This window comes from Bos grunniens, chromosome 16 (genome assembly GCF_055505025.1).
Source record: "Bos grunniens cultivar Pamir isolate PY7600 chromosome 16, Bosgru_T2T1.0, whole genome shotgun sequence".
NCBI lineage: Eukaryota > Metazoa > Chordata > Mammalia > Artiodactyla > Bovidae > Bos > Bos grunniens.
Genome location: NC_141180.1, coordinates 30,259,577 through 30,378,166, shown reverse-complemented (window position 1 = coordinate 30,378,166; position 118,590 = coordinate 30,259,577). Strand labels below are relative to the sequence as shown.

General features: G+C 49.8%; 2 protein-coding genes and 1 pseudogene across 13 annotated transcripts; 2 read left to right on the top strand and 1 right to left on the bottom strand.

Annotated features, from left to right (window-relative positions):
* Window positions 1-1,917: 1,917 nt before the first annotated feature.
* Window positions 1,918-12,587, bottom strand: GABRD (gamma-aminobutyric acid type A receptor subunit delta). Of its 3 annotated transcripts, none has more exons than XR_015143322.1 (9): window positions 12,356-12,553; window positions 6,766-6,878; window positions 6,394-6,461; window positions 6,088-6,308; window positions 4,947-5,029; window positions 4,118-4,255; window positions 3,343-3,498; window positions 2,930-3,076; window positions 1,918-2,611 (listed from the first exon to the last, which is right to left on the bottom strand). XR_015143322.1 is itself a non-coding variant. In XM_086344143.1 (9 exons), exons 1-9 carry the CDS (start codon window positions 12,418-12,420, stop codon window positions 2,327-2,329), a joined length of 1,353 nt encoding a protein of 450 aa, XP_086200269.1. In that variant the 5' UTR covers window positions 12,421-12,587; the 3' UTR covers window positions 1,918-2,326. The 3 variants fall into 3 exon arrangements, 2 of the variants coding, with proteins under 2 accessions (XP_086200269.1, XP_086200270.1); XM_086344143.1 differs by having other exon boundaries at window positions 2,930-3,153; window positions 12,356-12,587; XM_086344144.1 differs by having other exon boundaries at window positions 2,930-3,153; window positions 6,088-6,278.
* A 15,989-nt stretch (window positions 12,588-28,576) lies between these two features.
* Window positions 28,577-118,149, top strand: CFAP74 (cilia and flagella associated protein 74). Of its 10 annotated transcripts, XM_086344130.1 has the most exons (41): window positions 28,663-28,837; window positions 29,203-29,297; window positions 60,015-60,082; window positions 61,865-61,949; window positions 62,058-62,198; window positions 62,444-62,542; window positions 63,485-63,589; window positions 66,548-66,721; window positions 67,255-67,365; window positions 67,678-67,780; window positions 68,112-68,269; window positions 69,168-69,369; window positions 69,993-70,040; window positions 70,281-70,436; window positions 71,765-71,938; window positions 72,266-72,384; window positions 74,787-74,853; window positions 75,239-75,328; window positions 84,524-84,688; window positions 86,002-86,164; window positions 87,292-87,368; window positions 87,872-87,994; window positions 92,187-92,308; window positions 94,188-94,316; window positions 94,515-94,602; window positions 95,109-95,282; window positions 96,611-96,744; window positions 111,326-111,602; window positions 112,528-112,626; window positions 113,454-113,593; window positions 114,250-114,384; window positions 114,530-114,639; window positions 114,774-114,829; window positions 114,958-115,077; window positions 115,327-115,482; window positions 116,120-116,246; window positions 116,352-116,506; window positions 116,744-116,876; window positions 117,106-117,236; window positions 117,424-117,558; window positions 117,701-118,149. In XM_086344130.1, exons 3-41 carry the CDS (start codon window positions 60,031-60,033, stop codon window positions 117,800-117,802), a joined length of 4,935 nt encoding a protein of 1,644 aa, XP_086200256.1. In that variant the 5' UTR covers window positions 28,663-28,837; window positions 29,203-29,297; window positions 60,015-60,030; the 3' UTR covers window positions 117,803-118,149. The 10 variants fall into 10 exon arrangements, 6 of the variants coding, with proteins under 6 accessions (XP_086200257.1, XP_086200255.1, XP_086200254.1 ...); XR_015143321.1 differs by lacking the exon at window positions 29,203-29,297 and having other exon boundaries at window positions 28,577-28,837; window positions 117,080-117,236; XR_015143320.1 differs by lacking the exon at window positions 29,203-29,297 and having other exon boundaries at window positions 28,577-28,837; window positions 116,744-116,985.
* On the top strand, window positions 110,678-111,268 carry LOC147356498 (large ribosomal subunit protein eL34 pseudogene; annotated as a pseudogene).
* Window positions 118,150-118,590: the final 441 nt, after the last annotated feature.

Here is a 118,590-nt window from a genome sequence, read left to right as displayed (position 1 = left end):
TTTGGGCATCTACCCAGATAACACAGGTGTCCCAGCCTCCGCAGGAGACCACAGACAAGGAAGCCCAGGTGGTGCTAGTGGTAAAGAACCTGCCGGCCAATGCAGGAGACACAGGAGATGTGGATTCAATCCCTGGATGGGGAAGATCCCGTGGAGTAGGAAATGACAACCTGCTCCAGTATTCTTGCCTGGAAAATTCCATGGACAGAGGAGCCTGGTGGGCTACAGCTCTTGGGGTCACACAGAAAGTCACCAGTCCCCATAGACAGAGTCCAGGCCCACTCCCTGCCACCCCACCCTACTCCCAGCCTGGGTGCCCCTGCAGGGAACACTGCCCCCCTGCCCGACTTGGCTCCTCTCAACTGCAAATCTCCATCCACCCCTGGCCTTCAATCTGCTCGAGTCAACAGCACCAGCACAGAACTGCATTTAAAGAGCATCAACCCTTCCCATCCCTCTTTCCAGCCCTGTAAACACGTGGGCAGAAATAGCAGCCTGCAGGCTAGAGGGAGTGATTGCTGGCTTTGGAATCAGGAGAAGTCTCCTGCCCGGACGGGCCTCACTGCGTGGGTGCCCAAGGCAGTCACAAAGCCGGCTTTAAATAGCTCCTGTGGGTACGCGCAGCAGAAGGAGGGCAGCCTGGGAGTGGTGGGGACAGTGTGGAGAGGTGGCGCCGGGTGGGCAGGGTCCTGGCAGCAGAGGGGGGTTGGCTCACCAGCTTCTGGAACCAGGTAAGGACAGAAGTTCCAGATATCTTGGACCCAGCTGTGTGGCCACCAGAGGTCCCGGGGAAGGCAGGCCTTGGGGCAGGACCCTAGGTGCCAGGGGTGCTGTGATCCAGCTCAGTAGCTTCAGGGTGCCAGCTGGGCCTGGACATCTCACCCCCAGGCCATGCTCCACCTTCCAGGAGGAGGGCGTGGTGACCCTGCTGGGCATGCAGGCCAGAAGGTACCCATCTGGGAGGTGGAGAAAAAGGTCTCGCTGTCCTCATTCTCAGAACTGGCCGGGTATGGCCTGCCACCCCCACTGTCCGGAGTTGGCCCGGGGCCTGTGTGTCCAGACTTTGCCTCCTGCTTTCTCCTGCTCCCACGTGGGTCACGATGGGGTCTGGGGGTCCCACTCCCTGGCCAATCCCGCCCCTGGGATGACCCTGCCCAGCCCTTCAGGCCAGTCCTTTAGAGCAGAGGCCCGGAGGGCAGCCCTTCAGGAAGGCGTCTTCAGGAGGTAAGGTCTTCAAGCTGAAGGTGTGGACCCTGGGAAGGTACAGGCCTCAGACACGGCTGCTTCTGTGGGAGCCCGCTGTGGGCTCAGCTGGCCTTGGGTCACTCAGCCAGCTCAGCCTGCCCATGGTGAGGGTCCCCAGCACCTGCCCCCAGAGCTTGGGAACACTGCACATCCTGGGCACGTGTGCTGGCTGAGGGCAGGTGGCCCAGCAGGCACCCTTTCTGATTCCCACAAAGTCACTGCCACCCCTCAGGGTGGCTTGGGGAGGACCTCAGGCCAGTGGGGTCATGGCCTGGCTGCCACCTGATCACAGCAGGGCCCTGGGCCTGGCATTCCTGACCTCGCAGTAGACAGCTCACCCACAGCTGCCCCACGGTTGCCTCTGTTCCCTCCAGTGTGACAGCCTGCTCTGCTCTGGTGTGGGAGCACCTGGAGCCCTTCTAAGAGCAGTGGCCCTGTCACCCTGAGTCCCTGGTGGCAGCAGAGGTGGGAGGGGCTGGGCATTTGTGGGGACTCAGTGGCCACTGTTGTCCCATCACCACATTCAGAAGGCACTATGGTGGCACCTCGCCATGAACCCCAGGGACACCTTCAGCCCCTACATCCCAACCCGGAGCCCCTCTGTCCCAAACCTGTGGAGCCCACAGTGGAGGAGGGCCGTGCAGGCCCCAGGAGAGGAGGCCACAGCCACAGTGTGAGTGATGGCCAAAGGCTCCGTTTTATTTCATGCTGGGACCCAATGCCCGGGAATGCCCTTCCCATGGTCTCGCGAGACTTGAGCACCATCCTCACCCGGCCTCCTCCCCCTCCCTGGTCCAGACCCACAGAGCCAGTCCCTGAGTCAGGATCTGTCTCCAAGTTGACGTGAAGCTCCCAGGGCCGTGCCTGCCTGGCTACTGGGTCAGGCGTTTGGGCTGCTGGAGAGGAGGTGTCTGCAGACGGGGTCCTGGCAAATGTGGGGTCAGAGCCTGGGAGCGCTGAGCGAGACCGAAGCTTTCCTCTCATCTCATCTGGCCCATGGTCCTGCCTCCTCTGAAACACTCAGAGCTGCCCAGGATCCTTCCCCCAGGAGGTCCTGGGCCAGTGAAGCCCCCCGTGGGCCTCACATGGTGTATGCGGCCCAGTAGATGACGTTGACGGCGGCAAAGGCCGCGGGGAACACAGCACGGGCATAGATGTCAATGGTGTCCGCGTCGATGGGCTTGAGAAGCCCACGGAGGCCCCCCTGGCTCCCCTGCTTCTTTGTCTCCCCTGTCTCCACCTCCACAGACCTGTAGGAGCCCATGAGGTTCCCGGGCAAGCGGCATGGCCGGCGGGACACAGCTAGCTCCTGAGTAACGCCCGCAGCGGAGAGAGAGAAGAGCACAATGGCATTCTTCACGTCCATCTGCATGGGGAGGGGGCAGGCTGAGCACCAGAAAGCGGGGGGCAGGGACCCCAACCCAGCCAGCAGGGGGGACCCAGACCCTGACAGCAAGGGCAGGAACCCAACTCAGACAGCTAGAGGGACCCCCAACCTGACCAGCAGGGGGACCCCTGACCCAGCCAGCACGGGGGACCCCAACCCAACCAGTGGCTCCATCCACATAGCAGGAGAGAGGGGGGCCGGGCTGAGCGCAAGACAAAATGCCCCCCCCACCCGCCAGCAATGCTGGCCCTTGGCGGTGCTGGGGGAGGGGCTGTCCTTTGCCCTGCCCAGCCTCACCTCAGCCCTCTGCTCCTTAACCTTGACCTTGGCCTTGGCCTTGGCCTTCTGTTTCTTCCGGTAGTCAGCATTGAAGTGGGCAAAGGCATACTCCACCAGGGCGGCGAAAACAAAGACATAGCAGATCCAGAAGTACACATCCAATGCCTTGATGGCCGATGCCCGTGGGAGGGAGGAGCGGGCACTGACCATCAGCGTGGTCATGGTCAGCACTGTGGTGATGCCTGGGGGCGCAGAGGGTGCCGTCCCTGGAGCCCTGCCACCCCACCCAACCTGAGTGCAGGTCAGGCTCCTCTTACCGGGGCTGGCCTAGCTGGCCTCTGCCCCAGGACGTGGGCCAGTGTTTAGGACAGGTCCAGGCCCGACCCCCACCCTCCCACCTGCTGCCTCGGAGGACAGGCCAGGGCCCCTACCTAGAGACACCCTGGCGGGCACTGCTGCCTGGCTGATCCAGAAGGAGACCCAGGACATGGCGACCAGGAGGACGGAGGGCATGTAGGACTGGATGATGTAGACGCCGCGGTTCCTCCGCAGGTGGAAGTGCAAGCTGAGTCGGGGGAACTGGCCGGCTGCCGGAGAGCACCCCCAACAGCATCAGCACCAGGCCCACCACCCTCAACAGCACCGGGAGAGGAGGGCTGGGGGAGCGGCCGGGCCACTGCCAGCCTCCAAAGGAAGGAGGGCCCTCGTCCCCACCTCCCAATAGCCTGATGGGTCAGGAAAGGGCCAGCCTTGCTGCAGGGCCACCAGAGAAAGGAGAGGAGAGCCTAGTGTGGCTGCTGGCCCGCCAGGACCCTCCCAGGGTATGGTCCCCCACCCCTTTCTCCCCACCCTCCCCATGCATAGCTGAGCGGCAAGAAAGAGCCAGTCTGGGCTCACTGGCTCCAATGAATGGGCAGCAGGAGTGGGAAGGGGCAGGAGAGGCCAGAAGACAATGTACCCCCAAGGTACCCCCAACCCCACCAGATATCCCCCAAACTCTGGGAAGTAATGAAGGGCCGAGGAGCAAGATGGAGGAAACTTGATCTGGGCTTGCACTGTGGCCTGTCCCGAGCAGCTAGGCTGGGTACGGCCTGCACTGACCAGCAATTTTCTAGCTGCAACCTCGGGGCCCTCAGAGCTGACTAGGGGCCCCACGGAAAACACTAGAAAACCAGCAGCAGGGCTCACAGGAAGTGACCACATTACCCGACTTGAAGTTCATCAGCTCTGTGGTGAAGCGGTAGCTGGTGATGGTGAACTGGGCCAGCTGCAGCTTGTCCAGCCCGTGGATCTGCTCCTGGTTCTCGGACCAGTAGTAGACGATGTCCTCGGATGAGTAGCCGTCTGCAGGAGAGGCCGCGGATGGGCTGCAGGGCCTGGCACCCCCTCCCCAGCCCCTGCAGCTCCCCTCCTCAGCCCCTGGTGGCTCCTACAGGACTGCCCTGACTATACCAGGGTTCGATATACAGAGACAGGGAACAAGGAGCCTGGGGCCACACCTGGGGCCTTGGAAAGGTAGGCAAGTCCAGAGGAGCTGGCAAAAGTGCAGGCCACCCTTGCCAGGTGGCCCACAGGGGCTGCCATACTGGACAATGACATAGGTATCTGTCTCATCTGGGCTCTGGGGCCAGCTGTCACAGGCAGGACGCTGACCCAAGGGAGGAGGGCCAGCCTGCTCCTTTCTCTTCCTTATGCTTCTGCTGCCCATCTCCACCCCACTGCCCCTCTCCCACGCCCCCTCCTCTCCCCCACGCACCCCAAGGCCAGCCCACCCCTCCCCCAGTGCCCCCTGCCCCCTTGCCCCCACCCCCAACTCCAGTGCCCCAACTCCAGTGCCCTATCCCCATCCCCCACATGCACCCCACCCCATCCCACCAGCACCCCCTGCCCACCTCCCCACCCAGCCCCCTTCCCCCACCTCCCCACCTAGCCCCCTTCCCCCACCTCCAGTGCCCCGCCTCCCCATTGCCTTCTGCCCCCCACCCCCCGACCCCCTGCAACCTCTCCCTCCCACTGGCAGGCCAGCCACACTCACAACTCTCCAGGTGCAGCATGCACTCCTGTTCATCCATGGGATACTTGGCCAGGTCCATGTCGCAGGCCACCGTGGACGTGATTCTGCCCAGACAACACCAGTCTGCCGGGGTGAGGCCAGCCTAGGGCCACCGGCGGCTCCCCTGCCCCCCACGGCAGAGATGCCCCTGCATACGGCCAGTGGGACCTTGCTGCGGGGGCAGTGGCCAGGCTGCCTCTGGTTTTGTCAGCAAGCTGCTGACATCTGGGCAGAAACTGTGGCCACTTTACAGATATTTGTGAGTCTCGCTTCAGGGATCAATAACTGGATTTTGTTCACTTTACTCATCCTTCAGAACACCTAAGTCAGGAGCCAAGAAGGCAGGTCCACCCTGAGCGTCCTCCCCCCGCCTATCACTGGAATGGCCTCAAGGTGTCTCCACTGACCCTGCAGCCTGTAAAAAGGCTAATTTTCCAAGAGAATTCAGGTTTTTGTGTAAATCTGATTTTTAAAATGTGGGCGATTAAGTCCACTTTTAAATGGCGTGTATCAGAAAACAAACAAACACACGTACACGTGTGTCCACAGCCCCACAGCTGTCCATTGATGGAGGAGTGGATACACAAACTGGTGTCCACACAACGGAATGTGGCTCTGCCATAAAGAGTTAGGAAATTCTGATAAATGTTACAGTACAGATGAACCCCGAAAACACTACACTAAGTGGGAAAAAGCAAACACGATAGGTCACGTGGCATAGGATTAATTTTGTGTGAAATGTGCAGAATCGGCAAATCTATGAGCTGGAAAGCAGATTGGCGGTTTCTGGAGCCAGGAGGAGGGAAGGGGGTGACTGCTGATGGGGACAGGGTCTCCTTTTGAGGGTGAAGTGTGTTAGAACTGGCTGGAGGTGGTGTTTGCACTCCGTGGGGAGTGTACTAAAATCACAGAATTGTTCACTTTTAAATGCTTGATTTGGTGTTATGTGAACTTCACCTCAATTTAAAAAGAAAAGGGCACGTGTTAGCCAAAAAGCAGCCTGTGCTGGCTGCTGGCCAGCAACCTCTGCTTCCTGCACAGCTGCTGTTTGTTGGGGATATAAATACCACCCCGTCCCCCCAACCCCACCCCCAGCTCCCAGCGGCGCTCGCAGGCAGCCCACCGGATGCTGTAGAGAATCACCCCGTCAGGCTGCAGCCGGATGAGCTTGTTCTCCACTGTCACATCGTGGAACCAGGCAGACTTGGCGTTCACGATGAAGGTGTCCGGGAGCCACAGCTTGTCCACGAAGCGGCTGTCCAAGCCCAGGGTCTCATTGGTGTGGTTGTAGGACAGCCTGCTGTCGCGCCAGCTCTGGTGCAGGAACACTGTCATGGTGTACTCCTGGGGGCACAGAGGCCCGGCCGTCAGCCCCTCCGCTCCCGGGGGCACGCAGCCGGGGCAGGGCCGGGGTGCCGACGGGACCTACCATGTTCACCTCCGAGATGTGGTCAATGCTGGCCACCTCGATGGCGAGCGCCACGTTCACAGCGGGGCCTGCAAGGAAACAGCAGGGTTGGAGGCAGGTTGGGCTGAGCCCAGGCCCCAGCATCCCCGAGAACTCGACCAGGCCAGCAAATGCCCCCACAGGCAGGACAGGGGACAGCTGGGAGCTTGGCAGGGAGGCTGTCTTGGTGCAGATCTGCCCAGGCCTGAGCAGACTCACCTTCCCAGCTGGCTTCCTGGGGACTGGTGCTCTGATGCACTATTGGGGACCCAGGGTCTGCCCCAGCCCAGAGCCCAGCGGGGTTCACATCATGGCCAGACCCAGGGTCTGCCCGAGTCCGGCAGCCACTCTCACCTCCAATGCCGGGCCGAAAGTTGCGAGCGTAGCCTTCTATCAGGCCGTCCAGGTTGGGGAGCCAGGATATCTCCAGGTTGGAGCCAACATAGTCGCCAATGTCATTCATTGCCCTGGAAACGCAAGGTCCGCTCCTCACAGGCAGGGCACCAGGGACAGAGCCTGTTCTGGGCAGTTAGGCTAGGAGTGGACAGGGAGAAGGCCCTCCGGGGACACAGGGACCCCTGGAGGTGCAGGACCCGGGACTCTTTGACCTCTTCCCCCACCCCCTCACCCCGGCCCTGAGGGTGGATGCCAGGTCAAGCAGAGGCCCCAGCCTCCCTCCATAACCAGCCTGCACCTCCACTTCTGGGGTTCCTCAACAAGTTGGCCTTGGGGGACCCCACAAAGAGCACATGGCCTCTCATTCAGCTCTGAGGGCCAAGTGTCCTGTAGGAGGTGATGGGAGAAAAAAAAAACATGTGACAAGGAGGCTAAGGGCTCAGGAGAGGGAGATCCAGGGCCGGGCTGGGGCCTGTGGGGAGGCCATAGTCTGGCTTCCAGCTCTGTCCCCTCCTAGGCAGGCCCCAGAAGTCCCTAAATTACCATGTGCCTCTGGGACTCAGCCTGACCCCGGAGGAGATGTAGGCCGTGTCCGCTGGTTCAGGTGAACCCTACCGTCAGCCGGTGCTGGTGATATCTGTCCTTAGGGATGCCAGATAGGGACCCACACACACAGGCATCTTGTGGCCTGGACACGCTGACTGCCGGATGTCCCAGTGGCTCTGCTGGCCCACCTCTCCTCTGCTTACCCATCCTCTTGGGAACAGTGCCCCCCAGATTCATATTTACCCAGAGCTCCAGAATGGAACCCTAACGGGAAATAGGGACTTAACAGACATTATTAATTATGATAAGGTCATGCTAGACTAGGTGGGCTCTAAATCCAGGATGAATATCCTTACAAGAAGAGGAAATGGACGTCCAGGGAGAAGCCATGTGCCCAAAGAGGCGGGTGTCTGAGTGATGAGGCCACAAGCCAAGGGACATGGGGGACTCCAGCATTCCCAGGGACTGGACAGAGGCATGGACAGACTCTCCCAGCCCTGCCAACACCTTGGCTTCAGACTCCTGGCCCCAGAATTACTGGAGGATAAATTCCTGTTACATCCTCCAGCTTGCAGCCACTGTTACAGCAGCCATGGGACCCTCAGACCCTCTTCTTATTCTGGCCCACCGTGAGGGAGTGGTATTTCTCCTAAACTGGACAGCCAGAAGGAGGAGGGACATTTAGGAGCAACCCTCGAGTTTCCGTCTGAGTCACTTCCCTCCCCTTGAGCAGAGAAGGCCTCTTGGTCACCTTGGCCAGAGCCTGGCCACAGCCCAGGGGACAGGAACATGACTGGCCAGGTCTGGATGAAGGTTGCAAGGAGCCTTGAGGCTGTTCCTCCCTGTCCCCGAGTCAGGTGTGGCCGCATGCCTGGGTCCCCACTCTGGGCCCTTCTGGCAACCTTGAGAAGACCCCTGGCCCCGCTGGGCCCCCTCAGGGCTGCTGCTCACCCCTCCCAGCTCTGCCCTCACCCCAGCACCCCCAGGCTGCCAGTGCTTCCTGACTCTCCTCTCCCATCTCCCCTTAGAAGCCTGCTTCACCCTCCAGACCTTGCCCTCTGCCCCGACTCCTTTCTCCAGCCCTAACTCTGACCATACCCATATCTTCAAGCTGATTCTCCCCACTTCCACTGACCCCATCCCTCTCCTGGTCCTGCTCTTGGCCCTGCAGGAAGCTGCCTGGTTACTCCTGTATTCATCCACCCTTCATCTGGCAGGCGAGACCCTCGGTGCCGCCCTACTCCAGGGATGTGGCTGAGCCAGGCAAGGGCAGTTGTGGGCCAAGCCCAGCATGGTCAGTGTCCATGAGGGGTGGCAACTCGAGGGCTGTGAGTGTGAACAGAGTCACTGAAAGGTGAGGTCAGGAGTCCTCTGACTGGGGACACAGGGACAGCCACCCCACACCGGCCCCCTGGGGAAAGTGACATTAGAGCTCAAAGAGAGAGAATGGGAGTCTCAGGGATGGGAAGAGGTGGGAGGCAGGCGAGGACTCCTCATGGGGGGCCCTGGGAGGGGCCTGGAGGGTGGCAGGAGGCATTGGGCAGAGAGTGGAAAGGGGTGGACGGGGGGCGGGGGGGACTGGTACTGGTGAGGGAGGGGCTGGGGAGTGTCTTGGGGATAAACTGGGGGCCCATTGTGGAGGTGGGGGAAGCTGGGCTGAGTTGGCCAGGCCGTGGAGACGGGAAGGGGCCTAGTCCAGACCAACGGTGGGGGAGTGGGGGAAGAGAGGGGCTGGGAGCAAACTCGGATGCAGTCCGTGGGGCTGAGCAACCCACTGGACCAGCCCTGAAGCCATCCACAGAGGTGGGCTCAAGAAGCCCTGGGGGCTGCCGGGGGCTTGGGAAGCACCAGGCCGGGTGCCTGTGGGGAGGCTGACTATGACAGGAGGTCCTCGGCTAGTGAGCCCCGCGAAGCCTGCCCCACCCTGCAGGCCCACAGGGTCCCTCCAGGCAAGGCTGGGTGGGACATGTGCACAGGGCAGGTTCTTTGGTGACAAAGTAAAAGACAGAATTAACTGAAGCCCTGATCCCTAGTAAAGCACAATTAAAAATGCAAATGGAGGTCACCCTGAAGGTCGGATATGAAGGGATTGAACAAGGCTTTATTTTTGGACCGGCCCAGATGCCATCTTGTGTAGCGGCTGGCCTACCTGCAGCCAGGCTGTTAGGAGACGCCATCATTCCTGAGCTCAGGCTGGCACACAGGTGGATACACCTGCCCTTGGCCAGGGCCCCCACATCCACTCAGGGGCACAGAGGCAAGGTCAAGGGCAGCACCCCCTGAAGCTCACCAGGAAGTGTCAGGACCCCAGTCAGCCTCTGCCGTCTCCAGGGATGAGAAGGGAGCAGGCTGCCCTGGGTCACATCTCACTTGGGATGAGGATGGGTATTTCTGCAGCCATCAAGGAATGTGGGGGCTGGGGCTGCCCGAGGACTGTGCTACTCTGAGTCCTGGAGGACCCCGCCCACCTCCACTGGTTCAGGCAGTCAGTGGGGGTGGGCCGGGAACCAGCTCCACTGCTGGGAGCTCTGCATGGAGTTAGAAAGCAGGGACATCGACCTTGTCCTGAGAAGAGGTCTGGCTGGCGCTGGCCTAGAGCTCAGAGACACACTAGGCTCAAGCTCCTGAACGAAGCAGGTGCCTTGAAATCACAGGCAGCTTCCACCCTGGCTACCCCTGGTGTAGCCAGGCCCCGCCCTCTCCTGGCTTCACTTTCCTCTCTTCTCTCCTGAGAGAGAGCCCAGCCCATCACTTGCCTGTGCCCCTGGGGACTGGAAGGGAAGGTGGGCGTAGCTGAGCGAGGCAGCAGGCGCCCCCCAGGAGCCTCCCCTGTGCACACACGAGCCCACAGATCCCTGACAGCTCTGCTTCTAGAGCAGCCACCACCGTGCTGGCACCTCAGTTACCAAGGCAAACACCACGATGCTCGCACGGGAGGTGAAGGCGGGCGGGAGCCGCAGGCGCAGTTTCTCCAGGGAGACGGAGGTGCCAGCAGCTGGGGAGGCCACCCACTCAGGTGTGCAGCCGGCAAGCTTAGGAGGCCGCTGTGTGAGCGGACCTTCAAACTCAGGGATGCATGGCCTTGACCCAACACACAAAGTCTGTGAGGCTCACCCCCCTCTCATCCCACCAGAAACCCTGGGATCTCGCTTAGTAGTTGCAGCAGAGAGGCCCTTCCCTCAGCCCCACGGTCCACCCCCACAGTGCCCCGGTGGAGGGAGGTGATGACGGAAGTGAGGACACTGTTCCTCTTGTTTTCGAGTGGAGGGACACAGAGCAGATGGGAAAGGAGGCCTGAATGGATGAAGGCCCCGAAAGCCTGGAGGTTCTTGTTTCAACTGGGGCCTCAGCCTTCCTGCAGGCAGACAGGTCCCCCTCACCCCACAACCTAGGATCCAGATGGGGCCAGAGTTCAGAACACTGTAGACTGGAGAAGGGTGATATGAGGCACTTATGGACTTGGTTGGGGGAAAGAGGTGTTTGGAGAATTTTCCAGCAGCAAACATGTAAATATGCCCCATGAGTAGCATGAATAAAGACAAAATGAGCAGGGCAGGCTTTGCTGCCAGGTGAGTTTCGGTGTCAAACTTGGGTAAAGACTTGGGAGTTCAGAGCAGCTTGTATTTCAGAACTGGGGCTACAAGACTGAGGGCTTGAGCCAGCAGCTGACCCCTCCCCCACCCCCACCCCCAGCTCCCAGCATATCTGCCTATGGCCACACCAGGACACTTTGTCCTTCCTGGGACCATGAAACAGAAGAAGAGAGAGGAGAATGGCCCATCAGGCTTGATAAAAACAAGGAATGGGACGGGGGCCACATCAACACTGCCTGTGACCTCAGCGGGATGTCCGCCTCTCCAGCCAGACCCAGGCCTTCCTGACTCTACACCAACCTAGCAACAAGGAAGGTGTGACCACACACACACACAGAGCCATGCTACATGTTGACCGAGCACCTACAGCCAAAACACAGGTCAGCATTCAACCATTTCTAGCTTTTAAAGTCTGGGGCATCAGCTGGTTGACCATGAAGTCTGGAATGCTGGGGAAAGGGGTGGGGAGAGCTGGTTTTGCTCTGCTTTTTCTGCAGTCCTTGCACCCAGCTGATTTTCAAAAGGGCCCCTCAAAGGTGACCAGACTCAGTGCTCAGGACACTGGGTGACCTGGGGCCCACATCAAGTCCAGCCTGCAGAGATGCAAAAAGCGAGCTGGGACTGCACTGGCCCTGGGAGCCAGCGAGGGAGCCCCAGCACAGGGACCTTTCTTTTTAGCCTCTTCCCTCTCTAGGGCAGACAGGCCGCCTCATCCGCTCTCCTGACAGAATTAAGGAGAAATCTGGAGTCTCTCTCCTGCCAGGGGCACCTGGCTCCCCCATTCGCATTCTCTAGAGTTGGGTGGCATTTGAAATGGCCCCAGAAGGGAGACCCACAACCAGACCCGCTATGAGGACGCGCCTTCGTGTCCACCCCAGACTGCTAGCTGCACGGAAGCTGCTGCGGGGAGCGATGCTGTCAGGGGAAGGGGCACAACCCGCTCCCCGTGTTCTCAGGACCCCTCCTTTCTTCCATGCTGAGCGCTCAAGCCGCGCCTGGAAGGACACCAGCCAGCCAGGGACCGGCCAAGTGGCGTCCGGGGCCGAGGAACCCGAGCTCAGCAGAAGAGCCCCGGCTGGGGAGGAACGGAGAGCTGCTGTGACGCCCTCGACCGGCCCCGCGGCCGGGTTCAGCACCGGGACGGCGGACAGCACCGGGGCAGCCGGAACCTAGAACACGCCGCTGCCCGCGCCCAAGGGCATCGTCGCGGAGAGTTTGGAGAGAGGAGGGCCGGCGCTGGGAGAGTCGTGGAGGAGGGGATGGGGGCAGACACGGTGGGAACCGGTGGGCGGGGGACAGACCGGGGCCCTGAAGACCAGGGTTCGCGCGGGGCTCCATCTCGCAGCCCGGGCGCGGCGGCGCGGGATCCGCACCGAGGGCGGCCGCAGGGCGGACCGGCTCTCGCTCACCTGGCGCCGCGGTGCTGCGCGCAGAGCAGCAGGAGCGGGGGCAGCAGCCAGGCCAGCTCGTCCATGGCCTCGGCTGGCGGTGCGCTGGGCCGGGGGTGGCGCCGGGGTCCGGCGGTCGCGGGCGCTCGGAAGTTGCTTCGCCGGCTGCCGCGGCGGCGGCACAGGCGGGTGGAGAGGGAGGGCGCGCGGCGCGGGAGCGAGGGCGGACGGAGCGCGGAGCCCGGAGCCGCCCCGCCCCGAACCGGGCCGCGCCCCCCGCGCCGGCCGCCCCGCCCCCCAGCTCGGGCAGCCCCGCCTGCCGCGCCCCGCCCCCTCTGCCAGCCCCTACCCGAGGGCCGCGGTCCCCCGGGGGGTCTGGCACGCCCCGTCCGGTCGCCACTGCCCTTGCCGACCACAAACGGTCCCTCCGCGCGTCTGTCCGGAGGCGACCCAGGCGAAAGACCCGCGTGGACGCGGCCTCCAGCTGCCGGCCAGATGCCTGCGGACTGACGGGCACGGCAGGACCTCCGCCCTGGGAAAAGTTGGAGGTCGGCTATTTGTTGGGTCACGGTCCCCGGGAGCAGGTTCGGGGTGACGAGGGTCCCAGCGCCTCAGAAGCCTCCACCTTCCACCGGACGAGATACCTCCCCCCAACACGCGCAGCTCCTTCCAAAACCCTCAGGCCTGCGCCTCGCCCACCTAGGCTGGGTGGGCGGTGAGCGGAGCGGGGGTGGCCGTGCTGCCGCTCCGCTGCCCGCGGTTCTGCAGTCAAAACCCAAAACCCCGCGCTGGTCGCCGGACGCAAGGACTTGACTTCTCCGCCTGTCTGGGCCAAGCTCCACCACACCCGCCCACACTGCCGTCCGAGGGCAAGCCGAAGGCCCGGCTCTGAAGAGATGACGCCCCCATCCCACCCCACCCCATCCCCACCCCCAACCCCACGGACCTGCTAAGAAGGCCAAGGCCTCGAATTCTCTAGCATGACTCTTCTCAACATAAAGCTCTGCAGTTTCCCCCCAAAGCTGACCACAGACTTTAATGGTTTGGTCTTGTCCATTAACTTCTGGACTGGATGTCATCTGACAACCGGAAGTGAGCGTCTCCTGCAGTTCAGTCACTCAGTCGTGTCCGACTCTTTGCGACCCCATGGACTGCAGCACTGTCCGTCACCAACTTCTCTGTCCATCACCAACTCCCAAAGCTTGCTCAGACTCATGTCCATCAAGTCGGTGATGCTGTCCAACCACCTCATCTTAAAACTGGGCAAACTGGTCTGGCAGTGGGTTGGGTCCTGTGGGTGACTGTGGACACTTGGCCTGAGTGGGGGCGGAGTGGAGGGAGGTAGAAAGGGCTTCACTGTTGGGAATTTCCAGTCCTGAGGGCCACAGATCAAAGCTGAGACCCACTCAGCTTTCTTTCTTAAAGCCACCCAGACCTAAGACAGGCAACCAGGTCCCAGCATAAATGCCCCCTGCCCCCCAACCCCACCTCTTGGGAGGATCTTCTGGGACCTGGAAGTGCTGCCCTACTGTGCCTGTTATGGTGTCCTGGGTGCTTCTCTGGACACATTCCCACGTGTCCTCCCACAGGCTTGATGGGAAGTTGAGAAATTAATCCAACAGAAAGTGTGGAGAGCGGATCCTTTTCCTTATTCCTCCTCTGGATCGAGATCTTGTCTGTCTGCTTCTTCAAAGCAGCCCTTGGGTCTAACAGCCTCTATTATGATAGGCGCTTAATAACTGGGAAAATTTAGGCTCAGAGTCAACGACAACCAGCACAGCAGGTGTGGTCAGACCTGCTCAGGGCTGCTCGGGGCTGCACGGCGCCAAGTTCTGGACTTCGTGCTGGTCCAGGTTCTGGCTCTTGTGCATGGCTCCCTGTCACACTCTTTTCTTTTTTTTTAATTGGAAGATAAATACTTTACAATATTGTGATGGTTTTTGCCATACATCAACATGAATCGGCCACAGGTATACATGTGTCCCCCACATCCTGAACCCCCCTCCCTCTCTCCCTACCCTGTCCCTTTGAGTTGTTCCAGAGCACCAGCCTTGGGTGCCCTGCTTCACGCATTGAACTTGCACTGGTCACATATCCTGTCACACTCTTTTCCTGGATCTGAGAAGATCCAGGTGCTGAGGGCCTCTGAGAAATATTGCTGGCCTTGAATCACCTGATTCAGTTGGTTCAGAGTAAACCACATTATTGCCATTTTCTACGTGCTCCTCTGTTATCTGAGGCATAACATTAATACTGAGCTTTCCCTGGAGAACTCCCTGCACGGGCGTCTCAGCTGTAGCTCAGGGTGCTGGGCAGCATCTCTTCTGGGATTTCCCTGGCAGTCCACTGGTTAGGAGTCTATGCTCCCAGTGCGTTGGTTGGGGGATTCTTCCCTGGTGGAGGGACAAGATCCCACATGCTGCATGTATGTGTGTGTTAAGCCGCTTCAGTTGTGTCCGACTCAGTGACCCCATGAACTGTAGCCTGCCAGGCTCCTCTGTCCATGGAATTTCCCAGGTAAGAATACTGCAGTGGGTGGTCATTCCCTTCTCTAGAGGATCTTCCCAACCCAGGGATCAAACACAGGTCTCTTGCACTGCAGGCAGATTCTTTACCATCTGAGCTACTAGGGAAGCTACTGGAGTACATGGTGCAGTCTAAAAAACAACAACAAAAAAATAAACAGCAATTGCCTTTTCTTCCTCGAGCCCTGGAGGAAGCAGGACTCAAAGCCAGGACTAGAGAAAGAGGTCAAGCAGTGTCCAGCACGCCCACAGGCCCTGTGACACCACACCTCCCTCCCACCTCCTCCTGGGGTGCCCGCTGTTCACTGACCTTAAATCAAAATTTCTCCCTCAGAGTCTACAAACTTTATTCCAGTTCTGCTGCTGCTACTGCTAAGTCGCTTCAGTCGTGTCCGACTCTGTGCGACCCCATAGACAGCAGCCCACCAGGCTCTGCGGTCCCTGGGATTCTCCAGGCAAGAACCCTGGAGTAGGTTGCCATTTCCTTCTCCTTTGCATGAAAGTGAAAAGTGAAAGTGAAGTCGCTCAGTCGCGACTGACTCGTGGTGACCCCATGGAATGTAGCCCACCAGGCTCCTCCATCCATGGGATTTTCTAGGCAAGAGTACTGGAGTGGCTTGCCATTGCCTTCTCCATGCCCCTGATTGGCTTCAGCTTGGATCTCAAGAATGAGAAGTTTCATTGCTCCTTCCTCAAGAATTACTTAGTCACACTCCTGAACCTCAGTCACAGCCCATGATGTGCCCCATGTTGGTCTCCCCAGCCTCCTCTTCTGCTTCACCCAGACAAGCTCCAGACACCCCAGGATGAGGAAGCCTGTTCAGGCAGCCCCACTAAAGGTCAGGAAACCAGGACCTCAGTGCTGGGTGGTTGGCCTGCTGCTGAGGCAAGCCCCCAGGAAGTGCTAACAGTCCACTTCTCCCCACTTTTTGATAATTCAGGAAATGACCCCAAGTCAGAGGTCTGGGAACTAGTCCCAGTCCTGCTCCTAAATGGCTGTGTGGCCTCAGGGAGTAACTTCTCCCAGCTTTGTTTTATTCATTTGCTGAAGGAGGGGCTGCTTAGCGATGGGTGTCCTGAGCACAAGTCCACATGGCTGATCCTGTTACAAAGAATCTCAATAGACTGTCTTCACTAAAGACAGAAGTCTAATTTATATGAGCTCAGGCTCTCCCACCTTCTCTGGAAAATAGTGTAGGTTCTCCCCATCTTTATTCATTCTTGTGATTTTTTTTTTAGAGGGGAAGTAGAACTTCACACACCATGTCTGACTGTGCTGAAACTCTCCAAATCAATCAGATGAAAGGCCTCTGTCCACTTCTCGTGAGGTCTGTGCTCTTCGCCCAGATACGAGATGGTCCCATCCCTGTGTCTGGACACGGAGACCAGTCAGGCACCTGGTGTTCATGCCTGCAGACAGGAATAAACAAGAAGCCGGAATGGTGAGGCCTGTGGTCCCTGTGGGTCCAGTTAACTCACCCACACTCTCCCCTTCCTCTTATTTCACAGGTAACACGGCAGCTTCTTGGCTGGATGATGCATGCAGAGCGCTCTGGTTACAGGCTCAGGGTGTCAGCTTCGGTCCCTCCCTCCTGTTCCGTGCAGGGAGGCGTTCTGTTCTCCCCATATGGTGCAGAGCGGGGCATCACGCACTTGGCCCTAGAAGGTATGGAAACTCTGCTTCCGTGGTTGCCCCAGGGTCACCAACTCGACACTTCTCTGGGTGACAAGACCATGGGTAGTGTCTAGGGAGCTGGGAGGTGTGGTTTGGGGTCTGCTTGACTCTTGAGATCCTCAGCCTGCTCCTGTTTCCACTCTGTTTCTTTGGAGTGATGGCTTTGCTGCTTGCTCTCAATGTCTGGGAAGCCATGGCACCGAGTCCAGAGCTTTGGCAGAGAGCTGGCCTGAGTCTCTTGCAGCAGCAGGATGGGCCCCAGGAGGTAGAGGTGAATCATGGGACCCAGGAGGGGAAACTGTACTTGCTAATTTTAAAATCCCTGCTTGATACATTGGTGACGCTGTTTTATTATTTTCCTGGGAAAATGCACCAAATAGAGGAAATGGCAGTGACACAGAAAAATATTTCTGAGCTTAGAGTGTCATTATTAATCCCATGATTTCCAGATGGAATTCATTCACTTGGAGAAGCAGAGACTACTTGGCAGAAAGGACCACATGCAAAATCCTTGCAGCAGCCTGAGATCAATGTCTACTCAAACAAAGGATGCATGAGGAAGCTGGGTTTCATGGCTGCTTTTAGTCATCGAGGCCCTGAGGACCAATAAGTGATCAAACTTGGCCATTTAGAGAATTTTTTCTCCACAAGGTAAATAGATGTCCAAGTACAACTGCTCACATGTAACGAGGAGAAGTCAGAATTCTATTCTCCTATTTTATGTTTTTTAAAGTGGTGATTCTTTCACCTGATGGAAAACACTAAACACAGATTAACACTACCGACAAAGGGCTGCCTGTCAAGTGAGACTCAGCTTTGGGGCCAGCAAGACTGAATCGAGGGCTTCCCGGTGGCACTAGTGGTAAAGAACCCGTCTGCCAATGCAGGTCAGACATAAGACAGGCTGGCCTGATCCCTGGGTCGGGAAGAAACCCTGGAGAAGGGCATGGCAACCCACTCCAGTATTCTTGCTGGGAGAATCCCATGGACAGAGGAGCCTGGCAGGCTACCATAGGGTCACACAGAGTTGGGCACAACTGAAGCAGCTTAGCATGGCACCCACGGCAAGACTGAATCGATGTGAAAGTCCTGAAGGGTCTGCTGGCAGTTTCCCAGATGGCAGGCAGCCATGCTCCCCAGACTCCCTGAGGAAGTCAACCTGGCTCCCTGAGCCCCTCTCTGCTCTGACATGGTGATCCCCTGGGTAGGATGTTGGAGAAATAAAAGCAGGAGGTTTGCTGTAATCTTTTTTACACTTGATATATAGATGCTTTGATTAAACTTCCTCAAGAAAGGCCCCAACACAGGTCGATATTCATTTAACCCAAATCTAACCATTTAAGGAATTATTCATCTGACTCTGTGAAGTACTGGTCTAGATGTTTGGCCTGAATAAGATATAAAAGGTCCCTGCCTTTAGTGGCCTTGTCTTCTAGGAGAAAGAACAGGGACAACTGTGAGTAAACAAACAAGCAACAAATGGTATATCAAAAAGCAGAGACATTACTTTGCCAACAGAGGTCCATATATAGTCAAAGCTATGGTTTTTCCAGTAGTCATGTATGGATGTGAGAGTTGGACCATAAAGAAGGCTGAGTGACGAAGAACGGATACTTTCAAATTGTGGTGCTGGAGAAGACTCTTGAGAGTCCCTTGGACAGCCAGGAGATCAAACCAGTCAATCCTAAAGGAAATCAACCCTGAATATTCATTGGTAGGACTGATGCTGAAGCTGAAGCTCCAATACTTTGGCCACTTGATGAGAAGAGCTGACTCATTGGAAAAGACCCTGATGCTGGGAAAGATTGAGGGCAGGAGAAGAAGGGGGTGGCAGAAGATGAGATGGTTAGATGGCATCACTGACTCAATGGATATGAGTTTGAGCAAGCTCTCAGAGATAGTGAAGGACAGGGAAGCCTGGCATGCTGCTGTCCATGGGGTCCCAAAGAGTTGGACATGACTTAGTGATTGAACAGCAACAACAAAACAGACAAAAGAGATCATTTCAAGTACAATGCATGCTGGGAAGGAATCTCAGAAAGATAAAAATAATGAGGAGGGTGGGCAGTCCAGACAGGGAGGACGATCCTGAGGGGTAACATCTGAGCTGAGGCTTGGATTCTATTCTGTCCCTTCTGGAGGAAAAGGCAGCCCCATCCAGAGCCAGATAAGTGTTCTGGGCAGAGAATGGAACATGAAAAAGCCCTGAGGCAGGAGCAAGGCCAGGCCAGTGGGTCTGGGAGGGAGGGAGTAACGGTTGTAGAGCAAGGTAGGCAGAAGCCAGGTCATGCGTGGTCCAGTAGATGCAGACGGTTGTCTAGGTTTGTTTTATTTTTAGTCAGCTTTATTGAAATAGAGTTTACAGGGACTTCCCTGGTGGTCCAGTGGCTAAGACTCTGCACTCACAATGCAAGGGGCTGGTTCCATCCCTGGCCAGGGAACTAGATCCTACATGCTGCAACTAAGACTTGGCACAGATAAATAAATATTTTTTTTAATTCCTTTTTTAGATTTTTTTTGATGTGGACCATTTTTTAAGCCTTTACTGAGTTTATTACAATACTGCTTCTGTTTTATGTTTTGGCTTTTTGGCAGCAGGCACGTGGGACACACGTGGTGACAACATACAGCCTTGACGTACCCCTTTCCTGATTTGGAACCAGTCTGTTGTTCCATGTCCAGTTCTAACTGTTGCTTCTTGACCTACATACAGATTTCTGATAAGGCATGGTGGTCTAGTATTCCCATCTCTTTCAGAAGTTTCCACAGTTTGTTGTGATCTACACAAAGGCTTTGGCATAGTCAATAAAGCAGAAATAGATATTTTTCTGGAACTCTCTTGCTTTTTTGATGATCCAACCAATGTTGGCAATTTGATCTCTTGTTCCTCTGCCTTTTCTAAAACCAGCTTGAACATCTGGAATTTCACAGTTCAGGTACTGATGAAGCCTGGCTTGGAGAATTTTGAGCATTACTTTATAACGTGTGAGATGAGTGCAATTTTGCAGTAGTTTGAACATTCTTTGGCATTGCTTTTCTTTGGGATTGGAATGAAAACTGCCCTTTTCCAGTCCTGAGGCCACTGCTGAGTTTTCCAAATTTGCTAACATACTGAGTGCAGCACTTTCATAGCATCATCTTTCAGGATTCAAAATAGCTCAACTGGAATTCTTTCACAGCATTGTCTTTCAGGATTCAAAATAGCTCAACTGGAATTACATCACCTCCACTAGCTTTGTTCATGCTGCTTCCTAAGGCCTGCCAGAGTCCAGCTCCATCAGCCAGGGAATCAGCCTGAAGGGATGAGCGGTGTCGGCTAAGAATGATGTAGCCTCTGACTCGAGGTATGGGACTACATGTTTATTTCAAGCATCAGGTCTTCTTTTATACTTTGACAAAAGCATTAGACAGCAGTTTTATATTTTCAGTTCCCCCTCACCCAGATTTATTGTCTCATTGTTGACCTTCAAGCAGAGTTCCTGCTTCAGGGATTCTCTCAGAATCCTGTTTACTTGTGATTACATTGTAACTCATGCTTATATCTGGGCCACATACCACATTCCTCAGTTTATTTCTTATCTTTCTAAATCCTGCTTGCCCCTAGTTACCTAAGCTCACTATCTCCTAAAAAGGCTTCTAACTATTCTTCAGATCAGATCAGATCAGATCAGTCACTCAGTCGTGTCCGACCCATGAATCGTAGCACGCCAGGCCTCCCTGTCCATCACCAGCTCCCAGAGTTCACTGAGACTCACGTCCATCGAGTCAGTGATGCCATCCAGCCATCTCATCCTCTGTCGTCCCTTTCTCCTCTTGCCCCCAATCCCTCCCAGCATCAGAGTCTTTTCCAATGAGTCAACTCTTCCCATGAGGTGGCCAAAGTGTTGGAGTTTCAGCTTCAGCATCATTCCTTCCAAAGAAATCCCAGGGCTGATCTCCTTCAGAATGGACTGGTTGGATCTCCTTGCAGTCCAAGGGACTCTCAAGAGTCTTCTCCAACACCACAGTTCAAAAGCATCAATTCTTCAGTGCTCAGCCTTCTTCACAGTCCAACTCTCACATCCATACATGACCACAGGGAAAACCATAGCCTTGACTAGACGAACCTTTGTTGGCAAAGTAATGTCTCTACTTTTCAATATGCTATCTAGGTTGGTCATAACTTTCCTTCCAAGGAGTAAGCGTCTTTTAATTTCATGGCTGCAGTCACCATCTGTAATGATTTTGGAGCCCAGAAAAATAAAGTCTGACATTGTTTGCCCTGTTTCCCCATCTATTTCCCATGAAGTGATGGGACCGGATATCATGATCTTCATTTTCTGAATGTTGAGCTTTAAGCCAACTTTTTCACTCTCCACTTTCACTTTCATCAAGAGGCTTTTGAGTTCCTCTTCACTTTCTGCCATAAGGGTGGTGTCATCTGCATATCTGAGGTTATTGATATTTCTTCCGGCAATCTTGATTCCAGCTTGTGTTTCTTGCAGTCCAGCATTTCTCATCATGTACTCTGCATATAAGTTAAATAAACAGGGTGACAATATACAGCCTTGACATACTCCTTTTCCTATTTGGAACCAGTCTGTTGTTCCATGTCCAATTCTAACTATTGCTTCCTGACCTGCATACAAATTTTTCAAGAGGCAGATCAGGTGGTCTGGTATTCCCATTTTTCAGAATTTTCCACAGTTTATTGTGATCCACACAGTCAAAGTGTTGGCATAGTCAATAAAGCAGAAATAGATGCTTTTCTGGAACTCTCTTGCTTTTTCCATGATCCAGCAGATGTTGGCAATTTGATCTCTGGTTCCTCTGCCTTTTCTAAAACCAGCTTGAACATCAGGAAGTTCACAGTTCACATATTGCTGAAGCCTGGCTTGGAGAATTTTGAGCATTACTTTACTAGCGTGTGAGATGAGTGCAATTGTGCGGTAGTTTGAGCATTCTTTGGCATTGCCTTTCTTTGGGATTGGAATGAAAACTGCCCTTTTCCAGTCCTGTGGCCACTGCTGAGTTTTCCAAATTTGCTGGCATATTGAGTGCAGCACTTTCACAGCATCATCTTTCAGGATTTGGAATAGCTCAACTGGAATTCCATCACCTCCACTAGCTTTGTTCGTAGTGATGCTTTCTAAGGCCCACTTGACTTCACATTCCAGGATGTCTGGCTCTAGGTCAGTGATCACACCATCGTGATTATCTGGGTCGTGAAGATCTTTTTTGTACAGTTCTTCTGTGTATTCTTGCCATCTCTTCTTAATATCTTCTGCTTCTGTTAGGTCCACACCATTTCTGTCCTTTATCGAGCCCATCTTTGCATGAAATGTTCCTTTGGTATCTCTGATTTTCTTGAAGAGCTCTCTAGTCTTTCCCATTCTGTTGTTTTCCTCTATTTCTTTGCATTGATCACTGAGGAAGGCTTTTTTATCTCTTCTTGCTATTCTTTGGAACTCTGCGTTCAGATGTTTATGTCTTTCCTTTTCTCCTTTGCTTTTCGCTTCTTTTCTTTTCACAGCTGTTTGTAAGGCCTCCCCAGACAGCCATTTTGCTTTTTTGCATTTCTTTTCCATGGGGATGGTCTTGATCCCTGTCTCCTGTACAATGTCACAAACTTCCATCCATAGTTCATCAGGCACTCTGTCTATCAGATCTAGTCCCTTAAATCTATTTCTCACTTCCACTGTATAATCATAAGGGATTTGATTTAGGTCATACCTGAATGGTCTAGTGGTTTTCCCTACTTTCTTCAATTTAAGTCTGAATTTGGCAATAAGGAGTTCATGGTCTGAGCCACAGTCAGTTCCTGGTCTTGTTTTTGCTGACTGTATAGAGCTTCTCCATCTTTGGCTGCAAAGAATATAATCAGTCTGATTTCGGTGTTGACCATCTGGTGATGTCCATGTATAGAGTCTTCTCTTGTGTTGTTGGAAGAGGGTGTTTGCTATGACCAGTGCATTTTCTTGGCAAAACTCTATTAGTCTTTGCCCTGCTTCATTCCGTATTCCAAAGCCAAATTTGCCTGTTACTCCAGGTTTTTCTTGACTTCCTACTTTTGCATTCCAGTCCCCTATAATGAAAAGGACATCTTTTTTGGGTGTTAGTTCTAAAAGGTCTTGTAGGGTCTTCATAGAACCGTTCAACTTCAGCTTCTTGAGCATTACTGGTTGGGGTATAGACTTGGATTACTGTAATATTGAATGGTTTGCCTTGGAAATGAACAGAGATCATTCTGTTGTTTTTGAGATTGCATCCAAGTACTGCATTTTGGACTCTTTTGTTGACCATGATGGCCACTCCATTTCTTTTGAGGGATTCCTGCCCGCAGGAGTAGATACAATGGTCATCTGAGTTAAATTCACCCATTCCAGTCCATTTCAGTTCGCTGATTCCTAGAATGTCGACATTCACTCTTGCCATCTCTTGTTTGACCACTTCCAATTTGCCTTGATTCATGGACCTGACATTCCAGGTTCCTATGCAATATTGCTCTTTACAGCATCGGACCTTGCTTCTATCACCAGTGACATCCACAGCTGGGTATTCTTTTTGCCTTGGCTCCATCCCTTCAGTCTTTCTGGAGTTATTTCTCCACTGATCTCCAGTAGCATATTGGGCACCTACTGACCTGGGGAGTTCCTCTTTCAGTATCCTATCATTTTGCCTTTTCATACTGTTCATGGGGTTCTCAAGGCAAGAATACTGAAGTGGTTTGCCATTCCCTTCTCCAGTGGACCACATTCTGTCAGATCTCTCCACCATGACCTGCCCATCTTGGGTTGCCCCACGGGCATGGCTTAGTTTCATTGAGTTAGACAAGGCTGTGGTCCTAGTGTGATTAGATTGACTAGTTTTCTGTGAATATGGTTTCAGTGTGTTTGCCCTCTGATACCCTCTTAACTAACTATTCTTAATTAACTATTCTTAATTATTCCTAAAACCTAAACTCAGCAAACTTCCTTTGCCATAAATACTTCCCTCCCAAACAGGTCTCAGGTAACAGTCTTTCCCATGGCCTCAAGCTGCGGCCTATGTGCTCATCCTGGGACATTCTTTGTAAAAATCCTTGAACAAATGTCAATGGTTACTTTATAGATTATTTTCTGGGCACAACTGCAGAAGGCTTTGTGCTTTCTCATGCTTCTCTCAAGAACAATAAACACCTTAACATTCTTTCCAGCCAACTCAACCAAAGAAAGGAAAGAACAAGTCAGAATCACAAAACCTAACTCCTTCATCCCAGGACCGTGCCTGTGGAATGAGGGGAGGGGGTTGGGGCCATGCCTCCTTTTTGTCAGTAATGCCTAACTCGGCTCCCGACATCGGCCCACTTGACTTCGCATTCCAGGATGTCTGGCTCTAGGTCAGTGATCACACCATCGTGGTTATCTGGGTCATGAAGATCTTTTTTGTATAGTTCTTCTTGTGTTCTTGCCACGTCTTCTTAATATCTTCCACTTCTGTTAGGTCCATACCATTTCTGTCCTTTATTGTGCCCATCTTTGCATGAAATGTTCCCTTGGTATCTCTAATTTTCTTGAAGAGATCTCTAGTCTTTCCCATTCTATTGTTTTCCTCTATTTCTTTGCATTGATCACTGAGGAAGGCTTTCTATCTCTCCTTGCTATTCTTTAGAACTCTGCATTCAGATGCTTGTATCTTTCCTTTTCTCCTTTGCCTTTAGCTTCTCTTCTCAGCTATTTGTCAGGCCTCCTCAAACCATTTTGCCCTTTTGCATTTTCTTTTTCAATCCCTTTTTTGCAAAAAAAAGAAGTTTTGCATTTATTTTTCAATCCCTGCTCAGGGAACTAAGATCCCATAACATGCATGTGTTAGTCGCTCAGTTGTGTCCAACTTTTTGCAGCCCCACAGACTGTAACCTGCCAGGGTCCTCTGTCCGTGGGACTTTCCAGGCAAGAATACTGGAGTGGGTTGCCATTTCCTTCTCCAGGGGATCTTCCCAACCCAAGGATCAAACCCACATCTCTTGCGTCTCCTGCATTGGCAGGTGGATTATTTATCACTAGGAGAAGGCAATGGCACCCCACTCCAGTACTCTTGCCTGGAAAATCCCGTGGATGGAGGAGCCTGGAGAGCTGCAGTCCATGGGGTCACTGAGGGTCAGACATGACTGAGTGACTTCATTTTCACTTTTCACTTTCATGCATTGGAGAAGGAAATGGCAACCCAGTCCAGTGTTCTTGCCTGGAGAGTCCCAGGGTTGGAGGAGCCTGGTGGGCTGCCGTCTATGGAGTCGCACAGAGTCGGACATGACTGAAGTGACTTAGTTTAGCACCAGACATGGCCAAAAAAAAAAGTAAAATATACAAAACCTAAAACTACCCCTGTACCCACTTTTAAGTGTACAGTTCAGCAGCAGAAAGTGCATTCACTTTGTGGTGCAGCCATCACCACAGTCTGCCTCCAGAACCTTTTCATCTTTTCAGACTGAAACTCTGTCACCACTAAACACTTAACCCAGACTTCACCACCCTAACCCCATTCCTGACAACCACAGTCTTCTCTCTGTCTCTATAAACTTGACTGTGTATCTCATATAAGTGAAAACAAATAATACTTGTTCTTTTGTGACTGCCATGTTTCCCTCAGCATCACATCTTGGAGGTATATCCGTCTTGTAGCAGGTGTCAGAATTTCATTCTTTTCAAAGTCTCAGTAACATTCCACCATATCTATCACATTTCCTTTGTCTAGCCATCCATTGATGGACATTTGGGTTGTTTCCAGCTTCTGGCTATTGTGATATGTGTAGTGCTTTTGTGAACATAAGTGTATAAATATTTGTCCAAGTGTTTAACTTTAATTCAGTTAAATAGCCACATGTGTCCAGTGGGTACCATATTGAATAGTTCTAGACATTTTTAGTGGACAAAGCTAAGAAATATATTTTTTAAATTATATTAATTCATACTAATATTTCATATCCAATTCCAGCATCATAGGTTTTTCCATTTATTTTATATTTATACCTGTTCTGTCAAGTGAAAAATAATGGTTCATAATATTACTATCATGGCATCCGGTCCCATCACTTCATGGGAAATAGATGGGGAAACAGGGAAAACAGTGTCAGACTTTATTTTTGGGGGCTCCAAAATCACTGCAGATGGTGACTGCAGCCATGAAATTAAAAGACGCTTACTCCTTGGAAGGAAAGTTATGACCAACCTAGATAGCATATTGAAAAGTAGAGACATTACTTTGCCAACAAAGGTTCGTCTAGTCAAGGCTATGGTTTTCCCTGTGGTCATGTATGGATGTGAGAGTTGGACTGTGAAGAAGGCTGAGCACTGAAGAATTGATGCTTTTGAACTGTGGTGTTGGAGAAGACTCTTGAGAGTCCCTTGGACTGCAAGGAGATCCAACCAGTCCATTCTGAAGGAGATCAGCCCTGGGAATGATGCTAAAGTTGAAACTCCAATACTTTGGCCACCTCATGGGAAGAGTTGACTCATTGGAAAAGACTCTGATGCTGGGAGGGATTGGGGGCAAGAGGAGAAAGGGACGACAGAGGATGAGATGGCTGGATGGCATCACTGATTCGATGGACATGAGTCTGAGTGAACTCTGGGAGTTGGTGATGGACAGGGAGGCCTGGTGTGCTGTGATTCATGGGGTCACAAAGAGTCGGACACGACTGAGCAACTGAACTGAACTGAACTGAATATTACTATGCTACTTATTTGTTTTACTCCACTTTATATAGTTACAGAATAACAGCATCAATATTATTATAAAGACCAGGATCACTGGAAACAATTTAAGATTTCTTTGCAACTCTTTTTGTCTTTAGTATACAGTCTATTGCTGCTAAGTCACTTCAGTGGTGTCCGACTCTGTGCGACCCCATAGACGGCAGCCCACCAGGCTCCCCTGTCCCTGGGATTCTCCAGGCAAGAACACTGGAGTGGGTTGCCATTTCCTTCTCTAATCCATTGCCTTCTCCGATACAGTCTATTAGATATGTACAGTAAGATTGTTGGGTTTTAAAGTCACCCGAAATTATCCTTTTCTGTTGGTTAAGCCACCAAGCTGACATACAGTTAGTTTCTTCTTTTTACATCTATTTGTTTGCAAATCTTGGGAGGTATTTTTCTCTGTTATATTTTGGGTTTTGTAATTACACAGTTCCAAGTCAAATGTATGAGCACATTTAGAGAAACGTAGTTTCTACTGCTGACCCTCCTGTGCCTGGTTGGCAACCATTGTAATGTTACCTTACAATGTAAAAAACTAAGGGAGTACATTCTTAGTGGCCCTGCCCCTTCTCGGATAAAATACTCTCTCAGCTGTTCTGCATCTTAGTGTTTTCCCATTAACCATGTGTTCTGCCCACAGGTCACTCTGGGGCAGAACACAGAAATGGTCCTTGTACCTTTCCCAGCCTTTGGCAGTGCAGCTGGACCTCAACCAGCTCCTACTGGTGGACACAGGGGCTGTTTTCAGCCTTTTGTTGTCCTTCTGTTCTTTAGTAGAAAGTATATTAATCATTGATATGGACAGGCTCAGAGAAGCAAAGCTGAAAAGGAAAAACCCCATAATTTGGGTGAGGTGGGAAAGAGAACAGTTTTTCTTAGAACACCTGTTCTGGGCTGTTCTGCTGAGTCAGTTCTGTTCCTCAATCCAGGAGGGAAGAGGTCTGGGCAGCACTGCAGGGGAGGACTACAGAGGTGACCGCTATCCCGATGAAGTTCACAGTCCTAAGAGATGCTGCACTTTTAGCCAGGCTGCTAGCTCTGATGGATCTTGCCATCCCAGGATGAAACTACAGGACTTCCTGGGTCCCACTGTGGCATCAGGAGCCGCTGGACAAAGCCAGCGACTGACCAGCAGGGCCAGCAGCCTTGCAAGGTGCAGGTGCGCTGGAAGTTACTGGGCTCTGCAAGGGCAGGGAATACACCGATCAGCCGAGGGTCCAGGGCCCAGCACCAACTGCACTGGCTAGAGGGATCCTTCTGTTGAGGCAGTCCAAGTGCATGTTGGAAAAGAATTTCCAGACACAGAACCTTTCAGAAGGGAGTCAGTTTATTAAGAACAAAGAGCAGAGATAATGTGGGCACTGCGTGTGGACCTCCTGACAAACGAGGGAAAACGGACAGTTTTCTTGGATTAATAACCAATTTTAATAGCCTCAAGACAAAATTCCTGCTGGATGGTTGGCTTTAGGTGATTAGTTGGGGCTCTATAGAGTGCTTACTAGAGTGCTGCTGCTGCTAAGTCGCTTCAGTCGTATCAGACTCTGTGCGACCCCATAGACGGCAGCCCACCAGGCTCCCCCGTCCCTGGGATTCTCCAGGCAAGAACACTGGAGTGGGTTGCCATTTCCTTCTCCAATGCATGAAAGTGAAAAGTGAAAGTGAAGTCTCTCAGTCGTGTCCGACTCTTAGCGACCCCATGGACTGCAGCCCACCAGGCTCCTCTGTCCATGGGATTTTCCAGGCAAGAGTGCTGGAGTGGGGTGCCATTGCCTTCTCCGGCTTACTAGAGTGAGCATCTGCCTAATGGGGAGTCAGGAAGCTCCTTAGTGATCATCAGGGGCTTTGGGGAAGTTACAAAGGGGTTCAGTTTCAGAGATGACCTTGGTCGTGAGCTCCGCTTCTATGGCCTTGGTGCGAGGCCTCGCACCTGTGGCTTTGGGGCAGGACTCAACACTTTCCTCACACCCTGAGTCCAGACTGCAAACACACACCCTCGGACAGGTGGAAATGGACCACGCTGACCCCAGACAAGGCTGGGGCGTGCACAGTGAGCAGGGAGGACTCAGTTCAGCTCCAGCCCAGCGTGGCATATTGTTCCAGGTCTCTGGTCTCAAAAAGAGAAGTGAGAAACCTCTATTTTACGTGAACTCTACAGTCACTAAAATTAACTAATCCGTTCTTCAACCAGCTTGGGCCAAAACAGGGGAGGCAGCCTGGGGCTGCACCCGTACTACCAAGCGGAGTCAGTCTCCTCCGCCACAGCCTGGTAGTTCGGGTGTCCCGCGACCCTCCGCTCGCGGTCTCTGCTCGGCCCAGCGCGCTGATTTCCAGCAGTAACCACCAGCAGCGTACCAGTGTCCGTCCGTCCCGCGCTCGGGTTGCACTTTGCCGCCTCGTCAGCACTGCGCCTGCGCGGGGGCGCTGCCGAGGCGAGCCACCGCCTTGGCGGGGGGTGAGCGGGCACCCCCGCCCTGCGATGGAGCCGTCCGTTGCCATAGAGCTACCTGCTCCAAACCGCGCTGCCAGCGGACTCTGAGGAGCTTCTCCGCCCAGATCCCGCGCTGCTCGGAACCGGCGGGGCCGCTGACAGGTGGGTCCGTTGGCCCCGGAGCCTGCGGTTGGGCTTGGGAACTCTGGCCACCTCCGAGGCACAAATCAGCGCCTCCGCCGTGGAAGTTCTGCCTGAGAAATAACTCCTAGTGAGGGGGTCGCCCCGGCCGATTTCTGGGCCTTCGGACGGCCCCGGGCCAGTTTCAGGTGCCTCCGGTCCCCGCGGCGAGTTTCAGCCCCACCCCAAGCGGTTTCGTGACCCCCTCGCCTGTTTCAGGACCCTCCCCATCGGTTTCAGGCCCCGCCCCCGCCGGTTTCAGGAACCCCCGCGTGCAGGTGCAGCCTGGGTTCCGGGCTCCGTGCAGGTTCCGGGCGGACGTGGCTATGCTGTCCTTGCACATCTAGGAAACCGCTGAGCAAAACTCGAGGGCGAGCGGGCTGGTGAGGAGGGACCCTGAGTGTCCGGGCCAAGGAAGGAATTCCGAGATCATCTCAGTTTGGTTTGTAATGATTAGTCTGTTTCTAAAAACCTGTATTATTTTGTTTTCCATAAACAAATATTCGTTTTATGTGCTCACGTTATGTTTCGGGCAAACACTCCTTGAACATCCACTGTGAACCAAGTACTGAACTAGGTGATGGGCGGGCCTGCCCTGGTACCGACAGTTGAGAGAATTCCCAGATAGTTGTCTCTGCAGACGCTGGTGCGGGGATTCACAGTACTGCATCAGTAGCCAGTGCCCAAGGCCAGAAATGGAACCTTGTCCGCACCCCGAGTGCCCCAACCCCTCCCTTGCCCCACAGCAGACCCCCTTACCCATGACCACAGCCTGACTTCTTGATTTTCTTTAGTTTTACCATTTCTAAACAATGTAGGTTTCACGTGTTTTAATCCATATATGTATACACATAGAATAACACTGTGTATTCTTTTTTAATTTTTGAAATAATCTCGAACTTACCTAAAAGTTGCAAGTTCAGCATCAAAAACTTTGTCTCCCAGGGGTATTTGAGAATAAGTTGCCTACGTAATGCTCTGTCACCTGCAGACACTTCCATTCGCATTTCCTGCACATCAGGGCAGTTTCTAGCAGAACCACACATGACCGTCAGAGTCGGGAGGATGACTCGGACATGTCAGGACATCTGATCATTGGCCACAGACAAACACCTTCTGCCAGCTGATCCTATAAAGGCACAGACCAGAAAGGGTCCAGTCTGGGCTCCCCAACCACACTGAGCTATTAACGTGTTTCTTCAGTCTCTTCCAAGTCAGGCTTTCCTTGGCTCCATGATCTTGACACCTTTGAAGGTTAGAGCCCAGTGGCTTTTGTGGAAAACCCCTCCGTTTGGATTTGTCTGGTGTTTCCTCGAAATCAAATCCCCATTACGTGTCTTTGGCAGGAAGGTCACAGAAGTGGTGCCACGTGTCACTCTGCTCTGAGCACTTGTTTAAGGTGGTGTCTGCCTGTATCTCCCCTGGGAAGTCACTTCAGCCTTTGTAATGGGCAAGTATTTTGTCGGGAGATTATGAGGCTCTAACGCCATGTCAGGCCTCACACGGTTGAGTGGATGGAGCACACTGTGGACATCGACCCCACCCTGGCCCCGGCTGGACTCTCTTACCCAACTCTAGGCTCACTGCCTTCCCCCATGCAGGCTCTAATGCCCAGTCTGGGCCACTGTGGATCCTGCCCACCTGGGCAGGGGAAGGGGGAAGGGAAGCAGCGTGTGCTTGTGTCTTCCTCCCTCCCAGCTGTGTGATAGACTCGTCCACACTCTTGCACAAGCTGTAGGTCACTCTCTTCGTCACCACCCAGCTCGCCCAGGTGGATCTCACAGTGTGTTCTATTGCTGCTGGCCAGGGTTGTTTCCAGAGTTACTGCTCTTAACGAACTCTGGTTTGCAAGGTCTTGTATGGTTCCTGTTATCTATGTGTTAGGAGGGGAGTTCTGTCTCCTCAACAACAAAAGTACTTTGATGTGCAAACCCCAAGTGTCGCAGCTGCTGCTGCTAAGTCACTTCAGTCGTGTCCGACTCTGTGCAACTCCATAGATGGCAGGCCACCAGGCTCCCCCACCCCTGGGATTCTCCAGGCGAGAACACTGGAGTGGGTTGCCATTTTCTTCTCCAATGCATGAAAATGAAAAGTGAAAGTGAAGTCATTCAGTTGTGTCCGACTCTTCGCAACCCCATGGACTGTAGCCTACCAGGCTCCTCCATCCATAGCATTTTCCAGGCAAGAATACTGGAGTGGGGTTCCATTGCCTTCTCCAAGTGTCTCAGCATGTGGCCTCATTTGGAAATAACTGGTTAAGATGATGTCAAACTGAAGCAGCCAGGCCCCTCATCCATCATGACAGGTGTCTTTATAAAGGGGGGGATTTGGATGCAGACATGCAGACAGGGAGAATGCCACAGTGTTACAGGAAAGGGGACCCCTTCCAGGGCCTGAGAGTGGGCTCTTGTCTAACACTCAGGAGAGTTTTCCATGGAGACGCACAAGCTGACCAAGCAAGAGACTTTATTGGGAAGGGGCACCTGGGCGGAGGGCAGCAGGGTGAGGGAACCCAGAACGGCTCTGCCACTTGGCTCGCAGTCTCGGGTTTTACGGTGATGGGGTTAATTTCCAAGGTGTCTCTGGCCAGACTGGTGGTGCACATCAGCCAAGATGGATTCCAGCGAGGAGGATTCTGGGAGGTTGGCGGAACACATGGACTGTCGTTTCCCTCTCCTTTTGACCTTTGCTGAATTCTTGTGGTTGGTGGTAGCTTGTTAGTTCTGTGTTCCTTACTAGGCCCTCCTGTTTAAGATACCTCATGCAAGCAGTTACTGTGGTGCCTGGTGAGGGTCAGTGGTTTTGGTCAGTGGTTCGCCTAACAACGTGGACTGGAGCTGCGCTGCCATGAGCCTGGGAAGCAGGACCGAGGAGAAGAGTCTGTACGAGGGCCTTGCTCAGCACGTCAGAGGGAGCTGGCATCTTGATATCAGGCTTCTGGCCTCCAGAACTATGAGAGAATATCTTGTTCTAAGACAAGAGAATGTCTTGTTCTCGTGGCACTTTGCTGTGGCAGCCTCAGGAAAGGAGTACAGCATTGAAAGGTTGCTGCTGTGCGTCGTGTGTTAACACCAGGATTTGTGTCCTCCGGAGGAGAGGACTTCCATCTGGGATCAGAGACGAGGCTTGACTACTTGGAGCTTTTTGTGTAGCAAAGTTTAAAGTTTAATAGAGATAGGGAAAGCTTCTGACACAGACATCAGAAGGGGACAGAAAGCGTGCCCCCTTGCTAGTGGTTAGCAAGGTGTTTTATGTCTATTAGAAAGGTATTAATTAGATAAGAGAGACACCTCAAGGCTGAGGGAGTTTCACCAGGCGCCTCTCCCACAATATGCATTCTTAAGATAGGATGGCACGAGGTCTGTCATTCCCCGCCCCTGCCCCCACCATGAAACAATTGACAGAAATACTGGTTTGTGGAGGCATTATCAACCCAAGATTTGAGAAGAGAAAAAGTTAGGTGGAACCATTTTGAAGAAAGGCAAATTCCATAGCAAATACATAGTTTCATTAACATAGCTTACGAAAAACATTTGCATAAGAAAAACAGCATTGGTTAGCTCAAGGCAGAACCAGGTGTCTTCTACCTGGTTAAATTAAATTAAATTAAATTAAAAGAAGCCTCTTTTAATTCTGTGTAGAGAAGGAAAAATGTCTGCCACTTGCAGTTTATTTCCTCTTGCTGCTTGGGGACCTCTGGCCTTCCTGCCTGTTACCCTCTCAGCATCTGAGTTTCTATCAGGTGATCGCCTGGGAGAGGAAGTGCTGAGTCAGAGGGCCTGGTATACACAATAGCGGCCCCAGAAACGGCCACATGCTGACCCTCGGAACCTGTGCGTGTGTTAGGTTACAGGCTGCAGGAATCTCGGCTGTTGGTCAGCTGACTGAACCAGGAGACTGTGCTGCGTTAACCTGCTGGGCCCAGAGCAGTTAGAGGTGTCCTTCTGGTAGAACAGAGGGCAGGGGGAGCCAGGAAGAGCTGACGAGAAGGCCCACCTGACTTTAGTGGCTTTGAAGTTGGTAGGATAGGCTTTGGCCAAGGCCTGTGGGCAACCTCTAGAAACCAGAAAAAGCAAGAAGACGGACTGTGCCCCAGAGCTGCTGAAGAGGAGGGCAGCCCGGCTGACATCTTGGTGTTAGCTCCGTGGGGCTCATTTCAGACTTCCGACCTCCAGAGTTGCAGGATAATAACGCATTTGTGTTCAATTACTGAGTGTGTGGCAGTTTCTCACAGCAGCGATCAGATCCTAGTGCAGAGGGCGTTATATTTTTAATTTTACAAGGCGATGCGGAACTCTTTTCAAAGCTTCTGTCCCAGTTTCCGCTCCCACCGTGAGTGAACAAACCTTCCCACTGCTTCCTGTCCCTGCTGGCACCTGGTATCCTCAGGCTACTAATGTGTTACTCAGACTGGTGACTGTGCAGTAATAGTTTACGTGGCTCTACTCTGCGTGTCCCTAATTACAGATGAGGTTGAGCTCATTGTCCAACCAGGACTCTGTTAGAAGAGTTAAAGGGATCACTGTGACAACGCCGGGAACACAGGCAGGAGTCAGGACACGCAGACAAACTGGTTACAGTTGTTGGCCTCTTGAATGTCCCTTATTGTGACCAGCCTGTTTAAGTTCCACCACTTTGCTGTCATTCATCTTCCTCTGTGTTGATCGATGGATGTTCCTTACCTGTCATGATGGGAGATGTGTTGCATTTATCTTCCTCTAATTTGCAGCTTTTCTTGAATTCTCCTTTGGGTGTCACTGGATGACCAAAATACTGGAGCTTCAGCTTCAGCATCAGTCCTTCCAGTGAATATTCAGGGTTGATCTCCCTTAAGATTGACTGGTTTGATCTCCTTGCTGTCCAAGGGACTTTCAGGAGTCTTCTCCAGCACCACAGTTCAAAGGCATCAATTCTTTGGCATTCTGCCTTCTTTACAGTCCAGCTCTCACAATCATATGTGACCACTGAGAAGACCATAGCCTTGACTATATGGACCTCATAGCTTTGACTAGATGGACCTTTGTCGGCATTAAAGGTCCATCTATTCAAAGCTATGGTTTTTCCAGTAGTCATGTATGGATGTGAGAGTTGGACCATAAAGAAAGCTGAGCACCGAAGAATTGATGCTTTTGACCTATGGTGCTGGAGAAGACTCTTGAGAATCCCTTGGAGTGCAAGAAGATCAAACCAGTCAATCCTAAAGGAAATCAGTCCTGGATATTTATTGAAGGACTGATGCTGAAGCTGAAGCTCCAATACTTTGGCCACCTGATGCAAAGAACTGACTCATTTGAAAAGACCCTGATGCTGGGAAAGACTGAAGGCAGGAGAAGGGGATGACAGAGGATGCGATGGTTAGATGCCATCACCAATTCGATGGACATGAGTTTGAGCAAGCTCTGGGAGTTGGTGATGGACAGGAAAGCCTGATGTGCTGCAGTCCATGGGGTCGCAAAGAGTCGGGCATGACTGAGCGACTGAATTGAACTTTGTCGGCAGAGTAACATCTCTGCTTTTCAACACAGTCTAGATTTGTCATTGCTTCCCTGCCAAGAAGCAATTGTCTTCTGATTTCATGGCTGCAGTCACCGTCCCCAGTGATTTTGGAGACCAAGAAGAGGAACTCTGCCACTACTTCTACCTTTTCCCCTTCTATTTGCCATGCAGTACTGGGGCCAGATGCTATGGTCTTAGTTTTTTTAATATTTAGTCTTAAGCTGGCTCTTTCACTCTCCACCTTCACCCTCATCAAGAGGCTGTTTATAGTTCCTCTTCACTTTCTGCCATTAGAGTGGTTCAGTTCAATCACTCAGCCAGGTCTGACTCTTTGCAACCCCATGGACTGCAGCATGCCAGGCTTCCCTGTCCATCACCAACTCCCAGAGCTTGCTCGAACTCATATCCATTGAGTCAGAGATGCCATCCAACCATCTTACCTTCTGTCGTCCCCTTCTCCTCCTGCCTTCTATCTTTCCCAGCATCAGGGTCTTTTCAAATGAGTCAGTTCTTTGCATCAGGTGGCCGAAGTATTGGAGCTTCAGCTTAGAAGTGATATCATCCACATATCTGAGGTTGTTGATGTTTCTCCTTCCTATCTTGATTCCAGCTTATAATTCATCCAGCCCGGCATTTGTCATGATGTGCTCAGCGTATAGGTTAAACAGACAGGGTGACAGCAGACAGCCCTGTCATACTCCTTTCTCAATCTTGAACCAATCAATTGTTCCATACAGGGTTCTAACTGTCGCTTTTTGACTTGCATCAGGTTTCTCAGGAGACAAGTAAGATGGTCTGGTATTCCCATCTCTCTAGAGCTTTCCACAGTTTGTCATGTTCCACACAGTCAAAGGCTTTAACGTAGTCGATGAAACAAGAGATAGATGTTTTTCTGAAATTCCCTTATTTTGTCTATAATCCAGCGAATGTTAGCAATTTGATCTCTATGTCCTCTTCCTTTTCTAAATCCCGTTTGGACATCTGGAACTTCTTGGTTTGCATAATGCTGAAGCCTAGCATGCAAGATTTTAAGCACGACCTTACTAGCACGGGAAATAAGTGCAATTATCCAATGGTTAGCACATTCTTTGGTATTACCCTTCTTGGGAATTGGGATGAGGATTGACCTTTTCCAATCCCATGGCCACTGCTGGGTCTTCCAGGTTTGCTGACATAATGAATGCAAAACCTTGATGGCATCATCCTTTAGGGATTTGAATAGTTCTGCTGGAATTTCATCAAATCCACTGTCTTTATTAATAGCAGTGCTTCTTAAAGCCCACCTGACTTCTCACTCCAGAATGTCTGACTGGGTGACTAACCACATGGTCCTAGTAATTGGTTCATTAACATCTTTTTTATATTCTTTTATGCATTCTTTCCATCGCTTCTTGATCTCTTCAGCATCTACTAGGTCTCTATCATTTTTATCCTTTATTGTGCCCACCTTTGGGCAGAATACTCCCTTGATGTTTCCAGTTTTCCTGGAGAGACTTCTAGTCTTTCCCTTTTTGTTGTTTTCTTCTATTATTAAGCATTGTTCACTGAAGAAGGCCTTCTTGTCTCTTCTGGCTATTTTTTGGAACCTTGCATCTAACTGGATGTGTGTTTCCCTCTCTCCTTTGCTTTTCTCTTCTCTTCATTCTTTCACTATTTGTAAAGCCTCCTCAAATAACCACTTTGCCTTCTTGCTTTTCTTTCTCTTTTAGATGGTTTTATTCGCCATCTCCTGTACAAGATTATGGACCTCTATCCATAGTTCTTCAGATACACTGTTAATTAGATCTAGTCCCTTAAATCTATTCATTACCTCTACTGTGAATTCATACAGGATTTGATTTAAGTCATACCTGGCTGGCCTATTGTTTTTCCCAGTTTTCTTTAGTTTAAGCCTGAATTTTGCTATGAGAAGCTGATGATCTGAGCCACAGTCAGCTCCATGTCTTGTTTTTGCTGACTGTATACAGCTTCTACATCTTCAGCTACAAAAAATGTAATCAATTTGATTTCGGTATTAACCATGTGGCGATGTGCCTGTGTAGAGTCGTCTCTTTTGTCAGTGAAAAAGGATATTTGCTATGACTAGTGCATTCTCTGGAGAAGGCAATGGCATCCCACTCCAGTACTCTTGCCTGGAAAATCCCACGGACTGAGGAGCCTGGTAAGCTGCAGTCCACGGGGTCGCTAGGAGTCGGACACGACTGAGCGACTTCACTTTTCACTTTTCACTTCCATGCATTGGAGAAGGACATGGCAACCCACTCCAGTGTTCTTGCCTAGAGAATCCCAGGGACGGGGGAGCCTGGTGGGCTGCCGTCTATAGGGTCACACAGAGTCGGACATGACTGAAGCGACTTAGCAGCAGTGCATTCTCTTGGCAGAATTCAGTTAACCTTTGCCCTGCTTCAATTTGTTCTCTAAGGCCAAACTTGCCTGCTATTCCAGGTGTATCTTGACTTCCTACTTTTGCATTCCAATCCCTGATGATGACATCTTTTTTTAGGTGTTCTAAGAGGTCTTCTAGGTCTTCATAGAACTGATCGACTACAGCTTCTTCAGTAGCAGTGGTAGGGGCATAGACTTGGGTTACTATGATGTTGAATGGCTTGCCTTGGAAATGAACCAAGATCACTCTGTCATTTTTGAGGTTGCACCTAAATACTGTATTATGGACTCTTTTGTTGATTGTGAGAATTACTCCGTTTCTTCTATGGGATTCTTGCCCCTAGTAGTAGATATAATGGTCATCTGAATTAAATTCGCCCATTCCTGTCCACTTTAGTTTGCTATTCCTAGGATGTCCATGTTTATTCTTGCCACTTCCTGCTTGACCACATCGAACTTTCCCTGATTCATGGACCTATTCCAGGTTCCTATACCATACTGTTCTTTGCAGCATCGGGTTTTACTTTCATCACCAGACACATCCACACCTGAGCTTAGTATCCGCTTTGACCCAGCTGCTTCATTCATTCTGGTCCTATTGGTAATTCTCCTCTGCTCTTCCCCAGTAGCATATTGGATACCTTCAGAATGAGGACTCATCTTTTGGTGTCGTATCTTTTTGGCCTTTTATACAGTGAGCTTCTCACGGCAAGTATACTGGGATGGTTTGCCATTCCCTCCTCCAGTGGATTATGTTTTGTCCGAACTCTCTACTATGACCTGTCCATCTTGGGTGGCCCTGCATGGCATGGCTCATTGAGTTCAGTTCAGTCGCTCAGTCGTGTCCAACTCTTTGTGACCCCATGAACCGCAGCATGCCAGGCCTCCCTGTCCATCACCAACTCCCAGAGTCCACTCAAACCCATGCCCATTGAGTCAGTGATGCCATCCAACCATCTCATCCTCTGTCATCCCCTTCTCCTCCTGCCCTCAATCTTTCCCTGCATCAGGGTCTTTTCAAATGAGTTAGCTCTTTGCAGCAGGTGGCCAAAGTATTGGAGTTTCAGCTTCAACATCAGTCCTTCCAATGAACACCTAGGACTGATCTCCTTTAGGATGGACTAGTTGGATCTCCTTGCAGTCCAAGGGACTCTCAAGAGTCTTCTCCAACACCACAGTTCAAAAGCATCAATTCTTTGGTGCTCAGCTTTCTTTATAGTCCAACTCTCACATCTATACGTGACCACTGGAAAAACCATAGCCTTGACGAGATGGACCTTTGTTGACAAAGTAATGTCTCTGCTTTTCAATATGCTGTCTAGGTTGGTCATAACTTTCCTTCAAAGGAGTAAGTGTCTTTTAATTTAATTGCTGCAGTCACCATCTGCAGTGATTTTGGAGCCCAGAAAAATAAAGTCAGCCACTGTTTCCACTGTTTCTCCATCTATTTGCCATGAAGTGATGGGACCAGATGCCATGATCTTCGTTTTCTGAATGTTAAGCTTTAAGCCAACTTTTTCACTCTCTGCTTTCACTTTCATCAAGAGGCTTTTGAGTTCCTCTTCACTTTCTGCCAAAGGGTGGTGTCATCTGCATATCTGAGGTTATTGATATTTCTCCTGGCAGTCTTAATTCCAGCTTGTGCTTCCCCTATCCTAGTGTTTCTCATGATGTACTCTGCATATAAGTTAAATAAGCAGGGTGACAATATACAGCCTTGATGTACTCCTTTTCCTATTTGGAACCAGTCTGTTGTCCCATGTCCAGTTCTAACTATTGCTTCCTGACCTGCATATAAGTTTCTCAAGAGGCAGGTCAGGTGGTCTGGTATTCCCATCTCTTTCAGAATTTTCCACAGTTTATTGTGATCCACACAGTCAAAGGCTTTGGCATAGTCAATGAAGCAGAAATAGATGTTTTTCTGGAACTCTTGCTTTTTCAATGATCCAGCAGATGTTGGCAATTTGATCTCTGGTTTCTCTGCCTTTTCTAAAACCAGCTTGAACATCTGGAATTTCACGGTTCACGTACTGCTGAATGCTGAAGCCTGGCTTGCAGAATTTTAAGCATTACTTTACTAGCATGTGAGAGTAAATGCAATTATGCAGTAGTTTGAGCATTCTTTGGCATTGCCTTTCTTTGGGATTGGAATGAAAACTGACTTTTTCCAGTCCTGTGGCCACTGCTGAGTTTTCTAAATTTGCTAGCCTATTGAGTGCAGCACTTTCACAGCATCATCTTTCAGGATTTGAAATAGCTCAACTGGAATTCCATCACCTCCGTTAGCTTTGTTCGTAGTGATGCTTCCTAAGGTCCACTTGACTTCACATTCCAGGATGTCTGGCTCTTGGTCAGTGATCACACCATCATGATTATCTGGGTTGTGAAGATCTTTTTTGTACAGTTCTTCTGTGTATTCTTGCCACCTCTTCTTAATATCTTCTGCTTCTGTTAGGTCCCTACCATTTCTGTACTTTATCGAGCCCATCTTTGCATGAAATGTTCCTTTGGTATCTCTGATTTTCTTGAAGAGATCTCTAGTCTTTCCCATTCTGTTGTTTTCCTCTATTTCTTTGCATTGATCACTGAGGAAGGCTTTCTTATCTATCCTTGTTATTCTTTGGAACTCTGCATTCAAATGGGTATCTCTTTCCTTTTCTCCTTTGCTTTTCACTTCCCTTCTTTTCACAGCTATTTGTAATGCCTCCTCAGACAGCCATTTTGCTTTTTTGCATTTCTTTTCCACGGGGATGGTCTTGATCCCTGTCTCCTGTACAATGTCACAAACCTCCGTCCATAGTTCATCAGGCACTCTGTCTATCAGATCTAGTCCCTTAAATCTATTTCTCACTTCCACTGTATAATCATAAGGGATTTGATTTAGGTCATAGCTGAATGGTCTAGTAGTTTTCTCCACTTTCTTCAATTTCAGTCTGAATTTGGCAATAAGGAGTTCATGATCTGAGCCACAATCAGCTCCTGGTCTTGTTTTTGCTGACTGTATAGAGCTTCTCCATCTTTGGCTGCAAAGAATGTAATCAATCTGATTTTGGTGTCGATCATCTGCTGATGTCCATGTGTAGAGTCTTCTCTTGTGATGTTGGAAGAGGGTGTTTGCTATGACCAGTGTGTTCTCTTGGGAGAACTCTTAGCCTTTGCCCTGCTTCATTCTGTACTCCAAGGCCAAATTTGCCTGTTACTCCAGGTGTTTCTTGACTTCCTACTTTTGCATTCCAGTCCCCTATAATGAAAAGGACATCTTTTTGGGGTGTTAGTTCTAGAAGGTCTTGTAGGTCTTCATAGAACTGTTCAAATTCAGCTTCTTCAGCATTACTGGATGGGGCATAGACTAGGATTACCATGATATTGAATGGTTTGCCTTGGAAATGAACAGAGATAGTTCTGTCATTTTTGAGATTGCATCCAAGTACTGCATTTTGGACTCTTTTGTTGACTATGATGGCTACTCCATGTCTTCTAAGAGATTCCTGCCCACCCACAGGAGTAGATATAATGGTCATCTGAGTTAAATTCACCCATTCCAGTCCATCTTAGTTCACTGATTCCTAGAATGTTGATGTTCACTCTTGTCATCCCCTGTTTGACCACTTCCAATTCAGTGACCTAACATTCCAGGTTCCTGTGCAATATTGCTATTTACAGCATTGAACCTTGCTTCTATCACCAGTCACATACACAACTGGGTGTTTTTGCTTTGGCTCCATCCCTTCATTCTTTCTGGAGTTATTTCTCCACTGATCTCCAGTAGCACGTTGAGCATCTACCGACCTAGGGAGTTCATCTTTCAGTGTCTTATCTTTCTGCTTTTTCATACTATTCATGGGGTTCTCAAGGCAAGAATATGAAGTGGTTTGCCATTCCCTTCTCCAGTGACCACATTCTGTCAGACCTCTCCACCATGACCTGTCCATCTTGGGTGGCCCCACACAGCTTGGCTTAGTTTCATTGAGTTAGACAAGGCTGTGGTCCACGTGATCAGATTGGCTAGTTGTCTGTGATTGTGGTTTCAGTCTGTCTGCCCTCTTATGCCCTCTCTCAGTGCCTACTGTCTTACTTGGGTTTCTCTTACCTTGGACGTGGGGTATCTCTTCACGGCTGCTCCAGCAAAGTGCAGCCGCTGCTCCTGACCTTGGACTTGGGGTAGCGCCTCTCAGCTGTGCTTCTGCACCATCACAGCGGCTGTGCATGGCTCATAGCTTCATTGAATTATGCAAACCCCTCACCATGACAAGGCAGTGATCCATGAAGGGACCTATTGCTTCTACTGCTCCTCAATTTTAGCACTGGGCTGATGTGTTTTGAGGAAAATCTCAGGTACACTGTTTCACCTGGGAACACTTTAGTACACAGTTCTAACAGATAAAGACTCATTTTAGCATAACCACAAACCCATCATCGACCCCAACAAAATTAACATTGATTTCTTAATAAAATCTAATGCCAACTGGTGTTTGTTTCCACACTCTATCTCAAAAATGTCTTTTACACTTTCTTGCTTGACTTAGGATCCAAATGAGACCCCCACCCTGCAAATGGTTGGCTTGTCTCTTAAGCCTTTTACATTTAAAACAGCCCCCCTTCCCTTTCACCATCGTCCAGTGACTTCTGTTTGTTGATGAAACCAGGTCATTCATTCCATTTATTTTTTATTTGTGTGCATTCTCAGTTGTGTTCAACTCTTTCGACCCCATGAACTGTAGCTCACCAGGCTTCTCTGTCCATGGGATTTCCCAGGCAAGAGTACTGGAGTGGGTTGCCATTGCCTCCTCCAAGGGATCTTCCCAACCGGGGATCAAACCTGCATCTCCTGTGACTCCTGCATTAGCAGGCAGGTTCTTTACCACTGGGCCACCTTTATTTAGGTCTTATTTAATGTTACCCAGGGCTTCCCTGCTGGCTCAGCTGGTAAAGAATGTACCTGGAATGCGGGAGACCCAGGTTCAATTCCTAGGTTGGAAAGATCCCCTGGAGAAGGAAGTGGCAACCCAGTCCAGTATTTTTGCCTGGAAAATCCTGTGTATAGAGAAGTCTGGCAGGCTGCAGTCCATCGGGTCACACAGAGTCGAACATAGCTGAGCGACTAACACTTTCTTTCAGTTTAATGTCACCTAATGGGTTTCATCATTTTCTCATCAGGGGTCTTCCTCATCTTTTGTTGTATTTATTCCCAAGAACTGTGGTTTTACTGGCATGATAGTAAATAATAAGTTTTCCAAATCTTATTCTCATTATTTGTTCTGATAAGGAGGACTATCTTTGATTTTTATTATTGAATTTGTATCTAGCAACATTACTAAATTGTCTCAATAATATTAACAGTTTATGTCTGTATTCATTTGGATTTTCTATATACACAGTCATATTATCTGAAATTAACCACTGTTTCCTCTTCTACTCATCACACCTTGTGTTTCTTTCTTCTCTGTGTGTTCCTGTTGGAAGACCCAGTGGCTTTAGAGAGCACCCTCGCTTTGTTCTCAGTCTTAAAGGAAATGCTTTTAATAATTATGTTTTTTTGGTCTTGCCAAGTGGCTTTCGGGATCTTAGTTCCCCCAGTGGGGATCAAACCTGGGCCACCTGCAATGGAAGGAGACCACCAGGAAAGCCCCTTGTTGGCAGACATTCCTTACCACGTTAAAGAAGTTCATTTCTAATGCAAATTTGCTAAGTTTTTAAGAAGCGTGTGTGGGATGTGCACTCTCCTCAATGCCATTTTCTGCATGGACTGAGCTGGTCATGTACTTCTCTTCTCTAATCTGTTCCTGTGGTGAACTGACCTGGTTTCTGCTGCTGCTGCTGCTGCTAAGTCGCTTCAGTCGTGTCGGACTCTGTGTGACCCCATGGATGGCAGCCCACCAGGCTCCACCATCCCTAGGATTCTCCAGGCAAGAACACTGGAATGGGTTGCCATTTCCTTCTCCAATGCATGAAAGTGAAAAGTGAAAGTGAAGTCACCCAGTCGTGTCTGACTCTTAGCGACCCCATGGACTGCAGCCTACCAGACTCCTCCGTCCATGGGATTTTCCAGGCAAGAGCATTTTCATTATAACTCAGTTCAAAGCATTTTAAAATTTCTATTATGATTTTTTTCTTTGGTCCATGGGTTATTTAGAAATTTATTTCTTATTTTCAAAAAATAGGTGAATTTATAGTTTTGTATTTCAAAGAGTCAGACACGACTGAGCGACTTCACTTTCACTTTCTTTATTGGAATATAATCGAAATACAGCACGTGTAAGCTTAAGGTACACAGTATAATGATTTGATTTACATATGTCATAAAATGATGATAATGATATATTTTGTGAACATCCATATCTCATGTAGATACGAAATTAAAGAAATAGAAAATACTATTTTTCTTGTGATAACTCAGGATCTACTCTCTTAACAACTTTCATATATAATGTACAGCAGCATTAATTATATTTATCATGCTGTAAATTACATTATTGGTGCTTACCTGTCTTATAACTCAGCAGTCCCTAACCTTTTTGGCACCGTGGACTAGTTTTGGGGAAGGTGATTTTTCCACGGACAGGAGGGATGCAAGCGATGGGGAGTGGCTGTCAACACAGATGAGGCTTCTTGTACTCTTCCACCACTCACCTTCTGGCGTGCAGCCTGGTTCCTAACGGGCCATGGATGGGTAGCAGTTCATGGCCCACTGCTTGGGGACCACTGCTGTTCCTGGGAGTTTGTACCTTTTGCCCATCTTCATCCAGTTCCCCTTTCCCCGATCTCCTGCCTCTGGTAACCACAAATCTGACACCTTTTTCCATGAATTTGTTTGTTTTTGAAGTATAACTGACCTACTTGTGTTAGTTCCTATTACACGACATAATAATTTATATCTCTATACATTTCAAAATGATCACATGGTAGGTCGCCACACAAAGATACTGTGTAGTGGCTGCTCTGTTCCCCACGCTGTGCATTCCATCCCTGGGACTCCTTTGTTTTGCCACAGGAAGTCTGTGCCTTCCAATCTCGCTCACGTATTTGTCTCCCCCTCACCCCCGACCCCGGCCACCCCGGGGTGTATCCATGGTGTTTGTTCTCTGTATCCATGACTCTGTTTCTGTTTTGCACTGTTTGTTCATTTGTTTTGTTTTTTAGGTTCCACATATAAGTGAAATTTTAGTGTTTGTCTTCCTCTTTCTGATTTATTTCACTTAGCGTAATTCCCTCCAGGTCCACCCATATTGTTGCAAATTATAATATTTCATTCTTTTAAATGGCTGAGTAATATTCCGTTATGTATATATACTACACCTACTTTATCCTCTCACCTGTTTATCGGCACTTAACCTTACTTACATATCTTGGCTATTGTAAATGATACTACAATGAAAGAAAAGGGTGCATATGTCTTTTCTATGTGTTTAGGTTTTTTTTTTTTCCCTTAATAAATACCCAGGAGTGAAATTGCTGGTTCTTATGTAGTTCTATTTTAAGTTTTTTCAGTAATTTCCATACTGTTCTCCACAGTGACTGCATCAATTTACATTCCCAAGAACAGTGCAACAGGGTTCCCTTCTCTCCACATTCTGCTGACATTTGTATGTCTTCTTCAGAAAAATGTGTATTCAGATCCTCTGCCCATTTTTTAATCAGGTTGTTCAGTTGATGTTGAGTTGTATAAATTTGTGTATACTTTGAATATTAACCCCTTATCGGAAATATTGTGTGAAAATATCTTCTTCCATTCAGTAGATGGCCTTTTGTTTTGTTCATAGTGTCCTTCACTATACAAAAGCTTTTTAGTTCAATAGTCTCATCTGTTTAGTTTTGCTTTTGTTTCCCTTGCCTGCGGAGACAAATCTGAAAAATATCACTAAGTCTGTTGTCAAAGAACTTATTGCCTATGCGTTCTTTTACAAGTTGTATGGCTTCAGGTCTTATATTTGAGCCTTTCATCCATTTTGAGTTTATTTTTGTATATAATACAGGAGAGTAGTTCAGTTTGAATCTTTTGCATGTAGCTGTTCAGTTTTCCAAAAATCATTTGTTGAAGACGCTGTCTTTCCATCATTGTATATTCTTGCCTCCTTTTTTGCAGATTAATTGCCATGTAAGGGTGCTTCTTTTCTGGACTCTCTATCCCATCACTCTATGTCTTTTTTTGTACCAGTATCATACTGTTTTGATTACTGGGGATTTGGAGTACGGTTTGAAACCAGGGAGCATGATTCCTCTAGCTTCATTCTTTCTCAAGATTGTTTGGGCTATTTGGGGTCTTTGAGTTGCCATACAAATTTTAAAATTCTTTATTCTAGTTCTGTGAAAAATACCATTCGTATTTTGATAGGGATTGCACTGAATCTGTAGATTGCCTTGGGTAGTATGGTCATTTTAACAATATTCTTCCAATCCATGAGCATGGTATGTCTTTGCATCTTTTTGTGTCATCTTTAATTTCTTTTTTCAGTGTCTCATTATTTTCTGATTACAGGTGTTTTACTTCCTTAGTTAGAGTTAGTCCTGGGTGTTTTAGTCTTTTTTGGTGTGATTGTAAATGGGATTGTTTCTTCATTTCTCTTTCTGATAGTTTGTTGGTGTATAAAAATGCAACAGGTTTCTGTGTATTAATTTTGTATCCTGCAACTTTACTGAATTCATTGATGAGTTCCAGTAATTTTTTGGTGGGTTTTTAGGGTTTTCTGTGTATAGTATCATGTCATCTGCAAACAGTGACAGTTTTACTTCTTCAACTCCAATTTGTATTCCTTTTATTTCTTTTTCTTGTCTGATTGGGCTTCCCAGGAGGCCCAGTGGTCATAGTGAAGACTTCTGACAAAACGTGGTCTACTGGAGGAGGGAGTGCAAACCACTTCAGTATTCTTGCTGTGAGAACCCCATTAGCACTATGAGAAGGCAAAAAGATATAACACCAAAAGATGGCCCCCGCCCAGGCCGGAAAATATCCAATATGCAGTGGGAAAGAGTGGAGGACAATTTCTAATAGCTCCAGAAAGAATGAAGCAGCTGCGCCAAGTGGCAGTGATGCTCAGTTGCAGATGTGTCTGGTAGTGAAAGTAAAGTCTGATGCTGTAAAAAACAACATTGCATAGGAACCTGGAGTGTTAGGTCCATAAATCAAGGTAAGTTGGACATGGTCAAGCAGGAGATGGCAAGAGTGAACATCAGCATCTTAGGAATCAGTGAACTAAAATGGATGGGAATGGGTGAATTTAATTCAGATGACCATTATATCTCCTACTGTGGACCAGAATCCCTTAGGAGAAATGGAGTAGCCCTCTTTAGTAAAAAAAAAAAAAAAAAAAAAAGTGTCCAAAACACTGTTTTGTATTTGGGTACATTCTCAAAAACAACAGAATGATCTCACTTCATTTCCAAGGCAAACCATTCAACATCATAGTAATCCAAGTCTATGCTCCAATTACCTATGCAGAAGAAGCTGAAGTTGACCGGTTCTATGAAGAACTAATTGCCAGACCTTCTTGAACTAACACCAAAAACAGATGTTCTTTTTTGTGTGTGTGATAAAAAAGTAATTTATTTTTTAATTTATATAATTTTTAACTGAAGGATAATTGCTTTACAGAATTTTGGTTTTCTGTCAAACCTCAACATGAATCAGCCATAGGTATACATATGTCCCCTTCCTCTTGAACCTCCCTCCTATGTTCCTCCCCATCTCACCCTTCTAGGTTGATGCAGAGCCCCTGTTTGAGTTCCCTGAGACATAGAACAAATTCCCATTGGCTATCTCTTTTACATATGGTTATGTAAGTTTCCATGTCACTCTCTCCATACATCACACCCTCTCCTCCCCTTTCCCCATGTCCATAAGTCTCTTCTCTATGTCTGTTTCTCCATTGCTGCCCTGAAAATAAATTCTTTGGTACCATCTTTTTAGATTCCATATATATGTATCAGTATACGATATTTATCTTTCTCTTTCTGACTTACTTGACTCTATGTAATAGGCTCTAGGTTCATCCACCTCATTAGAACTGACTCAAATGCGTTTCTTTTTATGATTGAATAATATTCCATTGTGTATATGTACCAAAAATTCTTTATCCATTCATCTGTTGCTGGACATCTAGGTTGCTTCCATGTTCTAGCTATTGTAAATAGTGTTGCAGTGAACACTGGGGTACATGTGTCTTTTTTAATTTTGGTTTCCTCAGGGTATATGCCTAGGAGTGGGATTGCTGAGTCATATGGTGCTTTTATTACTAGTTTTTTAAGAATCTCCATACCGTCTTCCATAGTGGCTGTATCAATTTACATTCCCACCAACAGTGCAAGAGGGTTTATTTTTTTCCACACGCTCTCCAGCATTTGTTGTTTGTAGACTTTTTAATGATGACCATTCTCACCAGTGTGAGGTGATATCTCATTGTGGTTTTGATTTGCATTTCTCTCATAATGAGTCGGAGAAGGCAATGGCACCCGACTCTAGTACTCTTGCCTGGAAAATCCCATGGACAGAGGAGCCTGGTGGGCTGCAGTCCGTGGGGTCACGAAGAGTCAGACATGACTGAGCAACTTCACTTTCACTTTTCACTTTCATGCATTGGAGAAGGAAATGGCAACCCACTCCAGTGTTCTTGCCTGGAGAATCCCAGGGACAGGGGAGCCTGGTGGGCTGCCGTCTATGGGGTCGCACAGAGTCAGACACGACTGAAGTGACTTAGCAGCAGCATAATGAGTGATATTGAGCATCTTTTCATGTGTTTATTAGCCATCTGTAGGTCTTCTTTGGAGAAATGTCTGTTTAGGTCTTTCTCCCACTTTTTGATTGGGTTGTTTGTTTTTCTGATATTGAGTTGTATGAGCTTCTTATATATTTTGGAAATTAATCCTTTGTCAGTTGTTTCCTTTGCTATTACTATCTCCCATTCTGAGAGTTGTCTTTTCACCTTGTTTGTAGTTTCCTTTGATGTGCAAAAGCTTTTAAGTTTAATCCCACTTGTTTACTTTTGTTTTTATTTCCATTACTCTGGGAGGTGGGTCATAGAGGATCTTGCTTTGATTTGTGTCAGCAAGTGTTTGCTTATGTTTTCCTCTAAGAGTTTTATAGATTCTGGTCTTACATTTAGGTCTTTAATCCATTTTGAGTTTATCTTTGTGTATGGTGTTAGGAAGTGTTCCAATTTCATTCTTTTACATGTAGCTGTCCAGTTTTCCCAGCACCATTTATTGAAGAGGCTGTCTTTTCCGCATTGTGTATTCTCACCTCCTTTGTCATAAATAAGGTACCCATAGGTGCAAGGGTTTATTTCTGGGTTCCAGCTCACTGATCCATTCTTCTGCTTCAGATATTCTGCTATTGATTCCTTCTAGAGTATTTTTAATTTCAGTTATTGTGTTGTTTCTATGTTTATTCTTTCATTCTTCTAGGTCTTTGTTAATTGATTCTTGTACTTTCTCCATTCTATTTTCAAGGTTTTTGATCATTTCTACTATAATTATTCTGAATTCTTTTTCAGGTAATTTGCCTATTTCCTCTTCATTTACTTGGGCTTGTGTGTTTCTAGTTTATTTCTTCAGTATTTCTGTGCCTTTTCGTTGTTTTTTTTAACTTATTGTGTTTGAGGTCTCCTTTTCCCAGGCTTCAAGATTTCTTCCTTTTGGTTTCTGCCCTCCTAACCATGGAGATCAGCCCTGGGATCTCTTTGGAAGAAATGATGCTAAAGCTGAAATTCCAGTACTTTGGCCACCTCATGCGAAGAGTTGACTCATTGGAAAAGACTCTGATGCTGGGAGGGATTGGGGTCAGGAGGAGAAGGGACAACAGAGGATGAGATGGCTGGATGGCATCACTGACTCGATGGACGTGAGTCTGGGTGAACTCTGGGAGTTGGTGATGGACAGGGAGGCCTGGCGTGCTGTGATTCATGGGGTCGCACAGAGTCGGACATGACTGAGTGACTGAACTGAACTGAACTGAAGGTTGGCCCAGTGGTTTGTGTGAGCTTTGTGTAGGGTGAGGCTTGTGCTGTTTTTTTTTCCTCTGATGGGCAGGGCTGAGTGAGGTGGTAATCTGTATGCTGATGACTGAGTTTGTATTTTTGTCTTGTCTGTTGTTTGGATGAGGCATCCTGCACAGGATGATGGTTGGGTGATGCCAGGTCTTGTATTCAAGTGGTTTCCTTTGTGAGAGTTCTCACTATTTGATAATCCCTAGGGTTAGTTCTCTGGTAGTCTAGGGTCTTGGAGTCAATGCTCCCACTCCAGAGGCTCAGGGCTTGATCTCTGACCAGAAACGGAGATTCCACAGGTGGTTTGTTATGGTGTTAAATGGGATTAAAACAAATACCCATAAATGAGAAACCAAAGGTGAACCCCAGATAAATGGCAGTTACAAAATCAGGCAAATAAGAATTAAAATAATGAAATATGCACGTATACATATACACCCATAAGCAAAATAAACACAGTCCAACAGGTACAGTAGTTGACCAGGTGAACAAAGGAAACCAAAAATGATATCCACCAGTTAAGAGCAAAACTTAACTAAAGCACAAGCTGGAAAGCAAAACTAAAGCAAGGTGCCAACTGGGGAATAAGGCAATGAAAACAAAACTAACAGATATGGTGAGAAAAAAAAGAAAAGAAAGAATAGAAATGCAAAGTTAAATAGAGGTAGATAAAGAATATTTATATATATTAAAGATTAACTTAAAGGGGAAAAGAACAGTAGGAAAAGCAAACAAAGGACTGAATGTAGAAAAAATAATAATTGGTTTAAATTTTTTTTAATTAAATTAAATAGAAAAGGAAAACTATAGAACTCCATAGAACTCCATAGTTAAAGGCCAACTTAGAGGCAGAGGTTTATAACAGCAATAAAAAGTGTGACTGAAAAAAAAACTCAAAAGCTTAATTAGATTTCATAGTGCTAATAAAATTGACAACTATAACAGAAGATAAAAAAAAGAAAAAAAAGATAAAAAATCCAAAAGAAACTATGGAACAAGTCAAAATATAAGAATAATAAATGTTTTACTTGAGTCTCTGCTGTCAGCTTCCTTTCCTTCACTGGGAGTCACAGTCCACCTCGCCTGGGATGCTCTCCAACACTGTGCTGGTCTCTGGATCTTCTGTGGGGCATCTCAAACTTTAACATGGTCCTACTCCTGTGTGTTCTTGCCTCCAGTGTCCACAGCTATCCCAGAACTAGTGTGTTTTCTTTTATGGGAGCTTTCAGTGTCCTTTCATATATTCAATAGAAACAAAGTCTGCCTAGTTGATTGTGTGGATTTAATCTGAAGCTTGTACAGCTGGTGGGAAGGTTTTGGGTCTTCTTCCTTAGCCACAGTGCCCCTGGGTTTCAATTGTGGTTTTATTTCTACCTCTGAATGTGGGTCATCCACTGGGGTTTGCTAGTGAGGGTGCCCTGGAGGACTTGGGTTTGACCCTGTGAAGGCCAGGTGTGGAGGTGGTGTGGCTGCTTGGGTCACAGGGGTTCTGCCAGCACCAGGCACTCAGGGGAGTTAGCAGCTAGGGCATCAGGAAAGATAGTGCTCTAGAAGGGTATGGCAACCAGTATTGGACAATACACTCCAGTATTCTTACCTGGAGAACCCCACTAACAGAGAAGCCTAGCAGGCCACAGGATTGCAAAGAGTTGGACACAACCCAAGCGGCCCCAAATGCATAGATGCAAGACTTTTTTGCCTGTGGCAGCTCTGCCCCAGTGAGGGTTGAGCGTGAAGGTGGCACAGCTGCTTGGGTTGCAGGGGTCCTGGCACGCCAAGTGTGCAGGGACAGCCTCAGCTGCAGGAGTTACAGCCCTATCAGAGTCTTTTTTTTGGGCATCTGGTAGCTGGTGATCAGAAGGCCTCTTTGCCTAGTCTTTCTCTGTAGCCCCGCCCATTCAGGCACTTAGAGGGATCCCTTGCCTGAGGTCTGAATCTCTGTTGTTCCACGCATCAGGCACTTAAAGGGGCACCCTGTGTGGGGTCCTACTCTTTAGTTTGGTGTGTCAGACAAATAGACAGCCTCTCTATTGTTCAGCTGCCTTTGCTGGCCTGTGGGGAGAAAGGCTAGGGTGATGGCTCCACCCCCTAAACATGACTCAGCAGTATCACCTTGCTTCCATGGCTGCCTGGCTTTCCTCCAAAGGCATTTCCCACCACAATCTCCTCCCTCATGTCCCCTTGGCCCATCTCTCTGCAGTCAACAACAGCCCTCACCTTGGGATTGCTCCACAATCCCTACGCTCCAGCTCCCAGGCACTGCACCTTCTAGGGGACCTGCCCCCCTGTCTGGGGTATGTATGGCTGCAGCAAGGACTGTCTGATTCTCTTTCCATTGACGCTGTCACAGATCAGCTGTTTCACTCTCAGCCTTAGTAAATGTTTCTCCTCTGACTCAGACAGTTGCCCGGATGTGGGGATTGGATCCTTTCTTCAGTTATCCCACCTGCCGAGGGCAGGTCTAGTCCTACTAACACTCCTGTTTCCCCCCCTAGTTCCTTCCTCCTACCGAGTTTTGCATGGTTCTATATATTCTTTTTTATTGGTCAGGTACTCCTGTCCACTCTCAGCTGGTGTTCTGCGAGCACTTCTGTGTCTGAAGGTGTATTCCTGATGTATCCACGGAGAGAGATGTACTCCACAACCACCTACTCCTCTGCCATCTTGTTCCTCCCCAGATGTTCTTTTCATCGTAGGGGACCGGAATGCAAAGTAGGAAGTCAAGAGATACCTGGAGTAACAGGCAAATTTGGCCTTGGAGTACACAATGAAGCAGGGCAAAGGCTAACAAGTTCTGTCAAGAGAACACACTAGTCATAGCAAACACCCTTTCCAACAATGCAAGAAATGTCTCTACACATGGACATTACCAGATGGTCAATACCAAAATCAGATTGATTATATTTTTTGCAGCCGAAGATGGAGAAGCTCTGTATAGTCAGGGAAAACAAGACCTGGAGCTGACTGTGGCTCAGCTCATGAGCTCCTTATTGCAAAATCCGGACTTATATTGCAGTAAGTAGGGAAAACCATTAGACCATTCAGGTATGCTACTGCTACTGCTAAGTCACTTCAGTAGTGTCCGACTCTGTGCGACCCCAGAGATGGCAGCCCATCAGGCTCCCCCGTCCCTGGGACTCTCCAGGCAAGAACACTGGAGTGGGTTGCCATTTCCTTCTCCAATGCATGAAAGTGAAAGGGAAGTCGCTCAGTCGTGTCCGACTCTTAGCGACCCCATGGACTGCAGCCTACCAGGCTCCTCCATCCATGGGATTTTCCAGGCAAGAGTACTGGAGTGGGATGCCATTGCCTTTTCCGAGACCATTCAGGTATAACCTAAATCAAATTGCTTATGATCATACAGTGGAGGTGACAAACAGATTCAAGGGATTAGATCTGGTAGACACAGTGCCTGAAGAACTATGGACAGAAGTTTGTAACATTGTACAGGAGGCAGTGACCAACAACATCCTAAAAAAATAGAAGTTCAAGAAGGCAAAGTGGTTGTCTGCAAGGCCTTACAAATTGCTGAGAAAAGAAGAGAAGCGAAAGGCAATAGAGAAAGGGAAAGATTTACCCATCTGAATTCAGAGTTCCAAAGAATAGCAAGGAGAGATAAGAAAGCCTTCTTCAATGAACAACAATTCAAAGAAATAGAGGAAAACAGTAGAACAGAAAAGGCTAGAGATCTCTTCAAGAAAACTGGAGTTATCAAGAGAAACTTTCATGCAAGGATGGGCACAATAAAGGACAGAAATGGCAAGGACTTAACAGAAGCAGAAGAGATTAAGAAGAATTGGCAATAATACACAGAAGAACTATACAAAAAAGATCTTCATGACCCAGATAACCATGATGGTGTGATCACTCACCTAGAACTAGACATCCTGGAGTGTTAATTCAATTGGCCCTTAGGAAGCTTTACTATGAACAAAGCTGGTGGAGGTAATGGGAATTCCAGCTGAGTTATTTAAAATCCTAAAAGATGATTTTGTTAAAATGCTGCACTCAATATGTCACCTAATTTGGAAAACTCAGCCCTGGTCACAGGACTGAAAAAGGTTAGTTTTCATTCCAATCCCAAAGAAGAGCAATGCCAAAGAATGTTCAAACTACCGTACAACTGCACTGATTTCACATGCTAACAAGGTAATGCTCAAAATCCATCAAGCTAGGCTTCAGCAGTATATGAACTGAGAACTACCAGATGTACAAACTGGGCTTAAAAAGACAGAGAAATCAGAGATCAAATTACCAACATTCGTTGGCTTATAGAGAAAGCAAGGAATTCCAGAAAGATATCTACATCTGCTTCATTGACTACACTAAAGCCTTTGACTGTGTTGTTGTTCAGTCGCTAAGTCACGTCCAACTCTGCAACCCCATGGACTGTATGTAGCACACCAAGCTTCCCTATCCTTCACTATGTCCCAGAGTTTTGCTCAAATTCATGTCCATTGAGTCAGTGAGGCTATTTAACCATCTCATCCTCTGCTACCCCCTTCTCCTTTTGCCTTCAATCTTGGCCAGCATCTGGGTCTTTTCCAGTGAGTCAGCTCCTTCATACCAGATGGCTAAAGTATTGGAGCTTCAGTTTCAGCATCAGTCCTTTTAATGAGTATTCACATTCATTGATTTGTGGATACTGAAACATCCTTGCATCCCTGGGATAAATCCCACTTGATTGTGGTATGTGATCCTTTTAACATATTATTGGATTCAGTTTGCTGGTATTTTGTTGAGGATTTTTGCATCTATATTCATCAGTGATACTGACCTGTAATTTTTTGTGTGCAATATCTTTGTCTGGTTTTAGTATTAGGGTGATGCTGGCCTCATAGAATGAGTTCAGAAGCATTCCTTCCTCTGCATTTTCTTGGAATGGTTTGAGAAGGATAAGTGTTAACTCTTCTCTTTAATGTTTGGTAGAATTCACCTGTGAAGCCATCTGCTCCTGGAGTTCTGTTTGTTGACAGTATTTTTTTAAATAGCTTTTTGAGGAAGTCTCTTATGGTGCTTTGTATTTCTGTGATGCCAGTTGTAACATTTTTTAATTTATTCTTTTTATTTTACAATTTTTAAAATTATTCGTTTACTTATTTACTTTTGGCTGCGTCAGGTCTTAGTTGCAGCGCACAGGCTTCGCTCTAGTTGTGGTGCATGGGGTCCAGCATGTGGGCGCTATAGCTGGGATGCTCAGGCTTAGTTGCCCCGCAGTGTGTGGGATCCTGGTTCCCTGACCAGAGACTGAACCCACATTCCTTGCATTGAAAGTCAGATTCTTAGCCACTGGACCACCAGGGAAGTCCCCTAATTTTTATGTTGAAGTATAGTTTATTTACTTTGTTGTGTTAGTTTCAGGTTGTAAAGCGAAATGATTCAGATGTACGTATATCCATTCTCTTTCAGATTCTTTTCCCATATAATTTTTTACAGAATACTGAGTATAGTTCCCTGTGCTATATAGCAGATCCTTGTTAATCATCTATTTTACATATATTATTGTGTGTATGTTAATTCCAAACTCCTACTTTATCTCTTCCCGCCATGTCTCCCCTTTGGTAACCATAAGTTTGTTTTCAAAGTCTGTGAGTCTGTTTCTGTTTTGTAAATAATTTCATTTGTATTGTGTTTTTTTAGATGCCACATATGAGTGAGATCATATGATATTCATCTTTTTCTGACTCACTTTACTCAGAATGGAAGTCTCTAGGTCCATCTCACTGCAAATGGCATGATTTCATTCTTTTTTTAATGGTTGAGTTATATTTTCTTGGAATGGTTTGAGAAGGATAAGTGTTAACTCTTCTTCTTAATGTTTGGTAGAATTCACCTGTGAAGCCATCTGCTCCTGGAGTTCTGTTTGTTGACAGTATTTTTTAAAATAGCTTTTTGTGGAAATCTCTTACGGTGCTTTGTATTTCTATGATGCCAGTTGTATATATATGATCATATATATATATATATATATATATATATATATATATATATCTCACAACTTCTTTTTCCATTCATCTGTCAATGGACCGTAGGTTGCTTCTATGTCTTGGCTATTGTAAATAGTGCTGCTATGAACACTGGAATGTATGTATCTTCAAATTATGGTTTTCTCTAGATAGATGCCCACCAGTGGGATTGCTAGATCACATGGTAGCCCTATTTTCAGTTTTTATGGAACTTCCATACTATTCTTCATAGTGACTGTACCAATTTACATTTCCATCAACAGTGCAGGAGGGTTCCCTTTTCTCCACACCCTCTCTAGCATTTATCATTCGTATGCTTTTTGAGGATGGCCATTCTTACCGGTTGAGAAATTTGTATGCAGGTCAGGAAACAACAGTTAGAACTGGACATGGAACAACAGACTGGTTCCAAATAGGAAAAGGAGTACATCAAAGCTGTATATTGTCACCCTGCTTATTTAACTTATATGCAGAGTACATCATGAGAAATGCTGGGCTGGAAGAAGCACAAGCTGGAGTCAAGATTGCCGGGGGAAATATCAATAACCTCAGATATGCAGATGACACCACCCTTATGGCAGAAAGTGAAGAGGAACTAAAAATAAAAAGCCTCTTGATGAAGGTGAAAGAGGAGAGTGAAAAAGTTGGCTTAAAACTCAACATTCAGAAAACGAAGATCATGGCATCTGGTCCCATCACTTCATGGGAAATAGATGGGGAAACAGTGTCAGACTTTATTTTTCTGGGCTCCAAAATCACTGCAGATGGTGACTGCAGCCATGAAATTAAAAGACACTTACTCCTTGGAAGAAAAGTTATGACCAACCTAGATAGCATATTGAAAAGCAGAGACATTACTTTGCCAACAAAGGTCCGTCTCGTCAAGACTATGGTTTTTCCAGTGGTCATGTATGGATGTGAGAGTTGGACTGTGAAGAAGGCTGAGCGCCGAAGAATTGATGCTTTTGAACTGTGGTGTTGGAGAAGACTCTTAAGAGTCCCTTGGACTGCAAGGAGATCCAACCAGTCCATTCTGAAGGAGATCAGTCCTGGGTGTTCATTGGAAGGACTGATGTTGAAGCTGAAACTCCAGTACTTTGGCTACCTCATGCAAAGAGTTGACTCATTGGGAAAGACTCTGATGCTGGGAGGGATTGGGGGCAGGAGGAGAAGGGGATGACAGAGGATGAGATGGCTGGATGGCATCACTGACTCGATGGACGTGAGTTTGAGTGAACTCCGGGAGTTGGTGATGGACATGGAGGCCTGGGGTGCTGTAGTTCATGGGGTCGCAAAGAGCTGGACACGACTAAGCGAGCAACTGAACTGAACTGATTTTTACTGGTGTGCGGTGATACCTCATATAGTTTTTGATTTTCATTTCTCTAATAATCAATGATGTTGAGCATCTTTTCATGTGTTTGTTGACCATCTGTATTTCTTCTTTGGAGAAACGTCTATTTAGGTCTGCCCATTTTTTTATTGGGTTTGTTTGTGGGATTTTGTGTGTGTGTGTGTACATTGTTTTGGCCATGCTGCAAGTGTGTGGGATCTTACTTCCCTGACCAAGTGACTAGAGATTGAACCCGTGCCCCCTGCAGTGGAAGCACAGAGTCCTAAGCAATGGGCTGGCAGGGCACTCCCCAGTTGTTTGTTTTTTATATTGTGCTTCATGAGCTGTTTGTACATTTTGGAGATGAATTCCTTGGTTGCTTCCTTTGCAAATATTTTCTCCCATTCTCTGAGCTGTCTTTTCTTTTTGTTTATGGTTTCCTTTGCTGTGCAAAAACTTTACAGTTCAGTTAAGTCCTATTTGTTTATTTTTGTTTTTATTTTCATTACTCTAGGAGATGGTTCAAAAAAGATGTTGCGATTTGTGTCAAAGAGTATTCTGCCTGTATTTTCCTCTAACAGTTTTATAGTATCCAGTCTTATATTTAGGTCTTTAATCCATTTTGAGTTTATTTTTGTGTGTGGTATGAGAATTCTGATTTCATTATTTTACATGTAACTGTTCAGTTTTTCCAGAACCACTTATTGAAGAGACTGTCTTTTCTCCATCGTATATTCTTACCTCCTTTGTTTTAGATTAATTAACCATAAATGTGTGGGTTTATTTCTGGGCTTTCTGTCCTGTTGCATTGACGTGTATTTCTGCTTGTAACTTCTTTTTTACTTCTGATTTCTAGATTTGAGCCCTCTCTCTGTTTTTCTCTTGTTGAGTTGGCCTCAAGATTTATCAATTCTGTTTATCTTTTCAGAGAACCAGCTCAGTTTCATTGCTATTGTTTATTTAAGTCTCTATTTCATTTATTTCTGTTCTGATCTTCATGATTTCTTTCCTTCTGCTAAGTGGGTTTTGTTTGTTCTTTCTCTAATTGCTTTAGGTTATATTTAGGCTGTTTATTTGAGATTTCTCTTGTTTCCCATGGTAAGCCTGTATGTCTATAAACTTACATCCTATAACTGCTTCTGCTGCATCCCACAGGTTTTGGATTTTGTTGGCTTGTTTTCCTTTGTGCCTAGGTCAAATTTGTCCCTAGAAGAAAATTTTAATTTCCTCTCTGATTTCGGCAGTGATCCGGTTGTTGTTTAGTAGTGTATTGTCTAGCCTCCTTGTGTTTGTGTTTCCTGTGGTTTTTTCCTTGTAGTTGGTTTTCAGTCACGTAGTTTTGTGGTCAGAAAGGATGCCTGATATGATTTCAATTTTCTTAGATTTGTTGAGACTTGATATGTGGCCTATTCTGTGATCTGTCCTAGAGACTGTTTCATGTACACTTGAAATTATTTGCTATTTTTGAATGGAATGTTCTATATAGATCTATTAAGTTCATTTGGTCTAATGTGTCATTTAAGTCAGTGTTTTCTTATTGATTTTCTGTCTGGATGACCTGTCCATTAATGTAAGTGGAGTGTTAAAGTCCCCCCTTACATTAACTATTATAGTGTTACTATCAGTTTCTCCTTTTGTGTTTGTTAATATTAATACTTGCTTTATGTCTTTAGGGGCTCCTATATTGGGTGTGTATTTGTTTACAATTGTTCATCTTTTTCTTGGCTTGATCCTTCGATCATTATGTAGGGTTCTTCTTTGTTTCTTATAACAGCCTTTGTTTTAAAGTCTACTTTGTCTGATATAACTATTGATAACTCAGCTTTCTTTTCATTTCCATTTTGCATGGAATACCTTCTTCCATCATGTCTTTAAGTCTGTATGTTTCTCTAGATCTGAAGTGAGTCTCTTGTGAAGTGAAAGTCGCTCAGTTGTGTCTAACTCTTTGCGGCCCCATGGACTGTAGCCTGCCAGGCTCCTCTGTCCATGGAATTCTCCAGGCAAGAATACTTGAATGGGTAATCATTCCCTTCTCCAGGGGATCTTCCCAACCCAGGATCAAACCCAGGTCTTCCTGCATTGCAGGTGGATTCTTTACCATCTGAGCCACCAGGGTAGCCCAATAATACTGGAGTGGGTAGCCTATCCCTTCTCCAGGGGATCTTCCCATCCCAGGAATTGAACCAGGGTCTCCTGCACTGCAGGTGGCTTCTTTACAAGCTGAGTTACCAGGGAAGCTCTTTACTGGAATGGGTTGCCATACCCTCCTCCAGGGATCTTCCCAACCCAGATCTTTCCAACCCAGGGACAGAACCCAGGTCTCCCTCATTGCAGGCAGATTCCTTACTGTCTGAGCCACCAGGGAAGCCCATGAATATTGGAGTGGGTAGCCTGTCCCTTCTCCAGGGGATCTTTCCAACCTTGGAATTGAACTGGAGACTCCTGCACTGCAGGCAGATTCTTTACCAGCTGAGCTATGAAGCAGCATATATGTGGGCCCATTCAGTCACTCTGTGTCTTTTAATTAGGGCATTTAGTCCATTTGCATTTGAAGTAGTTACTGATAGGTACGTACTTCTTGCTATTTAGTTAGTTGTTTGAGGGCTGTGTTTTTAGTTCTATTTTGTTCTTTTCTTCTTCTTCTGTTCTCCTCTCTTATGATTTGATGATGGTCTTTATTGTTACCTTTGGATTCCTTTCTCTTTGGTATGTGTGTATCTATTACAGATTTTTAGTTTGTGGTTACCATGAGCCTCATATACAGCAGTGTGTATGTATGTGTGTTAGTTGCCCAGTTGTGTCTGACTTTAGCACACCAGGCTCCTCCGTTCATGGAATTCTCCAGGCAAGAATACTGAGTGGGTAGCCATTCTCTTCTCCAGGGGATCTTTCCAACCCAGGGATTGAACCTCAGTCTCCTGTATCGCAGGCAGATTCTTTACCACCTGGGCCACTAAGGAGGCCCAGATGTGTGTGTGTGTGTATACATGCCACTGGCAGGTGGGGCTGAGGGGTCTAGGATGTCCCAAATTGATGTTGGCCTGCAGGCGAGTGGGACCAGATCCTGGGGTGATGTTGGCCTGCAGGTGGGCAAGCTGGGTCCTGATATGGCACGGCGTGGGGCTGTGGTAGTTCTGATCTGGCATCTGCCCATTGGAGGGCAGGGCTGGGGCCCAGGGCTTCCAGAATTGGTATCAAGCCAGTGGTGGGTCTGGCAGCAGGGTCTGGGGGTCCTGGAGCTGGTGTGTCAGCTCACTGGTGTGCAGGCGGGGTCCTAGCACTGGTAAGCCGGAGGGCAGAGTGTGACATGGCACTCGCTGCCCTGTGCCCTAATGTTAGAGCCAGCTCCCCGAGAACAGCTGCTGGCAGCGTCCCTGTCCCCAGGGTGAGCTGCCCGCACCTCCAGCCTCTCCAGGAGGTTTCCTGAGATCAGCAGTGGGTCTGGCCCAGGCTCCTCTCCGTTTCCTGTTTCTGCTTGGGGCCCCGAGTGTGTGGGACTTTGTGCAAGTCCTCTAAGAGCAGTGTTGCTATTCCCACAGCCCTCTGCCTCTCCCAAAGGGAAGTCCATGCTGGCCTTCAAAGTCAGATGTCCAGGGGCCTGTCTTCCTGATGCCAACCCCCAGGGTGGGGAGCCTGATATGGGTCTTGGACCCCCCTCCTTGGGGAGAACCTCTGCAATTATGATGGTCCTTCAATTTGGGGTTCCCCCCAGGTGTGGGTCTTGATGCACCATGACTTTGCCCCCACCCCACCCCATTGAAGGTCCTCCTTTACGTCTTTGATTGTAGACCGTCTTTTCTGCTGCGCTAATCCTTACACGTCTGTTATATTCTGGGTGTGAGACCTTCCTCAAATCTGTGTACTGTAGATAATTTCTCATATTCTGTGGCCTCTCTTCATCTTCTTAATGTCTTTGTAGAAGACAGATGGTTAATTCTTTGAAATCCAGTTTTTTTAATGTTTTTTTAAATCCATCTCTGTACTTTGTAAACTTTTTGCAGCTGATTTTGCCCCAGGATGGAAGAAGACGACAAGAAGCTTTTGGATGACAAGCCGCTCGTGGAAGATGGTAATTAAGAAGGGTCTCCTCACAAAGAACATACATTTCACAGCACAGAAGGCACAGGGTGGGCTTGATCAGGGCCCTTTAATTCCCTTTTTTTCATAGAAGCTACATTTTTTAAGCTCACATTTTTCTTGAAAAGGCAGCCTACAGTATTCTGTCTTTAACTGGAGAAAGGGTTCATGTGGCTGAGACCTTGAAGATGGTGACTGTGGTTTCCAGCGTCTCTGTGGAGGAATCTGGTGCTGTTTACTCCAGTCCTCTGAATGTGATCTGTTCTTGTTTTATTTTCCTGGAAACTTTTGGATTAAAAAAAAAGTCCTATGATCTGCAGTTCCTCTAAGACATGCTTTGGTTTGGGCTAGTGCTGGACACCAGCAGGACAGCTTTACAAGGACACTGATGCCCCTGCCCCACTAGGACCCACTTCCATGCCTGAGAGCCCCTGCCCTGAAGCTGTGCTGCCTTCTCCCTTCTACTGACCCCTGTCTCATGACTGTAGATTCATGCCTTTTAGAACTTCTTTTCAGTCATTTTTGCTGAGCTTTAATGAAGGACTGGAGCTAAGCCGTGTTTTGCTGGAAATCGGCCGTGATTCTCAAAGGCAATAATTCTCACACTTTTTTGTCAGGAAACTCCATTATATTCCTAAAAAATTACTGAAGACCCAAAGAGCGCTGGTTTACATCAGTTATACCTTTCAATGTTTACTGCATTAAGAACTAAAGCTAAAAAAATGTTATTTACTCACTTAAAATAGCAGTAATAAACCTGCTGGGTGTAACATGCAGAGCCTGGCCTAAGAGCAGATGTCTGCCTCTCACTAGTCTGGTGTGGTATCCTGTGTCATGTGGCCTCTGGAAAACTCTGAAAGGTTGTTGCTGAGCCATGAAAGACGCCAGGATTCTTGGCCTCCGGAGGAGAGGGATTTAATCTGGGCCCAGTGACAAGGCTTGATCACTCAGAGCTTTTGTGTAATACCGTTTTATTAAAGTATAAAAGAGATAGATGTAGACATCAGAAGGGGGCAGAAAGTGTCCCCCTTGCAAGTTTTAACGAGCTGTTTTATGTCTGTTAGAAAGGTATTAATCAGATAAGAGAGACACCTCAAGGCTGAGGGAGTTTCACCAGGCCCCTCTCCCACAATATGCATTTTTGAGATAGGACTGCCTGAGGGGTGTCCTCCCCCAGCCATAAAACAATTGATATGAATACTGGTTTGTTGAGCTATTATCAGCCCAAGGTTTGAGAAAGGAAAAAAGTTAGTCTTAGGTGGAACCATTTTGAAGAAAGGCAAATTCCAAAGCAAATACATAGTTTTATTAACATAGTTTAAGAAAAACATTTGCATAAGAAAAACGCATTGGTTAGCTCAAGGTTTGAGAAAAGTTAAGTTCAGGTGGAACCAGGTGTCGCCATGGCAACACAGAATCTTAAGAGAAACCTCCTTTTAATTTTGAATAAAGAAGGAAAAAGAATCTGACACTTGTAGTTTGTTTCCTCCTGCCACTTAAGGGAGAGATAAAAAATGGCACTGCAGTCTATTTCCTCTGTTTGGAGACCCCTGGCCTTCCTGCCTGTTACCCTGTCAGCTCCACGCCACACTCACTGATCTCAGGGCGGAAGAGACAGGTAGTGTTTTGCTATTGTTACAAAAATAGCTTTGAAGTGCCGACCCCTGGAAAGGGTTAACCGGGCCACGTTTTGAGAATCGCTGCACCTGTCAGGATTTATCCAGGAGCCTCAGGCTTGAGGGTCTCCATCTGCTTTCTCTTGCTTGACGTCTAGACACAGAGGAGCTGGAGGACCCAGAGCTTGTGCTGGACTGTGTCCCCAGGGAGGCTGAGCAGAAGGCCAGCCTGGGAAGCTCCTGGTAACTGACCTGGGTGAGGACGGGGTGAGGGGACCTCTGTATTCTGGACAGTACGGTGGGGGAACATAGCCCCCACACAAGGGTAGCAGGTGTCCTTTCCACGTCAAGTCCAGGAATAGAGCAGAGCAAGGACAAGCAGAAGCAGAGGTTGACTGCTCAGGAGAAAAGGCAGGCCTGCCTGCTGCGCAGGGACTTGAGCCACCTGGACCAGCTGCATGAAGAGAAAGACCTTTTCATCCAGAAGACAAGGTAAGTGGGCCAGCCGGTCCCCTGCCCCAGGCTGTGTGGGTGCCCTGGCCGTGGGGGTTCCCTGCCCTCCACTCCTATCTAACCAGCAGTAACACTACTGTGTGGATGACATGAAACTTCACTCCTGAATGTGTGAGATGGAGGAGGAGAGGTCAGCCACCCCGGGCCTGGTCCCATCCAAGGAGAGGGAGACTGAGGCCTGGGATACGCACGACCACTCACCCTGATTCTGGCTCAACTTCCAGGGGGGAGCTACGTGCCTGCCGCAGGAGGATGGAACTCCTAGTCAAGCAGCAGGAGAGTGTGGCAGCCGAGATAGCTGCAGAGAGGGCAGCCAACAACATGTAGGTCTGAGGTTGGAGGTGGGGCCTTGGGGCCAGTGTGTGAGCAAGGAGCCATGTCCACCCAATTGTGACCCGCATCTAGTGCCCACTGCACCCAGGTGGCAAGGGAATGGACCCATCTCCTGCCCTTGTGGGAATCTGACAGCTGCAGCAGACACCAGGAGTCAGGTGGCCACGACCCGGGAGGGAGGTCACTTTGATACGGGTGTCCAGGGGGCCCTCCCTGAGAAGGGGACCCACAGGCTGGAACCTGAGTGATAGAAACAGCAGCCACGCGGCACTGGAGCAGGAGCACCAGGGTGGGCTAGGTAGGGGTGGGGAGGAGCATCCAGCACAGGGCCTCAGATGGCACCAGGTCACGGGCCTGCAGACCAGAGCCATCTGGTCAGTGTCACTAAAGGCCATTCTCATAGAGATGACCCCACCCGCTTCTGCCCTTAGAGGGGGTATTTAGGGGCGGTGCATCTGTGTGTCCTACCCCATCACCACCCACCCATTCATCAGAGCATAACTGGGCTCAGATGACTGGGGGTCAAAGGCACTTGAAATAGAAATTTCAAGGGGATTTCTTGAAGCGCACCACCCCCGCCAAGGAGGGATTGGCCAAGGGCGGGTCTCTCGGTGGCTTTTGTCCTCGAGATGCTTCTGGTTGGCAGATGAGTATGCTGGGTCCTTCCTGGGCCAAAACCAGGCTGGGCCTGCTGCTCTGAGGAGCTGGCAACCAGGGAACAGCTCCCCATCCTGTTAGAGAGGCCAGTGGAGCGGGTAAAGGCAGCGTGGTCAGATCAGTGAGAGTAGGCCCAGCAGAAGCCTGCCTTCGGCCATGTTTCTGCCCGCCCAGCTGACACTCATCTCCTGCAAGTGAAAAATCAGTTGAAAGCATGGCTGGCTGGGGGCCGGCAACCCTAAGGCCCTGATTGCCGCTGTCCCTGCGGTCCCCAGGGCAGCCATGGGCCGCCTGGAGGCAGCGTCGCGGCGCCTGTGCTCGGAGCTGAAGAACGAGCGGGACCTGCAGGCGCAGATGATGGCGGTGCTGCAGCAGAGCCAGTGAGTCCAGGCCGGCTGGGGGCGGGCGCCTGGAGACAGAGAACCACATTTGGCACTTGACTTTCAAGCTGCCTAAAAATGGAAGGGTAGCCAAGACTTCCCTTTTTGTTCAGTGTTTTTCACTTTCTCCACGTTTCTTTGAATTCTTAGGAACCGTGAAATCAGCTGCTGCTTCCTTTTTTCCTGCTCTTTGTGCCCCCATGGAACAACTGAAACGATTTTTAAATCTTTATGCCTTTTCTACAAGCATCCCCCCAGACCCCACCCCCTAGAGAGATACTCCACCTGGAGCTTGTCCTGGCAGCCCTGCCGTGCGCCAGCCAACATCTGGGCTGCTCCTTACCAGCCTGGGACACCCCTGGTGGCCCTGCCTTTGTCCATCACTGTATCGTCCATTTAGTTTTTTAAAGCTTCTAACTTTTGAAAGAATTTCAAGTTTACAGAAGACTTGCAAAAACAGCACAAAGAATCCCCAGTGTCCCCTCCATTATCTGGTGACACTTTACAGCAAGAGGGTCCCACCTGGGGTGGTTACAGAGGGTTGTCCTGCCTCCAGTAGGAAGGGCCTTCTGACCTCAATATTTCTGAAGATTCCGCCCCCAGAAGGGCCCCCCAAGTTGCCTTTGTGTGATGTCTCCTCAGGACGGTGGCCTGGGATCCCCTACCTGGTGCCCCCCAGCAAGAGTCCTGAAGGCCACTGGTCCCCTTTCTTGGTGGGGGAGATTTCAGTCCCTTGATGGAGACGCGGTCTGCAGGGCTCCTTCTGCGCAGCCACGCTTTTCCTGTGGGAACTTGCTGGAACTTGTGCACTGTGTCAGCCTGGAGAGCCCCTCCCCGCCCCTCTCACGCTCCCGTTTTGCATTTACTGATGTTTCTCGCTTGAATTGGTTGTGATGATGGCTGCCAAAGGGCAATTTTCATTCACTTTTTGTGTGTGTGGCCCCCTGGCCACCTGGGGTGGGAGCAGAGTCCTCACCACCGGACCGCCAGGGAGGTCCGTGCAAGCAGTTTTCTAATTCTGTGAGTCTTTCTAAGTGTGCGAGTTCTCATCCTGCTGTAGAGAACAACGTCTCATGTCTCTCTGTGTCAGTGCAGACTCTCCAATTTCTTTTCTGCTCAGTGACTTGTTCCTGCTCCATCTTTATCGTCCCCAGTTTGGCCAGTGGGACCTCTTTCAAGCTGGCTCTCTGTCATTTTTCCAGCACTTTCTGGGGGTAACAACAAGTTCCAGGCTTGCTTGTTTATTGTTGCCCAGCTCTGGACCTGCCAGGTGTGCCCAGAACCTGGTTTCTTGCAGAGAGAACGGTGTTTAGGGATCCAGGGTGGGTACCAGGGGGACTCACTGCTCCAGGCTGTCTCTCAGACAGAGCTGGGAAGCACATGTTCTTCTGTGTGTCTGCTGAAACAGGAGTTCATGCCTGGAAGTCCAGCTCCAACAAAAGCAGAGGTTCACCCTCGTCTTCTGTCTGACCTGTCCCGTCTCTCCTCTGACCTTCAGAGGCTCACCCTCATCTCCCGTCTGACCTGCTCTGTCTCTTCTCTGACCTTCAGAGGCTCACCCTTGTCTCCTGTCTGATCTGTCTTGTCTCTTCTCTGACCTTCAGAAACTTGCCGCTCATTATCCTCTGTGTTTTCACTCATTTTCCTCTGTGTTTTCACTCATTTCTCCTCCCACCAAATGCCAGTCTGCTGACCATGCCCAGCTGCCTGCTCCTCAGGCCCTGACCCAGGGAGCCCAGCTGCCTGCCCCCCTCATGTGGGCGTGGCCAATGCCCACTTACTTTCTTACAAATCAGCTAAGGTCTAATTTACATGCAAGAAAACGCACATCAGATGTCCCCTCGTGTGTCCCACCCATCAGCAGCACCGACCCCAGCGATCATGGGTGTCCCCCCCGCCCCGCCTCATTAGGTGTGGGGACCCTGCAGTGCTTACTGCCTTGCGCCCACTCCTCCTCCCTACACAGCAGCCACGAGGCACCTCCATTCATGGCTGCAGAGTCCACTGCCATTTGCGTCACGGCTGAGCAGGGCCGCCCAGGCCCCTCCTGGCTCCCATTGGAAGCCCACCCAGTTCCATGGCCCAGTCAGTGTCCGCCTTGGACAGCATAGTGGCCCCTCTGCTCTCTGGTGCAGTCATCAGCTTCAGCTTCCAGCTCCATGGCCTCGTTGCTGGTTCTTCCTTGGATGTTGCTCCGTGAGCACCAAGGCTTGGTAAATAGCTCTGTCCACTGCTTGGTGCTTCCCTGAGCTGGCCACCACCTCTGGGCCAGTGTGTTCAAGCCTGTGCCCATGGCAGCCACACCAGGGGTGTCACCTGGGACCCCTGGCAGCCCTCCCCTGGGCCTATGACCAACCAGAAGTCACCCTTGAACCTGTTCTCGGGGGGATGTGCCTTCAGGGCCCTCGGTGTTGCTGCTGGAGTCTGTGCGCCCAAAATCAAGGGCACCCCAGGCCACAGGGATGTCAACGAGCGCCCCCAACTCGCAGTTTGGGCTGAGGGTGGGCGGGCCACAGAGCAAGTGTCAGCTGACCCCAAGGCCATCCTCCGGGGGCATGTGTCCCATTCCACCTGGAGCCCTGTGGGCACACCTGACCTTGGGGGTTGGGAGCTCAGACAGAGCCACTCACTGACACCAAGCACCTGCTGAGTGCCAGACCCTGATCCCAGTGCTTAGGGGTTGATCCCAGCACTTAGGCGTCATCAGTGAGTAAAACCCCAGAAAACCTTGCCGCGAGGAGCCTGTATCATGGGGGCTGGGGCATGGTAAGAGGCAGGTAAGAGGGTGGGCGCCATGTGGTGGGGCCTCTACTCCCCTGCGCCCACAGAGCAGAGCTGCGGTGGCAGGGGCCCAAGTGTCATTGGTCAGATGCAGTGCCACATCCCTGGAGTGGCTGCAGCACAGAGGGGTAGCCCAGTCTCCCACCCCTGGCTGACGTGAACAACTCCACCTGCCAGGAGCGCCCTGTGGCAGATCGAGGTCCAGGAGGGGCAGCTAGAGGACGCCCGCAAGTCGGCCCAAGAGGAGGCTGCAGCCGCCAGGAGAGGCCTTCAGGAGCGGGCAGCCAAGCAGCTGCACCGGGAGATGGGGGCCTCGGGGAAGGCAGAGCGGAACAGACTGCTGCGAGCCCGGTGCGTCCAGGCCTGGGGTCCTGCCTGCCCCCTCCCCCACCTGCCCGCCCAGCCCCACCCTCCCAGCCCTGGCCAGAGTGGCTGGAGCCATGCTCACTCCCTGACCTGACAGTGGCTTCCTCCTGGACACCCAGCCATTTTCTCTGCTCTGGCCACTCCTTCAGCCCATCCTCCCTGAGGTCTGACACTGCCCACTCCCTGGGGGCAGCCCCTTCTGAGCACAGGGCAGGAGGACAAAGTGTGCCACAGGCCAGGGGGCCCGACCTCCCACCCCTGGGGAGTCCCTGCCCCCCATCCCACCTTCACAGGTTTCCTCCAGCTCCCACTCTACCTGTCGCCGGATCTCCTGCTTCCGTGGAATCTAAGCCCATGGACACCTGCGGGGTCCCCATCTCCCTGCCCCCGCCAGGCACGGTGCAGGATCCTCCCTCATGCGTTTGCCCTCAGTCCCCTCTGGGTCTGCACAGCACATGTTCCTGTTCCCCCTTCTCCACAGCACATGTTCTCATCCTCCCCACCCACCACCCCTGCAGGAGATGCGTGCACCTGCAGAAGGAGCTTGGACTCCGGCAGCAGAAGCTGGTGGAGGAAGCCCAGAAGAACCACCGGAAGGCCCTGAGGTTCCTGAAGGCCTCGTTGGGGAGGTGCGTCATTCCTTCTCCTCAGTCTCCTTGTGTCCACCTCACCCCTGCCAAGGGCAAGCCTGAGAAAGTGGGCCACTTGCCTTTATGTTGAAATTCTCTGATTTTATCATTGAACCCTCATGTCATCGTGTGCTTTCAGTTTTGAGCTGACAGCTGCTGCTTTCAGACAAGGACTGATCTAGAGAAATTGATCTCACCGTTTTCTCGCGGCTCATGTGCAGCCCAGCTCTCTTCCCGCTTGCACTTGGCTATTTCCTTGGGGCTCCTCCCAGCCCTGAGGCTGCTCAAGTGGTGACCAGGCCCTCCCTTCAGGATCCGTGAGCAAGAGCAGAAGGAGGAGCTGGAGACCCGAGAGCACATGCGCAGGCGCATGGACGCGGTGCTGGCCCTGAAGAACAGTATCTCCGCCAACCGGGTAGGAGCCCTTCCGGGATCCAGGCAGGACCGCATGCGCCCGCCTGCCCTTGGACAGCCTCTCAGGCTCAGCACACCGTGTGCTGGCATCCCAGGCCTTCCTGGGGAAAGTGGGGCCTGGGGGTCAGTTAGGCCAGGGATGTGGGAAGGAATCTGCAAGGGAAGCCCTGGAGGATTTTCAGGAGAGGCAGCTGGGGGTGCATGGGGAGTGGTGGTGACGTCCTCACCACCTGTGTGTCTGGTACAGTGTGAGGTCACCCACCCGATAGAAAGCTCCAGTGTGCCTGCATACACCTGCAGATGCTGGAGCCTCCATGTTCTCCTTTCCCAAGGAAACGCTCCGGAAATTTCAAGCATGGGGCCAGGCCAAGACAGAGCTGGCAGAACAGAAGGCCCAGGCGGAGAAGAAGGCAATTCTGGCCCAAGGTGGGGACGCCTTTAAGCACCTGTGCCATCAGCGCCGGCGCCAGGAGTTGGAGGCCCAGAACCGGTGAGCATGCTGGGAGCACCCCAGGGTAGTGGGGGCACGTCTGCCACAACTACTGAGGCTGCCTCTCGCCCTGCGTCTCCCTTCCACCCCCACCCCACGCGAGGTACCTCTCCTGGGCCTCAGAGCACAGCCCCTCCTGATTCTGCCACCAGGCATGCCCCTATGTCGAGTGGCTCACTCCTTTGTCTCTGCGTGCCCAGCCCCCCACTAGCCCTCTCCTCCCTCCCAGAAGGCAAGGGTAGCCTGGGCTCACTTTCTGGTCTCAGGTGCTCAGTGGTGCCTCAGTCCGTGCTGCACCCCGTCATCCCCCAGAACCCCTGGGCCTTCAAGGTCCCCATTCACAGGTCCTAGGCTGTGCCCACCCTGAGAGAAAAGGGTCCTCTGGAGGGCTTCCCAAGATGCTAGAGCGAGTTCACAGCTCTCCCACCTAGCCCAGCATTGCACACTAGGCTCTGTGTCTCCTCTCCCTGCTGGAGGCCCGTCCCTTCCCCTCTCTGGCTTCCTAGCCCCGCCCGTCGTGGTCACTGTTAGCATCTGCCCAGCTGTGGCTTCCTGGTCCTGCTGCTAGGGAGTGTCCCCTAGTCATACCATTGCCCCACCTGCAGGGGTCCCGGGGTGGGGGAGAAGCTCCTTGGCATCTGAGGCTCTCAGTCCTGGCACGTGGGAGGGACAAGTGGGGAGCAGCACCCTCCCACCCAAGGCTGCCCTGGTCTGAGCCTCAGCCAGGCCGCAGAAGTCTGGGGACTAGGAGAGCAGGGACACGAGAGCCCAAGGTTGGCGCCCCAGGTCTCTGGCCCGGCAGCCCTTGGGCCTCCTCATCTGCTCCCCTGGAGCCCAGTGGGCCCAGCCTCTCTGGTCGGGGGCATCTGGCTCTCGGCCCAGACAGCATTCCCTGCAGCGCCTTCGAGGAGGAGCAGAAGCGCAGGAAGCAGGAGATTGTGAGTCGGCTCTTGAAGGAAGAGGCTGTGGAGGACCGGAGGAGGCCACGGCCTGAGCCCCCGAGACCCGCAGGCCAGCGGAGCCTGAGAGACCAGACCTGGAGTTACGTGGCCACCTTCTGCGATGGGCAGAGCACAGAGGCCCCGCTCTGCTGTCCCCTGGTGAGCGGATGCCCTGGCGGCAACAGGACCATGCCTGCCAGCCAAGATCAGCACCACGGAGAGCGCCCTGGCCCCAGTACCTTTACTTCCTGCTTGCATCTGATGCCCCACCCCCACCACCAGGGCCATGGATGGCCTCGAGGCTCCCTCCCAAGGCAGGCGGGTGGCAGCCTCCCGGGGCTCTGGTGCCTCACCCACTGAGAGGCAGACCCCACAGCCACCCGTACCCTAAACAAGATCGTCTCGGGCCGCCTTACATGTGCATCGTTTTGGTGACCTGCTTACTGTGCCTGAAGATGTGGGACAGGGATCTTGGGACCCTGTCCTTAACCCCGGGTGGCCCTTCCACTTCTGCCCTGTGCATCCCCAACCTGAAGGCCCAGATCACTGGCTCTAACAAGGGTGCTGCCGGCTGGGCCCCCAGGCTTCATTGCATGTTGCCCCCCAGGGTCTCCACTCCTCTCAGTGCCCCTCTCCACCCTGCTGTCCTGGGCAGCCCCCGCCTGCACCTCCTGCTGCCTCCTCCCTATTGTCTCACCAGCCAGAGTGCTCCTGCTCTTCTCCGCGGGGGGCCTTTCTCTCACCTGCAGCAACGTCAATCTCCACCCTTATCCCTATTCCAGCCTGATGTCCCTGGACAGAGGCCAGGTCCAGCCCAAGAGCAGATAAAGGTCTGTGAAGGGGATTCCAGCACATATGTGGGCCCTGGAGAAAGGCTTTCACGATGTGTAGACATTTGTACTTTAAATGGAAGTGACAAACGATGTGTGCTCTGGTCTCTGATGCAGAGTGGGGCCTGGGGTCCCGGGGTCCTCCTTCCCATCTATGTGTGGGGGGCCTAGGGGCCTGGGGGGTCCTCCTCCTGTCAGCATGTTCTCTTTTCTAGAATGAGCCGTGTCTTTCTCCCCCAGCTCCAGGAGACCAGGTCCAGATTCTACCAGTCCTCTCCGCTGCTGACGGCCATCTCCAGTGAGTCTGTCCAGGGGGACGGGAGCCTTGGCGGGGAGGACACACTGGCTTGGCCGGAGATCCCCGGGCTCTGGAAGGAGGACTACAAGCCTTTCCAGGTAGCTCCTCAGACACAGACACAGCCCCGTCTCCCCCACCCACCCTCACCCCGTCCTGATGACTGCTGGGGCCTCGGTCATGGGTGCTGCTCTGCGGCTTCTCCTGACTGCCTCCCTGCCCCATAGCATACAGGCCGGCAGGGGCCGCACACAGCAGATGCAGGCTGGGGCTCAGGGTGGGGGAGTGAGCCCTGATTCCTGCACTTACCACTGGGAAGCCTGTGGCTGGAAGGCCTGCTCACACTTCCTTTGACAGCCTTCTGTCAGGGCAGTGGTCATCCCAGCAGGCATAGCTCCGTGAGCCATGGAGTTGGCAAGTATCCAGTGCACGTGGCAGGATGCTGGCCCCAGCTCTGTTTCTGGCCACCTGGGAGGGCGTCACCTCTATCTATGGGCAAACTCATTCCCGTCATTCTGAGGGTCAAGCCATTTGGTTCTGCTGGTTCTGAGGAGGCCTGGCTGACTGGGCCGGAGCTGGGCACTACCCCACTCAGGCTTGGGGTCACTGCACAGGGGTCACCAGTCAGCAGGCCAGCTTCCACCCCAGAGTGCGAGGGCAGGAGGGTGCCAGTCCCTGGGTCAGCCCCGGCACCAGAGCCAGGCCCCCAGAGGCTCCCTGTCTAAGTCACTGAAACTGTCAGGGCTGCACCTTTGTGCCACTTGAAAAAATTTGCTTCCTGTAGAAATTTTCAAAAACTTTTTCTTGGCCTGATTTTAAAATACTTTCAAACTGTAGTAGTGGAAAAGACTCTTGAGAGTCCCTGGACTGCAAGGAGATCAAACCGGTCCGTCCTAAAGGAAATCAACCCTGAATATTCATTGGAAGGACTGATGTTGAAGCTCCAATACTTTGGCCAGTTGATGTGAAGAGCTGACTCATTGGAAAAGACCCTGATGCTGGGGAAGATTGAGGGCAGGAGAAGAAGGGGACAACAGAGGATGAGATACTTGGATGGCAATGAACATGAGTTTGAGCAAACTCTGGCAGATGGTGAAGGACAGGGAAGCCTGGCATGCTACAGTCCATGAGGTCGCAAAGAGTAGGACACGACTGAGCAACTGAACAACAACAAAAAAACCTAGAAAACCCCCCTCTGCCATTATTTTCCAGAAATCCTCTAGATTGTGGATGGCTCTGCTCAGCCTCTTGTCCCCCACCCCCACCACCTTGCTGGTGCCCCACCTTGGATGTTGCATGCTCCCCTCCCCACGTGGCTCCCTCTCCACCCCATGCGGCCTCAGTGACCCTGGCTGTTTGTGTCCCTCACTCCCCAGCTGCCCCCAGGGAGGCCTGGCCAGGCTTTCCAGATGGCCCTGTCAATCCCCAGGTATCCAAGGAGGATGTGGACCGGAAGCCAGTGGGCGGAACAAAGATGGACAAGGACATCCTGGCACGGACAATGCAACGGCTACGCAGTGGGGTGATCCACAAACAGGTGGCATCAGGGCGTGAGTTCAGAGGGTGCCCCTTCAACAGCAAGCCCAAGTTCATCCACTTCAAGGTGAGCCCAGAGTCCCGGTACCAGTGTCCTCACCTGGGACTGAGGGTGACAGGGTCCCATGGAAGGGCTCAGGCACCGGCCCAGGAGGGCACTGGTCCTAGGGAGGCCGGGACATCACAACTTCCCAGTCCCCCTGGAGGAGCCAGGCACCACCCAACCCTTTGCTGGGAGACCCACACCCGCTGGTCCCCAGGCACCCCCTTCCTGCCCGAGGCGGAGGTCCTGGGAGACCAGGGAGACGTCCTGGTCTCCCAGGCATGGCTGTCAGGTGCCGAGAAGCAGCCACCAGAGAGCTTTGAGTATTAACTTTTCACTCGCTTTACCTAGGACTTTGATGTGGGCAAAGTGTACAAGAAGAAGATCACGCTGATCAACGCCACCTACACGATTAACTACTGCAAGCTGGTCGGCGTGGATGAGAGCCTGCAGGACTTCATCCACGTGGAGTAGGCAGTGGGGCTGCCATGGGCCGGGCCTTAGTCCCTGCAGCTGCTCCCAGAGCCTCTTTGTTTGAACCACACTTGGGGCCCGCGGGCATTTTCTGAAGTGTCTCGGCCCCCGTCCTCAGGCCAGCCCCATTTTCCCTGATGAATGGCTTGACATTTCCTCCTCTGTGTTTTGAGGTCAATGGCTCTGAGTAAGAGCTCCCTGTGGGGCCTTGTGCCTCCTCAAAGTAAAGAAAAAAGCCGTCTTTTTATTTCAGGACTGTGTACTTGAACTCTTTAAATTTTCAGTCTGCTCCAGAGTTTCAGGTTTCTTCTCTTGAGACCCTGCTGATGCCTGAGCCAGATCCTCTCATCTGTGATCCCTTCTGGTCCCTGGAATCCTCTCTTCCTTCTTATTTTGTTTTCCCTCATTTCCCTCATAACGACCGTTACTGTGTCTCTCTGCAGGGCCCATTTCTCTTCTGCTCTTTAAGCGTTTTGACTTCTTCGTTAAGGGTTTTTTCTCCTGCCCTTCCTGGCTTCTGCTGCTCCTCCTCATCATCAATGGGGAGGTCCCCGGGGCTGTAAGTACCCAGGTGTGCGTGGCTCCTGCTGTGTGAGTGCTGCAGCCTCCAAGGCCCTGTCCGCTGCCTGCGGTGCCTTCCAGGGCTGTGCCGCTGGCCGGGGCTCTGGTCAGTCTCCCCATTGGACTCACTGTCCATTCTGTGCAGCTTGTGAGCCAGATGCAGGATCTTCACTCCCTTTTCTGTCTTCCCTTGTTCCACGTTTATCACCCGCATGTCCTCCACTGTCGGGCGTGCTAACACTGGGGCTTTCCGTGTGGCTGGTTCTCCCTGTGGATCTGTGGTTTCTGGAGGAGTGGGCGGGGGTGCACAGTCGGTTGGTCACATCACCTCGGCCACCCCAAGTCACCCTCCCCAGCCTGGATCAGGAATGTTTTATGGGCAGCTTTTTCTCTCAACACCTTGAGGATATTCCTCCCTGTCTGCTGGCTTATGCTCTTGCCGTTGGAAGTCGGCTTTCCGGCCAGTCCCCTGTCTTCATAGGTTATCCAGCCTCCTCTGATCGCCATGAGGTTGCCGGGCCCTTGGGGTCCAGCATGTCCACCACCGTGTCTGCCGTGGATCGCTGTCTCCTAGAGCCGTTTTAGAACTCCTTGTGCTTCCTGGTCAGGCTCTGCCAACAACTGTGGACATCCCTCCTCCCTGGCCCTTAACACACTGTCCCCATCCATCCTCACGGACCGGCCCTCTGTGCTCGACTTGAAACCTGTCTGCTCTGCACCCCCATGCTTCCTGACCCCTGTATCACACTGCCCCCCGCCTTTGCCGTCATCTCTCTGAGCAAGTTTCTGGGGTCTGTCCCTCCATTCACTTCTCTCTTTTATGGTATCTAATCAGCTGTTGAAATTACTAATTTCATTTCCAATTCCAGTTGCCATATTCCTCATTTCTGAAGGTCCCAAGCTGTCTTTCAGATCAGCTGATATTTCTGGTTCTTTTCTCACGTCTGTAAAAGTCTCCCTTCAGTAATTCTGCCGCCTGAGGTCCTGGGGTCTGGCCCTGCCCCTTGCCGTGTCCCTGTTGGTTTGTGCACAGCTTTCAGGTCTGGGTTTTGACCCATCCACTGGTGAGATGCCATTTGGGACTCTGTTTGTCTAACACCACTTCCCTCCCAACATGAGGAGCTCGGGTCTACTTCTGCCTTGAGCCCCTGGGATGCTGCCAGCCAGAGACAGATTTTAATATTAAGTTTTTGCTTGTGTTTTCTAAGCAAAGTACAAGAGGTAAAATCCAACTTTGTGAAAATGGACCTCGTGTTTCATGTTAGCAATTTTGTGGGGGGCTCTTTTTTTTCAGACAAATTCAAAGTCCTTCCAGAACACTGGGAATGTGAGGCTGTTTTCCTGATCCTTTTACTTGAAGTGGGGCTCAGATGGCTCCAGTTGAATGTAGCACCTTCAGTCCCCGCCCACCCCCCGCCTCCCTGCCTAGCTCACAGCCCATCACCTTGAAACCAAAGTCCTAGACCCTTGGTTCCAGGCCTGGCTCATGCCCCCAGGGAACCATGACCACTGCTCACCCCATAGCATCTGTACCCTCTGGGGCCAGCCCCTCCTTCCCTCCCTCCTTCCCTTTCCCCTCCCCCTCCCCTCCTTTCCCCACTTCCCTCCCTCCTCTCTCCCTCCCCTCCTTCACTCACACAACTGACACTCAGATGTCCCTGGAGCATCTCCTGTGGACTGAGCCCCAGGGAGGCAGCAGGGGCTCAGCCCCCGGGACAGGGTGAGAAGGAGGTTTCAATGGCCTGCCCAGGCACTGGCTGTCTGGGACAATGGCTCCAGCCCATCTGTGGTCCATGAGGGCAGGAGGCTCAGCCCTGCTCCGTTGTTGTTCCCGCAGCTTTGACCCCCCAGGCCCACTATCAGCCGGCATGTCCTGCGAAGTGCTTGTCACCTTCAAGCCCATGGTGAGTGTCAGTCCAAAAACCAAGCTGTGAAAAAAGGGGTTTTCTACTATCTCGAGAGGGTGGTGGGTGGAATTGGGGTCTCCGCTGCCACAGGCTCCACAGGATGTTGTTATGGAGGAAGGACACACTGTAATGCAGAGGGAGTGGCATGTGGCCTCCACTTGGCTAATTTCCAAAACATGCTGGAGACTCTTCTTCAGCTCAGACAGGGTGACACGGAGGCCCTTCTGCATCCCTGGGTGGCAAGTGTGACTGCTGATGCCTGCGGGTCCAGTGGGATGGGCTGCAGGCCCCTTCCTTAGGCAGCAGTGGGGGTGGGTTGTCCAGATAGCACGTGTCACATGGAAGCTGCAAATGTGTGGGTGGTCGGGGTTTTATTTTTTAGATAAACAAAGATCTGGAAGGAAATGTCTCGTTTCTGGCTCAGACAGGCGGATTTTCTGTTCCACTGAAATGTTCAACAAAGAAATGCTCTGTGAGTTTGTGCTGAGCATCGGGGGTGGGGGGGAGGCGGGTCTGAGGCTGGTGTCTGGGGAGGTGGGTACCCACGCCCATGCTGCAAACTTCCAGAGAGTCTGCACAGGGTGGCATCCAGCTTGCAGGACCCCTGGGTCAGAGGAGACCCTCGGGCTCATCTCAGGAGACCTGCTCCTCCCAGAAGCTCTGTGGTGTCACCTGATGGGTTTCTTTTGTAAATTATAGTCACCATGCAGCTTTCACATCCCCAGAGCTTGTAACTGGAGTTCGTGCCTTCTGATCCTTCTACCCATTCTACCACCCCCACCCCCGCCTGAAACCACAATCTGTTTGGTTTATTTTTTTCATATCTGTGAGCTCCATTTTTTTTTTTCAGATTCCACCATAAGTGTAATCATACAGTACCCATCTTTTCTACCTGACTTATTTCATGTGTCATAATGCCATTCACATTGTGCCAAATGGCAAGGTTTCCTTTTTATGGCTGAATAATATTCCATTTTATATCCACCGCAATTTCTTTATCCATCTATTTGTCGATGGACCTGACACTTAGGTTGCTTTCATGTCTTGGCTTTTGCAAATAGTGCTACAGTGAATATGAGCATGCAGACAACTCTTCTGATGATACTGGTTTCATTCATTTGGACGAATACCCAGACCTGGGATCACTGGGTCATATTGTAATTCTCTTTATAATTATTTGAGGAGTCTCCATACTGTTCTCCACAGTGGCATCACCAGTTTGTATTCCTACCAGCAGTACATGAGGTTCCTTTTTCTCCACATCCTTGCCAGCACTTATTACTTATTTCTTTTTGATAACAGCTATTCTAATGGTACGGAGAAGGCAATGGCAACCCACTCTGGTACTCTTGCTTGGGAAATCTCATGGATGGAGGAGCCTGGTAGGCTGCAGTCCATGGGGTCGCTAAGAGTTGGACATGACTGAGCAACTTCCCTTTCACTTTCCACTTTCATGCATTGGAGAAGGAAATGGCAACCCACTCCAGTATTCTTGCCTGGAGAATCCCAGGGACGGGAGCCTGGTGGGCTGCCGTCTATGGGGTCGCACAGAGTCGGACATGACTGACGTGACTTAGCAGCAGCAGCAGCATTCTAATGGTATGGCTTCCCTGGTGGTTCAGTGGTAAAGAATCTGCCTGCTAATGCAGGAGACATGGAGATGCAGGGTCGATCCCTGGGTTGGGAAGATCCCCTGGAGAAGGAAGTGGCAACCCACTGCAGTATTCTTGCCTGGGAAATCCCATGGACAGAGAAGCCTGGCAGGGTACAGTCCTTGGGGTTGCAAAGAGTCAGACACAACTCAGCAATTAAACAGCAACGATGTTCTAACGATACAAGACAACAGGGAGCTGTGGTTTTGATGTGCATTTCCTTGCTGATCAGTGATACTTTCATGAGGACCTTTCGTGTGCATGTTGGCCATTTGTATGTCTTGTTAGGGAAAATATCTATTCAATTCCTCTATTTTTAAATCATATTGTTTGGGTTGGTTTGTATTTTTGCTATTCAGTTGTGTGAATTCTTTACATATTTTGGATATCAACTTCTTATCAATGTGATTTGTAATGATTTTCTTCCATTCCATGAGCTGCTTTTTCATTTTGTTTGTAATCTCCTTTGTTACATGGAATTGATATTTTCTTTTAATTAAGAAAATTTTTGTATTAATGAAAAGCAGAAAGAATATCCATATAATCACTTCCTGAATCCAGTCACTGTCAACATTTGCCACTTCTTCTGTCTGTCTATCTGCTTACCTGGCCCACTTCAGAATGAAGCAGCAATTTCCTATTGCTCAATACCCATCCTTATAAAACATCAGCATCTCAAATACAATTAACCACATTCCTAGTCATCACCTCCCACCCAGTCCATATTCAAATGTACTGAGTTGTCCCCAGACCACCTTATATAACTGTGGTTTTTTGAGCTGAGATACAGTCAAGCTCACATATTGCATTTGGTTATTAAGCTCTTAAGTCTCTTTTCTTTCAGGCTTTAACTCTAGTAAAATACATACCTAGACATGGCATGTGTAGGAAATCCCATGGACGGAGGAGCCTGGCAGGCTATCGTCCATGGTCGCAAGAGTTGGACACGGCTTAGGGACTATACCACCACCAGCACCGCACATGGCATAGATATACATCTTAACTGGCTGTAAGTGCACAGCCCAGGGGTATTCCGTACATTCACAGCACTCTGAGCCCTCACCACCGTCTATCTCAGAGTCTTCATCTTGCAAAACTAGAGCTCTCCTTATTAAATGCTCGCTCCCCACCCTCCCCCAGCCCCTGGCACCCTCCATTCTCCTTTCTATCTCTGTGAACCTGATGACTTTAAGTACCTTATGTAAGTGGGATCACAGGGCATGTCTCCTCTTATGAACAGCTTCTTTCACGGAGTGCAGTGCCCTGCAGGGCCGTCCGTGCTGCAGTCTGTGTCGGAACTTCTGAGGCTCAGTGCTGCGGGGGGCTCTGCTCCTGGCGTTTTGCTATTTGTTTTCATGCCCTGCAAGTTCTTTTGTCCCTCATCTCCTGCAGTGCTGTCATCTTTATGTTGAACTGACCTTACGTTGTGAAATGCTCAAATTCCTTTTTCATCCCCTTCTGTGTATCTTCTTTGTGGTGGGATTACATTTAGCATCCTAAAGTCACAACTATCCTATCTGGGTTTGTATCAGTCTGACATTAACAGCTCATGAAAGCTCCACTCCTTTATAGCGTTGTCCCACTCGGTTCAGTTGTTGATGTCACAAAATTACTTGTATTACTTGCGCATCCAGTAACATAAACAGAAATTGGTAGATACATCAGTTTCTTAGTTCTATAGAAAACAAAATGTGGAGTTATAAACCAAAGTTACAATAACACCAGCTTTTAGGCTAAAAAATGCTTTTTAAAAGACTATGTTAGCATCTTAAATCATGTAGGAAACTAAAATTGCTGTTACAAACCATCATGACTTTGACACCAGCACTGTGTGTCTTCCTTTCCAGAGCCTGAGGTTACTCTCTGGGGTCCTTTCCTCTCGCCTGCGCGACTAGCTGGGGCATTTCCTGCAGGCAGAACTCCTGCAGCTCTTGTCCATCTGGGCCTGTCTTTTGAAGGACAGTTTTGGGTTTTTTTTAATGATTTTATTTATTTAATTATCTTTGCCTATGCTGGGTCTTCGTTGCTCTGCAGGCTTTTTCCTCTAGTTACAGTAATTGGGGGCTACTGTTCGTTGGGGCGCTCAGGCTTCTTATTGTGGCGGTTTCTCTTGTGGAGCGAGGGCTCCAGGAGTGCAGGCTTCAGTAGTTGTGGCACGTGGGCTCAGCAGTTGCAGCTCTAGAGCACTGGCTCAGTACTCGTGGTGCGTGGGCTTAGTTCCTCCGTGGCATGTGCGATCTTCCCGGACCAGGCATTGAACCCTTGTCTCCTGCATTGACAGGCCATTCTTTACAACTGAGCCACCAGGGAAGCCCCTGAAGGACACTCTTGAAAATTTAGGATTCTCGACTGACATTTTTCTTCCTGGAGCAGATCGGCTCCTGGCCCTCTCTCCTCCAAGGTGTTTGTTGAGAAATCTGCCATGATCTTACTGAGGCTCCCTTGTGTGTGACACATCATTTCTCTCCTCCTGCTTTCAAGGTTCTCACTTTTTCTCTGGCCTTTAACGGTCTGATTACAAGGTGTCTCAGCACGAGTCTCTTTGAGTTCATCCTTCTCAGAGGTTATTGAACTTCTTGGGTGTTTGTAATCATGTCTTTCATCGAAGGTGGGGAGCTTTCAACCATTTTTAAAAAAACTTTTTTAATTGAAGGATAATTGCTTTTCAGAATCTTGTGGTTTTCCCTCATACATCAACAAGAGTCAGCCATAGGTACACCCATGTCCTCTCCTTCCTGAACCTCCCTCCCATCTGGCCCCATCCGGCCCTTCAGCCTGTCACAGAGCCCCTGTTTGAGTTCCCTGAGTCACACAGCAAATTCCCATTGGCTATCTATTTTACATATGGTATTGTAAATTTCATATGTCTGTTTCACCATTGCTGTCCTGAAAATAAATTCATCAGTACCATCTTTTTAGATTCCATATGTATGTGTCAGTATATGATATTTATTTACATTCCTACCAACAGTGCAAGAGGATTCGTTTTTCTCCACACCCTCTCCAGCATTTATTGTTTGCAGACTTTTTGATGATGGCCATTCTCACCAGTGTGGAGTGATATCTCATTGTAGTTTTGATTTGAGTTTCTCTCATAATGAGCGATGTTAAGCATCTTTTCATGTGTTTGTTAGCCATCTGTATGTCTTCTTTGAAGAAATGTCTGTTTAGGTCTTTTCCCCACTTTTTGATGGGATTGTTTGTTTTTCTGGTATTGAGTTGTACGAGTTGCTTGTATATTTTGGAAACTAATCCTTTTTCAGTTGTTTCATTTGCTGTTACCTTCTCCCATTCTGAGGGTTGTCTTTTCACCTTGCTTTTAGTTTCCTTTGCTGTGCAAAGGCTTTTAAGTTTAATCAGGCCCCACTTGTTTACTTTTGTTTTTATTTCCATTAATCTAGGAGGTGGGTCATAGAGGATATTGCTTTGATTTGTGTCAGCAAGTGTTCTGCCTATGTTTTCCTCTAAGAGTTTTATAGTTTCTGGTTTTACTTTAGGTCTTTAATCCATTTTGAGTTTATCTTTGTGTGTGGTATTAGGAAGTGTCCTAATTTCATTCTTTTACATGTAGCTGTCCAGTTTCCCCAGCACCACTTATTGAAGAGGCTGTCTTTGCCCCATTGTATATTCTTGCCTCCTTTGTGAAATATAAGGCACCCATAGGTTCATGGGTTTATTTCTGAGCTTTCTATCTTGTTCCATTGGTCTATATTTCTGTTTTTGTGCCAGTACCATACTGTCTTGATGACTGTAGCTTTGTAGTATAATCTGAAGTCAGGAAGTTTGATTCCTCCAGTTCCATTCTTCTTTCTCAAGACTGCTTTGGCTATTCAGGATCTTTTGTGTTTCCATATGAATTGTGAAAATTTTTGTTCTAGTTCTGTGAAAAATGCCATTGGTAATCTGATAGGGATCTCATTGAATCTGTAGATTGCCTCTGGTAGTATAGTCATTTTCACAATATTGATTCTTCCTACCCAGGAACTTGGACTATCTCTCCATCTGTTTATGCCATCTTTGATTTCCTTCATCAGTGTCTTATACTTTTCCATATACAGTTCTTTTGTCTCCTTAGGTAGGTTTATTCCTAGAAATTTTATTCTTTTTGTTGCAGTGGTGAATGGGATTGATTCCTCAAGTTCTCTTTTTGATTTTTCATTGTTAGTGTATAGGAATACAAGTGATTTCTGTGGATTGACCTTGTATTCTGTGACTTTGCTGAATTCACTAGTAATTTTCTGATAGTTTCTTTTGGGTTTTCTATGTATAGTATCATGTCATCTGCAAACAATGAAAGTTTTACTTCTTCATTTCTGATCTGGATTCTTTTTATTTCTTTTTCTTCTCTAATTGTCATAGCTAGAACTTCCAAAACTATGTTTAATAATAGTGGTGAGAGTGGACACCCTTGTCTTGTTCCTGATCTTGGAGGGAATGCTTTTAGTTTTTCACCATTGGAAATAATGTTTGCTTTGGGCTTATCATATATGGCCTTTACTACGTCGAGGTTCCTTCTATGCCCATTTTTTGAAGCGTTTTTTACCATAAATGGGTGCTGAATTTTGTCGAAGTCTTTTTCAGCATCTATTGAGATGATCATATGGTTTATATATTTCAGTTTGTTAATATGGTGTATTGCATTGATTGATTTGTGTATATTGAAGAATCCTTGCATCCCTGGAATAAACCTGACTTGATCATGGTGTATGAGCTTTTTAACATGTTGTCGAATTATGTTTGCTAAAATTTTGGGGGGGATTTTTGCATCTATGTTCATCAGTAATATTTGCCTATAATTTTCTTTTTTTGTGTTGTCTTTGCCTGGTTTTGGTATCAGGGTGATGGGGGCCTCATAGAATGAGTTTGGAAGTGTTCCATCCTCTGCAGTTTTTTGGAAGAGTTTCAGAAAAATAAGCATTAGCTCTTCTCTAAATGTTTTACAGATGTCCCCTGTGAAGTCATCTGGTCCTGTGCTTTTGTTTTTGGGGAGATTTTTAATCACTGTTTGGATTTCAGTGTTTGTAATTGGTTTGTTCATAATTTCTATTTCTTCCTGGTTCAGTCTTGGGAGGTTGAACTTTTCTAATGATCTGTGCATTTCCTCTAGGTTGTCCATTTTGTTAGTATACAGTTGCTCATAATATTCTTTTATGATCCTTTGTATTCTGTGTTGTCTGTTTTAACCTCTCCTTTTTCATTTCTAATTTTGTTGATTTGACTTTTCTCCCTCTTTTTTCTTGATGCGTCTGGCTAGTGGTTTGTCAATTTTGTTTATCTTCTCAAAAGAACCAGATTTTAGTTTTATTAATCTTTGCTAGTATTTCCTTCATTTCTTTTTCCTTTATTTCTGCTCTGAAATTTATGATTTATTTCCTTCTGCTGACATTGGAGAAGGCGATGGCACCCCACTCCAGTACTCTTGCCTGGAAAATCCCATGGACGGAGGAGCCTGATGGGCTGCAGTCCATGGGGTCGCGAAGAGTTGGACACGACTGGGCAACTTCACTTCCACTTTTCAATTTCATGCATTGGAGAAGGAAATGGCAAGCCACTCCAGTGTTCTTGCCTGGAGAATCCCAGGGACGGGGAGCCTGGTGGGCTACCGTCTATGGAGTCGTACAGAGTCGGACACGACTGAAGCGACTTAGCAGCAGCAGCAGCTGACGTTGGGGTTTTTTGTTCTTCTTTTTCCAGCTGCTTTAGATTTAGAGTTAGGTTGTCTATTTGATGCTTTTCTTGTTTCTTGAGGTAGGATTGTATTGCTGTAAATTTCCCTCTTAGAGCTGCTTTTGCTGAATCCCATAGATTTTGGGTTCTTGTGTTTTCATTGTCATTTGTTTCTAGGAATCTTGATTTCCCTTCTTATTTTTTCAGTAACCTCTTTGTTATTTAGTAATGTATTGTTTAATCTCCATGAGTTTGTTTTTTGCAGTTTTTTTTCCTGTAGTTGATATCTAGTCTTACAGTGTTGTGATCAGAGAAAATACTTGGTAACAATTTCAGTTTTCTTAAATTCACTGAGTCTTGATTTGTGGCCCAAGATGTGGTCTATCCTGGTTCCATGTGCACTTGAGAGCATATTCTTCTGCATTTGGATGGAAAGTCCTGAATATATCAATTAGGTCCTCTTGAACTAATGTTTCATTAAGGTTTGTGTTTCCTTATTGATTCTCTGTTTTGATGATCTGTCCTTTGGTGTAAGTGGGATGTTAAAGTCCCCCACTATTATTGTGTTACTGTTGATTGCCCCTCTTTTTCGGCCATTGTTTTTTTTAAATATTCCCCCAGCCCTTTTCTGTCCTCCTCCTGGGACCCTGCAATGACATTTTGATCATCAGGTCAGGGCCTTGTCAGGAAATGTTTTATTGTGGAACCAGTCTTCTTACTAGTTATAGGTCTATTCAAATTGTCTTATTTCTTTGTGGTTTAGTGTTGGAAGGTTTTTGTGTTTCTAGGAATTCTGGGTTATCCAGTTTGTTGGTACAAGGGTAGTACTCTCTTGAAATGAAAGTGAAAGTCACTCAGTCATGTCTGACTCTTTGCGACCCCATAGACTGTACAGTCCATGGAATTCTCCAGGCCAGAATACTGGAGTGAGTAGCCTTTCCCTTCTCCAGGGGATCTTCCCAACCCAGGGATCAAAACCAGGGATCAAAACCAGGGATCAAACCCAGGTCTCCCGCATTGCAGGTGGATTCTTACCAGCTAAGCCATAAGGGAAGCCCATGTACTTTCTTAGAATCCTTTTTACTTCTGCAGAATCAGTATTAATGTCCCCATTTTCATTTCTGATTTTACTACTTTGAGTCTTTATTTTCTTAGTCCGTGTAGGCAAAAGTTTGTCAATTTTGTTGATCTTTTTGAATAACCAACTTTTGGTTTCATTAATTTTCTCTATTATTTTTCTATTCTCTACTTTATCTCTGCTCTGATCCTTATTTTATTTTGTCTGCTAGTTTTGGAGTTTAGTTTGTTCTTTTCCTAATTTCTTGAGTTGTAAACATAAATTGTTTGTTTTAGATCTGTCATTTATTAATGTCAGTTTTTATAGCTATAAATTTCCCCTTCGGTGACCCTTCCACTGCATCCCATGAGTTTTGGTGTATTGTGTTTTTGTTTTCATTCATCTCTAGTTATTTTATAATTTCTCTTGTGATTTCTTTGATTTTTTGCTTAATTTCCATACTTTTGTGAATTTTCTTGTTTTCTTTATGTTTTTGATTTTTAGCTGTATTCTGTTGTGGTCAGAGAAGATACTTTGTATGATATCTCTCTTTTAAAGTCTGTTGAGTCTTTTGTGGCCTAACTTATGGTCAATCCTGGAAAATGTCTTGTGTGCACCTGACAAAAACATATGTGTTGTTGTTGGGTGAAGTGTTCTGCGTGCATCTGTTAGATCCCATGGTTTATTGTGCTGCTCAAGTTCTGTATTTCCTTACTTATCTTCTGTCTGGTTGTTCTGTTCATTGTGAGAAGAGTATTGTAGAGCTATATTTCTCCTTCAGTTTCCTCAGTTCTTGCTTCATGTACTTTTGATAGTCTGCCAGATGCGTAAGTGATTATAATTGTTATATCTTCCTGCTATGGTGAATCTTTTATTAATATACAACCATTGAATTTTTTTAGCCTTTTCCAGAATGCTGTATAGTCGGAATCATACAGTTTGAAAACTTTTCAAACAGACTTCTTTCACTTATGTAGCTATACACATCTAAGGTTGCTCCATGTTTTTTATGGCTTGATAGCTCACTTCTTTTTAGCTGGCTTGATTTTTTAAAAATTGGACTCAGGTGCTCCCCAATGTCATGATCAATACACGAGTTTATGATTTCTGGCATGTGAATTGTGTTCGTGGACAGTGCAGAGACCTTTCCTCTCCCCCATGGAGCCAGATGCAGACCTTATCCATGAGTGTGGGGATGGGGTCAGAGCTCCGTGTCCCCTCGGCTGTGGGGTGGCAGGTGGGAGAGGAGACCTGCTGTGGTCACCCTGGCTCACTCAAGGTCTTCTGACAGCTGTCCCTCGACAAGGAGCTCATCGACTTTGGCAGCTACACAGTGGGTGAAACTGCAATCCGGACCATCACGCTGACCAACACTGGGGGCTTGGGCACCAAGTTCAGATTTCTTCTGGCATCAGAGACTTGTGAGATGGACACCTCCCAGTCGGTCCTAAAATTAGTGAGTGTGCCGCTGCTCCTGGTCAATGCTGTGGCTGCTCAGCCAAGGGCAGTGCGTGGTATCTCCTGCCCCAAGATACAGTCCCATGAGCGTGAAGTGGGCCATGAGTCAAAGGAGCCTATTGATGTGAGCAGGATGAGGAGGGGTGGCAGGACAGCCTCCAGTCCATCTGGAAGTGCTCGAACTCTGTAGGGAGCACACTTTGGCAGCAGGACACTGTCCCCTGTCACGTGTGTTGGCAAGGCAGTGGACAAGCATTCTCAGAGTAGGGGCATCCCAGACCCCTCAGGCTGAAAAGCTCAGCAAACCCTGCCCCGCACCCACATCTCTCTCAAAAGTATGAGGGAGGCCCTGTTCCTCTCATGGGAAGGCTGTGCATGTGCTGCCAAGGAAACAGAAACAGGAGGGACCCCATCCATGGAGACAACTTCTAAAACAGCCAGTGGTCAGGGAAGGGGTGTGGTGGTCATTTGGGGGTGAGCACAGAGAGAGAAAGTTTGCCTCAAAATACATTAGTTGAAACTTTCCTATAAGAAGCACTTAGTCTGTTTTCTCTGCTGCATTAAGGGGTTTCAGCAAAGGTCCTGGAAGGGTCTCCCCTGGAGAGGGAGAAGGCAGAGGTACCCTGAACAGTAACATGGGCCAGCTGCTGCAACAGAGGTTGGGACTGGGGTGTGAACCCAGAGCATGGGATGATGAGGGAAGAGGGGGTGCAGGAGCCAGGCTTATGGAGGGAGGACAAGTGGCCGGGCCCTCAGGCTCTCCACGGGTACTGGCTCTGTGTCTCAGTGGGCGTCTGAGCAGCTGGATGGCAGCTCCACCAGGACAATGCCCTGCAGGTCCCCCATGGACCCTGAGTCACACGCAGCAGGCACTCAGTCAGTCTGTTCCTGAGCCCAGGGGAGAGGCCTGCGGGTCAGTGGCCTCTTGGAAAGGAGCAGAGAAGAAGCCAGCCTGCTCTCAGCCTGCAGGGATCTGGGCCAAAGTCAGGAGAGCTCTGGGCTGGAGCCTGGGGGGTGCCCAAGCTCACAGTGGAGAGCAGCAGGTGTCCTGGAGGAACTCGGCCCCATGCCTGTGTGCAGAGTCTCTAGGAAGGGGCTGAGGAGGAAACCACCTGCGTTAGAGGAGGCCCTGAGCCCCAGGCAAACTCAGCACAGGTCAATGGAGAGCTGCCAAGCGGGTCATGCAGGAGCCCTGGTCCCCAGCCCAGATCATGGCCGGGTTCTCAGCGTGGCACCTCAGGGATGGTGGATCTGGATAGCTAATGGGAAAGGCAAATGGACTGCACTAAAGGTATCATGTTCTCTTTTCAGAGTAGTACCTTCACGTATGAAGACAAAAGTTTGTATGATAAATTCACCACCAGTTTTTCTGAGCATCAGATGGAGGGCAATGAGTCATCTCCTACAGATGTACCAAGCCAGAAGGAGTCTGGAAAGCTGGACGTGAAGGAGCAGGAGGAGGGGCACCCCATCGGTGAGCTGGGCCCATGGCCTGCGCTCAGCATACAGCCCTGGGCTCCTTGGCACAGGTTCCCTGAGTCCCAGCCATGTGATGGGCAGAGAGGCAGCACTCAGCATGCAGCCCTGGGCCCTCAGCACAGAGGCCCTGAATCCCAGCCATGTGACAGGCAGAGGGCCTATGGGTTGGGTCAGAGGGCCTCAGAGGACAGATTCCGGAGCCACTTAGAGCACGTCCACACAGACAAGGCCAAACAACTGTGAAAACAGGCTGGAGGGGGTACTGTGTTACCTTTCCAGGACTTGGCAGCCCCCGTCCCCCTACCACCCCAGCCTGGCCCCCCATCCTCCCCCCCACCCCACCGGGCCCAGCCCTCACACAGCTTTCTACCATTTTCTCCTCTTAATACAAACGTCTCGAGTCCACTTTCAGCTCCTCCTGCCTTGAAGCAAAGCCTCAGATGGTCCACTTAGCTTCCCCATGTTTCTCTGCTGTCCTCTCTCAGACATGCTGCTCTTAGGCCATTTTGAGCAACTCAGGACCTTCTCCCACCTAGGCCTCCCACTCCAGAAGCCACAGTGACCACTGTCTGAGTCCACCCAAGAAACCCCAGGCCTGGGACCATACATGGCATTGAAGTTGGGGGTCCCTGAGTTCGCAAGGCCCCCATGCAGGAGATGGCCATGGGAGCTGTGAGAGTGGAAACACATCCACGTGAACCTGGGGCCACAGTGACAGCCTCTTGTGCCAACGAGCCAGGCTGTCTACCTGCACTGACCCTACAGCCCTGTGACCCCTGTCCTGGCGCAGAAGGGTCAGGACACCCTGCCCAGGCCTGGGGCACAACCCCACTCCACTCCGGTCCTCCTGTGCCACCAAGTGGCCCTTCTTTGCAGACCTGGGTCAGGGGGAAGGGTGGGGGCCCTGCCTGGGTCAGGGTGCCCCCTGTGAGGGCCCTCGCCAGCCCTGGGGACAGGTGGGAGGGCAGCACGTGATATTGTCAGGATGAGGTATCTGTTCAGGAGGGCTGGGGTGGCCTCCACAGACTCCAGGACAGCACCTGGTCTGGGAGAGGAAGGGGCCCTGGTGCCCCAGCTCTCCTGGCCTGGCCAGCCTCACCTGTGAACCCCCTTCTCTTCCAGAATCAGAGGGCGTGACCTTGACCACCATCATGACTATACCTCCCAATGAGGAACAGATGGAGTTCTCGCTGGGAGAGGTCAGCAAGGCCTGCCTTCCTCCAGCCCTGGGATGGCCTGTCCATCTGACCAGAGCTGGATGAGACTAGTCTGGTCATCGGACTTGTAGCCTCTGGGCGATTAGCTATCTCAGCCCGTATCTGGCCACCCCATCCCCAACTGGGCTAGGTCAGACCCAGAGCCAAAGAGGCAGGCCTGGGTGCCCCTGTTGAGCGCAGAGGAGACTTCCGTGTAGGGCCTCACTAGCCAGAGCGGCAGGGGTGGGGGTGGGGTCCACGTGTGTGTGCACGTGTGTCCATGTGGTACATGTGTGTGTGTCCATGTGTGTGTGTGTCCACATGTGTGCGTGTGTGTGCATCCATGTGTGTTCACGTGTGTGTGCAAGGCCCGGGTCATCAGGAGAGCAAGTGCACACATGGCTGCTGCCACCTCCCACCACACAGTGATTGGCCATGGTGAGGCCATGGGAGGTACCTGTCCAGAATGTGAAGGCTGACCAGCCTTCCGCCTCTCTTCCCTGCAGACAACAGAGGGGGACATAGGCCCCTTCAGCTCCATCAAGGTGCCCGTCATCTTCACCCCGATTGTCCCGGGAACGGTCCAGAACAGTTTCAAGGTTGTGTTTAAGAATCAGCAGTGCCCAACTGTGAGTACCATGCTGCTCCCCAGGCATGGGGTCCTGCCCTCCACCTTCCATCCACCCAACCATATGGGGCCTATATTACAGAAAAACCAAAGGAACTTTCTGGCCAACCCTATATTTTGGATATTAATCTCTTATCAGTCATATCATTTGCAAACATTTTCTCCTATTCAGTAGGTTGTCTTTTCATGTTTTTTTTTTTGTTTTTTTGGTTTTTGTCTTTTCAGTTTTCTCAATGGTTTCCTTTCCTGTGCAAAAGCTTTTATGCTTCATTAAGTCCCATTTGTTTGTTTTTGCTTTTATTTCCTTTGCCTTCAGACACAAATCCAAAAAAATGTTGCTGCAATTTATGGCAAAGAGTGTCCTGCCTATGTTTTCTTCTAGAAGTTTAATGGTTTCTGGTCTTATATTTAGGAATTTAGTCCATTTTGAGTTTATTTTTGATGTGGTGTTAGAGAATGTTCTAACTGCGCTCTTTTACTTGTAGCTGTCCAGTTTTCCCAGCACCATTTATTAAAGAGACTGTCTTTCCTCCATTGTATGTTCTTTTCTCCTTTGTCATAAATTAGGTAACCATAGGTACATGGGTTTATTTCTGGGCTCTTTATCCTGTTCCATTGGTCTGTGTGCCTGTTTTTTGCACCAGTGCCATGCAGTTTTGATGACTGTAGCTTTGCAGTATAGTCTGGAGTCAGAAAGGGTGAATCCTCCAGCTCCATTCCTCTCTTTCAAGGTGCTTTGGCATCCCTCCATGTTCCTTCCACATGTCCACCTTCCCTGTGACCCAACCTTTGACAAGTTCTCCTTACATGCCTCACAGAGGGCTCTGTACAACTGCCTGATTGTTTGATGCATGAGGGTTTGTGGTTGTTTTCTTATAGTAAACTATGCCTTCCGCCAGAACCAAACAGACCTCTTCCCCCCTGCTGCTCAGACATCTCTAACAACAGCCGCTCCCACGATAATGATAGAGCCACCCTGCTCTCCTCTGCTTCCCCTTAGCCTCATTTCCCTGTGTCCCCTCCCATATTTATCCTTTTTTTACTCTGTATGTATTTTAAGGAGCCAGGTTTTTTCTATGGATCCGACTAATGCTGTCTGCCTTTATGGGGACACTCCAGTGTGTTCACAGCATAATACTGACACACTTAATCTCCAAAATATGCAAGCAGCTCATGCAGCTCAATACCAGAAAAATGAACAACCCAATCAAAAAGTGGGCAAAAGAGCTAAACAGACATTTCTCAAAAAATTGAAAGCATTACCTCTAAAATCAGGAACAAGACAAGAGTGCCCATTCTCACCACTGTTACCACAAATGACAAAGAATTAATCTCCAAAACACTGACACACTTTGTTTTACTTCTTCCATTAGTTGTATTGACTATTCATTTTATGATATTATTTCCTCACTTTCAATTTTCTTGTTTTGGTTGGTTTAATCAAGTTGCTACTTATTCCTTTTCTTCCTGTTATTTGGAAATTCTACTTTCCATTCCATGAACAGTCCCCTCCACTTTCAGCCCCCAAATCCCACATGACTTTCTACTTCTTAAATGGAAGAGGAAAACCCTCCAGGACAGACTGTGCCCAGCAGGACACTCGGCCAGCACTTCCTTATGACCGAAATACAGTGTGACATTGTGTCCGTCTTACTGACCCTCTTTCTTGGCCTTCAGTGTCTCCATAACACTTAAGTTTCACTGGAATTATTAGAATCTCCTCTGAACCTGCTGCCACTGCTTTAGGAGTTCTGACCTGACACCATGGTCCATGTTTCCGGGCAGGTGATCTCTTTCCAGCTGTGACCAGTTGATGCATCTGTGCTCACTGCACTGTCCTCTCCTCACTGCTTCGGAAGTCTCTGCTCTGCCATGATTCCTATTCAGCGGCCAGAGATTTGAGACAAGACACTCATTTGTTTGAACAGAAACCCCAAGGAATGGGCCGTGCCCTACAGTACCCCATAGTGTTCCACAATACTCACACTGCCCCCTGTCAGTAGTACCAATTGGAGTTCCACAGAGCCTCAGAGAACCCTACAGGACCCCATGGAGCCCCCTGGTACCCTACAGGACCCCACAGAGCCCCTGCTCTGTGACGGGAAGGAACACGGGCCAGTGCTGGGTAACCGACCACTCAAGAGAGGACAGCCTGGCTGGGGCTGTGACTTTGAATCAAGCATGTGCCAGCCCATGGGGGCCCTGCTGAGTGAGGCAGGCAGTGAACACCTTGACTGCTCCCCACGCACTGACCTCTCCCAACCAGAACTGGGGACACACACGCAGCCACTGTGCAGCTCTCAGCCTCCTTGGGTGAGCAGGGGTATGGGCTTCCCATCCTGCCTGCCTGTTTTCCTGAGACCAGGCCCCTTATGACAGGTCTGGAATCTGCCAGCCTGCAGCCCCTTCCCATCCAGGGGTCTGGGGGCACTGCTGCCATCTTCCCATGAGGACGGCCCCCCTCCCATGTCCAGGCCTCTCTTTCCCACCCAGCTGGCTCTGCTGTAGATGGGGGCTTCCTTGCCCTCCTTCGTGGAAGTCTGAACTCCGAGGCCTGGGTCTTTCTTCACCCTCATTTGTCACGTGTCACCCCCTGAGTCCATCTGCTCGCCTGGAGCTGATTCAGGTGCTGGCAAGACCGGCCTCTCTGTGACCTGCCTGGCCCTGCCGCCAGGATGCTGCTTGGGGCCTCTGAGCCTCTCAGCCACTGCCCCAGCCCACCCCTGCTGCCTCTGACAGAAGAGGTTGCCTTTGTCCTCAAACCCTCTCCCAACTGCCCCAGCAGCTCCATCTCCCTGGACCTGCTTTCTGTTTATTCTGTCTGGTCTGTCTCTGGCCCTGGAAATGGGCTGTGTTTCAGTGACCCAGTGGCCTCGGATCTGGTCCAGCTGTGTTCTGAGGTCACAGTCCTGCAGGTGGTAGGAAGGAACGCCCCCCACACAGTCTTGTGGGTTGGCGGTCCCTGGCGCTACCCTGGAGGGGCTGCTGTGCACACACTCACCTGGCAAGACACCCACAAAGCCCAGCTCTGAGACCAGGACTCGGGGTCTGACTGCAGGGAGAAGCACCTCTGTGTCTGGGCCCTTGAGAGACCTGAGCCTCCATCTGTGTTGGCCATGTGCACAGCCTGTGTGACACACGATTTTGTAGCAAAAGGGTTTTTCTAAACCGCTAAAAATGTGGATATTTAGGAAGCTGCATGACACGTTTGTGAAAACCCATTGTACAAGTCTACCTTCTCATGTTTAAAAATGTTGAAAATAAACAGGATTACTTAAATTATATGATGTGGGGACCTCCCTGGTGGTCCAGTGGTTAAGAATCCACCTTCCAATGCAGGGAGTGTGGGGTTTGACCCTTGATCAGGGAACTAAAATCTCACATGCCTCGTGGCCAAAAAAAACACACCAAAACATAAAACAGAAGCAATAAATCCAATTGTAACAAATCCAATAAAGACTTTTTAAAATAATTGTATGACGTGAAGGACTTCCCTGGTTAGGAAGTTCAGTGGTTAGGTTCAGTGGTTAGGATGCTGAGCTCTCACTGCCAATGTTCAGTTCCTAGTCAGGGAACTAAGATCCCACATGCCTCAGAGCATGATCCAAAAATAAACAGAGCTCTGCTCATTAACAAAAAAAAAAATGATCTAATGTGAAAACTGCCATAGATCTCAAAAACATGGTTAGTTTAATTTTTTTTAATATTTATTTGGCTGCAACAGGTCTTAATTGTGGCATGTGAGATCTAGTTCTCTGACCAGGGATCCAACCCGGGTCCCCCACACTGGGAGTGCATAGTCTTGCCACTGGACCACCAGGGAAGTCCCAATGGCCAGTGTAATTATTAACCTTCCAATACTTGTAACAGCTGGGACTTCCCAGGTGGCACTAGCGGTAAAGAACCGCCTGCCAGTGCAGGAGATGCAAGAGACAGGTTCTGTCCCTGGGTTTAGAAGATCCCCTGGGGAAGGCCATGGCAAACCACTCCAGTATTCTTGCCTGGAGAAAATCCCATAGACAAAGGAGCCTGGCGGACTACAGTCCTTGGGGTTGCACAGAGTCAGACACGACTGGGCACATGGTACTTTTAGGAATTACAGATCATGCTCTGAGCTCTGTGTTAGCGCTCACAAGCACTGTCTGCTCTGCTGATGAACATGCGTGTTATTGGATTTTCGTGTTCAAATTCAGTTATATTTCAAAGTCGTCGGCGTGGCTATCGATGTGCCTGTCTGGGTGCCAAAGCCCAACGTAGACCTGAAGATCTGCATGTACGATCGGCTGTACCAGGACTCGATCCTCGTCCACACGCGGTGAGCCCTGGCTGGGTGAGATCCGATACCTCAAGGTGGGGGTCTCCAGGGATTGCCCTGAGAGCCCACTGGGACCCCAGAGCTGTCATAGGATGGAAGCCTGAGGGTCAGCGTCAGACAGAGGCTGACAGTTGCTGGGCTGCTGGCCTTGAAAATGGAAGAGGGGCCACAAACCAAGGGACGTGGCATCTCCAGAAACCAGAAAAGCCAGGAGAGCGTTCTCTGTGGAGCCTCCGGGGGAACCAGCCCTGCCTGCAGCTGGGTTTCAGCCCTGGGACACGGTGTCTGGACCTGACTTCCAGGACCGTGAGGATAAATCGGTGTCATCACCCCTGTCTGTGGGGGGGTCGGCACCCCGCACACCAGGTCAGGCCCCTCGCAGACACAGACAGAAGAGGGGGCTGGTCCTCTGAAGGAACATGGGTGGAGTTCTGAGAAAAGAAGCATGTTTCATTCACAGAGCTTTGCAAGGGTGTCCAGACACCACGGTTGTCATTTCTTTTTTACTCTCCCTTTCTTTTTTTTTTTAACTAAAGTTCAATTAAGTGGAAAAAAGAGGCAAACCCAACAGTTAGAGCTTAGTGGATCTTCACTAACCAAACACACCTGTACTTGGCCAGCTGCTGTACCCAGGGTCCTGCTTCTCTCCGGAAGTGGGGGCGATGTCAGCCTGGGTGCAATTAGGCTGGCACCTGCCGGCTGCTGGGTCCCCAGATGTCAGTGCTGCAAACATCAGGCGACCTGCTTTTCCCGGAGGCTGGGGTCTCGGAGCAGGTTTCAGATGGATTGTTTGGGAAACCAGGGTTTAACAGGGTCTGGTCAGTTTACCTCAATGCAAAGTGTGTCCACCCCTGGGGTGGATGGGGGGACACGGAGCACGGGAGCTCTGCTTTCTCAGCCTGTCCCCTGAGGCACGCACTCGACCTCTTAGGTTTGTTGAATGATTTTAGAATTCAATGTTATTACCAGTTTTATGGGTACAGAGGTAGCAAGGGAGTGAGTTCACAAAGACCCTGGTTGTAGTTGCCTGAGGGGAACCCAGCCACAGCAGAAACCAGGGTGGGAGGGCCCAGTCTGAACACCTTTCATGGTAGGGGACATTCAGTGCTGGGTGACACTGGGGCCAGAGGTCAAAGTTGAGAGAAGAGAGACCTTCCTTTGCAATCTCAGGAGCCCATGGGTCACTCAGGGTCCCGATCGGCCCTGGGTTCCCCATACAGAGGGACTGTGAGAATCACCCCGGGCGGTTAAGGAGACACCAAGAGGCCTGAGAGGCTCTGGACCATGGCCTGGGGTCCCTGATGGCCCAGGGGCGGTCTCCTTAACAGGCCTAGGGCAGCTCACCCACTGCCTCTCTTTCTGGAGACTGGAGAGCAGGTGGGGAGGGGGTGTCCTAATGGGGCTGTGGCCCACGTGGTTGACTGGGGGCACGCCTGGCTTTCTCCGGCTGGTCCTGAGTTGAAAGCAAGGACAAAAATTGGGGAAGCTGCCGTCACCAAGGCCAAGGCCTGGCCACCTGGGGCCTCCTGAGCGTCCTGCAAGAGAGCCTGTGCCTGAGTGGGGAATGGCAGAACTCCAGGAGGAACAGGGCCCCCTCTCCCTGACCCTCGGCCTGTGAGGCGCTTCCCAGAAAACACTCAGGTTCTAAAAACTGACCAGGGTGACTTTCAGTTGTGATGTTTTTATTTGTAAGGATTCCTCAGCCAATGTCATTTCAGGAAAACCTGCCCCTGTGAGCAGGGCTCTGAAGCCTGTCCGACAGTGGGGCTGGAGGGTGGGGGCTGTGCCCGGCAGGGCTGTGCCTGGAGGGGGTGCACTGGGCCCTGTGGGGCAAGGACTGACCTCAAGTCGCTGTCCGGCCCTCCCTTGGATGCTGCAGGTCAAAGGCCGCGTTGCGCCTAAAGTTCGAGGTGTGCAAGGAGCTGCGGGGCCACGTGGAGCTCCTGCCTGAGACTGGCTACATCCAGGCCCTGTCGTCCTACTCAGTGCAGCTCAAGTTCCTGCCCAGGTGATGTGCCCAGCAGGGCGCCGCTCCTCCCGGGTGGGGGGGGGGTGGTCCTGAGTCACAGCAGGAAGCCAACCCCAGGCTCCCGTATTTCTGATCTTCTGTGTACCCCATGACTCTGGCACCCTCACAGTTGAGCCTTTTGTCATTTCTCAAATATAAAGGGGAAAAGAACATTCAAGTGCCCCCTGTCTCTTGCAGACACTCCCTCCCAGAAGATGCAGGGAAGTATTTTGACAAGGAGACCAGGGTTCTGGAGGCCCCGATGACTATCCGGGTGGCTGACCAGGTCTGTGTGGGGCTCATCTGGATGCCGGGCACCCTGGGGGAGCAGAGCTGTTCTGGCCTGGCTCTTGGAGCCCATCTTCACTGGCCTCCGATCTTGCCCTAGCAGCCCCTGCACAGGGGAGACAGAGGGAGGGGCTTGTGGATCCAAGAGGCCCCAGTGCTGTCCTGGGTGGGTGGGCCTGTCCCCGGGACACCCAGACCCTCGTGTTCGTATAGTCCAGACCCAGGTGTTCAGGGTGTGCACATCCTCGGTACACATGTCATCATGTGAGCTCACAATGCACCGACAAGCAGATGCACAGATGCACATGTGTGTGCACACATACCCTCCGGCCCCCTGCCCCCCTGTGCTGCCCATGCCATGCTGAGGCCAACAGGAAGCAGATGTGTCCGTGAAAGGTGCAGAGTCAGCCGCCAGCTCACAGCAGGACCGGGGCTCTTCTCAGTTTTGGAGACACTTCCCTAACTGACCGCAATGACCTAATGGCCCTGCCCTCTGCACTTCAGATCAAACCCGTGGGGTTTACTGTCCATGCTGTAGTCACCACCTCGGACCTGGAGCTCAGCCCCGCAGGGCTGGACTTTGGCTACTGTACCATCTACGAGGCCATCAGGACCCAAATCAGCCTCTGCAATCATTCCCTCCTGCCCCAGGAGTTTGGGTTCGTTGGACTCCCCAAGGTACCTCGCTCATGTGGTCAGAGTGGGAGGTACTGGGCAGTGAGGGACGAGGGGCTGCTACCCTGAGTCCTGGTGCCTGGCCAGGCCTCACCCACCTGCAGACTCCACGCTCACTCCCAGGGACCTCAGCCAGGGTATCTGGCTGTCCCCACCTCAACCTGCCCCTCTCGAGCTCTCTCCACCTGCTGCATGCACAGCACCCAGAGTTCTCTCCCCTCCCTCCCTCCTGAGACTCTGGCCTGCCTGGCCCTGCAGGGCAGCCAAGAGAGGCCCAGGCCTGGCTTCCCTCAGTCCTCCGGGCTGCCCCACCAGAGACCCATTGTCTACCCCCATGTATGCAGACACACTCACATACTCACCTGTGCTCACATGCATGCACACACATTCATATACTCACATACACCTGTGCTTACATGCATGTACACACATAGCCCTGTGCTCACATGCACACACACAAACTCACATACACCTGTGTTCACATACATGTACACACTCATACACACACTCATACACCTGTGCTCACATGCATGTACACACTCATACACACACTCATACACCTGTGCTCACATTCATGTATGCACCATACATGTGTTCTCATATGCACACACACTCATATACTCACACCTGTGTTCACACACATGTACACACTCAATACACAGCCTCATACACCTGTGCTCACATGCATGCACACACATTCATATACTCACATACACCTGTGCTTACATGCATGTACACACATAGCCCTGTGCTCACATGCACACACACAAACTCACATATACCTGTGCTCACATGCATGCACGCACTCATACACACACTCATACACCTGTGCTCACATGCATGTACACACATAGCCCTGTGCTCACATGTACACACACATATTCACATACACCTGTGCTCACATGCATGCACACATATATACACTCACATACACCTATGCTCACATTCATGTATGCACTCATACACACTCATACATGTGTTCTCATATGCACACACTCATATACTCACAACTGTGTTCACACGCATGTACACACTCCATACACAGCCTCATACACCTGTGCTCACATGCATGCACACACACTCATACACACATAGACACACATACCTGTGCTCACATGCATGCAGACACACATAAACACACCACCCTCTCACTTGCACACATGATCACATACACAGAGACAGACTCACACCCACGTAATGCATTTACACACATGTCACCAGACACACATTTGTTTGTGCTCTGCCACACTCCCATCCACGTTGCTCCCCGTGGCACTCCCTGGAAGGTCACCTCATTTTCGCTTTGCCATCCATGGTCTTCCTTTTGCCAGTTTGTGGACATCCAGCCCAACGATGGGTTCGGGACAATCCTGCCACTGGAAACGCTACAGCTCGATGTGATCTTTCAGCCCACCAAGGCCAAGGAGTACAACTTTGAGCTCATCTGCAAGTCAGAGATTAATCGGTGAGCCTGACAGGAGTGCAGGGCCTGGGCAGCCAGCTGGGAGTGGCAGCCCCTGGCTAGCCAGGCTGACTACAGGGCTGGGCGGCAGTACCAACCTCAGAAAGCTCTGACCTAGGTCTGCACACCTGGGTCCAGGCCCACCTTGCAGGTGTGTGAGATGTGCACATGTGTGCATGCACCTGTGAGCATGCATGAGTGTGCAGAGCATCCCCTGGGCACAAGCCCCATGCCCTTATGCACTGTGTGATGGGCTGGTCCCCGGCCTCCGTGTCCACCCTGAGAACTGGGGCTGAGAAGGCAGGGAGCAGGGGGAAATGGACTGGACGACAGGGTCTGGCACGAGGGCCAGCTCTTGCTGATTCTCAATCATCAGCCTCCAGGGAGGAACATGCTGGGACACCCTCCTGGTGTCAGGCCAACCCCTCGTGGAGCCAGCCCACCTGTCCCCTCCTTCTCTTCCTCTCCTGTCTGCTCTTTGGTCCTGGCTGGGGGCCTGGCAGCCCTGGGGCATGGGGTGGAGGGAGGGTTAGCACCCTCCGGCCAGGTGAGTGGCTGAGGGGAAGCTGGAAGGGGTCTACAGGTGGTGATTTTAAGGAGCCAGTGCAGAGCGAGAACCCCTGGAGGAAAGCCAGGTACAGGCTCTGCCCAGCTTCAGCCCCACCACCCGCCTTTCCCCTCAGCTCTAGTGACCCACCCTGGGCTGGGCCCCTCTTGGGCTTGTTCACAACTCTCAGCCTCTGGAAAATAGCCCCATGAGAAAGGGTGGTTGAAAAATAATCTCAGTGCCCAGAATGGGCTCCAGCCTATGGCAGAAGCTCCTTAGATGTCTGTCGATTGAATGAGTATTTAATTTTCTTCAAGAACTATCTACAAATAAATTGAAATTTCCAAAAGCTTATCCAAGAGCCACCTTGGAAAGGCTAGCAATGGTAAAACTGTGAGGCCTCAGGGAATAAAGCAGTGATCGGGAGTCCAGAGAGACCCAGTGGCACACACACCCCCACCCCACTGCCCCCCACAGAGCATGGCTGCCCATGGGCTCCCAGACCTGAGAGCTGGACCCGTGCCCAGCACTGCCGCCTGAGCACCGGCCACAGCATGACCCCGTCCTGACTCCTTACCTCCACTTGCACAGCTAAGTCATCAGTAAGGCCTGTTGGCTCTACCTTGAAGACTGAGCTGAATCGCCCCACCCCTACCTGGATGCCAGGGCTCTAAAGCCCGCATTCTGCCTCCCCTCCCCTAGGCCCTCCGCCACAGCCCCCAGCTGCTGGAGACGTGTCCGTGCAGCCCACCTGCGAAGGACACTGAGTTTGGCACAGGTCCCCAGCAGGTTTCTGTGTAAGCCCGAGTTCTCATCGCCCATTGCTTAGTGTCTAGGAGGGGAGTTGCCAGGTCACAGCGTCAGTTTCTTTTCAATTTTATGTTCTCCCCCATAACGTCCGGGTGTCTGGCTGCTGCACCCCTTCCAGCTGTGGGTAATGTCAGGTTTCCTTGTCTGCTAGATGGAGAGGCATCCTCAGAGGTGTGTGACAGTGTCTCACTAACTCGTGTTTCCAACGACTGACAGCTTGGAGCTTATTTGCCATCCGTGTATCTTTTTAGTGAGAAGTATTTTTAGGTCTTTTGTCTATTTTTTAAAATCAGGGTTTTTATGGAGTTTTGAGTGTTATTTATATACTCTGATAGAAGTTTCTTGTCAGATTTGCAAAAAATTTCCCTGGTGGCTTGTCTCAATCTCTTCACACTGTCTTCTCGTAAAGCAAAAATTTTTAACTTTGAGTGATTGGGAAAGAAATACATCGAGACTGTATATTTTCACCCTGCTTATTAAACTTATATGCAGAGTTCAGTTCAGTTTGTCTGTTGCCCCTTCTCCTCCTGCCTTCAATCTTTCCCAGCATCAGCGTCTTTTCCAGTGAGTCAGTTCTTCGCATCAGGTGCCCAAAGTATTGGAGCTTCAGCTTCAGCATCAGTCCATCCAATGAATATTCAGGACTGATTTCCTTTAGGATTGACTGGTTTGATCTCATACATCATGCAAAATGCTGGACTGGATGAAGCACAAGCTGGAATCAAGATTGCCTCAATATACAGATGACACTACCCTTATGGCAGAAAGCGAAGAGGAACTAAAGAGCCTCTTGATGAAGGTGACAGAGGAGAGTGAAAAAGCTGGCTTAAAACTCAACATTCAAAACACAAAAATCATAACATCTGGTCCCATCACTTCATGGCAAATAGATGCAGAAACAATGGAAACAGTGAGCGACTTTATTTTCTTGGGCTCCAAAATCATTGCAGATGGTGACTGCAGCCACACAATTAAAAGACGCTTCCTTCTTGGAAAAGAAGCTATGACAAACCTAGACAACATATTAAAAAATAGAGACATTACTTTGCCAACAAAAGTCCATATAGTCAAAGCTATGGCTTTTCCAGCAGCCATATGAGGAGCTGGATGTAAAGAAGGCTGAATGCCAAAGAATTGATGCTTTTGAGCTGTGGTGTTGGAGAAGACTCTTGAGAGTCCTTTGGACTGCAAGGAGATAAAACCAGTCAATCCCAAAGAAAATCAGTCCTGAATATTCATTGGAAGGACTGATGCTGAAGCTAAAGCTCCAATATTTAGGCCACCTGAAGTGAAGCGCCAACTCACTGGAAAAGACCTTGATGCTGGGAAAGACTGAGGGAAAGAGGAGAAGGGAGGGAAAGAGGAGAAGGGGCTGACAGAGGATGAGAGGGTTGGATGGCATCACTGACTCAATGGAAATGAGTTTGAGCAAACTCCGGGAAATGATAAAGGACAGGGAAGCCTGGCGTGCTGCAGCCCATGGGGTTGTAAAGAGTTGGACATGACTGACTGAATAACAAGCCCCCTTTATCAACTTTTTGTTTTTGGATCTTGAGTTTGGTATCATATCTAAGAATTTTTTTCCCTAACCTAAAGTCACAAAGGTTTCTTATAAAACTTTTACAAATTTACATCTTACTTGTGCATTTATGTTTTACTTTGATGAATCATTGCATCAGGTGTGAGATACAGCATGAAGCTAAAGGGCTTCCAGTCACTCCAGCGGCATCACTGAGACAGTAGCAGAGGGCAGAGCCCACCCCCCAAACTGGGGAAACTCTGCACAGCCTTTACACCTGAAAGTCTATTTACCTGAAAAAACCTTTTATTTCCTGAGTACCTTAAATACTAACACATTAGCGTATCCACTCTCTTCTGGAATAAAATGTGTCTGTACAAGTCTGATGGCAACCCAGTATTTAAGGGACCTACTTCTTCATAGAGAAATCAAGGGAATTCCAGAAAAACATCTACTTCTGCTTCATTGACTAAAGCCTTTGACTGTGTGGATCGCAACAAACTGTGGAAAATTCTTAAAGAGAGAGGAGACCAGACCACGTTACTTGCCTCCTAAGAAACCTGTATGCAAGTCAAGAAGTAAAGAACCAGACATGGAATAATGGACTGGTTCAAAATTAGGAAAGAAGTACATCAAGGCTGTATATTGTCACCCTGCTCATGCAGAGTACATCATTCAAAATGGCAGGCTGGATGAAGCTCAAGCTAGAATCAAGATTGCCAGGAGAAATATCAGTAATCTCAGATATGCAAATGACACCACCCTAATGTCAGAAAACAAACAGAAACTAAAGAGCCTCTTGATGAAAGTGAAAGAGGAACGTGAAAAACCTGGCTTGATAAATTCAACAGTCAAAAAACTAAGATCATGGCATTCAGTCCCATCACTTCATGGCAAATCAGTTCAGTTCAGTTCAGTCACTCAGTCGTGTCTGACTCTTTGCGACCCCATGAACTGCAGCTCGCCAGGCCTCCCTGTCCATCACCAACTCCCGGAGTTCACTCAACTCACATCCATCGAGTCAGTGATGCCATCCAGTCATCTCATCCTCTGTCGTCCCCTTCTCCTCCTGCCCTCAATCCCTCCCAGCATCAAGGTCTTTTCCAATGAGTCAACTCTTCATGAGGTGGCCAAAGTACTGGAGTTTCAGCTTTAGCATCATTCCTTCCAAAGAACACCCAGGGCTGATGTCCTTCAGAATGGACTGGTTGGATCTCCTTGCAGTCCAAGGGACTCTCAAGAGTCTTCTCCAACACCACAGTTCAAAGGCATCAATTCTTCAGCACTCACTTTCTTCACAGTCCAACTCTCACATCCATACATGACCACTGGAAAAACCATAGCCTTGACGAGACGGACCTTTGTTGGCAAAGTAATGTCTTTGCTTTTGAATATGCTATCTGGGTTCGTCATAACTTTCCTTCCAAGGAGTAAGCGTCTCTTAATTTCATGGCTGCAATCACCATCTGCAGTGATTTTGGAGCCCAAAAAAACAAAGTCTGACACTGTTTCCACTGTTTCTCCATCTATTTCCCATGAAGTGATGGGACCAGATGCCATGATCTTCGTTTTCTGAATGTTGAGCTTTAAGCCAACTTTTTCACTCTCCTCTTTCACTTTCATCAAGAGGCTTTTGAGTTCCTCTTCACTTTCTGCCATATGAGTGGTGTCATCTACATATCTGAGGTTATCGATATTTCTCCTGGCAATCTTGATTCCAGCTTGTGCTTCTTCCAGCCCAGCGTTTCTCATGATGTACTCTGCATATAAGTTAAATAAGCAGGGTGACAATATACAGCCTTGATGTACTCCTTTTCCTATTTGGAACCAGTCTGTTGTTCCATGTCCAGTTCTAACTGTTGCTTCCTGACCTGCATATAGGTTTCTCAAGAGGCAGGTCAGGTGGCCTGGTATTCCCATCTCTTTCAGAGTTTTCCACAGTTTATTGTGATCCACACAGTCAAAGGCTTTGGCATAGTGAATAAAGCAGAAATAGATGCTTTTCTGGAACTCTCTTGCTTTTTTGATGATCCAGCGGATGTTGGCAATTTGATCACTGGTTCCTCTGCCTTTTCTAAAACCAGCTTGAAGTTCACAGTTCATGTATTGCTGAAGCCTGGCTTGTTGGATTTTGAGCATTACTTTACTAGCATGTGAGATGAGTGCAATTGTGAGGTAGTTTGAGCATTCTTTGGCATTGCCTTTCTTTGGGATTGGAATGAAAACTGACCTTTTCCAGTCCTGTGGCCACTGCTGAGTTTTCCAAATTTGCTGGCATATTGAGTGCAGCACTTTCACAGCATCATCTTTCAGGATTTGAAATAGCTCAACTGGAATTCCATCACCTCCACTAGCTTTGTTTGTAGTGATGCTTTCTAAGGCCCACTTGACTTCACATTCCAGGATGTCTGGCTCTAGGTGAGTGATCACACCATCATGATTATCTTGGTCATGAAGATCTTTTTTGTACAGTTCTTCTGTGTATTCTTGCCACCTCTTCTTACTATCTTCTGCTTCTGTTACATCCATACTATTTCTGTCCTTTATCAAGCCCATCTTTGCATGAAATGTTCCCTTGGTATCTCTGATTTTCTTGAAGAGCTCTCTAGTCTTTCCCATTCTGTTGTTTTCCTCTATTTCTTTGCATTGATCACTGAGGAAGGCTTTCTTATCTCTCTGTGCTATTCTTTGGAACTCTGCATTCAGATGCTTATATCTTTCCTTTTCTCCTTTGCTTTTTGCTTCTCTTCTTTTCACAGCTATTTGTAAGGCCTCCCCAGACAGCCATTTTGCTTTTTTGCATTTCTTTTCCATGGGGATGGTCTTGATCCCTGTCTCCTGTACAATGTCACGAACCTCCATCCATACTTCATCAGGCACTCTGTCTATCAGATCTAGTCCCTTAAATCTATTTCTCACTTCCACTGTATAATCATAAGGGATTTGATTTAGGTCATACCTGAATGGTCTAGTGGTTTTCCCTACTTTCTTCAATTTAAGTCTGAATTTGGCAATAAGGAGTTCATGATCTGAGCCACAGTCAGCTCCCAGTCTTGTTTTTGCTGACTGTATAGAGCTTCTCCATCTTTGGCTGCAAAGAATATAATCAATCTGATTTTGGTGATGACCATCTCATGATGTCCATGTGTAGAGTCTTCTCTTGTGTTGTTGGAAGAGGGTGTTTGCTATGACCAGTGCATTCTCTTGGCAAAACTCTGCTGCTGCTGCTGCTGCTAAGTCGCTTCAGTCATGTCCAACTCTGTGCGAACCCAGAGACGGCAACCCACCAGGCTCCCCCGTCCCTGGGATTCTCCTGGCAAGAACACTGGAGTGGGTTGCCGTTTCCTTCTCCAATGTATGAAAGTGAAAAGTGAAAGTGAAGTCGCTCAGTGTGTCCGACTCTTCGCGACCCCATGGACTGCAGCCCATCAGGCTCCTTCATCCATGGGATTTTCCAGGCAAGAGTACTGGAGTGGGATGGGGAAAAAAATGGAAACAGTGACAGATTTCATTTTTCTTGGGCTCCAAAATCATTGTGGATGCTGATTGCAGCCATGAAATTAAAAGATGTTTGCTCCTTGGGAGAAAAGCTATGACAAACCTAGACAGCCTAGTAAAAAGCAGAGATATCACTTTGTCGACAAAGGTCCCTATCATCAAAGCACTGTTTTTTCCACTGGTCAGGTATGGATATGAGAGTTGGAATGTAAAGAAGACTGAGCACTGAAGAATTGATGCTTTCGAACTATGGTGCTGGATAAGACTTTAGAGAGTCTTTTGGATATTAAGGAGGTCAAACCAGTCAACCCTAAAGGAAATCAATCCTGAATGTTCATTGGAAGGACTGATGCTGAAGCTGAAGCTCCAATCCTTTGGCCACCTGATGCGAAGAACGGACTCATTGGAAAAGACCCTGATGCTGGGAAAGATTGAGGGCAAGAGGAGAAGGGATAACAGACGATGAGATGGTTGGATGGCATCGTCGACTCAATGGATGTGAGTTTGAGCAAACTCTGGGAGATGGTGAAGGACAGGGCAGCCTGGTCTGCTGCAGTCCTTGGGGTTGTAAAGAGTCAGACACGACTGTGTGACTGAACAACAGCTTCTTATCTAAAATCCAGTAATTTTATAAGAACACACTTTGTGTTGGTTGTTATCAACTGATTTTCTCAGGTACATGGTGCTTTTCAAATCTTTTTTTTTTAATTTCAGGAACACTTCCTAGAATTTTAGTCTTAAAACTTAAAACATTTGCTTTATTCTTGTCCTTTGGTTTTCCTCCTGGGAGCCTCCTGAAGTAAATATAATGACTTGTCTTGGCTTTGTTCACTTTTGCCACTTTTTCTTGGATCCTTTCCATCATTTTAAAAATACAGTTTCTTTATTATTTGGGCTTGTTGTGGAATCCGGAGTCTCAAACACACCTCAGAGGACACTCAGGACAGGGGAGTATGGTTTATTACACCAGCGGGTCCAAGGGGAATCAGTTCCCAACAAGTACCCTGATGTTTCTGAGAGGCCCAGTTTTATTACCCCCACCACCACCACCACATGACTGGTTACGTGTTAGCAACCTCTTTGTTGTATATGACTGAGTTTTACAACAAGTATGTGCTAGGAGAACAAACAATTAAGGTTAAAGTGGGGAGAGACAATGAGTATACATCAAGGGGGAATGTCTACATGGTTAACCTAACAGGGGCAGCCTGACCTCAACTACAAACTCTGTTTGCCATCTGTAGGGAGGGAAGTCTCCAGGAGACCTGGTTTTCATTAGCAACAGTTTTCCTCACTCTTGGGCAGGCTTCAGGCCCAGTTTACATCCTGTCTTTAAGATGGAGTCTCTCCTGCTTTCCTCACTCTGGCCCAAATATCCTTCGTTGTGGTATGTGGGATCTTCAATCTTCATTGTGGCACGCACGATCTTTACTTGCGGCATGTGGGATCCAGCCCCCTTACCAGGGCTGGAACCCGGGCCGCCTGCTCTGGGAGCCTGAAGTCTTATCCACTGGACCACCAAGGAAGTCCCTCATCGTTTTTTAAAATATTTCCACACTTATCTCTTCTTTCTCTTAAAGAATTATCTTCCGTGTTTCTTTATTCATGGCTCCCTTCTGAGTTTCTGTTTCTATATTTCTTTTATTTATAATCCTTTCCTGAGTCGTTTGTGGGTTTTTTTATTTTGGCCATACCACACAGTCTGTGGGATCTTGGCCCCTCAACCAGGGATCCAACTCTTCCTGCATTGGAAGCACAGAGTCCTAACCACCAGACTGCTGGGGAAGTCCCCTTTCCTAAATTTTAATCCCTCACTTCTGACTTCTTGAGATTCTGATCTGTTTTTTCATATGTTGTATTATTTTCTCAAGTCTGTTAAGCTCACTTTGAATGATCACATTGCAATTTTCAACTCTCTGTGGGCACATCTCTCTGGTGTGTTTTACTGTCTATATGAATTGTATTTATTCTGTTCCCTTTTTCTCTTTTAACAGCTTTATTTATGGTTTGATCTGGGTCCTTTCCCACTGCTCATTTTTGCAAATGGTAGCTTCTCAGCTGTGAGAGCCCAGTTCACACTTCCCTCCTTCATGGCTCTGGGGTGCCCTCTTCAGTATGTCGGGGTCAGCGACTTCCTTAGAGCCACCTCCTCTAAGCCCTCCCTTCTGTTTTCAGAAGATTCCAGAGCCAGCTTGCTGTACCCTCCACCCACAATAGTGGCTCTTACATTTTTATCATGTTTGCCTCCAGTTTCCCTTTGTTACAGAAATAGACGGTCTGCTTGCAGCAAGCGACGTGCGGACCTCCTCCCTCCCCAGAGCCTCCCACTGCCAGAATCCGCAGGGTCCTTCCGATTTCTGGGTGTCTGACTTTCACTTCCTAATGGCATATTTATTGTTTGTATGTATTCCTGGGGCTTCCCTGGTGGCTCAGACAGTAAAGAATCTGCCTGCATGCAGGAGACCTAAATTTATGTAAATGCAGGGTGACCAGCCAGGTCAGGCTGTCCAGGAAAGAGGGGTTCCCAGGATGTGGGACTTCAGCACTAACACCAGGGGAGCTGCAGGTGGCCAGGGTCGGGAGGGGGGGGTGTGACACCCCACATCGGTCACATGGGTGGTGTCAGACTCCACATAGCAATCTACATCTTGCTTCTGCTTTTCCCCCCAACTCGCTGGGAGTACCTGAACACGTGAACACATCTAAGGATTTGACTATGGACATGTTAAGTTGGAGGGCTGGTGAACCACCAAAAGTAGTGCTTAGCAGGAAGTTTCTAGCTCCAAATGCATATAAAGAAGAGGAGAGAGTGTGCAAAATCAATTATTTAACCTTCTGTTTCAAGAACTGGGAAGAGAGCACAGCAAATTAAACCCAAAGAAAGTAGAAGGAAAGAATGTAATAAAGATAACAGTGTAAATCAGCGAGTGAAATGAATCAAATATCCAAAAGAGAAAACAATAAAACTAAGAGTTTGTTCTAGAAATTAGTAAACTCATTACTCTTAGCAAGACCAGTCAAGATTTTTTTTAAAGAGAGGGGGAAAAAAACACAAATTGCCAATCTCAGGTATGAAAGGGGACACGTCACAGAGCCTACAAATATCAGAAAGGTTAAAAAAAATGTTATGAACAACATTACACCAGTTAATGTGACAGTTTGGATATAATGGACAATTTTCTAAAAAACAAAAACTTACCAAAACTGACAGGGAGAAAAAGAGAAAATCTGAATAGTCCAACAACTATGAGGGAAATCAAATGCAAAGTTTAAACCCTCTTATAGAAACTTCCAGTTACAATAACTAGTAGGGATGTCCCTTCATGATCACAACCTTGTCATGGCAACGGGGCTTGCGTAACCCAGTGAAGCTCTGAGCCACATCGTGCAGGGCCACCCACGACACGTCAAAGCGAAGAGTTCTGACAAAATGCGGTCCACCAGCGGTGGGAATGGCAACACTCCAGTATTCTTGCCCTGAAAACCCCATGAACTGTATGCAAAGGCAAAACGATATGACGCCAGAAGATGAGCCCCCACATTCAAAGGTGTTCAATATACTACTGGGGAAGAGCAGAGAAACAGCTCCAGAAAGAATGAAGCAGCTGAGCCAAGGTGGAAATGACACTCTGCTGTGGCTGTATCTAGTGGTGAAAGTAAAGTCGGATGCTGTAAAGAACGATATTGCATAGGAACCGGGAATGTTTGGTCCACGAATCAAGGTAAATTGGATGTGGTCAAGCAGGAGATGGCAAGAATGAACATCAACATCTTAGGAATCAGTGAAATAAAATGGATAGGAATGGACACATTTAATTCTAAGACCACTATATCTACTACAGTGGGCAAGAATCCCTTAGAAGAAATGGAGTAGCCCTCACAGTCAACAAGAGTCTGAAATACAGTACTTGGGTGCAACCTCCAAAATGACAGAATGATCTCGGTTCGTCTCCAAAGCAAACCATTCAACATCACAGTAATCCAAGTCTATGCCTCAAACACTGATGCCAAAGAAGCTGAAGTTGACCAGTTCTGTGAAGCCCTACCAGACCTTCTAAAACTAACACACACCAAAAACATGTCCTTTTCATCACAGGAGATTGGAAAAGTAGGAAATCAAGAGATACCTGGAGCAACAGGCAAGTTTGGCCTTAGAGTACAAAATGAAGCAGGAAAAAGGCTAACAGAACTTTGTCAAGCAAACACACTGGTAATAGGAAGCACTCTTTTCCAAAAACACAAGTGATGTCTCTACACATGGATATCACCAGATGGTCAATACCAAAATAAGATTGATTATATTCTTTTCAGCTGAAGATAGAGAAGCTCTATACAATCAGCAAGAACAAGGCCTGGAGTTGACTGTGGCTCAATTAGTTCAATTCAGTTCAGTCGTGTCTGTCTCTTTACGACCCTATGGACTGCAGGGCTCCAGGCTTCCCTGTCTATCACCAACTCCCGGAGCTTGCTCAAACTCTTGTCCATTGAGTCGGTGATGCCATCCAACCATCTCATCCTCTGTTGTCCCCTTCTCCTCCTGCCTTCAGTCTTTCCCGGCATCAGGATCTTTTCCAAAATGAGTCAGTTCTTTGCATCAGGTGGCCAAAGTATTGGAGCTTCAGCTTGAGCATCAGTCCTTCCAAAGAATATTCAGGACTAATTTCCTTTAGGACAGACTGGTTTGATCTCCTTGCAGTCCAAGGGACTCTCAAGACTCTTCATTACAGTTGAAAAGCATCAATTCTTCAGTGCTCAGCTTTCTTTATGGTCCAACTCTCACATCCATACATGACTACTGGAAAAAAACATAGCTTTGACTAGCGCAGATCATCAGCTCCTTATTGCAAAATTCAGACTTAAAAATTTAAGAAAGTAGGGAAAACCACTAGTCCATTCAGGTATGACCTAAATCAAATCCCTTATGTTTATAGAGTGGAAGTGACAAATAGATTCAAGGACTAGATCTGGTAGACACCATGCCTGAAGAACTATGGACAGAGGTTTGTAACACTGCACAGGAGGCAGTGACCAAAACCATCCAAAAGAAAAAGACATGCAAGAAGGCTAAGTGGTTGTCTGAGGAGGCTTTACAAATAGCTGAGAAAATAAGAGAAGCGAAAGGCAAAGTAGAAAGTGAAAGATATACCCAACTGAATGCAGAGTTCCAAAGCATAGCAAGGAGAGATAAGAAGGCCTTCTTAAATGAACAATGCAAAGAAATAGAGGAAAACAATAGAATGGGAAAGACTAGAGATCCCTTCAAGAAAATTGGAGATATCAAGGGCACATTTCTTGCAAGGATGGGCACAACAAAGGACAGAAACAATAAGGACCTAACAGAAGCAGAAGATATTAAGAAGAGGTGGCAAGAATACACAGAAGAATCATACAAAAAAGGCCCTAATGACCTGGATAACCATGATGATGTGGTCACCTAGAGCTGGACATCATGAAGTGTGAAGTCAAGTTGGCCTTAGGAAGCATTACTATAAACAAAGCTGGTGGAGGTGATGGAATTCCAGCTGAGCTATTTCAAATCCTAAATGATGATGCTGTTAAAGTGCTGCATTCAATATATCAGCAAATTTGGAAAATTCAGCAGTGGCCACCAGACTGGAAAAGGTCAGTTTTCATTCCAACCCCAAAGAAGAGCAATGCTGAAGAATGTTCAAACAACCAGATTGTTGCACTAATTTCTTATGCTCATAAGGTTATGCTCAAAATCCATCAAGCTAGGCTTCAGCAGTATGTAAACCAAGAACTTCTGGATGTGCAAGCTGAGTTTAGAAAAGGCAAAGGAACCAGAAATCAAATTGCCAGCATTCATTGGATCATAGAGAAAGCAAGGGAATTCCAGGAAAACATAAACTGGAAAATTCTTAAAGACATGGGAATACCAGACCACCTTACCTGTCTCCTGAGAAACCTGTATGTGGCTCAAGAAGAAACAGAACCAGACGCAAAACAACTGAATGGTTCAAAATTGGGAAAATTGAGTACGTCAAGGCTGTATATTGTCACTCTGCTTATTTAACCTGTATGCAGAGTACGTCATGCAAAATGCTGGGCTGGACAACTTGGAAGCTGGAATCAAGATTGCCAGGAGAAATATCAACAATCTCAGATGTCCAGATGATACCACTGTAACAACAGAAAGTGAAGAGGAACTAAAGAGCCTCTTGAAGAAAGTGAAAGAGAGTGAAAAATCTGTCTTGTAACTCAACATTCAAAAAACTAAGATCATGGCATCTGGTCCCATCACTCATGGCAAATAGAAGGGGAAAAAGTGGAAGCAGTGATACATTCTCTTGAATTCCCAAATCACTGAAGACAGTGACTGCAGCCATGAAATTAAAAGTTGCTTGGTTGCTCCTTGGAAGAAAAACTATGACCAACCTAGACAGCGTAGTAAAAAGCAGAGACATCATTTTGCCAATTAAGTTCCATATAGTCAAAGCTCTGATAGTTCCAGTAGTCATGTGCAGATGTGAGAGCTGGACCATAAAGAATGCTGAGCATCAAAGAACTGATGCTTTTCAACTGTCGTGCTGGAGAAGCCTCTTGAAAGTTCCTTGGACAGCAAAGAGATCAAACCAATCAATCCGAAAGGAAATCTACCCTGAATGTTAATTGGAAGGACTGATACTGAAGCTGAAGCTCCAATTCTTTGGCCACCCGACTCACTGGAAAAGACCCTGATGCTGGGAAAGATTGAAGGCAAAAGGAGAAGCGTGCAGGAGAGGATGGTTACATAGCATTACCGACTCAATGGACATGAATTTGAGCAAACTCCAGGAGATAGTGGAGGACAGAGGAGCTTGGCCTGCTGCAGTCCATGGGGTCGCAAAGTGTCAGACATGACTTAGCAACTGAACAACAACAAACAACTAAGGATGTAATGTTCAACATGCTAAATATAATTAGCCCTGCTTGTATGTTATACAGGAAAGGGAAGAGAGTAAATCCTAAGTATTCTCATCACAAAGGAAAAAATACTTATTTCTTTAATTTTGTATCTATGTGAGATGATGGATTTTCACTAAACTTACTGTGAATATCATTTCACAGTATATATGTCAAATCATTTTGCTGCACACCTCAAGCTAATGCAGAGCTGTGTGTCAATTACATCTCAATAAATCCTGGGCTCTAAAGCACAGGCTCAAATAGTTATGGCACATGGACCTCGTTGCTCCACAGTATGTGGGATCTTCCTGGACCAGGGATCAAACCCATATTTCCTGCGTGGACAGGTGGATTCTTTGCCACTGAACACCTAGGGAAGCTCTGTCATTTTATTTTTAAATGTCATGCATATGTTTGTGCTCAGTCGTGTCCAGCTCCTTGCAACTCCATGGACTGTAGCCCTCCAGGCTCCTCTGTCCATGGGATTCTCCAGGCAAGAATCCTGGAGTAGATGGCCATTTCCTTCTCCAGGGGACCTTCCCAACCCAGGAATCAAACCCATGTCTCTTGTGTCTCCTGCATTGCCAGGCAGATTCTTTACCACTGAGTTACCTGGGAAGCCCTTTTAAATATCACTGAATATTTAAGGAAATAAATCAGACACTTCCATTGCAACTGTTTAAACTTGTGATGAAAATTTTAATTATCCAGTTAAAATGTGCACAGGGGCCTCTTCAGTGGACAGCATCTAGAGGCATTCAGGATGGTGCAGCATCTGACATACCGTTGTAGGCTGCCCTACAATACAACCTCTAACAAAACCAGGCTGTCCTGAACCCCTGGTAATAGAATTGTTTACACTTAGACCAAGAAGGTTGGGAAGGCAACAAAATCCACATGTGGTGTGTGCCCAGGCCAACTTAGAGGCGTTCATGCTATGAGACCTAAAGTTCTCATGAGGTTGTCTGAAACGAAGAAATACGTCAGCTGAGCCTATGGTGGTTCCATGTGTACTAAATGTGTCCGTGACAGGATCAATCACGCTTTCCTTATCGAGGAGCAGAAGATCGTTGTGAGAGTATTGAAAGCATAAGCAGAGAGTCAGAAAGCTAAATAAAAAAATGAAGCATTTTTGAGTAATAAAAAATGTGCACAGGGGTAAATGGTATTTTGGAAATTGACTAAAACTCATGAATGGGGTTGGAAACAAAGCCTGTGACACCTGCTGTCCTGGTCCTGGGCGTCCTGTGTTGGAGGCCCCCTTGCTCAGCCCCTGGCTGAGCCCCTCATGCTGTCACTTCCAGGTGCTTCAAGCTGGCATGCCGGGCCGTGGGTGTCTACCCGCCCCTGGAGCTGTCCCACAACCAGATCAAGTTTGCAGCCACCTCCTTGTACGACACATCCGTGGCCACTCTGTACGTCATCAACTCCCACCTGAGCATGAACTCACTGACCCACTCAGTGCCCCGCATTGGCTCAGAGGACGCTTTTCCCGTGGGGCCCACGTCTTTTGAGTTCCTGCTGCCCCCAGATTCGCCCATCACCATCTCACCCCTGGTGGGCACCGTGTGGCCAGGAAAGGTAGGTGTGCAGGCCACCCCGGGGTGCCTGGTTCTGCCCACCCTGGACCACAGTGGTTCAACCAGACAACAGATGGTAGAGATCAACCTGGATCCTCATCAGAGCTGAGTGGGCCCTCCTGCCCTCTACCCAGCCCAGCCTGGCCCCAGAAGCGGGGCACCCAAAGGCATCTGACCCCACAGGCCCCTGGCTGGGGGCTCCATCATTTCAGACCAAGTGAGGGTGTAGAGCCCTGGATGTCACAGCAGATGGTCACAGAGGCTGCGCAGCACCTGGTCACCAGGAGCACAAGGTTTCCCACCTCTGCTCCTCCTGATGAAACAGAAAGAGCCAGGCCTCAAGGCAGGGACTCCCCGGGGCCCTCACAGCATCTCTGAGCTTACTTCCATGCCTTCATATGTGGGGGTGACAGCCACTGTGAGGGAACTGAGTGAGGATGGGCAGGGACATGCAGGCCCTGCAGTCACAGAAACGCATCGTAGTAAAGTGAGCAAATTAGGCTTAAGAAATGGTTCTTTTCTCCAAGGGAGTTACTGCAGCTGTTAAGAGCTTCCCCCTCACTCCCTTGCTGTGCTGAGCATGGGGGAGGCTACGGTGAGGGAGCCCTTGTGGGGCCCAGTGTCATCCTGGGGGTGGGCTGCCATTCCCCTCGTGGGGACAGATGGGTGGTGCAGGGATCACCCCCAGGTCTCAGAGCCTGAACATGAACCTTCCCTTCTCACTCATGCCCTGTGGGCTGCTACCCACCGTGGGCAGTGTGCCAGGTCCATCACAGGGACCCTCCCCCGACATGGTGAGAGGGGCCTGGTGATCATGCCTGCAGCCACCCAGCTTCCAGGGACAGAGATCAGGCAGGACCTCCCAGGAGGGCTCTTCTAAGCTAAGACCCCAACATGTCCGAGAGCATGAACCTTTCCCCCCACAGAGGTGCCTGGTCCGAGTGGCCTTCCGGCCAGTGCTGCCCAGCGAGCTGATCCACCAGGAGGCCTTCCAGGCCCTGAGCAGAAAAGCTGAGGTCAAATTGGTGCGTGGTGGGGAGGGGGCCAGGGGGGCTTGGAGCTGCCCGCTTTGTACGAGGCCCTTGCACAAAGGCTTGGGAACAAACACCCCCCACCCCGCCTTGAGATTGGGGGCGCCCAGGGTTGGGGGGGCAGGAGCCCTAGGAACACTTTACGGAGCAGTAGGTGTGTTTTAAGAGGTTAGCACTTTTTCTTGGCAAAGGCCCTCCCTCCTCCCTTGAGAGCATCACCAGGCAGGGAAGAGCCCCAGATCCTGGTCCATCAGGGTGGCCTGGGAGGGTAGGCCAGGTCCTCTGTACTGCTCAGCAGAGGCTTGTGCTTACAGTGAAGGGGAACAGACAAAACATCAAAGGGCCTGTGAACCTGAGGGAGTTCAGGCCTGAAGAAGCAGCTGCCCCAGGCTCCTGCCCAGAAGGGGCATCCGATACAGCTGGGCAGTCATGACCCAGAGCCCCGTGCACCTGCTGCTGCCCTGGAGATGCGGGGGCCCCCAGCCGTTACTCCTCGGTGTCCAAGCACCCCTGCTATCACAGCACACCCAGAAGGAAGGGGCAGATGCCTTCAGCCTGCCAGAGGGCAGTGAGGCATGGGGGCAGGGAACAAGGGCAGGAACCCCCGTTTTGGCCAGCCCTCTGCCTCACCTTGTGCCTCCCCTTCCTGATGGGGAAGACAGACACTGGGGGTGGTGCATGAGCCCTCAGGGGTCTCCGCACCTGTCATCGGTCTCCCTTAAGGAGGTACTTGGGGTCTGGGTCCCGGGTTCCTGCCCTGGACAGTCTGCCAGCTCAGCAGAGTCCCAAGGGCAACACCACAGCCAGCCTCCCCCTGGCAGTCCCAAAAGGAGACGGTCACCCAGAGGAAGGACCAGCGGAGACCGTCTTTCTCCATGCTGCGGCTGCAGAACCAAGACCGGCTGCTCCGGGCCTCAGCCTCCCAGCCCCCGGAGCTGCAGAAGGAGGACCTTGCATCCAGGTGGGCCCGAGAGAAGGCTGCCCCCACCTCCTGCCCCACAGAGATGTCCCCCTATGCTCCAGGGCCTTATGACTGCAAGTCCAGAGCGCGGCTGGCTTCAGGCACAGCTGGAACCAGGAGCTGCCTTGAGGCCCCTCAGGTTCTGCTGTCCTGGGTATCTGCTCACCTCAGTTCCCCTGGGCCCAGGGTCCCTGTGAAAACTTTCAGTCCAGGGGCTGGGGGACGCTGAGCCCCTGACCCCCATGTTCCCAGCTCAGCAGCCCAGCCTCCCCAGTTGCCACATGAGCTCTGGGCAGCTCTGACAGGCTGGTGCCACTTGTCAGCCCTGGACCCTTGCTGTGGCCCCAGGAACTCGGTTGTCTGGTGGTGCTTGATGGGTACCCTGGGAGAGGAGAGGCCCCCACAGGGACCAGGGAAGGGATGCAAAAGCCAGACAAAGTCTGGCTGCAAAAGTCAGACAAAACCGTGACAACCACAGCCTGGGCCACAGCATGGCCCCCAGGCTGCCACCCCCACTGCCCCGTACCCTCCGGCCCAGGGCCCTGGGAAGCAGGTGTGGCCTTATAGATCCCTCCATGGAGGGCAGGGCACAGCCTCCTGGGTGCTGGGGGCAGTGTGGGACAGGGCATGAGTGCACCTTGCCGGTTCTGTTCCAGCTCTCAAGAGTACCAGTCGGCACAGGCCTCCCTGACCAGGTCTTTCCAGGGGAAGTTTGACAAGTTTGTGGTTCCCTGTGTTGTTGCTAGCGGCGACACCAAAGACAGGAAGGGGACAGAACCGCTGAGCTTCAGGTGCCGTGCTCTGGGCAGTGGGGTGGGGTGGTCACTCTCCCTGCCAACAGCCACCCAGATCCCGGTGGGGCCGGCTCAGGGTCTGGATGGGAGGGCAGGGCACATGGTTCCTGCCCTACCCTCAGCAAATCCCCGCCATTCCCAGTCCCCACAACACGCTGTACCTGGAGCTGTGGTGTCCAGCAGTGGCGCCGTCTATCGTGGTGACGTCCGACAAAGGCAAGACCGTCATTAACTTCGGCGACATTGCTGCAGGTGTGTCCCGATCAGAGCCCAGCCCCCATGCACACCCCCACCCATCGGAGCCCAGCCCCCACGCACACCCCTTTTCACCTGGGCTCCCACACCCACCCCCAGGCCTGGGGCTGTGACCTGACCCCCCATTTCAGGACACCGGGGCATAAAGAAGGTCTCCATCCAGAACATCTCCCCTGAGGATCTCGACGTATCCTGCCCACGCCATCCAGGCAGCTTGTAGCAGGGGCAGGGGGTGAGGGGGTGGGGGGGAGAGAGAAGGGGATTGTGAAGGGCTGAGGCCCCATTCTCACCCCCTCCTTGACACTGGGCCCTCAGCTGGAGTACTCCGTGCTGAACCCCGATGGCCCCTTCGTCCTGCTGAACCCCACCATCAGGTTGCCCTCTGGCGAGACCCAGGTCCTAGATCTGTCCTTCTCCCCACGTGAGAGTGTCGTGGTGAGTCCCAGCCCACCCAAACTCCTTTGCAGCCCTATTCCCTGCTCTGCATGCCATCCAGCACTCTGGGCCTGGGAGCCACTGGTCCTCCTGGGTCCTGGCCTCTCGCTGGAAGAAGGAGGAAGTGGCGGCCAGGGAGCTCCCAGCCATCTCAGGTCCCCCATGCCCTGACCCAGCTGCTCCAAGACAGAGCTCGCACACCTGCGTCTGCCAGGGTCTTTTTCACGCTAAGGGACGTGGTCTCTGCAGGCCCAAGAAATACTGGACATCATCACCAAGAAAGGCACGCTCTCCCTGGCCCTCATGGGCACGGGTGTGGCGTCCACGATCACGTGCTCCATTGAAGGTGATGTCCTCAACATGGGCTATGTGATCGCCAGAGAGTCTGTCTCCTTGGGCTTCAAGGTAAAGCATGTGGCGGGGCCTGGTGCCACCCATCGCCTGGGAGAGGTTCCTAGGAGGGGTCCACCCCGCCTCAGTCACAGAGCCAGCAGAGTCGCAGGCCGCTCCGATCCACCCCCTCCCCCACCACCCCCAGCAGCTGTCACTCCACTGGCCCCTCTAGCCAGTGGGGAGGGGGTGCTGAGGATGCCCCTCCCTCTGCCCCTCCGCTGCTGCCCAGGCCTTCTCACTGCTCCCATTTTTCTGCCCCAGGGCCTCTGCATGGGATGGGGGCCATCCCCCACAAGGGGCCATGTGGGTTCCTACCCCCACGCAGGCAGGCAGGCCTGGCTTTTTCTGCTCCCCCGCATCTGAGGTGGCCTTGGGCTGAAGGTGCCAGTGGGACCCCTGCTTCTTTACTTAGCTTAGTCCAGGTTCTGACAGCAGACCCCTGGGCCCGATTCCATGGGATATTTTACAGAGGGATGCGGCGTTCTCCCGGGAAAAGGGGGAGGCAGGAGAGAACTGGGGTGGGATGCGGGTTCAGCTGAAGGCTAGCCTGAGCCTGGAGGGGCAGGAGGGGGCTGAGACCTGGCAGCAGTAGCCTGTTCCCCGGCTGGCCAGCCCAGTTGCCCCAGTGACCTGGCCCTGCTCCCCGCAGCTGCAGAACAACTCCCCGCTGCCCATCAAGTTCTCCATGCAGCTGGACAGCCTCTCCTCCAGGAGCAGAGACCAGCACTGCCTGCCACAGTTCCTGGCCTCGCCTGACCAGAGGACGGAAGTCGTGGGTGAGCTGGCCAGCTGTGGGGACCGTGTGGGCCGTGGAAGGCGGGGGCCAGGGGGTGCTAGGCGCTGCAGGGGGATCCGGACCAGCCTGGCCACCTTGCTCCCAGGCACGCAGAACTACAGTGGCCAGAGCGTGTTCAGCGTGGTCCCGGTCGAGGGCGTCATGGAGCCCGGCAAGGCTCAGGACTTCACTGTGACCTTCAGCCCAGACCACGAGAGCCTATACTTCTCTGACCGGCTGCAGGTCGTGCTCTTTGAAAAGGCAGGACTCCGACCCAGCCTGGACCCCTCCTCCCCACCCGCATGTCCACTTGTCCAAGCCCTTTGGCTGCCTGAGCGGCCCCACATTGGAGCTTGGTGCCTGGGGGGGCTCCACATCAGGCTGGGGGTCATCAGGTGGAGAGACCAATGTCTGGGGTCCCACAGGCCCACATCACAGCCCCGCCCCCTCCCAGAGCCCCACATGCAGGGTTGCAAACCGCTGTGCTCCTGCCCCCAGAAAGTGTCCCACCACATCCTCCTGAAGGGCGCGGCCCGCGAGCACATGATGTTCGTGGAGGGCGGAGACCCCCTGGACGTGCCCGTGGAGTCCCTGACCGTGATCCCTGCCTTTGACCTGGAGCACAGAGAGGGTGAGCCCTCTGAGGGCAGAGAGCCCCGAGGTGGGCAAGGTGGCAGAAGAGGACACATGACCTTTGGAGTCTGCAGGGAGGGCAGGCATTCCTGGCCCATCCACCACAGGTGGGGGCAGGGCTAGTGGGCCAGCCCTGCTCAGAGGATCCCTGCCTGACCCTGGGCACCCCCGCACTCCCTCCGTGGTACCCCCACCCCCAAGACCCCCACCAGGCCCTCCCTCTCCAGAAGCTGAGGAGCTAAAGCCCATCCTGGTGACCCTGGACTACGCCCAGCTGGACCCAGACACACAGGCCCCACCTGCCACCCGAGAACTGCAGGTGGGCTGCATCCGGACTACCCAGCTGTCCGCAAAGAAGGTGACCACAGCACTGCCCTGGCCTCCCTAGTACCTCTGCAGCCACCACTGCCCGGGCAGCTCGGGCCTCTGTTGGCCTTGCCTCTCTGTAGTTGAGGGGTGGGCAGCCTGCTGGTCAGGGCCTGGGGCAGGGTTGCTTGTTCCCGGGAGCTGTGTCACCTGCCCGCTGACGGCACCAATGCCTGCAGACTGTTGAGTTCAGCATGGACAACATCGCAGCCCTGCAGCACAAGGGCTTCACCATTGAGCCCTCCAGAGGCTCTGTGGAGCGCGGCCAGACCAAGGCCATCAGCATCTCCTGGACACCACCCATCGACTTTGATGTGGGTGCCTGGGAGCCCGCCCCCCCAGGAGAGGGCTGGGGGGCCTCGGTGGGTGAGGTGGGCAGTGCCCTCAAGAGAAAACACGTGCCTGCTGCGCCCCCTGACTGAGGATCCCCCTCTGTTCCCACCTCTCCCCTTCCAGCCGGACCACCCACTCTTGGCATCGGCCCTGCTGCAGCTCAGGGGGGATGTGAAGGAGACCTACAAGGTCCTCTTTGTAGCCCAGGTGGTGACCGGTCCCTGAGGCCACAGGATTTTCTCCACAGAGCCCCCTGATCTTCCTGCCACCCTCGAAGCCCTCCCCTGGCCTGTCTACCAGGCCGAACCACCCAGGGGCCTGGGACCTGGGCAGTTTCAAAAGGGCAGCCTCCTGCATGGCCCCAAGGGGCACTCCTGCTGTCCTGGCTTCAGCTCCCGTCCCAGCTCCACATCAGAACCAGCCAAGAGGCCAGTCCCAACCACAGCCTGCTCCCAGCCTGAGCCCTAAGGGTCCCCAGCCCCACCAACACCCACTCAGCCTTTCGAGGTCCTGGTGGGGAACAGCTGCCCCCACAGACCTGTCAATAAACCCTGTGTGAATCTGTGCCTCCATGCCTGCAGTGTGGGCTGCAGTGAGCAGGTGGGCCCACGGGGAGGAGCCCTCGGGGGCTGCCCCCGCCCACACACACGTCAGCCCAAAAAACAATGAACTCAGCCTGGACAACTAGAGGGGCTTCCTGAGCCCTGGGGAAATGGCTGGAGGGGGTTTGGGGTGGAATTGAGGCCAACCCACAGCTGGAGAGGCCGGCGAGCAGGGGGAGCTGCAGATTCCAAAGTCCAGGCAGCCCCTTAGCCCCCTGCTTTCCCAAGTCCCTGGCCCCAAGCAAGGAGTGAGCCCTCACTGCATCCTCCCTCATGGCCCAGTCAGGGTCCAGGGGGAGGCCCACCTGTCAGTTTGGTTTCCCACTATTCTGAAGTGAGCCCAGGCTCAGCCTTCTGGGTCCTGACCAGCTCTTCAAGGGAGAAGCCCCCTCTCCCAATGCATGAGACCTT

What these genes read in the sequence shown, in the direction of transcription:
- GABRD (XM_086344143.1), bottom strand. Translation starts at nt 12,420, where the DNA reads ATGGACGAGCTGGCCTGGCTGCTGCCCCCGCTCCTGCTGCTCTGCGCG. An exon ending in CATGCTGCACCTGGAGAGTT is followed by an intron (nt 4,256 to 4,946) that starts GTGAGTGTGGCT and finishes CCTCTCCTGCAG; the next exon opens with ACGGCTACTCATCCGAGGAC. An exon ending in TTAAGGAGCAGAGGGCTGAG is followed by an intron (nt 2,612 to 2,929) that starts GTGAGGCTGGGC and finishes CTCCCCATGCAG; the next exon opens with ATGGACGTGAAGAATGCCAT.
- CFAP74 (XM_086344128.1), top strand. Translation starts at nt 60,031, where the DNA reads ATGGAAGAAGACGACAAGAAGCTTTTGGATGACAAGCCGCTCGTGGAA. An exon ending in GCGGTGCTGCAGCAGAGCCA is followed by an intron (nt 63,590 to 66,547) that starts GTGAGTCCAGGC and finishes TCCACCTGCCAG; the next exon opens with GAGCGCCCTGTGGCAGATCG. An exon ending in CTTCGGCGACATTGCTGCAG is followed by an intron (nt 114,640 to 114,773) that starts GTGTGTCCCGAT and finishes CCCCCATTTCAG; the next exon opens with GACACCGGGGCATAAAGAAG.